This window comes from Elephas maximus, chromosome 3, assembly GCF_024166365.1.
Source record: "Elephas maximus indicus isolate mEleMax1 chromosome 3, mEleMax1 primary haplotype, whole genome shotgun sequence".
Taxonomy (NCBI): domain Eukaryota; kingdom Metazoa; phylum Chordata; class Mammalia; order Proboscidea; family Elephantidae; genus Elephas; species Elephas maximus.
The window spans coordinates 194984579-195128757 of NC_064821.1; the positions used below are offsets into that span (position 1 = coordinate 194984579).

Consider the following 144179-nt stretch of genomic DNA (forward strand, 5'->3'; position numbering starts at 1 on the left):
GCTATGGGTTGGCATCAACTTGAAGGCAACAGTTTTGTTTTTTTTTTTATAGTCTATAGGGTCATTATGAGTCAGAATTGACTCGACAGCAATTTTTTTTTTTTTTTTGTAGTTGATTTGATTGTAGTGTATTCCACCTGGTAAGGTCCATGCGTATAGTCACCATTTATGTTGTTGAAAAAAGGTATTTGCAATGAAGTCATTAGTGTTACAAAATTCTATCATGCAATCTCTGGTGTCATTTCTATCACCAAGGCCATATTTTCCAGCTACTGATCCTTCTTTGTTTCCAACTTTCACATTCCAATCACCAATAATTACCAATGCATCTTGATTGCATGTTTGATCAATTTCAGACTGCAAAGGTTGGCAAAAATCTTCAAATTCTTCATCTTTGGCCTTAATGTTGTTGCATAAATTTGAATGATTGTTTAGGAGGCTAGAAATCTGAAATCATGGTGCTGGTTCTAAGGGAAAGCTTTCTTTCTTTGTGTGCGTGGGGGAAGGTCCTTATCAATGTTTCCCTGGGTCTTGGAGGTTCTCAGTGCTAGGACCCCAGGTACATAGGACGCGCTCCACTCCTGGCTTTTCTTTCTTGGTGATAGTAGGTCCTTCCCCTCTCTGCTTGGTTCTCTCTACTTTTACCTCTTGTAAGATAAAAGGTGATGCAGGCCATATCCTAGGGAAACTCCCCTTACATTGGGTCAGGTCTGTGACCTGAGAAAGGGTGTTGCATCCCACCCTAATCCTCTTTAGCATAACCTAATCTTGCCTCATTAACCACGGGCAGAGATTAGTATTTATAACACATGGGACAATTACATCAGATCACAGAATGGGGGACAACCACACATTATTGGGAATCATGGCTTAGCCAAGTTGACTCATATTATTGGTGGGTCACTTTCAATGCATGGGACTGTCCCCACCTCCCTACTGTTCTGCCTTCCCCACCCCCTGTCTCCCACGGGCGTGAGAGGAGGGGTTGAACCCTGCCACAGAGGGAGGTCAGCATCTCCTGAGTATGAGGTTGCTCTAGGGCCATGGGGCCTCTCCTTTGTAGGCACATTAATCCTGGCTTTCCCGGTCAGCCTCAGGCCATGTGGTTGCAAATCTAACGTTAGGGAGGAGGAAGGAGCCAGAGAGTAGAGAGGGTGGTGTAGGGAAGAGGCTGACCACATGGTCTTGGTGTGACCTGACAGCTGAACCCAGGTTGGATGCAGGCCACGGGTGCAGCCCTAACACAGGACGTCTTTGGTACTTGTGAGTGATGGACGAGTCCTGCCTGTGGGTCACTTCTCACCACTTTGCACTTCTCCTGAGCTCTTAAAGGCGCTTCACACTCAGTCCCTCAAGTGGGGCCCCCTTTCTTCCCAGGGTCTGCTAAAGGCCCAGCACCCCCCAGGCTGGGTAGTAGGGTATCCTTCTTGCCTACATCCCTCAGGTCCTATCTGGCAAGTGGTTCTACTGCATCAGTGTCTCTCTCTATCTGGTCATCTTTCCCTCCATCACTGCCCTGACTCAGTCTCCCATCTCTTGTTGGATTATTACAAGGTCTCCTGACAGCCCTTGTAACCACGAGTGTCCCCTGACAGGCTGTGCCATCCTGATTCATCTTCCTAAAGCACCTCTGGTCCTTATCTCCCCTGCTGAAAGAGTTTTGTGATTTCTGATCAACCACAGAATTTATTCCTGGTGCCTCAGCCTGATCTACAACCTTGCTACTTGTAGTGTGACCATGGGCTGGCAGCAGCACATCACCTGGGGCTGTAAGAAATGTATAGTCTCAATTCCTGGACCTGTTGAATCAAAGTTTGTGTCTTAACAGGATTGTTAGGTGAATTGTATGACATCCTAGTGTAAGAAGCTCTTTACTTTTTTTATTATATATGTAATCAAAGTCATACACGTGTGTGTTTTCTTTTTCTTTTTTGTGCATGTGGTTTTAAAAATGTACTGAGGAGTTTCAGTTCCTTGCTGGCCCCATTTCCTCTCCCCAGAGGCAACCACTTTTATTATTATTTCTGGTTTTACTTCTTCTGTGGTTACTTCCTGTCTCTAGGTAATGCTTGAAAGCCTATTTCTGGATTTTTCAAACCGAAATATCACCTAATGGCTTCCTGCTACTCCAGGTGGGGACTCAGTTCACAGTTCCCATGCCTGCCTCCCCTCTTCTCCCTCTCCCAGGGCTGGGATTGTACTTCATTCCTCTGGCTTTCCTCACGTGTCTGGCGATTCTTGGTTGTCATCTTGTCCTAGTATATTTAAAAAAACAGCTGGGGGCTCTGAGGGCGTGAGGCTCCATTTTGGGGTGGAGACAGGGAGCTGCTTCTATACTGGGAGCCCCTAGATGTCAGACAGAGGAGGCTTTCCTCTGAGGCCTCCTCACCCACACTGGCTCCCTGAGTTCCCTTCAGGAGTTTTGTTTTGTTTTTAGAAGGTTCTCCCTTGTTGAGTCTAAGAGGAAGTGCCTGGCTCGGGGGGGCGGGGGGCGGGGGTCAGTGCCTGGATTGTGGGACTGAGGATTTCATAACTAGACCTCCCATGAGTCTCCTGCTTCAGCCCTACTTCTCAGCCCTCTTCTTTCCTCTCTGTCCTATCTGAGTTCAGAGTCCTTTGGGCTCCTCTGGGCAGGCAGCTCCATCCTCTGATGGGCCCTAGGTGTGTATTTCAGGTCAGTGGTTCTCAAACTTGGCTTCACCTGGGTAACTAAGAAAATACTGTTCTCTGGGCTTGACCCCAGGGATTCTGGTGTGATTGGTCTGGGCTCTGGCTTTGCCTCACCACACAATCCTCTTCCATCTCTTTTGTCTTCAAGGCATTTCTGGTCTGCATTAGCAGCTTCAGTCCAGACCTCTTTCTGAACTCCACAGGGGCTTTGCACTTGCTCTGGCTTCTGCCCAGGAACTTTGCTCCTTGCCACACTCCCCCTATGACAGTACTTTGAGGTTTTCCCTGGAGCCTTGGCTTCACTTGCATTGCTTAGCCTCCCTGCTCCCCCTCCTCACTGGGTATGAGTGAAGATCTGATGAGATTGTGAATGGGGAGACTTACATACATGTCTTCACCATTGGTGGTTTCCATCCTTGTCTGCAGCTCCCAGCCTGCTGTGGGGACTCAGCATAGCCACTGTATTGTCCAAACAAGGACAGGACCCAGGACTTGACAATGGGCAGAACAGCCTGGATTCCTCAGGACACCTGACCGCTGAGCACAGGATTTAATTCCTTTACACCCACCTTAGGATGTGTCAGGAGACTGATCTTGGCATAGGGAGGATAGTGGCTGTTGATTCCACTGGTCTGTAAGTCAGCACAGTCCTTTGTGGGAAGGTCCTGGGTGTCCTGTTGCTGAGCTCATTGGGACTTAAGTTTAGTTATGGGTCTAGAAACCTAAATAGGTGGTGGGGATGTGTTTTGAGAACATTCAGCATTGTCTTGTAAGGCATCTGCCTCAGGTGATGCCCCAGGCAATGACACATATAGAGGCTCTTCAGATATAGCTGGATTAATCTCATCAGATGGGGATGGAGGGGCTAATGGTTTTACTGGGGAGGGTGGCTTATAGTAGAAAAGATGGACTAATCTCTTCAGATGGGAGTGAGAGGGCTTGTTTTGTTGGCAGGAGTGATTCAATGGAATTTAGGGGGTTCTTGTCCCTAGCTTCCTGATTATCTGCCCATATGTCCCCATGCCAAGTTTCAGGATCCAATTTCTTCCCAATCAATGCCTTCGCTTTAACTTCAGACACCACTTGAAATTGGGGGTTGAGTTGGCTTTACAATTCAGCCACTCTTTTTTTTTTTACGATAAGACTCTGGGTTTCGTTTTTGTCAATATCACCTCTCTTACTACAAAAATAAGGCTTTCTTTCAAGGTAAAAGTGCAAATCTTGAGGTTGTTTATGTGGCACTTTAGCTTTGACTCTGAAGCCCTGAGCTCCTCTCTTTCTTTTACCACTTTGTCTAGCGAAAGTAGGGCCAACCAACCAGCATTCTTATACTTTTCATTATGACAAAATTGTGAAAAGGTATCAAACGTGTGATCACCCAGAACCTTGCATTTTACCAATACCTGATCTATTGGTGGTGATATTTTGTGTATTTTTAATCCTACCTCATGCCATAGACTAGCAGTGCCCTCTTTACTACTGGAAGCAGAGTCATTGACATCTCTATGATTAACCAGACTTGAGAACAAATTTAGAAAACGGATCCTTACAATTTTGTTTCTCTAGAACCAGTCTTGGTACCAAATGTCTTAGGCTGGTTTCTCTAGAGAAGCAAAACCAGCAAATTGTATAAATATAGAGAGATTTACAGTAAGGAAATAACTCACTTGGCTGTAGAGATTGGAATGTCCTAAGTCCATGGGTCAGGTTGGAGGCTTCTCTTGATTAACATAGCCACAGGGGCTGGCAAACCCAATACTGGCAGGTCAGACAGTAGGGCTCTTGCTCACAGACTGAGGAGACTGATGAATCCCAGGATTGACAGGCACGATGGCAGGTAAACTGCTAGCTCAAGTCCCGAAAACCACAAGTTAGATGAACATGAGCAAGCTGCAGGATCCAGAGTGAGCAAAAGCCAGCCAGCCAGCCTTGCCAGAAAGTCCACCTATATTGAATGCAGACCACACCCCCAAGGAAAATCACTTTCAACTGATTGGCTACTCACAGTCAATCCTATCATGGAGGTGATCACGTTATATCAAATCTCATCATGATGACCACATCATTATATGACTACCAAACTACATCGTAACTACCAAACCACTGAGAATCATGGCCCAGCCAAACTGACACACACCCTTAACGATCCCACTGAGTTAAGAGTAATTGAGAATTGGGAACTACAGGGAATGTAGGTATTGTAATCTTACTTATGGCTCTTAAATCTTGTACACATCTCCACCCTCTATTGTTTGTTTGTTACTGGAAATTAAGGGTTTTACAAGGACTAGCAAACGCAGGCTAGTGCATGGTATAATTAGACCCTGCTGAAGGAAATCTTGGATAATAGGTTGTAACTCTGCTATAGCTTCAGGCTTTAATGGATATCGAGCTGTTCTAGGCAATGATTTAGAAGTATCTATTTGCAGCTGAATAGATTTGGCTGACAAGATTTTCCTACATCTGTGGTTGTCTTTGTCCAGACTTCAGTGGGTACTCTCTCTAAATCCTTCTCTCCTCCCTGAACCTGTTCTATAGTTTCTTCTACTTCCATTAACCCTTGAATAAAGCATAAAGTGTCTTCTACTCTTTTTTCATAATTGAGTTATCTAATGGGGGAAGGTTTAATGAAATTTCTCCACTATCAGTAAAGTGTATAAGTCATTCCCATTTGGGTAATAAATCTCGACCTAATGGATTAACGGGGGTGTTATTGCTGAGAATCAATGGATGTAAATTGTCAATGGGTTCTAAATATATTGGTACTAGGTCTAAATGAGGCAAAATTTGCTCTTCATTTGAAATTCCCACGACTTTAAAAGTTTTGTTACTCTAAGGAGGGGTTTTCGTGAACATGTGGGATTTATTGCTGACATAGTAATCCATGTGTCAGACATGAAGGTACAAGGCTCCCCATTTACCTGGAGATTGTCTGTCCTTGACTGTTAAGAGGAACCATGGTGAAAAATCCCTAAATCCTCATAGCACCGTCATTGTGGTGGTAACAGAGATACTGAAGGAGTAACACTTTGTTTATTCTCAAGTTTTAAACAATCCTTCTTAAAGTGACTAGGCCTTTTATAGTAGTTGCAAACTGGCTAGTTTTTGAGTGTGCTCAGTTGATGTTGTCCCTTGGTGAGAACTGTCATTACTGTCCTTACTTTACAGCTACTGCAACTGCAAAGCCACCAATTTCTTTTTTTGCTCTCTAGCCTTCAACTCGTTTTCCCTATTCTTTTCTTCCTGGTTGTGAGTTACTTTGTAAGCCTCTGCTGCAATTCGGAAGGATTCACATTTTCCTCATTCAAATTACATCTTTTCACTAGAGCTGCTAGTTCAGGTGACAGTCCTCCCAAAAACAGAATTAAATACAGATCGATGTTCTTTTGTAACTACACTTAAACCTGAATGCTCTTCAAACAGTTTGGAGAAACAATCTGTGAAAGTATATACATTTTCTCCCTTTTTTGGTCTTCAAGCCTGAATTCTTGTTCAATCAACTTTTTTCGGAAATATCCTTGGAAATGCTGAACTTCATCTTTTAATTCTTTTCCTGTAACTCCAGTTTTTGTAACTAAACTGCTTCTGAGGCCTTCCACTTGGCTTCAGCCATCTATCTAGCTGCTTCTCCTGATCTTAGTAGCTTATGTAACAAACTATATAAATCTGAAAAACCTGGCTCATAGGTACTAGTGGAGATAGTAAATTTATGTAAAAATTTCTTAGTGTTTTGACGAGTGTCAGGAAAATCTTTTACAATTGCCCTAAGTTTGGATTTAAACCAGGGGTTTACTATTATTTCCACTGGTCGACCTGCTAATTTAGGCTGGCTTTAACTACCAAAGGTGTTAATGGAGATGGAGATCCAGATTCCAGTGAATCACTGGAATGAGAAGGTAATTTGGCTAAAAGAGAACTAGAAGTCAAATCAGGATAGAAAGAAGCAGATATTTCCTTTTTCCTATTTTCTTCCTGAGTTTTTCCTATCCTCTTCAATACCCATAGGAGTTCTATTCATTAAAGAATAAAATAACCCTTGCTGCCTGACCTTTCTGCAATGCCAAGATCTGTTTTGATTGCTTGGCAATGTTTTCCTGAACTCAAGCAAAAGTATTCATTTGCTGTATTCTTGAGGATTCAAAATACCAATTAAAAAATAATTCCCACTGATTTTGATTTATTTTAGACCCCTTTGCATCTACCTTACACCTTGAAAAGATTAATCTGCCTAATTTGAAAGTCCCCCATTTAGGCCATTGTAATGAATCCTTTTCTTTTGTTAAATCATGCCATTTTTCTAAGTACCGAGGCTAGTTAGGCCCAAAATTCTTTACCATATAGGCAGCAGATGTGCTGGATGGTGGGTCATTAATGTCACTTTTCTCTTATTTCCCATTTTAAATTTGGAAAGGGGTTTTAAAGCAGAGCACTAGTTTCTAGATTTTCTATGAGTCACAAAAAGAAACCTAACAAGAACACCGTGAGGTTTGGGCAGTGTTTTGCTTTGCCTTTGCTTGAGAGTTGCATGGAGCCTAATGCTCTAGCTTATCTCATGACCAACTTATCCTGTCACAAGAGTCTTTAATGCTCTTGGTGAGCACCAGCAACCATCCTGATGTCTTTAACTGGTCAATTTGTGCCCAAATTTTGTGGCTTATAGTGACTCAGAGATCTTTGAAAATAGAATTACCTCTTTAATGTTTCAAATGCTCGAATCCAGACATCAGACTGCATTTCACCAAAAGAATCATCACTAGATTTCTCTCTTGACCAAGCAATCAAGTAAAAATATAAGAAATGTTCTCCTTAATCAAGACGATCAGTTTTCAAAATAAGCCAGAGAAAAGCTTAAGAAGTCATGAGAAAGAGAACAAAAAAGAATAAACAAAGGCTTGCTTTCCAAGAGCATTTATCCTGTTGTTGCTGAAGGGATGTGGAGTGCAAACACATGAGGTTCCAAAGACAGGACCTCTCCTTGATGGCTTCTGCTCCACAGTCCAGGCCTCCTTGAAGTCGAGTGAATTGGTAGCTTCAGAAAATCCTGCCAACAACACCATTTAATTTTCCTCGGGTACAATCACCACAAAGTTACAGTAAAGCTAGAAGAAAGATTCTAGTTCACATATGTTCCAAGAAGCAAAAGTGGGAAACGGACAAGCATGCTGTCAGAGCTATGCCTGTCTGAGTCTGAGGAATGTTACAGAATCATCAGTACATATAGACATGAAACCAAAAACCAAACATATTGCTGTCAAGTTGATTCCAACTCATTGCGATCCTATAGGACAGAGAACTGCCCCACAAGGTTTCCAAGGAGTGACTGGTGGTTTTGAACTGCCGACATTTTGGTTAGCAGTTGAGCGCTTAGCCACTGTGCCACTAGGGTTCCATTTAGACATTACAGATAGCTAAAATCATTAAAAGCTTTACCTTTTCACAGATTGGCTAAAAACTGCTGAATAACTGTGATTCTACATTTTGAATTGTCTTTCTTAATAATCATTGGTGTAAGTCTCACTCAGTAAGGATAGTCAGGAGGGTCTTCACTGATCCAACAAATGTTACTGTTTACTAAATACTGATAGAAAAAGATGAGAGTGGAAAATATGTGATTCTTTTGTGCTGTATTTGTTTATGTGAAAATTTTCCTAGAAGATGTTTTCCAAGATTGTCCTAGCTATTGTTCTTATATCTAGGGTCCAGGTGATGTGTCCTCGTGAGTCCTTGTTATTCCAGCTGGAACACATTCTTTATAATCTAGGACAGGGTTGTTGTTGTTGTTAGGTGCCGTGGAGTCGTTTCTGACTCAAAGCGACCCTATGCACAACAGAACGAAACACTGCCCGGTCCTGCGCCATCCTTACAATTGTTGTTATGCTTGAGCTCATTGTTGCAGCCACTGTGTCTGTCCACCTCATTGAGGGTCTTCCTCTTTTCCACTGACCCTGTACTTTGCCAAGCATGATGTCCTTCTCCAGGGACTGATCCCTCCTGACAACATGCCCAAAATATGTAAGATACAGTCTTGTCATCCTTGCTTTTAAGGAGCGTTCTGGTTGTACACCTTTCAAGGCAGATTTGTTTGTTCTTTTGGCAGTCCACGGTATATTCAATGTTCTTTGCCAACACCACAATTCAAAGGCATCAATTCTTTGGTCTTCCTTTTTCATCGTCCACCTTTCACATGCATATGACCTATTGAAAATACCATGACTTGGGTCAGGTGCACCTTAGTCTTCAAGGTGACATCTTTGCTTTTCAACACTTTAAAGAGGTTCTTTGCAGCAGATTTACCCAATGAGAGGTGTCTTTTGATTTCTTGGCTGCTGCTTCCATGGCTGTTGATTGTGGATCCAAGTAAAATGAAGTCCTTGACAACTTCAATCTTTTCTCCATTTATCACGATGTTGCTCATTGGTCCAGTTGTGAGGACAGAGTATATGGCTCCAATTTTAACTCCTAAGTCAGAGGGGAAGAGAGTAGAGGCAAGGAGCCCTGTTAGGAGGCTACTGCAATAATGGAGACAAATAGAAGGAGGCTGAAGGACCCAGGGGAGAGAGCTCTGGCAGGTTGGGTACCCCCAGGCTCTGCCTTCTCTCCTTCTTTTCTCCAGCTCTCAGTGGCCCTGTCTGCCTAGAGCTTTCCTTGCCCAGGTGGAGGGTGTTGGCATCCCCACTGGACTGGGAGCTGAAGAGGGCAGGGCTGGGTCTCCTTCTGCAACTTCAACTTGTATCTAGAACAGAGCCTTGTCCTGAGAACTCTCTATCTGGGCTTTAGGTCAATTTGTCTAAAAACACTTTATTAATTACCAGTTCTGACATTCAGTTTCCTTCATACTGTCTTCTACCACCTTACCTACATCTTTTTTAATTTTTCACTCTTTTTGAGTCATTTAAGGATTTTTAAATCAGTATTTGAATCAAACAATTAAGAATACTTCTGATATAATTTTGCTTTTCTAATAATTTTTTCAAAATTTTATAACTGAAGAAAGTTTTGTATCCTTTTGAGTGTTTTTTTCTTCACTATTTCGTGTGTATTTTATATCTTTTAGACATTTTAACTACTTTTCTTGAGATTTAATCTTTAAAATTTAGATTTTATATTTAGGACATTGGAAGAGATACAAAAATTCCTAAAAGAGGGCTGTGCTTTTGACTGTGTGTATAGAAATCAAATCAATGCAATTTCAATTCTGTTCTACCTCTTTTCTGATACCAGCTTCACATGTAGCACTTCTCCCTGTGACTCTAACCACCTGGAGCTAAGTCAGACCTCACAAGTTAAAGGGCATAGTCCCCCATACTACCAAGTCTGCCCAAGACTTCAGATGCCACTTACAAGCTTGGGGTTCCCATGACACCCTTGCTTCTGAGCTGCTGGTTACAATTTCAGGGGTTCCTTCAACTCCCTCAGGACATCAGCCATAATCTCGGAGCTCACCAGGCCTACCTCACTTGTGACCTGTTAGCTCCCACTACTCTTTCGGGTTTGCCAATTCAATAGGACAACTCACATAGCTCAGGAAAGTGTTATACTTATGATTATAGTTTTATTATAACAAAAAATATGCAAATGAAGAGATGCATAGGATGTGGTTGGGGAGGGCTCTGAACATGAAGCTTCCATATCCCGAAAAGGGATGTGATGCCCTCCTACATGCTTTGATGTCTATGGCCTGCCAAGAAGCCCTTGGAACTTCCAAGCCCAGAGCCTTTATTGGGGCCTCATTAGAGATGCATGATTGGTTGATCTCAACCTTCAGTCACCTCCCTTGAGGCTGGGCTGATATCACATGAAGTCTGTCTGGCCTCAGCCAGCTCACACCGAAGGGTCACTTCCTTAGCATAATGTGTTAGGTTAGGTGTGGTCTGGATCCCTCATCAAAGACACTTCAATCACTGGGGAAATTCCAAGCTTTTAGAGGTAAACTCTCAGGAATCTAGGACAAAGACCAAATTCTTTGGATAAATTTAATTGTTAAGCCCATACTAGGTTTAAGCCAACTGACTTAAAATGGAAGTCCGAATGCCTGCATTGCCCCAGACCTTACTGTATACACAGAGTCTACAGATATCCTCCTGAGATTTCACTGAGTGGAATTTGATTTTCACTGTATATAGTCTGCTTTTTTCCACAGTGAGATACCTGATGCTCAAGAAAGCTGACTCCTTCAGGTTCAATCTGTGCTTGTATTTGTCTTCAAAGTCATACCAACCAGGAATAATAGTGTGAGGCAACAGCAATTGATTTTTCTCATTCTCAGGATCCCAGCTCCACTCAATCTCTTGGATATTAGGGCCTAAGGGGGGTATTCAGTTGTAGCTGGATAGATTCCCACACAGTCCTATTCACTGTGCAGGGTGTGTGGGGGAAATGAAGAGATTTTTTTGATACAAAAGGGAATTATCTCTATTTTTATAGACAAGGAAACCAAGTTGCAGAGGTAACTTGATGTATTGATCTTGCCAATCAAGATGCATTGATCTTGACCATGGAAGTCTTGACTCAGGTTCATGTCTGTCACCCTCCCAGACTCTTGGAAATTGCACCAACTTGGCCTTTGATACAATTTCAGAAAAAAGAAACTGAAAATATGTAAGTTCTTAAATAATTCTCTGATTTTTCCACTTGATTGTATATCCAGGAAGACATTCATTTCAGCTTTCACTGCTGCCACCATTTTCTCCTTAAACCATTGCAATGTCACTCCACTGAATTTGCTCTTACTTAGTTGGAATCAACCCGATGTCAACGTGTTTGGTTTTGGGTATGTATCTAATAATGTCCTAATTTTCAAATCTCATTGTCACTGCTCGGTCCTAGTCTTACGGGACTATCTTGTGTTGTTTGACTTGTAACTAATTTCTCTTTTATGACACTCCTTTGATACAAATTTCTGCTCCTCTGGGCACTCAGCCTGCCTCATTCAATAAATATTTAACGAGCTAGGCAGTGTCGAGGCTGCCGAGGATACAGTGGTGAACAAGCAAAGTCTCTGCTCTCGTCGAGGTTTTATTGCAGTGAATTTAACTGTTAAAAACAAATAAAAACAGATCAGATAATTATAAGTTTTCTGGGAAAATTAAAAAGGATGTGGCACAGATCATTCTGGCATCTGAACTTCCTTCTCATATTTGTGTAATTTTCTACTTTATGAAGCACAGCTCACCTCCCTTTATAAAGACTGGAAATGCCAGCTTCCTTTGCTGAGATATCACACGGCCTAGGCTCCTCCAATCAGGTGCAGCTACCCCAGACTCAAAAACAGTCTAGTGACATAAAGAAAGAAGGACCATAGGTTCTCCCATTGACAATAGAAGTCATGGCAGCCACATCAGTTATCAGACACAGTGGTGGTAACATTTCTGGGACAGGACAAGTGTCCATAGTCAGTGGTGTTGTGGCATGATCTACAAAGTTGCCTGTGTCAGGAGTGATAGACCAGCTTCTACTGGACCAGCTCTGATGGTTGACTTTGGGGGTGGCTTCTGAGTTTGTAGTCACAAATTCACAAATTTTTAATTTTCTGCTTAAGTTAGTCAGTTGACTTCTGTTAGCAGTAACGAAAAATCCTGACTGACACTTAGAGTACCATGATAGACTAATGGTGGTTTGATGGAGGTGTGTGGTGGGTGTTGGTTGACAAGAAAAGCCCCTAGGAAGGGGTGACAATTAAACGGAGTCCTGAATGATGACAAAGAGTGCTCTGTGAAGAGAAAACAGCATGTGTAAGGATTGTACTGCAGAAACTAGCTTGGCCTGCTTGAGGGACAGAAGGAAGGATCGTGGCTGGAGTAAAATGAGTGAAGAAGGTACTTGCACAGAGGAGAGTTAGAGGGAGGGAAGGCTTTGTAGGGTAGCTAGGGAGTAAGGGTTTATTGTGAATGCACTATGAGACTACCAGATGGATCAAGCACAGTAATTATATCTTACCTTTTAATGATCACTTTAAGGAGTCCTGGTGGCACACTGTTTAAGTCCTCAGCTGCTAACCAGAAAGTCTGTGGTTCAAACCCAACAGCATCTCCAAGGCGAAGAGATGTGGCAGTTTGCTTCAGTAAAGATTACGGCCTTGGAAATCCCATGGGGGCAGTTCAACTGTGTCCTATGGGGTCATTATGAGTTGGAATCAACTTGATGGCAATGGGTTTGTTTTTTTTTGTTTGTTTAATGTTCACTTTTTTCATATAGATACTGTGTGGAGAATCATTTATAGGATGGGAAGAGTGGAGAAAGAGATTTCAGTCAGGAGGCTCTTGCCTCTCTTGCAGTTGGGTAAGTGAGAGAAGGATAGTGGTTGGGGATGGCACGAAGTGGAGGGATTCAGAATATATATTGGAGGTAGAGTTGACAGGGATTGCTGACAGATTGGATGTCAGAGTGAAGGAAAAAAAAAAGAAGAGTTGGAATGATTTCTAAGTTTTTGGTTTAAAAAATTGGGTGGATTTTAACATCATTTACTGAATTGCTAAAGTCTGGGGTAGGAATAGAGTTGGGCAGAGGAAAAAGCTCTTCTGCTGAGGGGTGGACCCATTGCCATCGAGTCGATTCTGACTCACAGTGCCCCTTAGGACAGAGTAAATATGCCCCATAGGGTTTCCAAGGACTGGCTGGTGGATTTGAACTGCCAATTTTTGGTTAGCAGTTGTAGCTCTTAACCACTGTGCCACCAGAGCTGGGGGTAGATGTAAATCTAGAACCTAATTTTAGACATGTTAAACTTTGATTTTTAAGAGCAGATGCCAAATATGCAATAGGGTAGGAGTCTAGCTCTATATGTGACCATCAGCTCAGGCATGTTATTTAAACCCTCAGGATGAAGTAAAATCACTTAGGAGGATATTATAGCTAGAGAAGAGAAGGGGGCCTAGCACCAACCACCAGAGAATTAGGGTCCACAAAGAGACTGAGAAGGAGCAGCCATTGAGGCAGGAGGAAAACCAGGTGAGAGAGGTACCTCTGAAACAAAAGGAGGAAATGTTTCAAGAAAGAAAAGTGGTCAACTCTGGCAGTGCTGCTGAGGGGCGATGTCAGGCTACCTTCCATTCTCTTGTATTCCTCAGTGGTAGTTTGGAAGTTCTTTTGTGCTTCTCCATTCCATTAGTACTTATCTTCCTAACATACATTTCCCTACTATTTTATTAATAGATTCGAATGATACCCCTCAGCCCCTCACCCCTGCACTCTATTCCCCACTGCTCACCACCACAAGTAGGATGATACCTGAGAACATTTACTAACTCACGTTCTCTGCCACCCCAGAGTTGTCTGTGGTACTCTTATTCTTCTCTCAGCAAAGTCCTTCCAACTTGGAGGTTTTGCTACAATAGTCTTCTGTTTCTGGACTATTAGATTTTCTCTGAAAATCTGACTCCTTTATTCCGGATCTTTACTTACCACTTAGATTACAAGTTCCCAGTCCCATTACAAGTTATCATCATCCACTGTGGTTTAATTATGTTTGTTGTATCATTCATTGCTTTCCACCCTTTACTCTTTGTCTTGCCCTAACCTTGAGATCTCTGTTACGGTTCGTTTGTTGTTTGATGGAACATTTTTGTGAGGACTTTCCTTAAATGGGCTCTGTGGGTGATATCTTACTCATCTGCTCTTACCCTGACAGTAAGTGACATCTAGGTTGATTTTCAAGACTTTGTGATTTTATGTCCTTTTCTCCTGCTGGTGTATAGATATCATTTCACTGTTTTCAAGCTTCCGGTATTAGAGATTAGAAGTCTGATGCTGATCTGATTATTTTTCATTTCAAAGTATTTTTCATTTGGAAGCTTTCTAAGTTATTTTTTCCCCCTCTTTGTTGTATTTCAGTAATCGTACTGGGATATGCTTAAGCGCAAAACATTTTAATAATAACAATAAAAACTCTATCTGGAACTTGGTGAGTTCTTTTAGTCTTCTTGCTCAAAGTTTTTCAAGTCGGGGAAATCTCCCTCTGCTATGTCTGTGACATTTCTCCTCCCTCTGTTCCTTGTTATACTTTTGGAATCTCTACTATGCACATGTCAGATCTGCATCTGTCATCTAAGTCTCTTGTATTGTCCCTTATTTTTCCATCTCTTTGTGTTTTGGGTCTGTGTCTTGCTGTCTTTAATTCTCCTTTCTTCCAGGCCACAACTATGACATTTGAGAATGACAATTATTCCTTTATATTTACCTGTTGAATTTTTAATATTTGGAAATCATGCTTTTTGGTTCCAGAAAGTCTTATTTAATTATTTTTTTATGATAACATTGAGCATTTCTCAACTCTGGTTATATCCCTGAGAAGCTTTAAAAAGGTAAGTGCCCATCCTACCTCAGAAATTCTGATTTAATTGTGTATGTGTTGGGGATTAGACATTGGACTTCTTATAAAGCTCTTCTGATGATTGTAAAGTGTAGCCTTAGTTGAGAATTATGCTGCAGTTGGATTTCAGTAGGTCCGTGCTACTCAAAGTGTTGTCCAAGGACCAGTAGCATTCACATCATTTAGGAGCTTGTTTAGAAACATAGAATCTAAGGCCTCACTCAGACCTACTGGATCAGAACTTACCTTTTAACCAGACCCCTCGATGACCCTATGCATAGAAAGTTTGAGAAGCATGGCTCTAGGGGCTATGTGTTCTAAGTATTGTATTGGGTCTCCTTTTCTTCTGGTTACTGAGACCCTTAGATTTTTCTTTTCAATTGCCTATTCATTGTTCCATTTCCCTCAGTGGTCAAGTCTACTGTCAGGGTCTCTTGAGCCCCAGAAATCTCCCTTCCTGGAGCCTGCATGGTACCAACTGTATGCAGTGGAAGGATTCACTCTCCTGTCTCTGCAGTGGTGAACCTCCAAGTTTAACGTCTGGCTCATTTGTGTAGTTTTTATAGTTCCTCTGGTTCAGGAGGTCCAGTAGGCTCTTTTAAGTCCAACCTCAAGCAGATAAGTATTCCAACCCATGGGAATTCAAGGGTCTCTGAGGGTTAAGCTCTCTGCCTGAAACTGAGGAGTCACTGGTCCTCCAACTCCCTTATGGCCCAGACAACAGTCATTTGGCTGGTTTGTCTGACATAAAGCCTGTATGCCACAATCTTTTCCCTGGTTGCATAGAATTCCACTGTATGGATTCACCATAATTTATGTTATTGACGCTTCATTGTTTCTAACTATGGACACTTCAGTACTTTCCAATCTACTTTTTCCCTTTTATTGTATCAGTTGCAAACAATTTTCTCTAATTTGTGATTTGTCTTTTGGTTGTGGATGATCATTTTTGATGTGCAGAAAATTTTAGTTTTTACATCCTCCACTCTTTCAGTCTTTTCTGGTTTCTGAGGTTTTTGATTGTTTGCTTGTCATACTTATGTCTTTTCTACTCTTGGTTATTAAAAAATTATCTCATCTTTTTTTTACATTTACACCTGTGGTCCACGTGGAATTTATTTGGTATGAGGTGTGTGGTGTGAATTCAGTTTTATGTTTTTTCCTGATGGCTAGCCAGTTGTCTCAAAACAGTTTATTGTGTCGGTTTGGACTTTCTATTTCTATTCATGTGCCAACACCATGCTTCTTTAATAACTGTAGCTTCATGTTATGTTTTGATATCTGGTGTGGCTAGTCCCCTGATTATTTTCATTTTTTAGCTTTTTTTTTTCTTCTTGTTTTTCTAAAAATCTGCTTGTATAGATCATAAAAAATCCTGTTTTTTTTTTTTTAATTGGGATCACATTAAATTTATAGATTGGTTTCAGGAGAATTAACTTCTTTATGATTTAGTTTTCCTAATGGAAAGTATGCTATGTTTTTCTATTCACTTAGAAATTATTTTACTTTCTTCAATAGTATTTTGTATTTTTCTTCACATGTCTTTTATACTCTTCAGGTTATGTTCATTTTTAGGCATTTTATTTTTATAATAGCATAAAACATTTCTGATTTTTTTTTTTCATGTAACAAGCCCATTCATTTCTCTATATTAACTTTATATCCAGTTCCTTTCCTGAAATTTCTTATCATCACCTATAGGGCAGCTATGAGTTGGAATCGACTTGATGGCACTGGGTTTGGTTTTGGTTTTATAGTAATGTTCCCATTGATTCTTTTGGGTTTTCCGAGTAAAATATTAAACCGCTGTAAGTAAAGTAATAAACCTTCTCCTTTGCAACTTTTCTTTTTACACCAGTGTTTAAACTTTTATTTCACAAAATGAAAAGTCCTTTGTGATTTTTATGCCTCATTTCTTTCTCTGGTCTGTGTTAACTAGTATCTCTAACAATGTTAAATTATAGTAGCGAAGGTGGAATTACCTGTTATGTAAATATTGGTTAAAATTAATCTGCGAAAGTGTCTGGGCCAGCTACTTTTTAAAGAAATGGCTCTTTGACAATATAATCTGTTTTTGTTTTTTTTCAAGAAGATGATTTATCCGTTTAGATTCTCTTCCTCTTCTACAGCTACTATTGGTAAATTATATTTTCCTAGAAAATTATACTTTTCATTCAAGTTTTCAAAAATGTTTGTATAAAGTTGAGTACAATAGTCTTTTCATTCAAGTTTCTTTGCATCTGTGATTATTTCCCTCTTTTGAACTTCCTTTGGATACTATGCTTTAAAAGGAGGGTTTTGCCTGAGTGCTAGTGGGAATAATTTCAAGAGTTTAATCTTTTTCTGACAAAACAGAGAAGGGGACAGTTCGTTCCCCCTAAAGCAATGCTTAGCATTTGAAAAAAAAATTTTTTTTTCTTTTTATTTGAACAGGAACTAAATTATGAAAGGCCTGGGTTCAGGAAAAGATAGGAATGAGGGCCTTTCCAGAGACCAACAACTGTGCCAAGAGCTTCACAAAGAAGTGAAACCGGGATCTGTATGGCCTGGAATATATCTGAAAGTGGCTGACTTCTGTTTTCTGTCCCATTCTTTCTCTTATCTCTTACTCTCCTTCCTTACCTCCCTCTCTCTTTATGTTTAAAGATGTTTATTAAGATATTTCTCACAGGCTACAGAAAGATTCTTTAGTATGAACAGAGAGATGGAGTCCCCAGTTTACAACAAAACCGAGAAAAAGCACTACAAAAAATTTGGTGCCACAGTGTGATGGTCAATGTTATGTGCTAACTTGGCTGGGCTGTGATTCTCAGTGGTTTGGCATGTACTCCCACATAATGTAATCACCTTCCATTTTGTGATCTGATGTGAGCAACCTATCAGTCAAACGGGGAGATTTCTTGGGGGGTATGGCCTACCTCTAAAATGTAAATGAATGTTCTGGCAAAGCTTGCTCTCTCTCAACCCTGCACTCTTCTTGCTGCCTGACCTCCAGTTCTTGGGATGTAAACTTGCAGAAGTTTCCAGCCTACCACCTGACCTGCAGATTTTGGGTTCGCCAGTCCCCGAAATCCCATGAGCCAGCAGAGGTCTCTAGCCTGCCACCTGACCTACAGATTCAGGACTTGCCAGCTCCCACAATTTCATGAACCACTTCCTCACAATTATGTGAGCCATTGCCTAGAAGTAAATCTCTCTCTCTCTCAATTTATATATACATTTCACTGGTTTTGCTCCTTTAGTGAACCTAGACCATGGCACATAACCCTCGAAAGACCTAGAGTTTTGGTTTTCGATTCTGTTCCAACGTTACGTCTGCAGCTCGTATGATGTAGAGAAAAAGGACCAAGCCCAGTAATGACTGAAATGCCGGACAAGAACAGTGTGATCACGGCTGTGCTTCCTTTTGTGGTACTTCATACATCAGTACATCGTGTGTCCTGCCTTAAGGACACATGCAAATATATGTCTGTAAAACGTTCCCTGCAAAATTTTAAGGAATTAAGATTAAATATGGTGATATGCTTTAAATTAAAAAAAAAAAAAAAGAGTTCACCTGTTCAGCCAACATCAATTTTTAGTAGAAATGAGTTAAACATGAACCCACCACTGCCTGAATTTGCTTTAATCCAAGATGTGTTTACAGGAAAGGGTTTCTTGCTTTGTGAGCGTTTAAGGGATGGGAAGGACATTGTGGTAGGGCCACTTGGGCCTCCCCATCGTGTGGGACTCCACACAGGCCACAGTCCAGGTATGGCTACTCTAAGTTGGCCAGGGGCTAAAGCAGAAAGATCTGGCTCCATAGCCTGAGTCTCCACCTCTGCAGTCTGTGGCAGAACGTGATTAAAGCCCGTTGGGGTTCTGGTAGTGATACTTATTAGCTCTCCCACCTCAGGCACATTAATTGGCCTCTCTGAGCCTTGATTTCCTCAAATGCAAAACGAGAGTGGTGTCATCTACTTAGACCTTATGTGTAAAGTGAGATTAGAAACATATGTGACAGTGGTCCCTGGGTGCTGGGAGTGGGGCGTTGTCTTTCGTCACCCTGGTACCTCCTACCCCACTACCCTTCCCAACCCCACAGGTCACATAAAGTGTGAGGCTGAAACGAGGCAATGTGTGTAACACTCCTAGTATAGATCTTGCATATGTTAGATGCTCAATGCATGATTATTCCTGTCTCCTAAGCAAGTCCTTTTACCTTTCAGCTCAAGAAAACTTCCTCAGTTCCCAGCCAACCAGCTTACCAATGGCACTGTCACTACCATAAGGCTGTAACTTGCCCATACTTAATTTAGCTTTTTATTGGGTTCCAGTTTTTTATTGCTACAACTGGACCGACATGTGAACATCTTTGTGGATAAGCTTCTACTGCTTGATGGATTCTTTCCTTAGGGTTGAACCCCAGAAGTGAAATTACCAAGGACAAGGGTATAAATATCTTAAATTTGATGGTAGATACATCAAACGGGCTACCAAGAAGCTTTTTACTCATTTTAAAAACTACCTGTAATATATCAGAATGCCTTTTACACTGCCCTATGGTCCATACTGAGTGTTCTCACTAAAAAAAAAAAAACAAAAAACATTAATTTGGTAGGCAAAGTATGAGATCCAGTTTTCTTAATTTGCATCGGTTTGGTTATCTGTGAGGGTGACCATCTTTCCTGCTTATTTTCCTTATCTATCATTTTCTTTATGCTTTATTTGCTCGTATCCTTTGCCCGTTTATGCACAATGATGCTAGTATTTCTCTTATTGATTTATGAGAGGGAGCTAACTTTTTTCCAAGTGTCTACAACGTTCCCTATCGTGTAAGAAGTGGGGTGGGAGTGCATGGGAAGGTACATGCCCCTGTGTTACCAGACAAAGATCCTTTTTGTTTCCAATTGCTGAATCACAATAAGACTGACATGAAACGAGGAACAACACCATTTTTTTTTTTTAGCAGTGTCTATTTTGCAATTTTTTCATCAAGATACAAAAGGAATATGTTATATCCATATAAAAGTAATCAGTGTCTCTGTCAGACACTGGTAGGAATATCCTCTATTTCATTTAATCTCCCAAATAACACCTCAAGTTAGGTGTTATTATAACAATTTTACAGGAAAGGAAACTGAGGCTCAGAGAGGTCTATATCCCAGTGTATATACAATTTGGCCAATGGCCAATATGAGGTGGCAGAACCAGAATCTGAGACCCAGTGGGTCTAAGGGCAGAGCTCAGTCTCTTTCGACCACATCAGGGTTTTGTGGCCAGAGCAAGAGGTCAGGACACAGAGCCCAAACCTGTTCACACCAGGCAGTGTCCACTGTATACATCCTCCTAAACACTACCACTATTATGGCATCCTTGGAAGCAGATTGTAACCACACATGAAAGACACCACCAGATGGTCCCACTTGCTCTTCTCTCATCTCTCCTGCCACTGTGGATGGTGCCTAGTTCACTTGTGTAGGGGTGGTGGGAACTGGGAGGCTGCGCTGGCCTCTCTCTCATCACACATGTCCCTCCTAAGCCTGGGAATAGAGGGAGGAAGAAGGCTGGGGAATGGGCAGCCTGCCAGAGAGTGTTTGCAAGAGACACAGGAAACTGGAGGCAAAGACAAGGCTCTCATGTTTCTAGCAGCTGCAGCAGCTGCGCAGAGCAGGGCAAATAGTTTTTTGAAATAGGGTTTTCATGATGATTGTCCTATGTTTGGGGTTGGTGACTTGGAGCCATCCCAGAAAGGCCCTGATCCCCTTTCCCCCTTCCCCCAGCCATCAACCTTCAAAGATGCTTGAAGAACCAGGATACTGTATTGACACCAAGAAAGTCACAGCTGCCTGCCCATCTCCCTCTACCCCTCTACCACCTACCAGACCTGCCTACAGTGACCTCACTTGTTCCACTACTTACACAGTATGAGACTGATGTTGAGCATCAGGATCTGGGTGGGGAACCAGCTGATGAATAAGGAGTCCATACTGCTTGTAACAGCAATAAGACTGTAGCTTCTCCTTGGCCTCACCTCCCAACCCCACCCAACCCACTCGCCTCTCCTCAAATCCCCCCACTGCACTAAGGTTCAAAAGATCCCTACTTGCTCCCCTTGCAGCCAGGTGAGCCTGATGGACCTAAAGGAAATACAAATAAAAAAAGATGAATTATTTTTCTGATGGTATAAATAATCCTTGTATTATGGATTGAGTTGTATCTCCCCAAAAGAAATTTGAAGCCCTAACTCCTGTACCTGTGAATATGACCTTGTTTGGAAATAGGGATTTTCTTTGATGATGTTATCAGTTAAGCTAAAGAGATCATGCTATACTAGGGTGGGTCCTAATCCCTTTTGAGTGATGTCTTATAAAAGGGAAGAACAGACATGGAGATAGAGTCACATAGGGGACCACAGGTATCATGTAAAGATACATCAAAAGTCAAGGAATGTTGAGAAATGCCTGGGGCTACCAGGATCTAGAAGAGATAAGGAAAAAATCTTCCCCCAGAGCAGATGTAGAGAGCATGGCCCTGCTGATATCCTAAATTTGGACTTCTAGCCTCCAGAACTGTGAAACAATACATTTCTGTTATTTAAAGGTGCCCGTTTTTGATATTTTTTTATGACATCTGTAGGAAACTAAGACTCATGTTGATTATACAAAATTTTGAAAAAACAGAAAGTTATACAGGAGAATAAAAATAACTTGTAACCACGTCTCACAAAGGTAACCACCATAAATACTCTTGTATAGTTCCTGTGGGTATATTTTTCTGTACTTAAAAAAAAAAGTTATCTTTCTGTATAAAGTAGTAGATTCCAGAGTGCATTATGTGAGATGATCCATTGTGGTACAAGAGGAAAATACAAGAATGTCTATTTATATTTTTATTGACAAAAAGAATTTTATGTGCATGGCCCCAAGAGAAGACTGAGGTGCTCCAGCTGAAGGCCGAGAGTCACACTTCCGCTGGACAATTTCAGCTACCTGCTGTCTAGTGGACACAGATACCACTGAATTAACTCTCACAAAGTGGATGAGTTGTTTAATACAATTTCCTCCCAACATTCATAGATTGAAGATAGCACACATTTTGCTAACAAAGAAGAAGAAAAAGGACCTTCTCCAATACCTGGAACAATCTCTCATCAGCACATTATGAAGTAAAAGAGGCAATACAATTAAATCATGCAAGAAATGCACCAAAATTCAAAATTTTCAAGAAGATTGTATGTAATACAGAGATGCTCCAAGTTTGTTAATGAGATCCCTGGGTCTAAATGCATATTGAGCCTGAAGGTATCAGCAAATGCTGTATAAGGCCACCAAGATATTAAAACATTAAAGATATTAAAGTATTGTTTATTTCACCTTTATCTCATTCCTTCAAAGATTTTACTTCTTGTGTATACTTGAGCCTTAAAATGTACAATTTATAAAGTAATAAATATACACATGGTCGGAATGCCTCCTTCAAACCTTTAACTTATTTTTTACAACCCTGTCACAAAACTCTGTAGACCACTAGTGTGGACTCTGTTTTCTTTGCTTTTTCTATCTCCTAATGATTTTGAGGGTGTGATGGTTAAGATTGTGTGTCAGCTTGGCTGGATCATGATTCTCAGTGGTTTGGCAGTTATATAATGATGTAGTTCGGAAGTTATGTAATGATGTAGTTTGGCAATTGTGTAGTGATATACTGTGATGACCTCCGTGATGTGATGTGATGTGACCAGATAATCAGATGTAAGGGGAGTTTCCTTGGGGCTATGGCCTGCCTCCAATATATATGGATGTTCTGGCAAAGCTTGCTGGCTTTTGCTCGCTCAGGATCCTGCATCCAGCTTGTCATCATCTGACTTCTGGTTCTTGGGACTTGAGCCAGAAGCCTGCCTACCTGCTGATCTTGGGATTCATTATCCTACGAAGCCTGTTAGCCAGCAGCCTGCTGTCTTACCTGTCATTCTGGAATTTGTCAGCCCCTGAAGCTACATGAGTCAGGAGAAGCATCCAGCCTGATGCCCGACTCATGGACCTGGAATTTGCCAGCCTGTATAACCATTTCCTTGAGATAAATCTCTCTCTCTGTTACTTTTTTTTTTTTTTTTTTGCCACAAAGCCAATACTGAGACAGAAGGAGGTAAGCAGTAAGAGGGGTTTATTGAACACCGGTATTCAAGAGACAGAGAGGGTTAAATTGCTCTCAAATCCTGTCTAAACCTAGAGGGCTAATTGGAGAGTTTTTACAGGGGGAAGGTCAGGGTTTAGAGATTTTCAGGAATGTTGATTTTTCTTTGAGGTAGTAGACACAATGATAAAGTGATCTATTATTGAAGTTCTGCAAGTCTCTTCATGCCGTCCTGGTTTCTGTCACAAGATGGATCTAAGTTTTGTTCAGCCACCTCAGTTTTGTGTATTTTTTCCTTGGGAGAGGAACATAGTTTAATCAGCAACTAAAAATTGATTACCTTATTTTTCTTTAAAGGAACAATCGTGGGACAGATTCCAGAGCAAGTAATTAAGTTTCAAAGACTAGTTATACTAAAACATTAGAAAATATATTCTCTCTACTTCAATACTAAAACACTAAAGAAAATATGTTTTCTCTACTTCATCTATATATATACCCTTCCTTGGTTTTGCTTTTCTAGAGAACCCAGCCTAAGACAGAGGGTAAATACCCTGTTTTCAATTTTATTAACGATGTCCTTTGAAAAAGAAATATCTTGAACTTCTTTTTCTTCTAATTTTTAAAGTCATGAGTAGAATGAAGTCTATTTACTTCTCATGTTAGATGGGAATTGAACGTGTTTTATCCTCTCTCTACTACTTCTAGTTTCTGTTGATATAATTGGGGTTTTATATATAGATTACGACTGCTGACTCTTGTTTACTTCATGCGTCTAAACTTTTTCAGATGTTTAAAAATATTTGCATTATAAGTGAGGTTCTCCAGCAGCTTAAGAGGAGTGGGGAATGTGCTGAAGTGGGGCCAAGGTCAAGTTTCTTGAAGGAAAAAAATGGGTCAATGTAAGAATCCCCATGTACTGGGACTGGAATTGGATCTGGAAAACTTTAGGAAGTTGGAAGCTAGGAATATTTAGACCGTTTATATTCTCTCTCTATTTTGAAGGAATGTGGCAACAAACTGAGACAGATAAGGTTAACTGTGCCTGGCTGAACAAAAGAGCTTTTAAAAGATTATCATCTAGAAGCTGGGTAAACAGGCACCACACCCTATCGTGAGACAGGGTTAACTGTGCAGGTGGAACAAAAGAGCTTTTTAAAAGATTACTGTCTAGAAGTTGGGTACACAGGAACCCATCCTGTAAAAATGAGATAGGATTGGGGCAGCCCGTGAATTACTATCTCCTTCTTAGTGTCTTTCTAGTCACCTCCTCCTTTGCAGGCTCCATATGCACAGAGGAGCAGAGTGTGACTGCTGTTTGACCTTCCTTAGCCCTCTGAAGATGGTGATGTAGTGCTGAAGATCAAGCGCACTTGTGGTATATCCCATAATAAGTGATGCCAAGGGCTGCGGAGAGGACTCCATCTTGAATATCAGCCGCTTCCATCTTAGATTCAAGATGTGCACACAACCTAATTAACATACAGCACCATTCTGAGAAGTACCTGGTCCTTGAAAGAAGCCCACTAAATATTCATTATTATCTCCACCAAACCCATAAAGCCCTAGCTTTGCTTCCCTTTTCGAGTCAGTCTTTTGGAGAGGCTTAGATCCCCCCTGACTCCATTTGCTTGACTCAAGCAAAATAAAGCTTGCTGAAGATAAAGTTTGTCTTTCGTGTGTATTCTTACTTGGGAAAAAACAAGAACCCATTGCGTCAGATTGGCAATTGGTAACAAAATGTCTCCGTCAGTGGAAATTGCATTTGGCTGCTACTGAGAGAGACCTAAATACAGTGACCGAAACAAACTATGGATTTGTTTTTCTCTTGTGTACAAATAAATAAAAAAAGAAAGAAAGAAAAGAAAAAAATCTGAAGGAAAACAGTGCAGAGCAGGAGTGGTGACTTTTTGATGTCATCAGGGTTCTAGGCTCCTTATATTTTTCTGTTCCTTAGTATATGTCTTCTCTCCTCAAAGTCACAGAATAGTTGCTGGGGCCCTAGCCATCAAGAACAAGTTCCAGACAGCAGGAAGAAGTAAAGAGAGGAAGGGCAAGAGGGCTTTCCCTGAAGTTCCTCCCAATGACTTCTGCTTACATTTTGTTGGTTCTCCTTATATTGGAGTCTGGGAAATGTCAGTTTTTAGTTAGATATGCCATTATTGCCAAATGTATAGTTAGGAAGGGCGAGATAGATAGTGGGGAGGAAACTAGCAGTCTTAGCCATAACACCATTAAACATGTTTCTTTGAGCAAGTATATGGATTTGTTTCTGTTAATATACCTAGAAGTGGAATTTCAAGATCAAAATGCATTGTAGATTTACAGCATTGATATACTGTCAAATTGTTCTATAAAAGACTTCTTGTTTACATTCCCACCCACAGTGTGTGAGAGTTCCCATTTTCCACAGTCTTGTCAACACTAGCTATTATTAACCTGGTTATTAATTTGATATAGGAAAAATAATATCTCATTGTTTCATTTTTTATTTCATAATGAATAGTGACTTTGAGCATCCTTTTATAAATTAACTTCTTGGCCTTGACTTTAAGGTCAAAGAAAGATTTGTCAAGTGAGATGATTCTTCCCTTCTTTCCCATCCACTCTCTCTTCTACCCCTCACCCCAACTGTCCCCAGAAAAAGACTGGACTTAGAGAAAGAGGTCAGAATTGGAGAGTGTGTGAAAAGTTGATTGAGCAGATATAGATAGGTTTTGTGACACACAATCTAAGGGAGAGTTTTTTTTTTTTTTTTTTCTGGGCAGAATAAAATTCAAAGCAGTTAGAAAAGGTCAAGGAAGATGTTTGCTAATCAGAGTCACGAGGGCTGAGTGAAGAGAGAGACAGAAGTGGTTGCTTACGGTGTTCCGGGAAGTTGATTCCATTCCCATACTTGACTCAGTGAGGGGCCCTGTGTGGACTTGTTCCTTTGGGGGAAGAAGTGTCAATGACTGAGAAGAGGAGGAACATCAGCTTAGCCTCTGCTGAAGGCTGGCTTAAATCGTGGTATTGCAGACTCACAGGGTCTGAGAAGGGAGGGCTCCTTTGAGCTTCTACTCAACAATGAATGCTACCCCCAAGCACCAATGACTAATACAGCCCTTGTCACTAAATATTCTCAATGAAGTGATCATCGGTTGGAATTTATTCTTTCTGCAACTCAGGTATTAAATTAGTCAGACTTGGTCTGAACCTCACTTTTGTAGGCTAGCATGATCAAAAGTCATACTTTGCTTTCAATAATTTCTGAATCCTAAAGTCCCCTCCCTGTGCCTTCTCTATTCTAAATCCCTCCTGATATTTCAGGTCTGCCCTGTTTGGTTCCATTGAAATGATCCACTTGAGCTAGTCATCTCTTTAGGTTAGTGGGGTAAACAATTGACTTTAACCAAAAAATTTGATCTTTGTCCCTGATTCCTGAGAGGTGACTTCTAAACCCTTGGAATTTCCAGAGTGATTGGAATGTCTGTTATTCATGGAGGTCTCAGGACCACACCTGAAAGTTGAGGCTACAAAATAACTCAGGATGACAACTGGCCACACCAGAAAGACCCGCCACATGATATCAGCCCACCCTGTAGGGAGGAGAGGGAGTTTGAAGATTGAGTTCAGTCACCTGGCCGGTGGCTAAATCATACCTATTTTATGTAATGAAACCCCAATAAAAACTTCAGGCATTGAAACTCAAGTGAACTTCCCTGACTGATAATACATTGCTGTGCTGAGACGGTGTTGCTTCCTGGTTCTACTGGGAGAGGATATGAAGCTTTGCTTTTGGAACTTTTCAGACCTCACCCTATGTGTCTTTTCTTTGGTATCCTTTTTGCTACAATAGAACTGTAATAAAAAATATAGTGCTTTCCTGAGTTCTATGAGTTGTTATAGTGAAGCATCAAACCTGAGTGGAAAGTGGGAACCCCCAAATTTGTAGCCAGTTGGTCAGAAATGTGGGTGTACCGGGGACTTCTGAGCTCAAGGCTGGTGTTTGAAGTGGGAGCAGTCTTGCGTAAGGCTGTGCCCTTAACCTGTGAAATCTAACCTAGCTGCGGGTAGTTAGAGTCAGAAGGTAAGGAACTGCAGTTGTGTTTACTTAGTAATATTTGGTTATTGGCACTGAACATCTGTGGGTTGTCACAGGAGGAATTGCACTGCATAACATCTACCATCTAGCTGGCACTCCCTCACTGTAGGTCTCCTGTCAAAAGCTGACTTCTCAGTGTGTTCAGCCCCTTCGGAGTGGAGTCCAGTCTCTTCACTTCAATTGCTTGTCTCAGGAAAAGCAGCAAAATCAGGCTAGTCTGTCTTTCTCAGCCTCTTTGGAATTTTAGGGAATAAAGTTTTATCCACCTCATTACGCTTTCTCAGAACAGTATTTGTAGATTCTTGAAAATTCTCTTCCTAAAGTGTAGGGAAAAGAGGTTGAATCACATGTTTATTTGTGGCATCACTCTCCCCCCCCCCTTTTTTTAATGGGTGGGGAAGAACCCTTCCCTAGGTCAATATTTATGGCCCTGTAACTTTACAGTCCTTTACGTCTCTGGCTCTCATCAAACAGACCCAGCCAAGCAAGGAAGGGCCACCCTCTGTCAGCAAGAGTGCTAGGGGGTCTGAGCTGGGAAATGTGCAACTATTGTTTGATCACATCTTGCAGCATAATGTATAGAGGTGATCTCCTGTCATGTCCTTCCTCTTCAAAGCCAGGGGCCACCCAGGTATCTCACACTGCCACTGATTGAAGGAGAGCATCATTTGGTGAGTGTCCTGCCTGCATCAGTCCCTCTTCCCAGGGTCTTTTCCTTTTAATTTTTCTTTTAATAAGAGGAGCAGAATAGTTTATCTACTAAGTCCTTTTGCCTGTAAGTCTAGAACTGCGCATTACTCTCACTTCCCTCTCATTTCCTGATGTTAATTTTGGATTCCCAGGATGGAGTTTACCTCTGGTCACAGTCTCCCACAAGATGAGCTTTCTTGCCTTAACTGAAAAAAATTAGGTAGAATTTTTCTGCATCCCAGGATCCAGGTGAATTCTTTGGTTTGTCTGAATCTATACCGTACTTACTAGGACTTGCTAGCTGCTAAAGGAGCCCTAGTGGCACAAACAGCTAAGCATTTGGCCGCTAACCGAAAGGTTGGTGGTCTGAATCTACCCAGTGGCTCTGCAGGAGAAAGACCTGACCATCTGCTTTGATAAAGACTGCAGTCAAGAAAACCTGTGGGGAAGTTCTACTTTGTCACATGGGTTTTCTACGAGTTGAAATTGACTTGATGGCACCCAACAACAACAACAGCTAGGTTCTAAGGGCTGGATGGTCGTATGTGTTCTGTATGTGACAATTTTCTGTCCTCCCTCACACATGAAGATTAATTAGTGAGCACTGTATATGAAAATCCCTCTTACAGATTTGGTCTGAGGATACCTCTGTGACTAGAAGTAGGACCTGTTTATACCCTAGCCCAGAACCTTACTTTGTGGAAGTCTGACTTTAGGGGCTCAACATACCTGTATCACCTCCACATACCTAAACCTGAGCTGATGTATCCCAGTCCGACCCAGTTGTTTGGTCTACCTGACAAATAATGCATCATCCTCCTCAAATAGATTCACCAAGGACAATAATTTGGAGACCTCTGTGATGAAGTCCTAGAGCCCTGGTGTCGTAGTGTTTAAGAGCTTGGCTGCTAACCAAAAGGTCAGCAGTTCAAATCCACCAGCCTCCCCTTGGAAATTCTATGGGTCAGTTCTACTCTGTCCTACAGGGTCGCTATGAGTAGGAACCGACTCGACGGTACCCAACAACAACATGGTGAAGTCCAAACGTCTTCAGTAAGACTTCATTAAAAATTCTTCTGCAATGCCGTGCTCTGTGTAACCTGCAACCTGCTTGTCACTTTTGGTTTCTCACTGAATTAATCTCTCTAATCTAATCTTTTTAAATCTAATCTTAACACAGGTGTAGAGATCTTTCCTTCCTTTTGGTTTCTGTGTGGTCAGAAACCTAAAATGCAAGCCTGTCTGATTGTCAACATTACTTGATGCCTGTGAGAATCATGAGACACACAAGTTCGTAGAGAAGGAGGCATTTACAGATTTAAAGCCAGACATGGTTTTGAATACAGAACATTGTACACTTTTTCTTAATCTCTGTCACTTCTCTGCCTCCACCTCACACCATGATAGGCCTTCAGTTGTGGACAATCTGCTTCTTGCAAACGCCTCTTATTTCTGCTAACATGTTCCCTTCAGCAGCAGTTTGAGGGTCTGCTTGGTAGTTGGCCCCCACAGTAGCAACAGTCTGGTCTGCAGGAATCTCTGTCTCAGGTGAAGTCCAGTGTCTGTTACAGACCTCATTTCCTCTTCTAGGAAAGTTTCCAATTTCTTAAGAAAGTTCGGTTCTATTGGGTTAGCACCAATTGTCAGCTAGCAGCGCCATGAGTAATTTGGTTGAATTCGATTCACCTTTTCGCCCAAGGGGGAGGCCTTGGTTCATCTTCCTGCCGATAAACATTATTTGCAGCCACCATTCATCTGTCAGTGGAAGCTTGTGTGTTGCCTGTGATGCCATACTGGTTTCAGCAGAGCTTCCAGACTGACACAGACTAGGAAGAAAGGCCTGGTGATCTAGTTCTGAAAATCAGCCAATGAAAACCCTATGGATCACAATGGAACACTGTCTGATCCGCGACCAATCATGGGACTGGCTCAGGACTGGGTATCCTTTAGTGCATGGGATTGCCGTGAGTCAGGACTGGCTCAATGGCGGCTAACAGCAACAACAACAGCACCAACTCATTCAGGTATGCCCACAGAAAAATATGTATACCTGATTCTCCGTTAAGAAAGAAGAAGAAGGAGGAGGAGGAGGAAGAAGGAGAAGGAGGAGGAGGAGAAGGAAGGAGGAGGAAGAAGGAGGAGGAGGAGGAGGAGGAGGAGAAGGAGGAGGAGGAGGAGAAGAAGGAAGAAGGAGGAGGAGGAGAAGGAGAAGGAGGAGGAGGAGAAGGAGAAGGAGGAGGAGGAGGAGAAGGAGGAGGAAGAAGGAGGAGGAGGAGGAGAAGGAAGGAGGAGGAGGAGAAGAAGGACGAAGGAGCAGGAGGAGGAGAAGGAGAAGGAGGAGGAGGAGAAGAAGGAAGAAGGAGGAGGAGGAGAAGGAGAAGGAGGAGGAGGAGGAGGAGAAGGAGGAGGAGGAAGAAGGAGGAGGAGGAAGAAGGAGGAGGAGGAAGAAGGAGGAGGAGGAAGAAGGAGGAGGAGGAGGAGAAGGAGAAGGAGGAGAAGAAAAAAAATCCCCATAGGATTTCCAAGGAGCGGCTGGTAGATTCAAACTATCAACCTTTTGCTTGGCAGCCGAGCTCGTAACTACTGTGCCGTTAAGGCTCTGACTCTTCTTTGGACTATTATTGGAAATTAGATGTTTCCAACGATTCTCCACTGGAAACATCTATTTTCCAATGATAGTTCATTTCCTCAAAGGCTGCAATGCATATCTAAGGTAAATTTCTGTACCTCATCCATAATTTAGAGGTGATTTCTTTGGACCATCACAGCTTGCACTAAGCCAATCAATCTCCACACCTTGGCACTGTTCATCTAGTGATTTGATTGTCATGGTAGACATGCAAATTTATCTTAATTTAAGGGTGAAATTTAATCTAAAATGCTTAGTGATATACTCTGAAGACACTTAAAATGTAACTCAGGTGTCAAGTAACCAGTAGCCTTAGTTCTAGACAACAAAATCCATTCTAATGCATTTAGACAGGAAAGGATTTACTAAGAGGTGTAGGTCACTCAGATACCCAGGTGGTACGGACAGTTTGCACTTGGCTACTAACCTAAAGGTTGACTGTTTGAACCCACCCAGTGGCACTGCAGAAGAAAATCTGGCGATTTGCTTCTGTAAAGTTTACAGCTAAGAAAACCCTGTGGACCAGTTCTACTCTGCAACATGGGTCGCCATGAGCTGCAATTGACTCGACAGCTACAATTTTTTCATTTTGTTTTGTTTTTTGGTATAAATAGCTCAACTTTTTTAGTAAACAGATTCTGCCTTGACTTTTCATGAATGAGTCCCAAAACCGCACCAAAGAACTAGGACCTCAAGAGAGCTACTACCTACTTCTGTCAAGATTAAGAAGCTGCCTGTGAGTTACATGGCCCTCTCCACGATCAGGAAGCTGCTGAATTAGAAAGGTGGCATATTCATCTTTCCCTTTATTTAACTCAGCTCTGAAATATAGTCTTTTGTGAGTGCCTCTGATTGATGAACTCTGAATGACACCTGGATCCTTAGCTTTAGTGGGGTCTGTGGAATACAATTTTTGGCTTCAGCATAGGGAGGAAGATTAGAAGCTGAATGAGAATGGTATTAGCCACTGTCTACTCCTTTAGAACTACTCAGTATCCATACACACCCTTCTTTGTACATTTAAATTTCTAACCACATACAATATCAACATACAAACTCATTCTTACCCTATCCTCAAAAAAGGGAGCTCTAAACTCTTATCAGGCATTGTACACTATTCTGGACAATGTTCGTTCTTTCTCTACTTTGTTCACCATCTTATCTTGATATCCTGAAACTTATGGGTATATTATAAAGGTAGCTTCCACAAACATTTCCCATACAAAATAGTAAGAGAAATGGATAAGGGAAAGAAAAGGAAAATTGTTTAAAATATGTGTATCCACTTAAAGAATTTGATAGCTTTATAGTCTTTGTCTCTACAACTGGTCACATCAATATAGTTAGTATTGAAAACTTCTCTCACTCCATTCCGTATTTTCATCATCCTCAGTCAGCACCACAGTTGATAAGAATTCTTTACCTGGCGTTGTGACCCAAACCTTTAATCCTGAGGTTTGAAACTTTGATCATCCACCCTGTGTTGAGTATATATAGGGCTCCAGGCAATTTCTACTCTGTTCGCACTGAACATTATTCCCCTTTGATAACAGAATCGTAGAAAACATAGCTATACCCTTTTTATAACTGTAGGCTTGGTTAACTGAGGAGCCTGAAAGGACCAGTGGAAGTCTCACCTTCCAACTGAATGTAATCATTTTAGTGAGCTCTGGTAGAACTTTTGCTCCTTGGGTGCCAATATCTCTTAAACCTGCAGAGTCCAAAGTCATGGGGATGGGCAGCAAACATTTTTTGAGTAGTTCATTGTCGTTAGCTGCTGTCCAGTTGGCCCCAACTCATGGTGACCTCATATACCATAGAATGAAATACTGCCTGGTTCTGCACCATCCTCGTGATCGGTTGCAGGATTGGACCTGTGATGGTTAAGATTGTTTGTCACCTTGGCTGGGGCATGATTGTCAGTGTTTTGGCAATTGTATAATGTTGTGATCACTTCCTTGTTGAGATTTGATATGTGATCACCCCCATGATGGGATCTGCTTTGAGTAGCCAACCAGTTGAAAGGGGTTTCCTTGGGCATGTGGCCTGCATCGAATATACAAGCGGACATTCTGGCAAGGCTCTGGGGCTTTTTGCTTATGCTGGCTCCTGTTTGTCTGACCTCCAGTTCTTGGGACTTGAGCTAGCAGCTTACCTGCGGTCTTGCCTGCCGATCTTGGGATTTATCGATATTCGAAGCCTGTGAGCAACAGCCCTGCTCTCTGACCTGCCGATCTTGGGTTCGCCAACCCCTGCGGCTATGTCAATCAGGAAAACTGTCTGTCCTGACCAACAGCCTTGGGGTGTTGCAGCCTCTACAGCTGCTTGAGCCATTTCCTTGATTTAAACTTCTCTCTCTATATTTATATGCTTTGCTGGTTTCGTTTCCAGCCTAAGAGAGGACCTTGTGAGATCCATTGGGTTTTAATTAGCTGATTTGCAGAAGTAAATCACTAGGCTTTCTTTCTGGTCTGTCTTAGTCTGGAAGCTCTGTTGAAGCCTCTTAAGCATCATAGCAACATGCAAGCCACCAATGACAGATAGGTGGACACAATTTAATTCATAACAGCTCATCAACCTCATGCTCCTAACTTTTGCCCTATTCCTTCTTTTTACATATCATAACCACACTTTTACATTTGCTCTAAGACACTCGCTCCTCAGCCTTCCTATATATATACCTGTTCTCTGGGCTCCTTTCTGCTCTTATTGTCGTACAAATCTCCTTTTTACATTGCATGCGTATTAATACAGATTTATAATTATTGCTTATGTCAGTTGTCTTCTAAAACAGATAGGAGAGAAAAAGATTTATAAATAAAATCTGCATTCATACTGTCTGTGGTGAAATGAGTTCCTTTATGTGACCTTCATCCTTGGTTCTTTGGAAAAACAGCTTGAGAGATTTGTCCCCTAAGCCCTGAGGAGTTAATATGCCCAAATCCTACCCTAGAACTAGAGGGTTTGTTGATTTTGTCCAAGTTGATTGATATTTTCTGGTTAAGCTGTAAACAACTGGTGGTTTGATACTTTTTGTCTGGTCCTGGGCTGTAGACTGCACTGTGATTGGTATGCATCTTGCAGGGATTGGTCAATAGACAATGCAAATGAAATGTGTGTAGCTTACTATGCAAATGAAGCGTCTGTGGCCTACTGTGAGGGGATTGTTCAGTTTGTGGCCCCCTGCTGGAATGGATGATGCCTTAAAAATGACCAGGAGCATTTATAACTAAGTAGCCAATCATATATAGGTTTCATACAGAAAGAAACTGGAGGAGAAGCAGCAGGAAGAAGCAGAAGGAAGAAAGAAGAAGGAAGACAGAACAAGCAGAGAGAGAGAAGGCAAGGGGACCTTCCGAAAGAGTGATAACATAGGTTAGGGGCTGTAACACTTAAGACAGCCACAGGCCCAGAATGGGTCCCGAGACAGAGTCAGTGGTGATGTATAACAGGACCAAGAAGAGCCTGTCCTGAGGATCCTAGCGGGGCCTGTCCTTAGAGGGCCAAGAGGAGGCTTTTCCTGAGTGTGCTGAGAGGAGGCCTGCACAGCCCAGGGGAGGTATACATGGCAGAGATAAAGGCCTGCTTGCCTGCACTGCCAAGAGGAGCTGAGAGAACTGTTCTGCACTAAAGAAGGGAGACTTTGCCTACATGCTTCCTGATCCTGATCCCAAGTTGTACCCTGTTACTTCTTTAATAAATCAATTAACTGTAAGTATGGTCTGTGATCTCTGTGTGGCCATTCCAATGCATTATTGAACCCAGAAGAGAAGTGGAGAGTGCGTGAGAGGGAAGGCTGTTGTTAGAATTGGTAAAAATGTAGAAGAGTGGAGGTATGTCTGACCTCCACCTTATGGGAATCAGTTTCGGGTAATCCTGGTCTTTATCCCCCTGAAGTAAGACAGGTTCTGATGCTACTACTCTTACCGTTTTACACTGTCTTTTATAAGTACCTCCCCATGTGTTTGTCAGTTTGTGGTACTGTGGTGGCTTGGGCGGTGCTGTGATACTGGAAGCCATGCTACCAGTATTTCAAACACCAGCAGGGCCACCCGTGGTGGACAGGTTTCAGTGGAGCTTCCAGGCTAAGGCAGATTGGGAAGAAGGACCTGGTAGTCTCCTGAAAAAATCGGCTAGTGAAAACCTTAGGAACAGCAGTGGAACATAGTCTGATATAGTGCCCGAAGAGGAGCCCCTCAGGTTGAAAGGTAATCAAAATACAACTGGGGAAGAGCTGCCTTCTCAAAGTAAGGTCAACCTTAATGATTTAGATGGAGATTTTGGGACCTTCATTTGCTGATATGTCATGACTCAAAATGAGAAGAAACAGCTACAAACATCCATTAATAATCACAAATGGAATGTACAAAGTACGAATTTGGGAAAATCGGAAGTCGTCAAAACTGCAATGGAACACATAAACATTGCCATCCTAGGCGTTAGTGAAATGAAATGGACAGGTATTGGCCATTTTGAATCAGCTGGTCATATGGTCTACTTTGCCGGGAATGACAAATTGAAGAGGAATGATATTCCATTCGTAGTCAGAAAGAACATTTCAAGAAATATCCTGAATTACAATGTTGTCAGTGATAGGATAGTATCCACGTGACTACAAGGAAGACCAATTAATAAGACTATTACTTAAATTTATGCACCAATCACTAATAAACTAATAACAAAGATGAGGAAATCGAAGATCTTTACCAATTTCTGCTGTTTGAAATTGATCAAACATACTGATATGTTGATAATTACTGGTGATTAAAATGCAAAAGCTGGAAACAAAGAAGAAGAATCTGTAGCTGGAAAATATGGCCTTGGTGATAGAAATGACACCAGAGATTGCATGACAGAATTTTGTAAGATCAATGACTTACTCATTGCAGATACATTTTTTCAACAACATCAATGGCTACTATACACGTGGGCCTCACCGGATGGAAATAAGGAACCAAACTGACTACATCTGTGGAAAGAGAAGATGGGAAAATCTCAATATCATCAGTTAGAACAAGGCCAGGGGCTGACTGGGAACAGGCCGTCAATTGCTCATATGCAAGCTCCAGCTGAATCTGAAGAAAATTAAAACAAGCCCATGAGAACCAAAATATGGCCTTGAGTGTATCTCAATTTAATTTGGAGACCATCTCAAGAATTGATTTGATGCACTGAGCACTAATTACCAAAGACCAGATGAGTTGTGGGACGGCATCCAGGACATCATATGTGAAGAAAGCAAAAGGTCGTTAAAAAAAGAGGAAAGAAAGGAATGACGAAAATGGATGTTAGAAGAGACTCTGAAGCTTACTTTTGAACTCAGAATAGCTAAAGCAAATGAAAGAAATCGTGAAGTAAAAGAGCCGAACAGAATGTTTCAAAAGGAAGCTTGAGAAGACAAAGTAAAATATTATAATGTGCAAAGACCTGGGGTTAGAAAACCAAAAGGGAAGAACATGCTTGGGATTTCTCAAGCTGAAAGAACTGAAGAGAAATTACAAGCCTCCAGTTGCAATATTCAAGGATTCTACAGAGAAAATATGGAATGATGCAGGAGGCATCAAAAGAAAATGGAAGGAATATACAAAGTCATTGTTTCAAAAAGAACTGGTTGATGTTTCACCAATTCAGGAGGTGGTATATGACCAAAAACCAATGGTATTGAAGGAAGGAGTCTAAGCTACGCTGAAGGCATAGGTGCAAAACAAGGATCCAGGAACTGATGGAGCACCATCTGAGATGTTTCAACAAATGGATGCAGTGCTGGAGGTGCTCACTCGTCTATGCCAAGAAATTTGGAAGATAGCTACCTGGCCAACTGACTTGAAAAGATACATATTTGTGCCCATTCCAAAAAAAGATGATCCAACAGAATGTGGGAATTATCCAACAATATCATTAATATCGCACACAAATAAAATTTTGCTGAAGATAATCCAAAAACAGTTGCAGAAGAAGATTGATAGGGAACTGCCAGAAATTCAAGCCAGATTCGGAAGAGGATGTGAAACGAGGGATATCATTGCTGATGTCTGATAGATCTTGGCTGAATGCAAAGAATACCAGAAAGATGTTTACCTGTGTTATATTGACTATGCAAAGTCATTCAGCTGTGTGGATCATAACGAATTATGGATAATATTGCAAAGAATGGGAATTCCAGAACACTTAATTGTGCTAATGTGGAATCTGTACATAGACCAAGAGGCAGTTGTTCGAACAGAACAAGGGGACATTGCATGGTTTAAGTCAGGAAAGGTGTGGATCAGAGATGTATCCTTTCATCATACTTATTCAATCTGTATGCTGAACAAATAATCTGAGTAGTGGGACTATAAGAAGAATGGGGCAACAGAGTTGGAGGCAGGCTCATTAACAACCTTCGATATGCAGATGACACAACCTTGCAAAAATCTTCACAACTGGACCAATAAGCAACATCATGATAAACAGAGAAAAGATTGGTGTTGTCAAGGGTTTCATTTTACTTGGATTCACAATCAACACACATGGAAGCAGTAATCAAGAAATCAAAGGACACATTGCACTGGGCAAATCTCCTGCAAAAGACCCCTCTAAAGTGTTAAAAGGCAAAGATGTCACTTTGAGGACTAAGGTGCACCTGACCGAAGTTGTGGTATTTTCATATGCACGTGAAAGCTGGACAATGAATAAAGAAGATCTAAGAAGAATTGATGCCTTTGAATTACGGTGTTGGCCAAGAATATTGAATATACCATGGATTACTAGAAGAATGAACAAATCTGTCTTCGAAGAAGTACAGCCAGAATGCTTCTTAGAAGTGAGGATGACAAGACTTTGTCTCAAGTACTTCAGACGTGTTATCAGGATGGACCAGCCCCTGGAAAAGTAGATCATGCTTGGTAAAGTAGACGGTCATCAAAAGAGAGGAAGATCCTCAATAAGATGGACTGACACAGTGGCTGCAAAGATGGGCTCAAACATAGCAACGATTGTGAGGATGGTGCAGGACCGAGCAGTGTTTCATTCTTTTGTACATGGGGTCACTATGAATCAGAACCAACTTGACAACACCTAACAATAACAACATACATATGTATATAAATATATATAAGCATACATATCTATCTATATAACCACACACATATTTTTTGGTTATTATTGCTGTTTTTGCAAAATTGTATGTGTTGCGGTTTTTACCAAAATTGTCCCTTATTCTTGTGTACTTTTTCACATCATCTTTTACTTTGGTCAAGTTGTGCTGACTTCACCCTTTTTTGGTATTGCCTTACCCATCACCAAAACTAACAAGTGTCTGCTACCTAGAAAGTGATCTCTCCCATATTCCCATCACTGGTAACCACCAAAGAATGTTGCTTTCTGTATGTCTACCTATTCTTGTCTTTTTGTAATAGTAAGATCATACAGTATTTGTCCTTTTGTGATTGATCTCTTTCACTCAGGCTGATGGTCTCCAGACTCATTCGTGTTATGGTATATTTTGAGAACTCATCATTGTTCTTTATGGCTACATGATATACCAATGTGTGTATGTACCACAGTTTGCTTATCTATTCATTTTGGTGGGCAGTTAGGTTATTTCCATCTTTTGGCTATTGCGAATAATGCTGCAATGAACATAGGTGTGCAGATATCTGTCTGTGTCAGTAGTTTTATCTCTGGGGTATATACAGTGCAAAGACCTGGAGTTAGAAAACCAAATAGAAGAACACTTTTGGTATTACTCAAGCTGAAAAAACTGAAGGAAAATTTCAAGCTTCCACTTGCAATATTGAAGGATTCTACAGGGAAAATATTAAAAGAACCAGGGAGCATCAAAAGAAGTTGGGAGGAATACACATACTCACTCTGCCGAAAAGAATTGGTCAACAATTCAACCATTTCAGGAGGTAACATATGATCAAGAACCCATGGTGCTGAAGGAAGGAAGGACGGAAGAAGTCCAAAATGCACTGAAGTTATTGGTGAAAAACAAGGCTCCAGGAATTGACGGAATACTAATTGAGATGTTTCAACAAACAGATGCAGTGCTAGAGGTGCTCACTCGTCTAGAGAAATATGGAAGACAGCTTCCTGGCCAACTGATTGGAAGAGATCCATATTTATGCCTATTCCCAAGAAAGGTGATCCAACCGAATGTGGAAATTATAGAACAATATCATTAATATCACACGTAAGCAAAATTTTGCTGAAGATCATTCAAAAACAGCTGCAGCAGTATATCGACAGGGAACTGCCAGAAATTCAGTCTGGTTTCAGAAGAGGACGTACAACCAGGGATATCATTGCTGATGTCAGATGGATCCTGGCTGAAAGCAGAGAATACCTAGAAGGATGTTTACCTGTGTTTTATTTACTATGCAAAGGCATTTGACTGTGTGGATCATAACAAATTATGGATAACATTGAGAAGAATGGGAATTCCAGAACCCTTAATTGTACACTTGAGGAAACTTTACATAGAACGAGAGGCAGTTATTTGGATGGAACAAGGGGATACTGATTGGTTTAAAGTCAGGAAAGGTATGCATCAGGGTTGTATCTTTTCACCATACCTATTCAATCTGTATGCTGAGCAAATAATCTGAGAAGCTGGACTATATGAAGAAAAACAGGGCATCAGTTTTGGAGAAAGACTCACTAACAACCTTCATTATGCAAGTGACACAACCTTGCTTGCTGAAAGTGAAGAGGACTTGAACCACTTACTAATGAAGATCAAAGACCACAGCCTTCAGTATGGATTGCACCTCGACATAAAGAAAACAAAAATCCTCACAACTGGACCAAAAAGCAACATCATGATAAATGCAGAAAAGGTTGAAGTTGCCAAGGATTTCATTCTAGTTGGATCCACAATCAACAGCCATGGAAGCAGGAAGCAAGAAATCAAAAAACACATGCATTGGGCAAATCTGCTTAAAGGACCTGTTTAAAGTGTTGAAGAGCAAAGATGTTACTTTGAAGACCAATGTGCGCCTGACCCAAGCCGCGGTATTTTCAACAGCATCACATGCATGTGAAAGCTGGACAACGAATAAGGAAGACAGAAGAAGAGTTGATGCTTTTGAATTGTGGTGTTGGCGAAGAACATTGAATATACCATGGATTGCCAAAAGAAAGAACAAGTCTGTCTTGGAAGAAGTGCAACCAGAATGCTCCTTCGAAGCAAGGATGACGAGACTGCTTCTTACACACTTTGGATGTGTTATCAGGAGGGATCAGTCCCTGGAGAAGGACATCATGCTTGGCAAAGTACAGGGTCAGCCGAAAAAAGGAAGACCCTCAACAAGGTGGATTGCCACAGTGGCTGCAACAACCAGCTCAAGCATAACAACGATTGTAAGGACAGTACAGGACCAGGCAGTGTTTCGTTTCTGTTTCGCTGAGTTGGAACTGACTCAACGGCACCTAACAAAAACTACTCGGATTTCCCATCTGTTAAATAGGTTTTATAAGTAGTGCCCTGACTACTTTGAGTGTGTGGTTGTGGGGCCAGTACTGCTGGTCCATCCTTTTGGGAGTTCCACCTGGGCAATTAAGGGCTAAGCTTCTGGATAGGAGAAGGAGGCACTGCTCAGGGGTTAGGAAGACGGTGCTGCTCTACCAGGGTAATGGGAGGTGGGAGTCCTGGGATGTTGCGAGGGCATTCAGGTCTGGAGAGAAAAGGCCAGGGCCTAAGGATCAGTAGGCAACAGTGGAGTCTGAGGGAACTGGGGAGACTTTGAAGTGGCCAGGAATGCATGTTATGGTTCTTTATCCAAGCTCCTATGAGAAAACAGGAGCAGGGCTCATGACTGTAATAAAGCCAAGAGCCTATCAACTTCTGTGGGGGTTTAGATTTGCATTGAGGTATAAGGAGTCCTTGGGTTGCTCAAACAGTTAAGTGCTGAGCAATTAACCATAAAGATTGGAGGTTCAGATCCACCCAGAAGTGCCTTAGAAGAAAGACCTGGCCATATAGTTCCAAAAGGTCACAGCCATTAAAAATCCCATGGTCTGCAGCTCTGTTCTGAAACACATTAGGTTGCCATGAGTTGGAATTGAATAGATGGCAACTGGTTTGTTTGTTTGCTTGTTTGTTTGCTTGAAGCAGTACCTAAACCTGGCACTGAGAAAACTAATGACCGGCAGCAAAATGTGTTGTTGTTGTTAGGTGTTGTTGAGTTGATTCCAACATAGCGACCCTTTGAACAACAGAATGAAACACTGCCTGGTCCTGTGCCATCCCCACAATCTTTGCTATTTTTGAGCCCATTGTTGTATCCACTGTGTCAATCCATCTCATTGAAGGTCTTTCTTTTTTTTGCTGACCCTCTACTAAGCATTGTGTTTTTTTCCAAGGACTGGTCCCTCCTGATAATATGTCCAAAGTATGTGAGACAAAGTCTCGGCATCCTTGTTTCTAAGGAGCGTTCTAGCTGTTTGTCTCCCAAGACAAATTTGTTCGTTCTTCTGTCAGCCTGTGGTATATTCAATATTCTTCAATAACACCATGATTCAAAGGTATCACTTCTTCTTCGATCCTCCTCTTCTTTGTCCAGCTTTTGCATACGTGTGATGTGTTTAAAAATACCGTGGCTTGGGTCAGGCTCACCTTAGTCCTCAAAGTGACATCTTTACTTTTTAACACTTTAAAGAGTTCTTTTGAAGCAGATTTGCCAAACGCAATTTGTTGTTTGATTTCTTGACTGCTGCTTCCATGGGTGTTGATTGTTGGTCCAAGTAAAATGAAATCCTTGGCAACTTCAAACTTTCCTCCATTTGTCATGATGTTGCTTATTGGTCCAGTTGTGAGGATTTTTTATTTCTTTATGTTGAGGAGTAAACCATACAGAAGGTTGTAGTCTTTGACCTTCATCAGTAAGTACTTCAAGTCCTCTTCACTTTCAGCAAGCAAAGTTGTGTCATCTGCATATCACAGGTTGTTCATGAGTCTTTCTCCAATCTTGATGTCCCATTCTTCTTCATATAGTCCAGCTTCTTGGATTATTTGTGACACATACAGATTGAATAAGTACGGTGAAAGGATGCAGCCCCTACACACACCTTTCCTGATTTTAAATCGCGCAGTATCCCCTTGTTCCATTCAAACAGCTGCCTCTAGACCTATGTACAGGTTCCACATAGTACAAGTAAGTGTTCTGGAATTCCCATTCTTTGCAATGTTATCCATACTGTCAAATGGCTTTGCATAGTCAATAACACACAGGTAAACATCTTCTCAGTATTCTCTGCTTCTAGCCAACATCCATTTGATATCAGCAGTCATATCCCTCATTTCATGTCCCCTTCTGAATCTGACTTGCAATTCTGGAAGTTCTCTGTCGATTTACTGCTGCAAGTATTTTTAAATTATCTTCAGCATCATTTTACTTGTGTGTGATATTAATGATATTGTTTGATAATTTCTGCATTCTGTTGGGCCACCTTTCTTTGGAATGGGCACGAATATTGATCTCTTCCAGTTGGTTGGCTAGGTAGCTGTCTTCCAGATTTCTTGGCATTGACAAGTTAGTGCTTCCAGCCATTTGTTGAAACATCTTATTTGGTATCCCATCAGTTCCTGAAGCCTTGTTTTTCTCCAATGCCTTCAGTGCAGCATGGACTTCTTCCTTCAATGCCATTGGTTTTCGATCATACGTTACCCCCAGAAATGGTTGAACATTGACCAATTCTTTCTGGTAGAGTAACTCTGTATATTCTTTCCATCTTCTTTGATTCTTCAGTGTCATCAGTTTGTTAAAAGATCAATATTTGCATTGGTGAGGTAGAGAGTTAGTCTTTCTCACAAAGAAATTTGTTCTTTTTCCCACAGCTTTTTACTTAGGCAACCTACAGTTAAAGTTTGGGGAGAATCAGAAAGAAAATTTGACTCATTAGATGGGGTAGGGACAGGGGACAGTCACTGAACCCTTGGGAATCTAGCTCAACATTGCTGTAGAAGCTTATATTTGTGTATGCCTGTAGGCTGGTGTTGTGAGCAGGGTTGTCTGGTGCTGAACTGTTAACTCTGAGCAGCTACGGGTGAGTGTGTGTGTGTGTACGCGCGTGAGCGCACCAAACTGGCTGTGACTGCTGGAGTGGAGTCAGCTCCAGCGCAGGGTCAAGCATACCAGAGAGTGAGTTTGTTTGTACATTTATTCTACAATTTTATATAGGATGAAAGAGCTGGGAGCTGGTGATACGATGAAAGAGCTGAATTGCTTTCTCTAGACAGGTGGGGTTATCTCCCCAGAACTAAGTGCTAGCCAGTGGTCATATCTGCATTTCCAGGCCTGGCTCCGCCCTGTCTAGGCGTGGTGAGGGAAGAGCTGTGTCAACAGCAGCTCCTGCAGTGCAGGCTTTTCCTCTTCTCTGGTCGCTGCCCCCTCTGATGTGTGGCCTTCAGTTCAGCAGGCTGGCTGGCAGCCTGTGATGCGGCCCTGCTCAGAAGATCCCCACTTCTGTTGGGTCTCCTGGCTCCTGGGATTCTTCAGCCTCCTTGGTGAGTGGCCTTGGCTCCCTGGGAAGAAGGCAACCGGGTGGAGTAGGATAGCAGGGCTGACTACCAGGAGGGGTGTTCAGATTTCTGTTGTTCTTGGGGAACAAAAAGAGAAAATGACGCTGTTGTCACTTAATAAATGCAGTGTGTTTGTTAAGCTCTGGGGAGATCAGAGAGAACAGAAGGGCCTTTTGAATGATGGCAAGGCTGTAACCTCTGAGTCTGGGCGGCCTGGGCTGTACTTCCAGTTACCAGGAAGGTCAGTTCCTTCCCACCGAACTGGCAGAGAAGTCAGGGGAACCTAGAGCTGCTTGGGGAAAGGAATGGAGACAAAGAAGCTGACATTGGGCAGAGGGCCATGGGGACTGGGAGCTTCTGGGAATGGAGCTGCCCTACAGCTCTGAGGAAGACCCTATGGTCTGGGCTTCTGGCGCTTCTCCATTGCAAAAGGAGACAGAGAGCATACTGTCGATCTGGGCAAACCCTGGAAACAAAGGGGATTCCCATCAATGTGGGAATGATTGAATAAATTAGGGCATATCTGTACCATGGAATATCATGGAATCGTAAGAAAATCAGTGGAACAATTGACCAGCAGGGATTTTTCATGAAGTAATATGCGATGAGAATAACAAGATGCAGAATACAGTGGGGTCCCAATTTTGTAAAAGAAACAGCAGCTGCCAATATTTATAAGAGAAAGGAGAGAAATCAGGAAGGATACATACTAGATAACAGGGCTGCAGGAGGGGGAAGAAGAGGAAAGGAGGAAGTAGAGAAACTGAAGGGGGGAGATGGGAGGGAAGGTGGGGAGTTAACCAAAAAAGGAACTGAAAGAAGATTGTTGCAAAGAAGACCACATCATATCACATTTATGAATGTGTGGAAGATTATACGTTTACATGTGTAAAGAAATTGAATAAAAACTAATAAAGAAAATAAGACCTAGTCAATTATGAATTCTGGTGAAAGCTGTAAAGGTTTTATTGTCATACACATTTTTTATACATCCCAGCTATTGACTGAATTTGCAGGGAATCGTATGAACTTGATGGATTGCAGAGCACTTGTAAAACAGGATGTCTTTGTGACATAACATTGAGCCTTGAAGTAACAAGAAATTACACCCCTTTTAAAGAGGTAACATTCTTTCCATGGTGAATTGTAGGCTTTCTCCACTTCTCCAACTCCATTTAACTGAAAAAGTATGTCACATACTACAGAGTTTTTTCACAGGCCCAGGGGGTGTAAGTTTCATAATTAAGAAACAACATGATCTTTTCAAGTTAACATAGGAACTGGGAAGGAGTGGAATGCTTGCCCCATTAGACTAGACCTCCTTGTATTGAAAGGGAGGGGGAGGCATTTTACAGTTGAGTTTGGGCAACCTGGATAAAACTGGAAGGAACATCACCCCTTAACTGTTCTACACCCTTTCAGGAAGTCTGAAGTTCCACAGTTGTAAGCAGTTTTTTCTTTGGTTTCTGGATCCCCTGTTGAAGCTCACCCTTACCTTGGGGAGAGGTGGGTGGTGCTGAAATATTTGGTTTCATCTTTCTTAAAATTTAAAATTCTTTCCTTGGCAAGTGTTTGGAAGAAGGAAGCGCAGAAGGGAAGCCTCTGCGTGGGCTGGGTTCACACCACAATTTCGCAGAGAAACAATTAGTACTTAGAGAGCTGGTCCTTGTCCTGAGGGGCCTCCTGCGGTAACATTAACAGCCCTTCACTGAATGCCTGCCCTGTAACTGGTGGGGAGTGGGAAGAGAAAGAGTGGACAGTTATGAGTGGACTTCTGTTGGATTTAGAGGTAACGATAGGGGAAAGTTTCAGCAAAATGGACATAATTTTATGTTCACTGTAGAATTTTATATGATTTTAAGTCAACTTGTGAGTTACCACACCATGCCCTGACTCTTTTTTTTTCCGTCTTCAGGACCACACAGCTGACCCTGAATCTTTGTAGATCAAAGCCCTTGTTGCCCTCCTTCTCTTTTTAAGCCTCCTTTCTACTTTCTTCCAGCTTCTGGGGCAAATCCTCTGGGCTCCCTGAGGGCTGAGACTTCCTCTGTTCTGAGGTTCCTGTCTTCCAGGGGGTGGAGAGTCTGCCTAGGCTGACTGTTTAATAACCCTTCATTATCCAGAAATCTCTGCCTGTTGAACCCCTTTCCCAGCTGAGGGAAGTTGGAGGGATGGGACTCCAGGAACTGCTCTTATTGTGGTGAGAGAAGACAACAATGCAGACAGAAGCTGAACTGGTAGGGAGAGCAGAGAAAGACTGGACGAGCATATGGGCCCCTTCATGCAGCAGACAAAGCAATGGGCTGGGAGAGAGGAAACTAGGGTCTGGCTCTGTGCCTGGGTGATCCAGGGCAAGTTCACTCCCCCACCAAGCCTCAGTTTTCTCCTCTATAAAATGAGGGGCTTGGATAGATCACTTCTCAGGCACTTTCAGCTATGACATTCTGTGATTCCATGTCCCCCACTTACACACAATTCTCCTGTAGCTACTTCCAGGCCTTTGCTGTCTCTTCTATCCTGTCCTATCCTATTTCTGTGGCCTGACAGGAGTTAGCTGATGAGCCTGTTTAGGACACGTTCAGAAAGAAAACCCTCGATCATTCCTGTAGCCTGCTTTCTTCAGCCCTCCTAAACCAAAAACAGAGGAGTGGCTTGATTTTTAAGGGAAGCAGGTAATCCTCTTCAAACCTCAAAAGTCTTAAGTCAACTCCAAGTCCAAAATCCAAAAATTCCTCTTCATCTATGAAGTCTAGAATACAAGTTATCTGCTTCCAAAGTACAATGGTGGAAAGACCCAAGCTCAGCATTTCCATTACAAACGGTAGAAATTGGAGGGAAAGAAGGCATAATAGGCACCAAACAAGTTAGCAGAACACAATACATTAGCCCTAAAGGCTTGAAAATAATTTTCTGTTCTCTGAGACTATTTAGACAACAGCCTTGCCCTCCATACTCTGGGTGTTGGCCACACTCTCCTGATTTTGAGTGGAGGCCTCTCAACCCTGGGCTTCAGCTTCACCTTCCAGGCCTACGCTGCTCCCTTGGATTTAGGCGGCCCCATTCTCCTAGTCCATGTGAGTGGTAACTCCACCCTTAGAAACTCCAGAGGCCATGGCTCTACGCTTTGAGACCCCAGAGGTTGAGGCCATACCCTTTGAGACTTAGGCAGCTCTGCTTCCTGTGTTCCTTGTCTCTTCAGCTTCTGCTTCTCGGTTCCTTAGCTTCTTGGCCCTTCAGGCCTTACCTGCCGTGTCTGCCCTGCTGGGGCAAGTGTTCCAAGGCAATGTAGCTCCACCAATAAGTGCCTGGAGGCACTCCACTCCACCAGGAACCCTTCTGTGCAAAGGCACTCAGCTTTCTCTCTCCATGGGTTGGCTCCAGCGCCATCCCTCCCTGGTCTCCTGGCTCTGCCACTGCCAGTTCTTTGTTGCCACTGCCAGTTCTCTGCCGCTCCTTCTCATGATCTGTACTGTCTCCAGTGTAACAGCTATCCTCACTTCCTTCTGAGTCCTCTATCCATTCACAGTTTCAAAGCTGCTTCCACATTTTAGGTATCTGTTAGAGAAGCACCCCACTCCCAATACCAAATTCTGGCTTGGTTATCTAGTGCTGCTATAACAGAAATACCACAAGTGGATGGCTTCAGCAAACAGAATTTTATTCTTTCGCGGTCTAGTAGGCTAGAAGTCTGAATTCAAGGTGTCAGCTCCAGGGGCTTTCTTCTCTGTCAGCTCTGGAGGAAGGTCCTTGTCATCAATCTTCGCTTGGTCTAGGAGCTTCTCCATGAAGGAACCTCAGGTCCAAAGGATGTGCTCTACTCCCGGTGCTGCTTTCTTGGTGGTATGAGGTCTCCCACTCTCTGCTCGCTTCCCTTTCCTTTTATCTCTTGTAAGATAAAAGGTGGTGCAGACCACATCCCACAGAAACTTTACATTGGATCAGGGATGTGACCTAAGGGTGTTATATGCCACCCAAATCTTCTTTAACATAATCTAATCTTGCCTCATTAACCATAGACAGAGATCAGGAAAATTACAGCAATCACAAAATGGTGGACAACCACACAATACTGGGTATCATGGCCTAACCAAGTTGACACATATTTTGGGGGGACACAATTCAACCCCTGACATCTCTTCTTTGGAATCAAGCCCTATCAAAAAACAAAACAAAAGACAGTTGCCATCAAGCAGATTCTGGTTCATGGAGACCTATGTGTGATAGAGTAGGGTTTTCCAAAGGTTGATTTTTCAGAAGTAGATTTCCAGTCCTTTCTTCTGAGGCACCTTTGGGTGGGTTTGAACCTCCAATCTTTCAGTTAGTAGCTGAATACTTAACCATTTGCACCACTCAAGGACTCCTGGAATCACTCCTGGTCCTCTGTTTTCTCTGCCTCTGCTCTGCATTGAGTCTCTCAGATGCCAGTACCCTCAGGCCACCTGCTGGAGGACATCATCTCCTTCCTCACTGTGTGTGGAAACTTGGTGTGCAAACCACACTCAGGAAAGTACACTAGGGGAAGAACCTCTCTCCCACCTCCCTTCCTGCTCTGCACCGGGTCCTGGCAGGTTTCAGCGACTGCTGATTGCCACTTCCCCTGGGCTGGAAGCAGGGCCCATCATATGCTTCAGCTTCAGCAGCAGCTAAACCAATACCACAGGGAAAGGAGGGAGCCTTTTCAGTTTTGGTCTGTTTTTTAGCCAGTCCCCAGCTGGGAAAATATTAGTTTCTTTCTTGTTGACCCCCAGGTGATGATTCCTTCTTACCAAAATGGTGGAGAGTAAGACAAACATTGTTTTGGCTTGAATTACCTGTGAAAATCCTTTAGGAAAGTACCATGTTAGAGACTGAAATATTGTTTATCTTGGTAAGTCCTATTGCCACATTTTCCGTTTGGACAAATGGCTGTTTCTCTGAGCCACAGATTATATAATTTATGGTTAATGTCCATGTTGTGCCAAAAACAAAAATGTATATTTAAACATTAGATTAACACTGGATGTGATAACTGACTAAGGTATTAAAAGATACTTTTTTGGAGTGGGGGCCAAGATGGTGGAGTAGTGAGACACTTCTGGTGGTCCCTCTTACAACAAAGACCTGAAAAAACAAGTGAATCAATTATATTAGACAATCTAGGAGCCCTGAACATCAAAGGCAAAGTTGAGAATCAGACTGAGTGGTAGAGGGAGGGAGAGACCCTGCAGGCCAGATTGGCTGACAAGTGCTGTGAGGCCAGCAGTGGCATTCAGGATGTGTTTTCCAGATTGGGAGAGGCTGAGCAGTGGAGAGTCTGCTCAACCCTACAGAACCAGCAAGAAGTGGCCCTCAATTGGCAAAAGATGAGTACGTGTGTCTAACCTACTGCATGGTTCAAAAAACACCCATTTGGGAAGAATATCTCTCCCAGCTCCCTCCCTGTTCTGCACCGGGTCCTGGGCAGGCTTCAGTGATTGCTGTTGACACTTTCCCTGGGCCAGAAGCAGGGCCCCTCACACACCCTAGGCCGTTCTTCTGGCCTGGGAGAGGAAACAAATTAAGAAACAGGAAAAATAATCTGCCAGGTCCCCTAAACTGGGAACTCATGGCAGGTATAGCTCCTTTGCCTAGGCACGGGCACAAGGGGTCCATGGGCTTTGAATACCTTTCACCCCTGCATAGACCTGTGTGGGCCCATTTCAACAGCGTAGGACCTTGTTAGTATAGTACAACAGGGTATACACCTGAAGCCTAACTTCACTGTATCAGCTATATGATGGAGTGGCAGGTTTGTGATATTTGACACCCCTCTCCCCGTTAAGCAGGGTCCTTACCTACCACAACACGGGCCTGAGGACTGGTGGCTCCACCCATGCTACCTACCCACCTCCAACAGGGGTCTAAGAATAAGTGGTGCCTCCCAGTCCTTACAGCATTGGGTGCCCATAGTCCAGCTGCAAATCCCACCCACCTATGCACTCTAGGGAACAGGGAGGTGCTTTCCTCCCAGACACTCAGGGGCAGCTGTCAGCCCCCTGCCTTGCTCAGCATGTGACCCTCTACAGCAGCCAGATACTTGTGTCTGCTCCAATCACCCCTACCCCTCTAGGACTGTAGGTAAGAGCCTGCACCATACACTTGGTAACTGACTATCTGGACACCTGAGCTGAATCCATACAAAAAAACTAAATGAACTGGGCTCACATACCTAGTAACAAATCTAACCACCTGGTGACAGGAAGTGAGAGCTTCAAAGGCACCAATAATCAAACTAGCTCACATGAGCAGACTATTTGGGCATATCAAAACAAAACAAAACAAGAAGCTAGGACACAATAAACAAACATAAAATAAATAAATACAATAACTTATTGATGGCTCTGAGACAACAGTCAATATCAAATCACATAAAGAGGCAGACCATGATGGCTTCAGCAAGCCACCAAAACAAAGACTCAAGAAATCTTCCAGAAGAAGAGAATTTCCTGGAATTACCAGAGGTAGAATATAAAAGATTAACATACAGAACTCTTCAAGAGATCAGGAAGGAGATCGGGCAAAACCTAGAACAAGCCAAGGAACACACAGATAAAGCAACAGAGGAACTTAAGAAGATTATAGAAGAGCACAATGACAAATTAAACGGGCTGCAAGAATCCATAGAGAGATAGCAACCAGAAACCCAGAAGATTAATAATAAAATTTCAGAATTCGACAACTCAACAGAAAGTCATAGGAGCAGAATTGAGGTAATGGAAGTCAGAATTAGTGAGATTGAAGATAAAGCACTTGACACACCAACTTATTTGAGGAAAAATCAGATAAAAGAATTAAAAAAAATGAAGAAACCCTAATAATTATGTGGGTTTTTTTTCTATCAAGAGGAATAACCTATAGGTGATTGGAGTATCAGAACAGCGGGGATAACAGAAAATACAGAGAGAATTGTTGAAGATTTGTTGGCAGAAAACTTCCCTGATATCATGAAAGTTGAGAAGGTATCTATCCAAGAGGTAGATCCCAAAAGAAAGTCACCAAGACATATTACAATCAAACTTGCCAAAAAACCAAAGATAAAGAGAGAATTTTAAGAGTGGCTAGGGAGAAATGAAAAGTTATCTACAAAGGAGAATTAATAAGACTAAGCTCAGACTACTCAGCAGAAACCATGCAGGCAAGAAGGCAATGAGATGATGTATATAAAGCCTGGAAGGAAAAAAATTGCCAGCCAAAATTATATATCCAACAAAACTGTCTCTCAAATGTGATAGTGAAATTAGGGCATTTGCAGATAAACATAAGTTTAGGGAATTTGCAAAAACAAACCAAAATTACAAGAAATACTAAAGGGAGTCCTCCAGTTAGAAAATCAATAACGGATAACAACCCAAGACTAGAACACAGGACAGAACAACCAGATATAAACACAGACAGGGAAGTCACAAAAATAAACTAAACTAAAATGCTGAAAAAAGGGAAACAGAGATGTCAATATATAAAAGATGACAACATTAAAACAAAAAAGAGGGACTAAAAAATGTAGTCATAGATCTTTCATATGGAGAGGAAGTCAAAGCAACATAAAGAAATAAAAGATTGGTTTAAACTTAGAAAAACAGGGGTAAATATTAAGGTAAACACAAAGGAAACTAACTTTCCCACATATCAAAATAATAAAAAAAGATTTTTTAAAAAGAGGTAAAATCTTGACGCACATGTGAATTTAAAATGAACATGTGTCAAAGTGTTAATTTCATTAATTAATTATGGAGCCAGCAGAATGTTTGCACTGTAATGGATTGCTTTTATATGGCCTTTCTCACCGTGGTCTTGTAACTGCTACTAAATGATTACGCAAATAAAATGCTTATGGTCCACCAAGGAGATTGGACAGCTTGCTAATAGTGCAAATAAGATGCATGGCACTCTTGTGGGGTTAGGGCCATGAAAATAAGGTGTATGGTACCTTAATAGGGGAATTTAGCAGTTTTTCCATCCCTCTAGGCTTAAAATGAGCCATCCCAGAGGTGGAAAGGAGATACTTCACTACCACCGAGAAAGAAGAGCTAGTGGCGAAGCTTGTTCTTTGCCCCAGGATTCCTGCACTGAGAACCTTCGAGACCCAGGAGACACAGAGAGAGCACTGTAACACCAGAGATGAGAAGCAGAGGCACAGTAACAGAGGCAGCAAAGGCAGCAGAACCAGGAGACCAGCAGGAGATGGTGTGATGCGCTTCCTGGCCCATGGAGTGAGAAAGCTGAGCGCCTTTGGGCAGGAGGCTTGCTAGTGGAGTGGGGTGCCTCTGGGCACTTGTTGGCAGAGCTAAAGAGCTTTGCAACATTTGCCTGATCAGGGCAAAGGCTGGGATGGGCCAGAAAGCCCAAGAGGCATGAGGGGCCAAGGGCTCAGATTAGGAAGGTCAGGGAGAGCCCTGCTTGTGGGCACAAGTGAGAAGCTGTTCTGACTGAAGAACTGTATACTGAGTCATTTCTGATCCTGAACTGTAACCTGATACTTCTCTAATAAACCCTATAACTCTGAGTATGGTCTGTGAATTCCGTGTGGTCGTTGCAATGAATTATCAAACCCGCCAGAGAAGTAGAGTGCTACGTAAGGGATGGCTGGTGTCAGAATTGGTAAAAAGGTTGGAGAGAGGAGGTATGTCTGACCTCTGCCTCATAGGAATCAGCCTCAGGCTGTTGATGCTGATGGTGATTCTCGTGCCGGCTTATGAAGTTAGAGGAGAAGGTCGGATAATGACGCCACTAGGCCATTTTACAGCTGGAGTCAGAAGTGGAATTTGTTGCAATGGCTCCAGACTCATGGAAGCACGGTATTTAGGAAGAGAAAGAACAAAGGTGTGTGGGAAATGAAAGTTTTGATTCTTAGATAGTTACTTTGGTTGTTGTTATCTGTAATGGCTGAAAGGAAAGTAAGAAATGCTATGCTGTAGCTGAGGGGAGAAAAGCCACACCTGGAGTGGCTCGGTGCCAAAGCCTAGCAAGTTAAGCAAGATGATCGATAGGGGGCCAGGGTCTTCTTGTTCAACCCAGCCAGAGGCCCAAGGCCATATGCATATGAATGAGAAGATAGTCAAGGTGTGGAGAAGAGAAGATGAAACCGGAATGTTTTAAAAATGATACGTATTTACCTGGATGTACTATGGATACTATGTGTCAATTTGGCTGGACCATGATTCTCTGTGGTTTGGCAGTCATATGATGTTGTGATCACTTTCATGATAACATTTGATATACTGTGATCACCTCCATGATGGGATATGCTGTCAGTATCCAGTCAGTTGAAAGGGAGTTTCCCTGGGCATGTGGTCTGCACTGAATATATGTGGACATTCTGGCAACGCTCTTGGGCTTTTGCTCTCGCTGGCTCCTGCAGCTGGCTCCCGTTCATCTGACTTCTGGTTCTTGGGACTTGAGCAACAGCTTATCTGAGGTCTTGCCTGCTGATGTTGGAATTCGTCCATCTTCCTAGCCTGTGAACAACAGCCTGCTCTCTGACCTGCCGATGTTGGGTTCACCAGCCCCTGTGGCTACATGAATCCAGAGAAGCCTGGTCCACAGGAAGGACAGACGGTTCTCACTTTCCCTGGGGCCTGTGCCTGATGGACAAAGAAGGGCTCAGAAGGAGGAGGCGCTGGGACATCTTTGCCCACTGGCCAGTGCTCTGCAGGAGAGCCACTGAGGAAGACTGACGACAACCTCTCTGGGAATATTTAGGGAAGTGCTTTCTTGATTGCAGGGACAGTAGTGCTCATCAAATACTAGTCCATTCTCCACCTTTACCCCCCCTTACTCCCCCCCACACACACACGTTTTCTAGTCCTTGGCAGATAAGCAGGGCCTTGTGACTAGTTCTGGCCAAAAAATAGGAGCAGAGATTATGTTACTTCTGGACTAATGCAGTGAAAGCCCTACGTGTGATTCTCCCATCTCCCTTTCCCTGCTGTGGGAGCTAAGGAGGCTGTGAGGACACTGTGGGCTCCATATGGTGCAGCTACGAGATGGTGGAACCTCCATCCATGTGTGATAGGACCCCTGTCCTGTACTATCTCTCATGGGATGTGTAGTGTATGCAAGATATAAACTAGCCTCGTTTTAATCAACTATTTGTCATTGTTACTACAGCATACCCTAGCCTATCCTGACTAATACACTGTCTAGGAGAAAAGGGAAAGTAACCTTCATTACCTATTGCTATGTAACAAATTACCTCAAACTTAGTTTAAGCTCAAAACAGCAGCATTTATCATCTCACAGTTTCTGTGGGTCAGGGATCCAGGCACGGTACAGCTGGCTCCTTTGGCTCAGTGTCTCACACAGGCTGCAATCAAGCTTTTGATTGGGACTGCAGTGATTTCAGGGCTCAACTGGTGAAGAAGCTGCTTCCAATCTTACTTACATGACTTTTGGTAAGATCCATTTACTTGTGGGCTGTTGGACTGAGGGACTCAGTCTTGGCCAGAAGCTGCCCTCAGTTGCTTACCATGTAGGCCCCTCCATAGGGCAGTAACAATATGGCAGCTGGCTTCATCATAGTGAAAAAAAGAGAGTGTTTGAGCAAGATGGAAGTCACAGTATTCTATAACCTAATACTGGAAGTGACATCCCAACTCTTTTGTTGTTTCTGTTTATTACAGGCAAGTCCCTAGGTGCAGCATACACTCAAGGGGAGGGACTACACAAGTGTGTGAATATGAGGCAGCAGGGATCTTTGGGATCCATTTTAGAAGCTGCCTATACCTGTTTTGCATTTAGTATGTGCTAGAAACTATGCTAGGTGTTTTTTGATCCATTCTCAGTTTTAATTTATACTATTATTACGAGGCAGGTAAAGAAAGCAAAGGTTAGCAAGTTTAAGTAACCTGTTCAGAGTTACACTCTACTAGAATCAGAATTTGATCCCAGATTTGCTTCAAATTCATTGTATGAGGCAGCCTTCTTAGAATCAAGGGGGTACGTTGGATGGATTTCATAAAAAAAAAAAAAGTTCTGTGGTTCTCTCATTTGTTCTTATGGGAAAACACTCACATTTCCTGTTTCCCAATGTCCTAGGTGTCTGGAGCACTGGGGCCAAGATTTCTGGAGCACATGATTCTGGAACTAAGGATTCTGGAGCTCATGTTCTTCTGAAGGAGATCCGAGGAGGTTCTGTCTTGTTTCACGTGATCGTGAAGCCAGAAGTAAATCCCGGAGAGGAAATGCAGGAGATTGCGTGGAGCTTTGGCTCTGAGCCATCCTACAGAGTCATGCTGCATGTCCATAATGGGGCAGACTCTCCAACATGGGTCAGTCTCCAAGACAAGTACAAGCAGAGGGTCCATGTGCCCAATATGACAACGCTGAGGATTGAGAACCTGACCCTTGAGGACAGTGGGCAGTACCGGGCACGAGTCAGCTTAAATGAAGGAAGAGAATTTATCCAGGTGTTCCACCTGATAGTCTATGGTGAGTGACAACCCCCTCACACCAGTCTCATAGCTTACCTCCTTCTTTTGTCCCTGGGAGTATCACATAAGCCCCTTTTGCAGGATTGCATCCAGATACCAGTCTTCACACCCTATTTTCTCCCCTGAACATAGGTGAGTTCCCCACAAGCGGAGAGCAGAGCTGAGATTCATAAAAAAAAAAAATGAGATTCATACCTGGGAGAAAATCACTTCAGTGTTTTGGGAAAAAAGAGGGGAAATCTGACAGAAATGGAAATTTTTGCAGTAACATGTAATTGTTCTCTACAAGACTAAGGATACTTAATTTACATGTTAATTTTCTCTTGCTGCTGTAACGAATTACCACAAACTTAGTGGCTTAAGACAACACAGATTTGTTATTTTACAGCTCTGTAGGTCAAAAGTTTGACATAGCTCTTGCCAGGCTAAAATCAGGGCTGTGTTTCTTTCTGGAGACTCCAGGGGAAAATTTCTTTCCTTGCTCTCCCTTTTTTTAGCAGAAGCTTCTTTTAAAATAAAATTAAAAATATTATCTAGAGCAGTTTTAGGTTTACAGAAATATTACACAGAACTCTCATATATCCCCTCAGCTGCTGCAGAGTATTTTCCCTATTAACATCTTGCTTTCTGATGGTACAATTTTATAATTGTTGAACCAATATTGACACATTATTAACTAAAGCCCGTATTTACGTTACATTAGGGGTTCACTCTTGTTGTTGTAGAGTCCCATGGTTTTGAAAAATGCTTAATGTTATATGTCCACCATTACAGTGTCTTACAGAATAGTTTCACTCCCCTAAAAGTGCCCTGTGCTCCACGTATTCATCCCTCCCTCCTCCTCTTGAACCCTTGGAAACCACTAATTTTTTTATTGTCTTTATAGTTTTGCCTTTTCCAGAATGTCATATAATTGACATCATACAATATTTAGGTTGTTGGGACTGTCATCTTTCACTTAGCAGCATGTATTTATGATTCCTCTATGTCCTTTCATGGCTTGATAGCTAATTTCTTTTTATTGCTGAATAATATTCCATTGTGTGGATGTACCAGTTTGTTTATCCATTCATCTATTGAAATACATCTTGGTGGCTTCCAATGCTTGGCATTTATGAATAAAGTCATCATAAACATTTGTGTGTTGGTTTTTATGCAGACATTTGTTTTCATCTTATTTGGGTAAATACCTACATGTGCGGATGCTGGATCGAATGGTTAGCCTTTGTTTAGCTTTGTTTGAAATGGCCAGACTGCCTTCCAACGTGTCTGTGCCATTTTGTACTCCTACTAGCAATGAATGAGAATTCCTGTTGCTCCACATCCTCATCAGCATTTGATGGTGTTGGTGTTTAGGATTTCAGTCATTCTAAATTTTTTTTTTTAATAGGTGTGTGTGATGGTTAAGATTGTGTGTCAATTTGGCTGGGCCATGATTCCCAGTGTTTCGGGAGTTGTCTAATGTTGTGATCACTTTCCTGTAGAAATTTGATATGTGATCACCCCCATGATGGAATCTGCTTAGTAATACGGGCAGGGGTGGGGCCTGTGGCACCTTACTGCCCCCTCAGCCTTCATCTCTCTGCCTTCTCCCTCCTACTCCCTTCCTGCTCACGTGGCAAAGGTTGTTGGCTTGTTCTGGATCCGGCAGCTGTCTCTTGTCTGACTTCTGGTTCTTGGGACTTGAGCTAGCAGCTTACCTGTCCATCTTGGGATTCTCCTATCTTCACGGCCTGTGAGCAAGAGTCCTCCTTTCCGATCTGCCTGTCTTGGGTTCGCCAGCCCCTGCAGCTAAGTGACTCAGGAGAAACCTTGCGGTCTTGCTTGCCGACCTTGGGGGTTCCTCGGCCATCACAGTCTGTGAGCAGGAGCCCTGCTCTCCGACCTGCTAATCTTGGGTTCGCCAGGTTCTGTAGCTCTGTGAATTCGGAAAAAACTCTATCCTGCCAAGGGCTTGGGACATCCCAGACCCTACAATCGTGTGAGCTGTTTCCTTGATATAAATCTCTCTCTATATATTTATACACATTACTGGTTTTGCTTCTCTAGAGAACCCAGCCTAAGACAGTGTGTAATGGTATCTCATTGTAGTTTTGACTTGCAGTTTCCTAATGACAAAAGATATTTAACATTTTTTCATATGTTCATTTGTCTTCTCTATATCTTCTTTGGTGAAGAGCTACAGCTACTAACCAAAAGTTTGGCAGTTCAAATTCACCATCTGCTCCTTGGAAACTCTATGGGGCAGTTCTACTCTGTCCTATAGGGTTGCTATGAGTTGGAATCGACTCAACTGCAATGGGTATATCTTTTTTGGTGAAGTTTCTGTTCAGATCTTTAGCCCATTTTGTAACTGGTTTGTTTTGTTACTCTTGAGTTTTAAGTTCTCTTTGTATATTTTGAATATGTCTTTTATCAAATACATGTTTTATAAATATTTTCTACCAATTCATTGCTTGTTTTTTCATTCTCTTTAACAGTATTTTCCTGAAAGCAGTTTAATTTTAGTGATGTCCAACTCATCAATTTTTTTCTTTTGTGGATTGTGCCTTTGGTGTTGCATCTAAAAAGTCACTTTCAAACCCAAGGTCACCTAGATTTTCTCCTATATTATCTTCTAGAAATTGTATAGTTTTGTATCTTATATTTAGGTTTATGATCCATTTTGAGTTAATTTTTGTGAAAGATGTGAGTTCTGTGTGTAGATTAATTTTTTTTTTGTATATGAATGTTCAGTTGTTCCAGCATCATTCTTTGAAAAGACTTCCCTTTCTCCATTGAATTACTTTTGTTCCTTTGTCAAATATTGGTTGACAATATTTGTGTGTGTCTATTTCTGGACTACCTATTCTGTTCTACTGATATATTTGTCTTATCCTTCACCAACACCACAGTGTCGTGATCACCATAGCTTTATATTGACTTTTAAAATCAGTTCATGTCTGTCATTCAAGTTTGTTCTTCTTCAGTATTGAATTGGCTATTCTGGGTCTTTTCCTTTTCCATATAAACCTTAGAATCGGTTTGTCAATATACACAAAATAACTTGCTGGGATTTTGATTGGGATTGCATTGAATTTATAGATCAAATTGGGAATAATTGACATCTTAACAGTATTATGTCTTTCTATCCATTGGGACCACCACTGTCTGTCAGTTTGTTATACTGAGGTGGTTTGCATGTTGCTGTGATGCTGGAATATGCTCGCGTATTTCAAATAATAGCAGGGCCATCCATGGTTGATAAGTTTCAGCAGAGCTTCTAGATTAAGACAGACTAAGAAGAAAGGCCTGGTGATCTACTTCCAAAATTTAGGCAGTGAAAACCTTATGAATTACAACAGAATATTTTTTGACTCACTTTCTTTTGACACATCATCAGGAGGGATCAACTGCTGAAGAGGGACATCATGTTTGATGAAGTAGAGGGCCAGCAAGGGTGAGGGAGACCCTCAGTGAAATAAATGGATACAGAATCCACAATGATGGACTTGAATATGCTGGAGATCATGAGGACGATGTAGAACCAGGCAACATTTTGTTGTGTTATACATATTATACATAAGGTCGCCATGAGTCAGAGTTAACATGGCAACTATCTATCTGTCTGTCTACCTATCTCTCTATCTGTTTATCTATCAATCAATCTATCTATCATCATCATCTATCTGTCTATCATCATCTATCTATCTATCAATCTATCGTCTATCTATCTATCATCTATCTATCTATCTATTTCTCTCTCTCTCTATCATCTATCTATCTCTAATGGAAACATGGAACACCTCTCCATTTATTTAGTCTTTGATTTCTTTTATCAGGGTTTTATAATTTTCCTCATATAGATCTTGTACGTATGTTGTTAGCTTTTTACCTAAGTGTGTTGGTCATCTAGCGCTGCTATAACAGAAATACCACAAGTGGATGACTTTAACAAAGAGAAGTTTATTCTTTGACAGTCCAGTAGGCTAGAAGTCCAAATCCAGGGTGTCCGGTCCAGCAGAAGGCTTTCTGTCTCTGTCAGCTCTGGAGGAATGTCCTTGTCATCAGTCTTCCTTTGGTCCAAGAATGTCTCAGCACAGGAACCTCAGGTCCAAAGGACGTGCTCTGCTCTTGGCACTGCTTCCTTGGTGGTATGAGGTCCCCATGTCTCTCTGCTGGCTTCCCTCTTTTATATCTCAGAAGAGATTGCCTTAAGACACTATCTAATCTTGTAGATCTCATCAATATAACAGCCATTAATCCATCTCATTATATCATAGTGATAGGATTTACAACACTTAGGGAAATCACATCAGATGACAAAATGGTAGACAGTCATACAATACTGGGAATCCTGACCTAGCCAAGATGACAGATATTTTTGCGGGACACAATTCAATCCATGACACTAAGTATTTCTTTTCTTTCTTGTTTTTGGTGGTCATGTAAATGTTGTGTTTTTAATTTCAAATTCCAATTGTTCATTGATGGCGTATAGAAAAATAATTTACTTTTGTGTATTAATCATGTATCCTGCTACCTTACTATTATTGCTTATTATTTCAATTTTGTCAATTCTTTGAGATTTTTGGCACAGATAATCATATCATCTGTGAATAAAGACAACTTTATTTCTTCCTTCCCAATCTGTATACTCTTTCTTTTTCTTGTCTAATTGTATCAGCTATGACTTCCACTATGATGCCCAATAGGAGTGGTGAGAGGGGACATTCTTGTTTTGTTTCTGATCTTAGGGGGATAGTATCTGATTTCTCACCACTAGATATTAGGTATGATATTAACTGTAGTTTTTTGTAGATGTTCTTTATCAAGTTGAGAAAGTTCCTCTCTGTCTTAGTTTCTTAGTGCTGCTGTGACTGCACTAAGTAGTGTTTTTAAAGAACAGAAATTAATTTTCTCACAGTTCAGGAAGCTGGAAGTCCAAATTTAGGGAATCAGGTATAGGGAGATGCCCTTGTCTATTTCAGCTTCTAGTTATGGATTGAAAATACATGTTGCAAATCCTAGACTCAATGCCTATGGTTATCATATCATTTGGGAATGGGTTGTCTGTGTTATGTTAATAAGGCAGGATTAGTGTAGGATGTGTCTCTAGTCAATCTTTTTTGAGATATAAAAAGGATTAAACAAGCAAGTGAGAGAAGCAGAGACTGGGGAAGAGAGATACTAAGCCACATGAAAATTGCCCAGTAGCAGAAGCTCAGAAGAGACATGGACCTTCCTCCAGAGTAGACAGAGAAAGCCTTCCCCTTGGGCTGGCACCTGGAATTTGGACTTCTAGCCTTCTAAACTGTGGGAAAATAAATTGTTTTTTGTTAAAGCCACCCATTTGTGATATTTCAGTGATAGCAGCAGTCAATAACTAAGACAGCTGGCAATCCTAGAAGTTTCTGGGCTTGTAGATTCATCTGCCTTGGTCTTCATCAGACAGTGTCAGTCTTCCCTCATTTGTTTGCTTTTGTGTCAGTGTTGTTCTCTTATATAACTCAGAAGTGATTAGATGTAAGACACAGCCTACATTAACATGGCCTCATTCACAGAACGAAGAACCCACAATTCCCAAACGAGATTACATCCACAGTTAAAAGGGTTAGGATTCCAACACATTTTTTGGGGGGACATCAATCCATAACATTACACCCCTTGGCCCTCCAAAGTTCATATCTTATAAAACATAGTCACCCTATGATATCATCCTAAAAGTCTTATCCCATTAAAGCATCAATTCTAGATCCTAATCTCATCTTCTGAGTCATCTAAATCGGGTATGACTCTGGGTGTGTTCCATTCTAGGGCAAAACATCTTTCCATCAGTGGATCTGTGAAACCTAGAATACAAGTTATCTGTTCCCAAAGTACAATGTGAGACAGGTGCAAGACAGGCATTTCCATTTCAAATGGGAGAAATTGGAGAGAAAGAAGGGGTGGTGAATACCAAGTACGGCCACAGTCCAGTAAAACAAATTCCTTTAGCTCTCAAGGCTTGAAAATAATCCGTTCCCTGGGACCATGTGAGCAATGGCTCTGCCTTTCAGATTCTGAACACTGGTCATTCTCTCTGGATTCTGGGTGGAGGCACTTTGGCTGTGGGCATCAGCCCTGCCTTCTAGGCCCACTGGGATGGCAACCCAGCTCCTCTTGGCTCTGGGCAGCCCCGTTCTCCTGGTCCAAGTGAGTGGTGACTGTACCCCCTTGGCCCTGGCTGCTCTGTTCTCCTGGCCCACTGACATGGCAGCCTGGTCCCCTCAACTTTGGGTAGTGGCCCCATTCTCTTGGTACACCTAAACAGCAGCTCCATCCTTAGGAACCATGGTGGTGGAGACCTGACTCTTTGAGACCAAAGAGGTGGTCTGTCCACCCTTACCTGCCCCCCAGTGCTCCCTCCAACATTTCTGCTGATCCCCAAACTGGTTCCAGGATGGTACCTTCCTTTTCTTGCCAGACTACAGATGTCCACAACCAAGTAGCTCCATTGGCCCACTTCTTGCCTGTAGAATTCCAGAAGGTGACAACTTTTCTTCGTTTCATCCTGTCTCTGTCCCTTTCAATCTAAGCTCAAGGAATTTCTGCTAGGGTGGTTGATTAGATCCATCAGTCATAGGCCAAATCTTTCACAAAAGATTGTGTAGTTCCAGGACACTTGTCCTTAATCTGTACAATGGCATTTTCCAAATCTTTCATTTCTGGTTTCACTTTGCACAGTTCACTTTTAAGTCTATGACTTTCCTCCGCATTTTACTGTAAGTGGCAAGGAGAAACCATGCTGCCCCTTCAAGATTTTTCTTAGAAATTTCCTCAGCCAAATATCCAAGTTCATTAGTTACATGTTCTGCCTTCCAGAAATCATTCAAACATGATTTAGACAAGTTCTTTGCCAACTTATAAAAAGCATTGCCCTTCTCCCATTGCCTACTAACCTGTTCATCTTTTCTTTTAAAGCCTCCCCAGAAGCACATTTAACATCCACATTTTTAGCAACATTCCATTCATGGTAATAGAAGCTTTCCCCACAGCTCTCAATTCTTTCTGAGCTTTCATGAGAATCACCCTTAATGCTCATAATTTTACCAGTACTCTCTCAAGGCAATCTAGGCTCTTATAACATCAAAATTCCTCCAGCCTCTAACCATTTCCCAATTCCAAAACCATGTCCACATTTTAGGTATTTGTTAGAGCAGTACCCAACTTTCTGGTACCAAGTTGTGTCTTTGTTTCTTAGTGCTGCTATAACTGAAATACCTCAAGTGGGTGTTTTTAAAGAACAGAAATGTATTTCTTCTTAATTCAGGAGGCTAGAAGTCCGAATTCAGGGCATTTGGGTTAGGTCTCAAACACATATTTGAGGGGTGACACAATTCAGTCCATAACATCCTCTACTCCTAGTTCCCTAAAAGGTTTCCTTTTTCTTTTATCACGAGTGGCTGTTGAATTTTAGCAAATGCTTTTTGTGAATCTATTGATATGATCATATGATTTTTCTTCTTTAGTCTGTTGATATGATGAATTACATTAATTGATTTGTGAATGTTGAACCAGGCTTGCATATCTGAGAAAAATCCCTCTTGGCCATTGTGTGTAATTCTTTTTATACATTGTCGTATCCAATTATCTAATATTTTATTGAGGAGTTTGCACTATGTTCACGAGAGATATGATCTGCTATTTTTCTTCCTAGTAATGTCTTTGTTTGGTTTCAGTATTAGGGTAATGCTGACCTTGTACAATGAGTTCGGAAATGTTCTGTCATTTTCTATTTTGTTTGTTTTATTTGAGAGATCTTGAGAAAGATTGGTGCCAAACCTTCTTTAAATGTTTGGTTGAATTCACCAGTGAATCACCTGGGCCTAGTGCTTTCTGTTTCGAAAGGTTATTAATTGTTTGTTTGATTTCTTTAATAGTTATAGGCCTATTTAAATTACGTTTTTCTTCTTGTATGAGTTTTGGTAAGTTGTGCCTTTCGAGGAATTGATATATTTCATCTAAGTTATCAAATTTGTGGGCAAAGTGTTGCTTATTTTTCTTAGTACCTTTTTGATGTTCATAGGATCAGTTGTGATGGTAATTTGTGCATTCTCTCTCTTTTTTTTTTTTCTGGTTAGTGGTTTATCAATTTTGTTAATCTTTTCAAAGAACCAGTTTTTGGTTTCTTTGGATTTCTCTATTAATTTCCTCTACTCAATTTCACTGATTTCTGCTCTAATTTTTGTTTATTTATTTCTTTTCTTCTGTTTACTTTGGATTTAATTTGTTTTTCTTTTTGAGTTTCCAAAGATGGAAGCTTAGGTTATTGATTCTAGATCCTTCTTCTTTTTAATATATGCATTTAATCCTATAAATTTCCCTCTAAGCACTGCTTTCACTGCATCCCACAAATTTTGGTAAGTTGTATTTTCATTTTGCTCAATATTTTTAAAATTTCTCTTACGACTGCTTCTTTGACTCATGTGTTACTTAAGAGCCTGTTTAATCTCCAAATGTTTTGAAATTTGTCAGCTATATTTCTGTTATTGATTTCAAGTTTAACTCTATTGTGATCTGTGAAGCATATTTTATATAATTTCTATAGTCTTTATTTGTTAAGGTGTATTGTATAGCACAGGATGTGGTTGGTCTATCTTGGTGAATGTTCCATGTGGGCTTGAGAAGAATGTGTATTTTGCTGTTTTGGGGTGAAGTACTCTCTAAAGGTCAATTAGATCCAGTTGACTGATGGTGCTATTCAATTCAACTGTATCCTTGCTTATCTTCTGCCTGCTGGATCTGTCAATCACTGCTAGAACAGTTTTGAAGTCTCCAAGTAGAATAGTGAATTTTTCTATTTTTCCTTGCAGTTATACTAGTTTTGCCACATGTATTTTGACTCTGTCTTTAGGTGCATACACATTAACAATCGTTATGTCTTTTTGGAGAATGGGCCTCTTAATGATTATGTAGTTCTCCTCTATCCCTGATAATTTTTCTTGCTCTAAAATCTTCTTTATCTGAAATTAATGTAGCTATTCTAGTTTTCTATTGACTAGTGTCAGCATTGTATATATCTCACTTCATATTTAAAGTGAGTTTCTGTACACAACATATAGTTGGGTCTTTTTTTTTTTTTAAACTACTCTAATATGCTCTGCCTTTTAATGGATATATTTAGACTATTCACAGTTAAAGTGATTATTGATATGATTAAATTAATATCCACAATATTTTTATGCTTTCTATTTTTTTTTAATTCATTACTTTCTTTCTTTGTCCCCCCCAACCCTTTCTTCTTCTTCTTTTTTTTTTGGCTTTGTCTTGTTTTAACTAGGCAATTTGTATGATTCCATTTTCATGGGAACATATCAATTATACTATTTTAAAAGTATTTGTAATAGTTGTCCTAGAGTTTGCAATATATATTTACAATTAATCTAAGTCCCCTTTCAAATAACACTATTCCACTTCCTGATTAGTACAAATAACTTATAGCAGAGTATTCTCAGTTCCTCTCTCCTGTCTCTTATTAGTGTTCACATTGCTGTGATACATTTCACTCATGCATAGACTATAATTATCTAATATATTGTTTAAAAAATTTTATCTGCTAGATCAGTTAAGAATAAGAAAATAAAAGATTTCACTTTATCTTCATTTACTCTTGTTTGGATGCTTTTCTTTACAGAAATTTGAGTTTCTGACTTATGTCATTTTCCTTCTCTCTGAAAAACTTCTTTTATTATTTCTTGCAAGGCACATCTAGTGGCATCAAATTCTCTAAAAAAAGATTTTTTTTTTCTGGAAAAAAATCTTCATTTCTCCTTCACTTTTGAGAGATAATTTTTCTGGGTACACTATTCTAGGTTTGTGTTTTTTTTTCTTTCAGCACTAAATGTTTCATTGCATTCTCTTTTTCCTTACATGGTTTCTGAAGAGAAGTCTGATGTAATTCTTATCCTTGTTCTTTTATAGGTAAAACCAAAAAACAAAACAAAACTAACAAATAAACAAAAAAAACAAACAAACCCATTGCCATGCAGTTGACTCTGACTCATAGCGAATCTATTGGACAAACTAGAACTGCCCTATAGAGTTTCCAAGGAGCGCCTGGTGAATTCAAACTGCCGACCTTTTAGTTAGCAGCCGTAGCGCTTAACTACTACGCCGCCAGGGTTTCCTCTTTATAGGTAAGACATATATATATGTGTATTTATATATATTGTTTCATTTTCAAGATTTTCTTTTTGTCATTGATTTTCAGTTTGAATATATTATATGCCTATGTGTAGTTTTTGGTATATTTTTTGATTAGTGTTCTCCGAGCTTCTTGGATCCGTGGTGCGATTTCCAGTTTTAGAAAATTCTTAGTGGTTATTACTTCAAATATTCTTTCTGTTCCTTTTCCTCTTTTTTCTCCTTCTGGTATTCCCATTATGCATGTATTACACCCTTGGTAATTGTCCCATCCCAACCCAGTAGTTCTTGGATATTCTGTTCTTTTTTTTTCAGTCTTTTCTCTGTTTGGTTTTTAGTTTGTGAAGTTTCTACTGAGATGTCTTCAAGGTCACTGATTCGTTCAGTCCATTAAAGGCATTCTTTATATCTGTAATGGTGTTTTTGATTTTTTACACTTCCTTCTGTATGTTTTTGGCCTGTATATTACTTAGATTTTCAATTTTTTAACTAGATTACCTATCTATTCTTTCATGTTGTCCACTTTTTCCATTACAGCCCTTAGCATATTAATCATAAAAATAAAATAAAATAAAACAAAAACAAACCGCTTTCTGTCAAGTCAATTCTGACTCCTGGCAACCTGTGTGTTTCAGAGTAGACCTGCACATAGGGCTTTCAATAGCTACGACTGTTGGAAGTAAATTGCCAGACCCTTCTGCTGAGAAGCCTCTGGATGGGTTCAAAACACCAACCTTTTGGTTAGTAGCAGACTGCTTAACCATTTGTGACACACAGGGACTCATATATTAATAATAGTTATTTTAAATATCTGGTCTGATAATTCTAATATCTTAGCCACATCTGAGTCTGGTTCTGATGTTTACCCTATCCTTCATATTGTTTTTTCTTTTTTGACATGTTTTGTAAATTTTTGTTGAAAATGGGACATGATTTATCAGATAAGAAGGACTCAGGTTCTTTCAGTTGTAAAGTTCTCCTGATATTGATGTATGGTGATGTTTTGGAAGGGCATTGTATGATCTTATAACTAGGTCTAAATCTTTTGGTAAGGTTGTGCCCCTGGGCTGTGGTTTCACAAGTGCTTCTCAGCTTTTTTCTCCCACCCATTAGGTGAAATCGGAAGGCTAGAGAGGCCTGTAGTTGGATACTTCCTTTACACCACGTTGAAGGCTAGAAGGAGTTACAATTTGGCAGTTCTCCTCTTTCATGGGGAAGGCTAGATGGGGCTGGAGCTGGGTATTTATTCTCTTCCAATTCAGTTTGGCTCTAATAAAACACAGTTTCCCTTGAGGGTGTGCCACTGTCAAGGAAAATAGACCATTATTTTAAAATATTATTTTCCCCTTTTTCATGCCAGACACACAAGGGGATTTTTCTTTGAGCTTCAAGATAAAAGCCTGGGGTGGCTCCTTGAGATAAAATTCCTAGAAGTGTGGGAGCCCTCCCTCCACACTTCTAGGAGATTTATCTCCCAAGCTAGTCCAACCTCAGTCTACTGCAATTAATTACTCTTTTAAAAAAAAACTCACTGCCATTGAGTCGATTCTGACTCATAGTGACCCTATAGGACAGAGTAGAAGTCTCCCATAGAGTTTCCAAGGAGCACCTGGTGGATTTGAACCACCAACCTCTTGGTTAGCAGCTGTAGTACTAACCACTATGCCACCAGAGTTTCCAATTACTCTTTAGGTATCCTTATTTGATACTGGCATAGTGGTTAAAAGCTACAGCTGCTAACCAAAAGATTGGCAGTTTGAATCCACCACGTGCTCCTTGGAAGCCCTATGGGGCAGTTCTACTCATAGCGACCAGTAGTTGGGCCTGGGGGGTTCTCCAGGTGCCACGCCGTGTCAGCCACAGCAGAGCGAGCACACAGGGTCGGTGGTGATGTCGGCTACCCACCTGACCCGTCTTGAAACACAGACCAGTAGGGTCGCTGTAATTCAGAATCAACTCAGTAGCAACAGGTTTTGTTTTGTTTTTTTATTTGATACTGCAACCAGCAGCAACGGTGTTGGCAATGGTCGTCTCTGATCCTGGTAAGCATTGATTCTCTGTTGTTGCTCAGCCTGACTCTTCAGCTTTCAGGGCAGCGGTTTGCTCTGTGACCTCAATTCTCTGATGGATTTAAGAAGAATTGCTGATTTTCAGATATTTAGTTTTTTTTCTTGTTGTGAGGAGATCAACACAGTTTTCTTGCCTATTCCCACTTCTAGAGGCCACCCACATTCCTTGGCTCATGGTTCCTTCTGCCACCTTCAAAACCAGCAATGATGCTTCAAATCTTTCTCATGTCACTCTGACCTCCTCTCTTGCATCCCTCTTCCACCCTTTTGTTTGTACACTGTCCACCTGGATAATCCAGCATATTCTCCCTATTTTAAGGTCAATTGACTGGCAACCTTAATTTCTCTGTTACCTTAATTCACCTTTGCCATGTAACCTAACATAGTCATAGATTACAAGGATTAGGACATGGAGATCTTAGGGGAGCCATAATTCTACCTACCACAATTTGGAAATCCGTGTGTAGCTGGTCCTCCCCGGTGCCCTCTCCTCTCACTCAGCACCTGCCTGAGGGCAGCCTTACTCACAAAATACACCACACATCCACCTCTAAGAGCCTTGATCGATGCAGGATAAAGCTTACTCCAGAACTTCTTAAGAAACCCACTTAGCCAACTTTTTATTTCCCTACAGTTGCTCACTGCATAGAGAAATATCCTGCTATGGAAAGTGTGGCTTCTGCAGCTTTAGGTCCCATGTGATTTCAAAGACTAATTTGTCAATCTGTTGCTTCTCTTACTGTCTGTCACACAAATTCAGTGGCATATTCTAACCACATGAGGGATGGTTGTTCTTAGTCGCTGTTGCTGTGTCTCCCACAAATGTCTATACCTTTGGGGGATGGGGCCTTTCTCTGGCCTCCCCAAGTTAGCCTGACGTCCTACCCCAGAATGGCTGTGCAGTCATTGGGCTTCTTCTAAGCTAGAGAAGCAGAGCAAGGGCCCTGGACCTGGACAAGCCCTTCTGTCCCAGATTTATTCCCCTTCCAGGAAAGGCCCCAATTTCTTAGAAACACTGGGCCTCTGGAAAGTGTGTGACATCTAATGTCCTGCCTTCATTTTCATGTAAGAGATCCTTAAAACTTGCTCAATCTAGTGAAATCACAAAAGACTCAACTCTATGGCTCCCATCCCAAGGAGAAATCTTGGATTCTCTTGTCAGTAGCTCATTATTTAGCTTTGGGCAAATTGTTACCTCTCTGAGCCTCAGTTTCTTCATCTGTAAAATATCCCACCTACTTTATAAGGAGGTTGCTGAGACCTCAGTGAGATAGTGTGCTGAGACCTCAGTGAGATAGTGATGTAAAAATGTGACCTGTAATGTGCTCCACACATGTAAGGCATTGTTTCTTTCTTTCTTTTTTTTATCCCAGAGCCTGTCCCCCTCCCCCAGATCCTGGTCCAGTCACGGTCCATCACACCAGGCTGGTGCAATGTTACCCTAGAGTGCAGGGCCCCAGGGGCCAGAAAGAACCTGAACCTGACTTGGGAGAGCGAGATCTTCCCCAAGAACCAGGAGCAGAGAGAAACTTCAGGATCTGGCACTAACTCCTGGACCCTGGCTGAAAGGCTGCCCCTGAGACAGCCCAATGCCAGCCTCACCTGTGTGATCAGCAACTCCGAGGACCAGAAAAATGTCACCTTAGACCTGGGGAAAGTCTGCTTCCTTGGTGAGTGGGACCTATTGGAGAGGAGGGGCACTCGTGGAATTCAGATGGCACTGGGGTGTGAGGGGCTCAAGGTTTTTCTCCTCGTCATGTGTATTATCACCACATTCCACCTGGTTACCCCTACAGATGTTTGGGAATCACATCCAAATTGTTTCTGCTTGTAAATGTCTCTCACCTCCATACCTCTCTGCTTTGATACAGACAGTACTTTCCCACAGCTCTGCCCACCTCAAGTCTCCCCCTTCTGCATCCACCATCCATTGTGCTTCCAGAGTGGTCCTGATTGTGTTCTTTGTCTGTGTTGTCTGACCTTCAGCGAGTCCTTATAGGACTTGGATGTAAATTCTTCTGTGTCCATGTTTCCAGTCGCAGACACTTTACACCTAACTGCTTGGAGTTCCGTGAACGAGTCTTGTGCTACCAGCCCTTCCATGTCCCAAGTCCTTCGCTTTCTTCTTACTCTTTTTGAAGGATTTCCTACAGCCATTTCCAGCTTCTGAGGTGTGAGACCTGTGCAGTCACACAGGTCCTGTGTTCTGAAGGGTACTGCACTGGGTTTAAAGCTCTGTATTTATGTCTTCAAATTTTTAATTGAACTAATTTTAATTTAATATCAAAAATTAATAATTTCTGAACAAGAGGCCCCACATTTGCATTTCGCACGGGGCCCCATAAGTGCTATACCTTGTTCTGCCCTTGGCCATTACCTGCTTTAAGGAGGCATCTATGTGGTACTAGGGCTCTGCCCTGGGCCTCCTTTTATCACAGCACATCCTGTGCTGAGTAGGAATGACCTGTTTAGGCATTTGTCTACTCCATAGGCTGGAAGGTTCTGAGGGCAGGGGCTATATCTTGTTCTCCTTTGTATCTCAGCATTTGGCCAAAGTGTGCTTGGGATCAGCGTTTCATTGAATGAATGAATGAATTGGTATCCAATGTGTAGCCTCGTCCTCTCTAACCCACCTTTCACTGTTACTGGAGGGATCTGATGGTGTCACAACATAACTTAAAACCCTCCTCCCTCATCCTAGAATATCAGATAAAGTTCAACATTTAGCATGGCCCATAATACCTCTGGGACCAGACACCTGCCTCTTTCTGGTCCTCCATGCCTACCGCTCCTCCCTGACCTGTGCCCCATCCTCCTGCTGCGGCCAGGCTGCTGGCCATGCCCAGGGGGCTGGCATTTTGACACAGCCATTTTCTGAACATCGTGCTCCTCCTTTGTGGAATGCCTCACCCATCCTCAATGTCTGGGGAACTCTTAATCCTCCTCCAAGACTCAGCTTACATATCACCTTTTCTGGAAAGCCTTCCCTGAAGACTTGCGTATAAGGTACAAACCTCTGTCACAGCTGCAATCCCTTTGTTGGGCAGTGTGATGGCTCCTTGAGGGTGCAGAGCACACCTCGTTCCTGTCAGCATTCCTAGTACCAAGTAGGAGCTCAGTAACTGGGTGAATGAGTGGGCCTGCCAAGCCTCTCCCTCCTTCAGCTTCTGAACCAGGTGTATGAGAGTTCCCCACCTGTTCTCTTTCTAAGTCCTCTTGACAATGGGTATCTCAAATTCTCTCTTGCCTTACCTTTCTTCACTCTCTCTAGAGAGGGAAACAGGACTGGACGGGGCAAGCTCCCTGGGAATCATCCTTGGGGCTTTCATGGCTGTGCTGGTGACACTGGTAGCTGGACTGTTCCTCTGGAAGACATGTGGAAAGAAGAAGAAGATGGAGACTGGAAGAGGCAGGTTGCACTTCTCCTTCCAGGCTCAGACACTCTCCCCGACTAGACCCTCCTACATCTTGCTGCACAGGGAGTGAGCCCTGCAGAAGGGATGGGGGTGTGGCCATGGCCTTGGAGTTCATGGCAGGGGAGGAGGCATACAGGTTTCCAAGGTACAGAGTTAAGCTCCTCTCTGTGTGTGGCTCAGGTCCAGGTTTGCAAGAGGCCTGCAGGGACAATGATGGTGACCTCCACTATGCAATGCTGAGCCAGCAGGAGCCTCCGAAGGGCAAGAAGGTGAGAGCTGGGAAAGGTGGCCAGTCTGGGCACTCCCAAGACCTTTACTGCCCAGCCCTGGGCCTACCAAATCCCAGAATCTGTTGTTTCTGGGCCCACTGACTCTTCCACTTCTAGGAAAATCAAGGGTATTTACTAAGACAATGCAATTTGAGTCAGCGTAGTGTTTGATGCTTTGGGGGAATTCATAAGCAGTGGGTATCACCAGGCGCTGGTACTACGTGGGTCCCTTGGTTGCCACCCGATCCCCTGCTCTTCCAGGAACCCTGTTTTGCATTCCTAGGGTATCCGTGGGCAACATATGGAAGAAAAGAGGACTGTCACTACTGTCTACAGTGAAATCTGTAAACCAGGCCAGTGAAATCTGTAAACTGGAGGAGGCAGGAGAATCTGGAACTCCTGGGACACCACCACTCTGAGTCTGTCACCCTGCAGTTACCTGCCTTTCTAGCTGTGGTCCAGCTCCTGAGGCCCACGGTCTGTGTTACCCTGACCTTCCTGACCACAGCTCCCTGCACACATGTGACCCTGTCCTTTCCTCTGCTCGCCTGTCCCCTCCAGCCTTCCCCAGGCTGCCTGCATACTCAGGATGCTCAGGATTGCAGGGTAAGCTCTCTTCTGCCATTGACCTGGCTTGTGAAATATTCTCTTCTTTTCCCAAAGAGGAACCCAACTAGTGTGCACATGGCAAATTTCCACAGCCTCTTCTGTGTCACAGGTGTGTGTCTTTCTGAGAACACAAGGCCAGGCATAAGGACTGTGTAGAGGTGTTGACCATGCCATGAGAAGGGAGTTAGGATCTGGGATCCGGATCCTGAGTTGGGGCTTGATGGAAAAAGCATGGATGGGTGAGAGCCTACAAAAGGACTGGCCTAAGTCTTCCTTTGCCAACCTTTTGTAGGGCTCCTTGGGTGTAGTGGGCTGTGTGTGTGTGTGTGTGTGTGTGTGTGTGGCTGCATAGCATATATTATACAGATGGGCCAGAGCCCTCCTCCTTGCCACCTGTACTAATCTGGACCTAAGTCTTAGACTCAGCCATGGGCCCCAAACCTTCCTTCCTGTGGAGTGGGAAGAGGAACTTGTGTTATCCATGACTCCAGGAGGCCAAAGTTGGGGGCTTTCCTCTTAGATAAATAGCCCCAGCTCTTCCCCTGGTCCAGGATAGGGCACTTTATGGAAAGAACAGATATGCAGTGTCCTCCCAATCCACTTCCCAGCCCTCCCTGCCATGCTAAGGCTGCTTCGAGCTCTGACACCTTAAGGCTGTAGGAAGTTCGGATCCACCCTCTCCAGCCTGCTCTTCTATTGAGCTCCCAGCTCCCCCTGCCATGCTTTACATTGGCCATCTTCCCCCACCAAACCCTTGGTAGGCCTCTTCTTTGCCTGGAATGAGGTTCTTTTTCCTTGTTCTCTGCCCTCACTCCTGCCTGTTGTAATCCACCTTATCCTACCCACATACCCTATCCAAGCTAACTTTTCCATGGGGTCTGTCTGGATTCCAAATGTTTGTAAATGACCTCTCGTACTTCTGATCTTTCCAAACACCTTGGACCCTGCCACAGTCTGCCCTGGATTGAAGTCACGTATCTACCCTGCGGGACCTAATCTGGGGCTCCCTGAGGAGGATGATGGCATGATGGGGGGGGCAGTGCCAAGGAGACACACACCTCTTTGAAGGGTCTGGGCCACCTTTCCTCCTACTCCTACAGGGGATTAGCAGACAGTAACATGGAGCACAGAGGCTATAAGTGGTCTCAATGGTAGCTCCCTTTGAAAACAGTGGAGGACACAACGACCACTCATGACCTCATGTGGTTCAGAGGTCTGAGGTGGGGACTTTCCCATTCCATCTCCAGCCACATGTTGACCAAGAATCTGGTGTAGCATGTACTGTGGTGTGTAGGTGCTTCTCTGCTTGTGGGTCCTCACCTCCTTGGAGCCTCCCCCTCCTTTCTCGGGCCCAGCTCCTGTGTTACAGATGGGCTGACTTTACTACCAGGAACTGCCGTGGCCTGTATGGTGGCCTAGATTCCTCTCGGTTCCCTTCCCACCTCAGCTCAGCTCAGCTGCCCCATTTCTGACCTCAGAAGGCAAAGGTTTGAACAGGGTCTCTGTAAGGGCTTGAGCATTATGAAGCAATGCTAGGAGCCTGCTGCATGGTGGGATGGGCGAAGAAGGAGGAGCCATAACAGGGCCCAGTCTCTGATCTCTTCCCCTCAGGCTGAGCACAAAGTTGAAAGACAGAGAGTTGCCATCTCCTCACCTGGCTTCCCTGGTGACCAGTCACGGCTGGGCATCAATGTTCATCAGCCCAAGAGCAGTGTGAGATGTGACTACCCAGTGACCTTCCCACCCAACCTAGGGCAGGAAGAAACAGAGGAAGGAAACCAGGCTTTCCTGAGTCTGTAAAGACCAGATTTTGTCCCAGTCATTTTACAAATATTTCGTTTAATTCTTAAAAGAGCTTTTGATGGTAGATATTATTATCCCCATTTTTACGGGAGGAAACCGAAATTGTTGGCTAGTTGGTGGCAGAGCAAATCTTTAAATCCAACACTGGATAATTCTAAAGTTCCTATCTTACCCCTTTACCACATGGCCACTGCAGACCTTGGAGTCCTGGAAATACTCAGACAGGAATATCCTCTGCCTGTTTCTGTCCCTTCTCCCAAATAAAGCACTGAGTTCTCTCCCAAGGGCTCTAGACTTCTCACTCAGGTGCTCCAACTCCCGCTGAGCTCACATTGTTGATGGAACTGGTGGCTGAAAAAGAAATTTCACCTTAAATAAAGAATAGGGCTTTGGTGGGTTGGGGCTTGTGGATTGAAGGACTCTTTACTCTGGGGCAGACTAGACAGACATCTGAGGGGAGAGGCCTCCTTGTCTTGAGTCCTTTACCAAGTTCCTACTTTTTCCATGCAAAATGTGTCCTGCATATTAGCATCCTCATCCTCAAACCAGTTCTATCTGTGCATTATTATTCATAACAGCATTCAATAGGTCTGATATAAGCTTCTTATTTAAACCTCAGTGATTCTGTGAGGCAGAAATACCCATTTTATAGGTAGAGAAACTAAAATCCAAAGAAGTTACATACCTCATGCAAGTTCTGAGTAGAAAGTGGCAGAGGCATGATTGGGGCCTAGACCTGTCTGCTCTCTCTTGCAAAGCATGATGGGGTCACAGGGGATCATAGTTTCACTCCTTCTGGCTCATCCCAGACCTCAACTAGCATTATTTTCCATTGGGTTATCCTTTATATAGGGTCACTATGAGTCGAAATTGACTCGACAGCAACAGGCTTTTTTCTGTTTTCTGGTAACCTTCCTGTATCCCATTCTCACTCTTTCATTCTTATCTCTCATCTCAGAGATCTTTGTCACTTTCTCATCTCAGAGCTCCGGTCCGGCTCTCATATTATCATTCATGCCTGGACTATTTCAGCACCCTTTCTACTGCCTTCTGTGTCTTTACTCATTTGTTTTCTCCTGGCCATTATGGTGAAATTCATGAATTCCAAAGGCACTGAGCAAATCTAAGGAGCCACAGTTGCTAAGTCCAGGCTTTTAGGCACCTGAACTCAATAGGCCAATCAGAGTCATTATTAACTTGGAAGTAGAGAAAGGGAAGGTCCTTTCTTTGAATGCCTGGATATTAACAGGCAAAATGGAGGCTTAGTTGTTGGCCACATTTCCCATCACATGGACCTGAGAAGCAGAGCAGCTGATTTGCAGAGGGAAAGAATGAGGTGGACTCTCTTAGACAAGAGGAGAATATTTGAAAGGCACTTGAATTCCTAGTTCCAGATGTACTTGAAATCCAGCCACTTTCCCTTATGACAATGGAATATATGGGTGGTGGGGGGAACAAATAGTGCAAATGCTGACTGGTCTCATAAATTCACGATCTCATTGGAGCCCTTGAGCTGCAAACTTGATAAGTATTTTTAGTCCATTCACTCTCCCAATCTCTTAGATATCGGTTATGGATTGAATCATGTCCCCCAAAATGTGTGTTGGAATACTAACCCCTTTACCTGTGATGTGATCCCATTTGAGAAAGGGTTTCTTCGTTATGTTAATGAGGCCATGCCAGTATAGGGTATGTCTGAAACCTAAATACTTCTGAGTGATATAAACAGCAGCATAGACACAGAGACAAGCAGGCAGAAGTGGGAAAGATCGATGCCACAGGAAGTTCGCCAAGAAACTGAGGAATACAAGCTGAAAGTGACAAAAGATCTCCCCCCAGAGCTGACACACTGAGAGAGCCATCGCCTATAGCCAATGCCCTGAATCCAGCCTTCTAGCCTCCTGAACTGTGAGAAAATAAATTTCTCTTCTATAAAGCCACTCACTTGTTGTCTTTCTGTGATAATAGCTCTAGGAAACTGCAATAATGACCATGTCTTGTCTCTCCTTAAACCCCAATTCCTCTTCCCCATTCTAATTCACAACAGATGACTTTGCCTTTTATTACACTGACAGTATAGAAGTAATCAGAAGAACTTCCACAAACTCCATCATCAGACCTACCCACCGCCCTGCATCTGAAAGAGTACGTTCTGCCTTTGCCCTTGTGACTTTGAACAATCTTGGTTCCTGTAAGTCTGGTGCTCCTCTTGGGCTCCAGATTCCATTGTTTGCCTATGCGGTGTCATCACTCCCCAAATTCTACCCTGCACTAGCTGTTTTAAAAAATCTACACTGGATTATTCTTATCAGTACGCAGGCATACTGTAATTTCTTTCATTAAAAGAATCTTATAAACTCAACTCCCTTCTAGTACTGTCCCATTTCTCTGCTTCAATTTATAGCAAAATTCCTGAAAGACTTACATATATTTCCTCTTTCCAACTCCCCCCTTTTTCTCTGGAATTCTCTCTAATCCTGCACTTCCCCCAGCGATCCACTGACATTGCTCTTGTCAAGGCCTCCCAAGAACCCCATGATGCTAAATCCAGTAGTCAATTCTCAGTCCTCATCTTCCTTAACTTCTCAGCAGCGATTGACACATTGAACATTCTGCCCATGAAACACCGTCTTCACTTCACATTCAGCACTCACCGTTCTTTTCCTCCTAGTCACTGGGTGCTCCTGAGTTTCCTTTACTGGTTTCTTTCTCATGTCTCCCACCTCTACACCCCAGGATTCAGTTTTCAGACTTCTTCTCTTCAGTATCACCTATGTTGTTGTGGGCAGAACAATAGTCCCCAAAGATGTCCACATCCTGATTCCTGGATTCTGTCAATATGTTGCCTTACATGGCAGAAGGAGCTTTGCAGACATGATTAAGGTTAAGGACCTTTGGTGGGGACAGTATCCTGGATTACACAGGTGGGCCCAATCTAATGACAAAAGTCCTTAAAAGCAGAGGAAGAAAAGACAGAAGAGTGGGTCAGAGATTTGATGTAAGAAGGACTCAACCTGCTGTTCCTGACTTTGAAGATGGAGGAACAGTGGGCCATGTGCCAAGGAATAAGGCAGCCACTAGAAGGTGGAATAGCCCTCAGTTTACAGTCAGCAAGAAGATCAAGACCCCATTCCTGCAACCACATGGAACTGGGTGCTGCCAACTACCTGAATGATCGGGAAATGGATTCTTTCCTAGAGCTTCCAGAAAGGAGCACAACCTGCTGAAACCTTGATTTTAGACCACACTGGCCTTGTTTGTATTTTTTGAATATACCAGTCATGCTTCTGTCTCAAGCTTTTTGCTTCTGCCTGAAATTCTTTTCCTTCGGGTATCTTCATGTCTCATTTCCTCACCTTCTTCTGGCATTTGCACGATTGTTATCTTCTTAGTGAGTTCTACTCCAGCTCCCTATTTAAAACTGCAGCTTCCTCCTGGCATCCTCATTACTCCTCCTGGCTCTTTTTCTCCATAGCACTTATCACAGGGATGTGAAGGTACGTTTAGTCCGGGCTGTTGAATACTGAGGGGAAACAGGACTTCAGAGTAAACTGCAAATCCTGATATGCATATACCATTATTATTCCCAGGAAACTGCAAACCTCAGAAATCGATGAACTTGCCCAAGATCGCAGGGTTAATAAATGGCTGAACTGTGATTCAGACTTTGGAGTTTCACTCTTGACTATTGCATTATGCAGGTTAAATAAATTATGGTCTATCCACATGACAGAATAATACTTAGATAATAAAAAGAATAAGGTGCATTTTTGTATATTTAAATAGGAAGATGTTCATGGAATATTAAGTGTGTTATGCAACAGTATATGTAGTATTATCCTGGTTTTATAAAAATAAATACACATATGTTGATGTGATCATAAAGAAAGTCTAAAAGTTGATATGCCAAGCAGTCAACAGCAGTTATCTTCAGGGTTCTGTCTCTTTTCCTGTATCATCAGATTTTCTATAACACTTATAAGAAATTTACTAAAATTTTTGAATAGGGCACTGGCATGATAGAACTGTGTTTTAAAAGAGTAAACCACATTTATGCTAATAGGAAGCTTATCATTTTGGAAACCAGTTGAAGTCTTTATTCTCCTGTTCCCTCTTTCACTTTCTATTGTGTTCAAATGACTCCTTATCGAAATCAACGCTAAGCATCTCTGGATCTGTCTAGAAAGTATAGACAAAGTGAAATTTTTGCTGTAATTGATTCAGATGGAGAATCCCTATGAATTGCTCACAATCCTGGCTGTTCCTCAGGGTTTAGAAAATTCTGGCCGCACCTTTGAAAAGCACAGATGCCTGGACCCCACCCTCAAACTGGTCTTCATCTATATTTTTAAAAGTCAGTGGATGTTTCTGGTGCCTGGTCAGTTTTGAGAACTGAATCCTTTGGCCTACATGGAATCTTTGTAAAATTCAAATGGGAACATATATGACAAGGAGGGGCTTAGAGTTTGTCTTCCAAGATAATCCTCAATATGTCCTCAGCATGTAGCCCAGAAAGTGTTGAGTGAAGAAACAAGTGAGTGACATGGCCCACAGGTTGGCATTACTTTGTAGACTTTACCACGGTTTAATCTGCCCTTTGGACACTGAGCCTGAGCCTAGAAGCTCCATCTCATCTATTGCTCAGGGTTGGCTTGACTTTTGGATGCAAAATCTTGCCAACAAATCTCATAAGACACTGGTAGACAAAACCAGCATGCAGACTTATTAATTTACAGTAAGAAACATACTTGTCAACTGGACTACACGGTCCCATAGACCTGACCCAAGAATCCTCTTTCCAAACCTAGGCCACGTAGAAAGCCAAGGTATCAGTGGGCCTCTTGGTGAGTAGGAGTCAGGACAGGTGGGCAGATGCTGCTGGTGTGGATTCCACTGTCCTTGGAGAGCCTGAGCTCTCTGTCTACTTGGTAGGATTTAGCTGCCTGGGGCTTAGAGGTCTCCTGCCAGCCTGACAGCGCTACGTTTGTCTATGTCACTCACCTGTCTGTGGTCTGATTCTTATCAGCCCTCCTTCTGATTGACATATTCTTTCTTTAGTCATGTTCATATTTGAATTAAGTTTGTGCTGGTCCACAAGTTGGAATCTCTGTAAAGTGACCTTGTATATCACTGCTGTCAATCCCCCCCCCAAAACAAACCCAAATCAAACAAACCCTCATTTGTGAGTTCTTAGGAGAGGGAGCAGAGTGATAGGAAACCCCTTAATATACTCCATACCACCAGCTGAACCAGTGCATTTGCCCATACATCCAAAGAGAAAACCTGTGAACTGGCTAATGGGATCCTGTACCTATTGAGGTTGGAAACTTCACCTAATTCATCACTTAGACTTTCAGCAAGATTCTCCTGTTTTTAAAACAGAAAAAAAAGAAGAAGTAAATAAAACAAACAAAACCACCATCTAAAAGAATATAATCTGTAATCAAAATCTATTCGATTGAAAAATCTTAATGAAAAGGACAATTTCAGGAAAGTGCAATTTACTGACATTGATTTACACGGGTGTATAAATCCTCATGGAACCGACACAGAAAATATCGAAAAACTGATACAAGTGTTTTCTCATTCAAGGGCATTCATTTATGAGTTAGAAAACTTAACAAAGCACCAAAATGAAAATAAAATCCCGATCCAGTTCTCGAATCTGCTTGAGCACCTCTCACTTCCTTCCTTCTGCTGGAAATTTGACCTTGGCAACCTGGACGCCGAGCTTGCCAAGGAGCGCGAGGAGGAGAAGGCCTTTTGCCAGCATCATCGACAGCAACGTGAACAGGAATTGAGCTCTTGTCCCTGTCGGGTCAGAAGCAGAGCAGACAGTGAGAGGCTTCTGGGGGACTGGATCCTGGCATTGACCACAGTCCCTCAGTGAGCTGATGCTGTATCAGGGACTCCAGGTCACTTGATGGTTCTGAGTAAATTGGGACTTTGGGCTTAGAATAATCCTACGTGATATTGCCAAAGAGAGTGTCCTAGAATCTAAGAGTGTCCATGTTGGAAGGAAACTCAAAGATTATGGAGTTCTACCTCTTTTCTGTGCCTTATAACAACCCCAGTAAATGACTGTGCACCTGTGCTTACACACCTCCAGTGACAGGGAACTCGCTATGTCCCCAAATCGTCTATTCATCTTTGGACAATGCTACGAAAAGTCCCCTAACGTTATAAGTCACCAGCTTCCCCTCTTGATATTAGTTTCCGTGAGGTCACTCATTGCAAATGTGATTCCTCATCCACTCAGTGGCCCTTCAGGTGGGATTCAGAGCAGGGGTACACATCAGGACTGGGGTAGCTTTTCTCTTCCCCAAAGGCCTGCTTTTCCTCACCGTCCCCTTCCTGGGGCACTTGCCAACTTTTACTGTGTCTGATATCACATTACTGAGAATGGAAAGCTATAACAATGCCCCAACCTCCTGAGATAGGAGTCTTCATGGAGCTGAACCAATTACCTTTCTGGTCATTTTCTTCAGCCCAACACACTTCCCTCATGTGTAAGGTGACATTTTCCAGTCCATAGAGTTGCTGACCACACAAGTGAGGTTGGCATTGGGCCTGCTCAGGTGCTGGCTCACGGGCAGACTCAGAGCCAGGGTCCAGGAGTTGGTGTCAGGTCCTGGTATCTCTCTCTGATTCAGGTTCTTGGGGAGGCCCTTGCTCTCCCAGGTCATGTTCAGGTTCTTTGTGGCTCCTGTGGCCCTGCACTCCAGCGTGACATTGCATCAGCCTGGCGCGATAGACCATGACTTGGCCAGGATCTGGGGGAGGGGGACAGACTCTGCGTAGGAGGGGATGAAAGTATTATTATTGTATCTGCACATTACTCATCCCTTATCTCATTAATTTCATAACACCCTGCCAGGAAGGCAGGGCATCTCACAGCTGAAGAAACTAAGGCTTGGTGAGGGGGAACCATTTGCCCAAAGTCATATAATGAGAAAGTGATACAGAATCCCAGGTTTAGAGAAGTTCAGGCAGCCAGAGTCTCTCAGTTCTCTCCACCACCTACACCCCAGCCTGTACCATGCACAGCTAAATTCACACCAGGTTCACACAAAGCCTCTGTCCCTCACAACCCCCACAGCACTTGGAGGGGATCATCAAACCTCTTGGGAAAATACCTTCCAGGTACAGAATTTACAAAGCAGTTTCTGAAAACTGGTTTTGAGACTCTTAAAGCTTTACCCACACTGAAGGCATAAAAAGGCTCTTATTTGGAGATAAGAGAATGTCTTTGGATGGGTGCCTGCCCCTCACCTGAAGGTGGTGAAAACAGCTTTACTGGGACCATTCAGAGAGCTTGACCTGTGTCCCTGCAGCTGGGGGATGTGGTGGACTAGTGCCTGGCTCACACCCGAGAAATATAAAGGGAGAGATGGTGCTGAAATGGCATACGGTAGCAGATAAGGAGCTGCTGGTGGGGAAGAACTTGCATTGCCAATGGTGGGTCCATTGTATGTGCTTTTCATGAGGTAGAGGTAGGACACTTTTGAAAGGACTTTGTGAAGAGAGCAATCTGGAGGGGCAATAGAACCCCAACAGAGAGTGTCTGTGAGGAAGGGGACCAGCCAAGGACCAGGGCCCAAAGGGAAAGATGTAAATGACCATCCTGAGAGTGTATTACCTGTGACAAGGCAGGTGAGAGATCCCCAGTGTGGGAGAGGGGTGTCTCCAGGGAACCTCTGGTAATCCCCATGGAAGAAAGAGTCAGATTAAACATATCAGGCCCAGAGAACCCAACTGCTTGGTTAGCACAACAGTACTAGTCAAAGAAACCCTTACCTGTGCCCTCCAACCTCCCATCCTCCTTGTGCTCCTCTCTTCCTCCCTGTCCTCCTGGAGTTGGGGGAGGGGCTTCCTGTCTTTGCTGTTCTCTATAATCCTTGTAGGCCTTTGCTAGGGAATTTTGTCCTGGTCTTTGGGTATCACTTTCTGCATCTGCTGTATCTGCCACTAACGTGACAGATTTTGCTTATCTCAACAAGGGTTGGCAGCTGCTGCTGGAGCCCATGGTCCCTGCTATGGGCTCCATGTTGAGCTCCATGCACTCTGAGACTTCCTCTTTCTGACCTGAGTTGTCTTGTGGCCCGTGGTCCTCTTAGCACTTTGTTTCCTTAGTGGGGGCCCATAAGACTATCTGAATCTCCCCAATGTTGTGCACAGACTTGCGGGACTTGTAGTACTTCTAGAGGCTCCTTTTCTGCCTAAACACACCATGCCCCAATTTTTATTCAGCAGGAGTCCTTGGGAGGAGGTAGTATTTTGCCAGATAAACAGTAAGCAGAACCTAAGCCCCTCTGTTTTTGTATTTCCTCTCAACCTTCTGACGGCACAGTGGTTAAAGTGCACAGCTGCTAACTGTAGGTTGGTTGTTGGAACCAAACAGCTGCTCCGTGGGAGAAAGATGTGGCAGTCTGCTGCCATAAAGATTTATAGCCTTCGAAACCATATGGGGCAGTTCTGCTCGGTCTTATAGGGTTGCTATGAGTTGGACTAGACTCAAATATGGTAGGTTTGGTTTTTTAGTGGGTTTGGCTTGCTCCCCAGCCCCTTCTGTTGAGATGATAGGGAATGACTGTTTCGAGTCCCTGCCAAATTTTAATCAGAGTCTGAACCATAAGGTATATTTTTAATAATCACTTAATTCCACGCCCCCGGCATTTTCTCATATCTCATGTCATAACTGATATCTTTGTAGTTTGTGGCTTGTTGAGAGAGCTCTATTCTCTGAGTCTGCAGTCTCTGGTTTTGGCACACACAAATCTCTATCTCTTTTTTTTCTATCAACGAAATATACTTTGCCTATTTTGGAAGTCAAAAGATGAACACTGAGTTCTGTATTCTTAGCTGGATTCTAGCCTCTGCCTGAAGCAATAGCTGCCTCAGCCCCAAGTCTCGGAAGTTTTGGAAGAAAAAGAATTTTACAGTTGAAACACACACACAACCAATACTTTGAAAAGCTCCATACAAGAAGGCATTTGAGCTGACTTAGGAAGCCTATCATACTCTTACCCACAATAATGCTTGAAAAAAATATAACAAAACAAACAAAAAAATAACAAAGAATGTTTTAAATATGGAACTGATGTTCAGGAGAACTTAAGCCACAAAAACAAGAGGAAACTCAGTGCTAAAGGGGTCACTGACATCCCTAAATGGGGATGAGGTCTTGGCTGTGGCCTTGTACTTGTAGGGATGTTGCACAAACCAAGATAAGGGGCTAGGGTGAATATAGGATGAGAATATTTCTGTCTTCTGGCCTGGAAAATCAGCTTGGAAGGCTGCCACCTGCCCTGTACCAAGGGTGGAGTCTGTGAGAAGTCAGGATCCCAGCCTGCACTATGCATGGGCATGGGTGTGAATTCTTACTATGTGCTGGAACTCTCAGCCCAGAAACTAGCCTAAAAATAGATGAATCCTATAGGGCCCTGCTGTTGTTAGCCACTGTTGAATTGGTCCCTGAGTCATAGAGTCTCCATATGCAACAGGCTTAGATCATTGTGATCCACAGGGTTTTCATTGACTGATGTATTGCCAAACCTTTCTTCCAAGCCTGTCTTAGTTTGGACGCTCTGCTGAAATCTGTTCAGCATCATATCAACACACAGACACTTGGGAGATGTGCATGAGCTGCACTGGCTGGGATTAGAACCCAGCTATCCCACACCGAAGGTGAGAATTATACCACTGAACCATGAATGACTCAACTATAGGGCCCTAGCAGAGAAAAACACTGAGCTCACCCACTGGCACACATCCACATCTCAGGGAACATGTGTGGGCTCTTGAAAGAAGCCAAAGGAAAAACATTACTAATCTACAAAGAAACAAGCAGAAGAATTACATCAGGCTTCTCTTCAGAAATCATGCAGGCAAAGAGAGTGCAGTGAAATACTTAAAATGCCAAAAGAAAAACCCATCAACCAGGAATTCTATACTCAGCAAAATGATCCCTCAAAAGAAAAACGTGATAAGTTAGGGTTCATTAAAGTCAAAAATGTCTGCTCTGTAAAAGACTCTGTTGAAAGAATGAAAAAACAAAACAAAACAACAACAAAAAAACACCAAGTCACAGAGTGGGAGAAAATATGTGGAAAACACACATCTGATAAAGGATTTGTATCCAAGACATGCAAAGAACTTTTAAAACCCAACAATAAGAAATTAAACCACCCACTTACAAAATGAGAAAAGATCTGAACAGAAACCTCACCAGATGAGAAATAAGCTTACGAAAGAATGCTAAACATCTTATGTCATTGTTGTTATTAGCTGCTGTCAGTTTGACTCTGGCTCATGGCAACCCCATGTATGCAGAGTAAAACTGCTCCATAGAGCTTTCAAAGTGATGATGTTTTGGAAGCAGATTGCCAGGTGTGTCTTCTCAGGCACCTCTGGGTGGGTTCTAACCACCAACTTTCTGCCTAGTAGTAGAAGGCTTAGCAACTTGCACCATCCAGTAACTCCTTCATATGTCACTGGGAATTGTAAATCAAAACAATAGATACTACTATACACCTATTAAAATTGCTAAAATCCAAAACACTGACAGCACCAAATGTTGACAACGATGTAGAGCAACAGGAACTCTCAATCTTTGCTGGTGGAAATGCAAAATGATATAGCCACTCTGGAAGACACTCAGGTAGTTTCTTACAAAGATAAACACAGGCTTACCATTGATTGAGCAATTGTGCTTGTAGGTATTTCCCCAAATGGAATGAAAACATATGTCCACATAAAAGCCTGCACATGAATGTTTATAGCTTTATCCATAACTGCCCAAAATTGGAAGTGATAAAGATGTCCTTCACTAGGTGAATGGATAAACAAACTGGTTCATCCACACAAAGGAGTATTACTCACCAATAAAAAAAAAATTAGCTATCGAGCCATGAAAAGCATGGAGGAACCTTAAATGCGTACTGCTAAGCAAAAAAAATCAGTCCCTAAAAAAGCAATATACTGTATAATTCCAGCAATATGACATTCTGAAACAGGCAAAGCTATGGAGACAATAAAAAGATTAGTGGTTTCCAGGGGGTGAGGAGGAGGAAGGAGGCATGAATAGATGGAGCACAGGGCACATTTAGGGCAGTGAAACTATTCTGTATGATTCTATAATGGTGGACTCATGACATTAAGCATTTGCCAATACTCACAGTACTGTACAACATAAGGAGATAAGCCTCATGTAAACATGGACTTTTATGAATAAAAACGTATCAGTGTTGGATCATCAATTATAATAAATATATTACAGGATGCAAGATGTTAATAGGAGAAACAAAGTGTAGGTGGCAATACATGGGAACTCTCTGTACTTTCTGCACGATTTTCCTGTAAATGTAAATTGCTCTAAAATAAAATCTATTACAGGTTTTTTTTTTTTTAAAGAAAACAGATAAAACAAAAAAGCAACCACAAGGAAACAAATTTTCCATTTAAGCCTGCAGAAAGGATAACGGCTCTGCTGACACCTTGATTTGAGCCCAGTGAGACCTGTATGGAACTTCAGACCTATAGAACTGTAAGACAACAAATGTGTGGTTTTAAGTCACTATGTTTGGTAATTTCTTAAATAGCAATAAAAAACTGATACACAAATCAATTAGCCTTAGTTTATAGAGAACAATTAATATTATTGCAAAAATTTCCTTTTTTTGTCAAATTTCCTCTTTCCCAAAACACTGAAGTGATCTTCTCCCAGGTATGAACCTTAGCTCTGCTCTCCATCAAGTTGTGAACCTACTTACTCTATGTTCATGGGAGAAAATAGAGTGTGAAGACTCGTATCTGGGCACAATCCTGCAAAAGGGGGCTTATGTGACACTCCCAGGGGCAAAAGAAGGAGGTAAGCTATGAGTCTGGGCTGAGGGAGTTGTCACTCACCATAGACAATGAGATGAAACATCTGAATAAATTCTCTTCCTTTAGTTAAGCTGACTCGAGCAAGGTACTGCCCACTGTCCTCAAGGGTCTGGGTCTCAATCCTCAGGGTTATCATATTGGACACATGGAATCTCTGCTTGTACTTGTCTTGGAGGCTGACCCATGTTGGAGAGTCTGCCCCATTACGGACATGCAGCATGACTCTGAAGTATGGCTCAGGGCCAAAGGCCCGTGAAATCTCCTGCACTTCTACTCGTGGGTCTACTTCTGGCGTCAAGATCACATGAAACAAGACAGAACCTCCTCAGATCTCCTTCAGAAGAACATGAGCTCCAGAATCCTTAGTTCCAGTAACATGTGCTCAAAAACCCTTGGCCCCAGTGCTCCAGACACCTAGGACATTGGGAAACAGGAAATGTGAGTGTTTTCCCATAAGAACAAATGAGAGAACCACAGAACCCATTTTTTAATTCAATCCATCCAATATAACCTCTTAATTCTAAGAAGGCTGCCTCATACAATGAATCTGAAGCAAATCTGGGATTGAATTCTGGTTCTAGTAGAGTGTTAACTTAAACTTACTTAAACTTGCTAAGCTTTACTTTCTTTACCCACCTCATAGTAATAGTATGAAGTTCCAGAACGATGTGCTCCAGAACCTTGCATTGGGAAAGAGAAATCATGAATGTTTTTCATTAAGAACAAATAAGAAAACCACAGAACCCATGCTTCTTATAAAATCCATCCAATATATGCCCTCGATTCTAGGAAGGCAACCTGATGCAGTAAAATTAAAATAAAACTGTGTTGGCATTTCAAATTTGATTCCTTTAGGTTAATTAACTGAATTTATTAAGCCATACTTCCCTTTTCTGTAAAATTATGGTATCAATGCCTTCCTCATAGAGTTGTTTTATGGATTAAATGAGGTAAAGTGTCCCAAGCACCTAGCACAGTGTCTAGAAGTGCTGGGCAGATGTTTCTTTCCTCTTTGGGAGCAGACGCCTAAACAATCCCAGAATTGGAACATCATCGGTGGTTCCTGTCTGTGAGTTTTCTTTTTTTAATAGATATTTTTATATGTTTTGGTGAAATTTTATACTGCAAATCAGGTTCTCATTTAGCATTTTCTATACATATTGTTCCAATTAAATTGGAAGTCGTCAAAAATGAAATGGAACACATAATCATCAATACCCTAGGCATTAGTGAGCTGAAATGAACTTGTATTGGCCATTTTGAATCAGACAATCATACAGTATACTATGCCGAGAATGACAAATTAAAAAGGAACGGTGCCGTGTTCATTTCAAGATCTATCTTGAAGTATAACGTTCTCAGTCATAGGATGATATCCATACACCTACAAGAAAGACCAGTTAATACGACTATTATTCAAATTTAGGCACCAAACACTAATGCCAAAGATGAGGAAATTGAATATTTTTACTAACTTCTGCAATCTGAAATACATTAAACATGTAGTCAAGATGCATTGGCAATTACTGGTGATTGGAATGCCAAAGTTGGAAATAAAGAAGAAGGAACAGTAGTTGGAAATTATAGGCTCGGTACTTGAAATGACACTGGAGAGTGCATGATTGAATTTTGCAAGACCAATGCTTTTATTGCAAAAACTTTTTTTTCAACAACACAAACAGCAACTATACACTTGAGCTTTACCAGATGGAACACACATGAATCAGACTGACTACATCTGTGGAAAGAGATGAAGGAGAAGCTTAATATCATCAATTAGAACAAGGCTCATATGCAAGATCAAGTTGAAACTGAAGAAAATTACAAGTCCAAGAGAGCCAAAGTATGACCTTGAATATATTCCACCTGAATTTAAAGACCATGTCAAGAAGATCTGAATTATTAAACACTAATCACGAAGACCAGACGAGCTGTGGAATGACATCAAGGACATCATACATGAAGAAAGGAAGAAGTCACTAAAAAGACAGGAAAGAAAGGAAAGATAAAAATGGATGTGAAAAGAGACTCTGAAACTTGCTGTAGCTAAAGGGAATGGAAGAAATGATGAAGTGAAAGAACTGAACACAAGATTTCAAAGGGTGGCTGGAGAAGACAAAGTAAAGTATTATGATGAAATGTGCAAAGACCTAGAGTTAGAAAACCAAAAGGGAAAACATGCTCGGCATTTCTCAAGCTGGAAAAACTAAAGAGAAAATGCAATCCTCGCGTTGTAACATTGAAGAATTTGATGGGGGAAAATATTAAACAACACAGGAAGCATCAAAGAAGATGGAAGGAATATACAGAGTTACTGTACCAAAAGGAATTGGTTGACATTCAGCCATTTCAGGAGGTAGCATATGATTATGAACTGATGGTACTGAAGGAAGAAATCCAAGCTGCACTGAAGGCATTGGCGAAAAACTAGGCTCCAGGAATTGAAGATGTTTCAACAAACGGATGCAGTGCTGCAAGCACTCACTTGTCTATGCCAAGAAATTTGGAAGACAGATATCTGGCCAACCAACTAGAAGAGATCCATATTTGTGCCCATTCCAAAGAAAGGTTATCCAACAGAACATGAAAATTACCAAACAATATCATTAATATAACACACAAGTAAAATTTTGCTGAAGGTCTTTTAAAAGCAGTTGCAGCAGTACACTGACAGGGAACTGCCAGAAATTCAAGCTGGATTGAAAACAAGACGTGGAACGAGGGATATCATGGCTGATGTCAGATGGATCTTGGGTGAAAGCAAAGAATACCAAAAGATATTTACCCTTGTTTTACTGACTACGTGAAGGCATTTGACTGAGTGTATCATAACAAATTACATACAACATTATGAAGAATGGGAATTCCAGAACACTTAATTGTGCTCATGTGGAACCTGTACATAGACCAAGGGGTAGTTGTTCCAACAGAACAATGGTGTCTTTGTTATGTAGTGCTGGTGTAACAGAATACCACAAGTGGGTGGTTTTAACTAAGGGAAATTTCTTTTCTCACAGTCTCGGAATCTAGAAGTCTCAACTCAGAGTGCCAACTCCAGAGGAAGGCTTTCTCTCTCTGTAGGCTCTAGGGGAAGGTCATTTTTATCCATCTTCCCTGGTCCAGAAGCTTCATCAGCACAGAGACCGGGGTCCAAAGGATGTACTATTCTCCTGGCTCTTGTTTCTTGGTGGTATGAGATCCCAATGTCTCTCTGCTCGCTTCTCTCTTTTACATCTCAAAAGAGATTGATTTAAGACACAACCTAATCTTGTAGATGGAGTCCTGTCTCATTAACGTAAATGCCTCTAATCCTGCCTCATTAACATTATAGAGGTAGGATTTACAACACATAGGAAAATCACATCAGGTGACAAGATGGTGCACAGTCACACACTACTGGGAGTCATGGCCTACCCAAGTTTACACATGTTTTGGGGTGACACAATTCAATCCATGACAAAGGGGATACTGGGTGGTTTAAAATCAAGAAAGGTGTTCATCGGGGTTGTATCTTTTCACCATACTTATTGAATCTGTATGCTGATCAAATAATCCGAGAAGCTGGACTATTTGATGAAGAATGGGGCAGCAGAATTGGAGGAAGATTCATCAACAACCTGCGATACGCAGATAACACAAACTTGCTTGCTGAAAAAGAAGAGGACTTAAGCACCTATTGCTGAAGACCAAAGACTACAGCCTTCAGTATGGATTACACCTCAACATAAAGTAAACAAAAATCCTCACACACAACTGGATCAATAAGGAAGGTCATGACAAATTTATAAAAGATTGAATTTGTCTAGGATTTCATTTTACTTATATCCACAACCAACGCCCACGGAAGCAGCAGTCAAGAAATCAAATGATGTATTGCATTGGGCAAATCTGCTGCAAAAGACCCTTTTAAAGTGTTAAAAAGCAAAAATATCATTTTAAGGACTAAGGCGTGCCTGACCCCAACCATGGTGTGGAATCGCCTCATATGCATGCAGAAGTTGGACCACGAATAAAGAAGACCAAAGAAGAATTGATGACTTTGAATTATGGTGTTGGCGAAGAATATTGAATATACCATGGACTGATAGAAGAACGAATAAATTTGTCTTGGAAGTAGTACTGCCAGAATTCTCCTTAGAAAGCAAGGTTCTCGAGACTTCATCTCAAGTACTCTGGACATGTGATCAGGAGGGACCAGTCCCTAAAGAAGGACATCATGCTTGGTAAAGTACAGGGGCAGCAAAAAAGAGGAAGACCCTCAATGAGATGGATTATCACAGTGGCTGCAACAATGGGCTCAAGCATAACAACTGTGAGGATGGCAGAGGACTAAGCAGTGTTTTGTACGTACAGTCGGTATGGGTCGGAACTGACTTTATGGCACCTAAGAACAAGAAGATATGTATTGTTCAGAGACATCGGTTACATTTTTCACGATATATCAGCATTCTAATTATTTCCATTCTGGTTGTTATTTCCCTTAAGCTAACCTCCCTGTCTTCTCTTACTTTCTCATGTTTCATCTAGGGAAAGTGTTTGACATTTGGCTTCATTTATATGATTATTTAGAGAAGCACAGCACTCGTGGGCGATATTATTTATTTTATTTGCCAACCTGTCTTTTGGCTGAAAGGTGACCTGTGGGAGTTTGTGTTCCAAGTTTAAAGGGTATCCCAGGGTGACAATCTTGGAGGTTCATCCAGTTTCTACTGGTCCAGCAAGTCTGGTCTTTCTTTTTGAGTTTGAATTTTGTTCTACATTTTTCTCCAGCTCTGTCTGGGACCCTCTATTGTGATTCCTGTCAGAGCAGTCAATGGTGGTAGCTGGGCACCATCTCGTTGTACTGGACTCAGTCTAGTGGAGGCTGTGGTAGATGTGGTCCTTTGGACTAATCTTTCCTTGGTGTCTTTAGTCTTCTTCATTCTTCCTTGCTCCTGAAGGGGTGAGACAAGTGGAGTGGCCTAGATGGCCACTTACAATCTTTTAAGACCCCAGGCGCTACTCACCAAAATACAACGTAGAACATTTTCTTTATAAACTCTGTGATGGCAATTGAGCTAGATGTTCCCTGGGACCATGGTCCACACAGCCCTCAGCTCAGCAATTCCATCCCTCAGGGAGTTTGGGTGTGTCTACGGGGCTACCATGGCACGGCCTGGAACAGGATGTGCCGACTTCCCCAGTATTGTGTATTGTCTTACTCTTCACCAAAATTACTGTTTATCTATTGTCTATTAAATGTTTTTCCATCCCCACCCCTCCCCACCCTGGTAACCACCAAAGATTGTTTCTTTTTGTATGTAAGCCTTTTCATGAGTTTTTACGGTAGTGGTCTCATACAATATTTGTCCTTTTGTTATTGACTTATTTCACTCAGCATAATGTCCTCGAGATGCATCCATGTTATGTGACACTTTACAGATCCATCGTTGTTGTTTAGAGTTGTGTAATACTCCACTGTGTGTATGTACCACAGTTTGTTTACCCATTCATCTGTTGATGGGCATCTAGGTTGTTTCCATCTTTTCGCTATTGTGAACAATGCTGCAATGAACAGGGATGTATGTATATCTATTCATGTGATGACTCTTATTTCTTCAGGATATATTCCTAGAAGTGGGATTGCTGGATAATATGGTATTTCTATTTCTAGCTTTTTAAGGAAGCATCATATTGTTTTCCAAAATGGCTGTATCATTTTGCATTTCCACCAGCAGTGCATGAGAGTTCCGAACTCCCTGCAGTCTCTCCAACATTTGTTATTTTCTGTTTTATTGATTCATGCCAGTAATGCTGGGGTGAGATGGTATCTCATCGTGGTTTTGATTTCTGTATCTCTAATGGCTAGTGATCGTGAGCATTTCCTCAGCTGTCTGTTGGCTCCTCGAATGTCTTCTTTGGTGAAGAGTCTGTTCATATCCTTTGCCCATTTTTTAACTGGATTGTTTGCCTTTTTGTTGTAGAGGTGTTGGAGTTTCTTGTAGATTTTAGCGATTAGACCATTTTCTAATTGGTAATAGCCAAAAAATTTTTCCCAATCAGTAAGGTCTCTTTTTACTCTATTGGTGAAGTCTTTTGATGAGCATAAGTGTTTAAGTTTTTAGAAGATCCCAGTTATCTAGCTTATCCTCTGGAGCTTGTGTGTTGTTGGTTGTGGTTTGTACCCTGTTAATGCCACGTATTAGGGCCTCTAGTGTTGATCCTATTTTTTCTTTTATGAACTTCATAGTTTTTGGCTCTATATTGAGGTCTTTGATCCATTTTGAATTAGCTTTTGTATATGGTGTGAGGTATGGGTCCTATTTTCGTTTTTTTGCAGATGGCCATTCAGTTTTGCCAGCACCATTTGTTAAAAAGACTGTCTTTTCCCCATTTGATGGAATTTGGGCCCTTGTCGAAGACCAGGTGACCACAGATGGATAGATTTACATTTGGGTTCTTAATTCTGTTGCACTGGTCAATGTATTCGTCGTTGTACCAGTACTAGGCTATTTTGACTACCCTAGTTGTATAGTAGGTTCTGAGGTCAGGTAATTTGAGTCCTCCTACTTTATTCTTCTTCCTCGGTAGTGCTTTACTTATCCAGGGCCTCTTCCCTTTGCATATAAAGTTATTGATAAGTTTTTTCATCTCTTTAAAGAATGTTGTTGGTGTTTGGATTGGGATTGCTTTGTGTTTGTAAATCTCTTTGTTGAGTTTCTGTCTAGATGTTCTGTCCTTTACTGAGAGTGGTATGTTAAAGTCCCCTACTATCATTGCGGAACTATCAATTTCTGCTTTCAGTGCTGTTAGAGTTTGTTTTATGTATTTTGGGGCCTCATCAGTGGGTGCATAGATGTTTACTATGGTTAAGTCTTCATGATAGATTGTCCCTTTAATCACTGTATAGTGCCCTTCTTTGTCTTTTATGATGGGTTTTGTTTTAAAGTCTACCTTTTCTGAGATTAGTATTGCCACTTCTGCTCTTTTTTGGTAGTTATTTCCTTGATATATTTTTTTCCATCCTTTGATTTTTAATAAATTTACCTCTTTGTTTCTAAGGTGTGTCTCTTGTAGACAGCATATAGATGGATCCTGTTTTTTTATCCATTCTGTCACTCTGTGTCTCTTTATGGGTGCATTTAGGCCATTTACATTCAGTGTAATTATTGATAGGCTTGAGTTTATTGCTGCCATTTTGTAGTGCTTTTTTTTTTTGTGGTGCTAATATTTTTTTTGTTCCTCTTAATCTCCTGTGTTGAGTTCATTTTGTTTGTGGATTTCTTTTGTTTTTGTAGATTTTGTTTTTATTGAGACTTTATGTTTTCGTTCTTTATTTTGATGAGTAGTTTGTTAACTTTCTTTGTGATTACCTTGAAATTTACTCTTATCTCCCTAGGTTTGAAACAGTCTATTATTACTTGGTATTGCCTTGTCTTCCTCTCCATTAGAAACTTCTATACCTGTACACTTTATTTCTTTTTTTATTGTTCTGATATTGTTGTCATTTACAGATTAACCTTTCTGGTTCCCTGTTGCAATTCTTTTGGTTTTGGAATGTCCTTGAGAGTTCATTTCCTAGGTTGGTATCTGGCTGATACGATCTTGCCTCCTAGATTCAGGCTGTGGTCTGATGTTTGTTCTCAGACTAAAGGACTCCCTTTAATAATTCTTGTAAGTTTGTTTTGGTTTTTACATATTCCCTTAATTTCTGTTTGTCTGGAAATGTCCTAATTTTTTTTATTGAATGAAAGTTTTGCAGGATATATTACTCTTGGTTGGCAATTTTTTTTCTTTCAAGGTTTTATATATGTCATCTCATTGCCTTCTTGCCTGCATGGTGTCTGCTGAATAATCAGAGCTCAGGCTTACTGTTTCTCCTTTGTATGTGACTTTTTGTTTTTCTCGAGCTGCTCGCAGGGTTTTTTGTCTTTGGTTTTAGTGAGTGTGATTATGATATGCCTTGGTGTTTTTCTTTTGGGGTCTATCCTATATGGGGTTCATTGAGATTCTTGGATGGTCAGCTTTCCATCATTCATAATATTTAGGGAAGTTTTCTGTCAGCTATTCTTCAATGACCTTCTCTGTGTTTTCCATTTTCTTTCCTTGTTCTGGAACTCTAATCACTCTCAAATTTTTGCTTTTGATTGTATCCCACGTAATTCTCAAGGTTTCTTAATTTTTCTTCATTCTTTATTCTGATTTTTTTCTCAAACAGAGTTGTATCCAAGTGTTTGTCTTCAATTTTGCTGATTCTGTCTTCATCATTTCAAACCTGCCCCTCAGCCCTTCTATGACACTGGCCATTTCTGAAATTTTGTTGTTTATCTTTTGGATTTCTAATTGCTGTTTTTGTAGGATTTCTAGTTGTGAATTTATTTTGGCATTTTATTCTTGTAATACTTTCCTGAGTTGTTCCATTTTTTTTTTTGGTCTATATTTTTCATGAATTTGTCTGCCTTTTCCATAAATTTGTCAATTTTTTTCTCATTTTTGTCACTTTTTTGCTTCAAATCTTGGATTGCTCTGAATATTAGAGATTTGAATTCCCTGTCAGGTCATTCTAGTGCCTTTTCTTCTACTGGAAAGTCATCTGATGTTTTACTTTAGATGCCTACTGGACCCATCCTGTCCTGTTTTTTTATGCATTTTATTTATATTGTCTACTGTCTTCGGGACATTCAGTAGTTATTTTCTTTGGTTCTTGATTGCAGATTTGTTTGCTTCATCCTGCTTTTTTTGTTTTATTTGTTTATGTCTGAGCAGGCAGGCCGTGGTTTCTTTATTGTTTGCTGTCTGTTGTCACAATACTTTTCACCTCCTTGTCCAGTGGGCAGGGCCAGTCAATCAGCTATGGTACAGCAGGGCAGGCCCAGCTGAAGAGGAGGGGCTGGAATGGGTTGTTTGTGGCACATACTAGGGCCAACAGGGCAGGCCATGAATCTGTGCTGGGCAGGTTCCGGTAGGCTGTGCCTGTTCTGCTCAGAGGTGTGATGCACAGTGCAGATAGGCAGGAAAGAGGGGGAAGGTTGTGATGTGTGGAGTTAATAGGGGTATATGAAAGAAGAGAGAGAAACTGGAGTTGAAAACAAACAAGCAAAGAAAGGAAAAAAAAAATGCTAACAGAGCTTACCGTTGGAGTGGAGCAAACAGAAACTGAGAAATGGAGAAAAGCAAAAAGGACAAAAAAAGAAAAATGGAAAAAGAAAGAAAAAAAAAACCTAGATAAAAAATTTAGAAAAGAAAAGCCTCCGGGAGTCCTGGAGTCCCACCGGTGGGACTGCTAAGACCAGGGAAGTGGCTCCCAGGCTGCACAGTATAGCCTGGCTAGAGGTGGTATAGATGTCACAGCAGCACCGGGTATTCAGGAGATAGGAAAAGAGGATAAGTACAGAGAGATGAGAATTGAGAAATGAGGAAAGACAGAAAGAGAAAAAGAGAGAGAAAAGAAAAAAAGAGAAAGAGAAAAAAAAAAAAAAGACAGAAAAAAAGAAATAAAAAGAAATGCCTCCCCCTGGGATCCCACCTAAGAGGCTGCGCAGGTTGGGGGAGAGGCCCATAAGCCGTGCTGTGCGACCGGCTAGAAGGGGTTCCAAGCTGCGAAAAGAAAAAGAAAAGAAACAAAATAAAACAAAGCAAAATAGGGCAAAAAAAAAAAAAAGCCTCAGAGATCCCACCAATGTGGTGTCGCAGGCCAGGGGAATGGCTCCTCCATCCAGTGTCACTTGGCAGCCTTTCAAGAAGAAGCAAAGATGGCACATGGAGCCAGGTGTGCCAGAAAAAGGAGGGGGAGGTGGTAGGAGGCACAGAAGAAACTAAAAGAGACAGAAAGAACCAACACCAGCTCTGGAGCCTGGCCAGTGTGCGCAGGGTGAATCCAAGCAGCCTGAGTCCAAAGGAGCTGCCTCCCCACCAAGAGACTGCAGCTGGCGGGAAGCAGAGGAGGTCAAAGAGGGGAGGAAGAAGAGGGGGCTAAGAAAGCTTATATCAGTCTTTACTGGGTGCTCTGTCTTCTGCTGGGAACTTCATGAAGGGGCTTTCCTGTACTCCATGTCTGGTGATCTCCGACATGGGTGGGCAGATCCAAGCAGCATGGAGGCTGCTCTTCCCAGTCCTCTGAGCCACTGCAGCCAGCCAGAGAGCTTGGAGGTGTAGCAGCGGGGAGAGAATGGAGGGTGGGAAAGCATGTATAGCTGGTTACCGGGTGCTCTTTCTCCTTCTGGGAATTCCACGAAGCTGCTTTCCCGTGCTCCCTGTCTGCCGATCCCAAACAGGAGTCCAAGATTGCGGATCCATGCTGCTTAGCCATGGGGCTCTCCACAGATATCTCTCCTTGCTCTCTGTTCTCTGTCAGTTTCTTACTCCATTAGGTGCCTGCCTGAGTTCTTTATCTCTTCATTTGATACTTCAGGTTCCAGGAACAATGTTTATCTCTGTTTTACTTAGTTTTTCGGGTCTTTGCTGTAGAGGGACGGCATGGTGCTTCTGTATATGGTGCTGTGTTGGCTGGAAGTCTCAGAACATTTTCTTTATAAACTATGTTAAGCCAACTGAGCTAGATGTTTCCTGAGATCATGGTCCCTCCAGCCTTCAGCCTAGCAGTTCCGTCCCTCAGGGAGTTTGGACGTGTCTATGGAGCTTCCATGACCTTGCCTTGTACAAGTTGTGCTGTTTTCCCCATTATTGTGTACCATCTTATCCTTCACCAAAGTTACCACTTATCTATTGTCTATTTAGCGTTTTTCCATCCCTAACCCTTTCCTCCCTCATAACCATCAAAGATTGTTTCTTTTTGTATGTATACTTTTTCATGAGTTTTTACAGTAGTGGTCTCATACAATATTTGTCCTTTTGTGATTGATTTATTTCACTCAGCATAATGTCCTCCAGATTCATCCATGTTAGGAGATGCTTCACAGATTCATCATTGTTCTTTATTGTTGCATAATACCCCATTATGTGTATATATCACAGTTCATTTATCCATTCATCTGGTCGTCTAGGTTGTTTCCATCTTTTTGCTACTGTGAACAATGCTGCAATGAACATGGGTGTGCACACGTCTATTTGTGTGACGACTCTTATTTCTCTAGGATATATCCCTAGGAGTGGGATTGATGGATTATATGGTATTTGTTTCTAGCTTTCTAAGGAAGTGCCATATAATTTTCCAAAATGGTCATATCAGTTTGCATTCCCAACAGCAGTGCATAGGAGTTCCAATCTCCCCACAGCCTCTCAAACATTTGGTATTTCCTGTTTTTTTAATTCATGCCAATAATGCCGTGGTGAGATGGTATGTCATTGTGGATTTGATTTACATCTCTCTAATATCAAAAAAAAAAAAAAAAAATTTTTTTTTTTTTAATATCTAGAGATCGTGAGCATTTCCTCATGTGTCTTTTGGCTGCTTGAATGTTTTCTTTGGTGAAGTGTCTGTTCATTTCCTTTGTTCATTTTTTATTTTATTTATTTTTATTGTGCTTTAAGTCGTCAGTCTCTCATACAAAAATTTATATACGCCTTGCTATGTACTTTTAGTTGCTTTCCACCTAATGAGACAGCACACTTCTTCTCTCCACCCTGTATTCTCTGTGTCTGCTCGGCCAGCTTCTGTCCCCCTCTGCCTTCTCATCTCCCCTCCAGACACGAGCTGCCCACATAGTCTCATGTGTCTACTTGAGCCAAGAAGCTCACTCCTCACCAGTATCACTTTCTTTCTTATAGTCCAGTTCAATCCCTCTCTGAAGAGTTGGCTTTGGGAATGATTCCAGTCTTGGGCTAACGGAAGGTCTGGGGACCATGACCTCTGGAATCCTTCTAGTCTCAGTCAGACCAGCAAGTCTGGTCTTTTTACAAGAATTTGAGGTCTGCATCCCACTGCTGTCCCGCTCCATCAGGGATTCTCTGTTATGTTCCCTGTCAGGGCAGTCATCAGTTATAGGGGGCACCATCTAGTTCTTCTGGCCTTAGGCTGAGGTAGTCTCTGATTTATGTGGCCTTTTCTGTCTCTTGGGCTCATAATGACCTTGTGTCTTTGGTGTTCTTCATTCTTCTTTGTTCCAGGTGGGTTGAGACCAATTGATGCATCTTAGATGGCCACTTTGTAGTGTTTAAGGCCCCAGACGCCACTCAGCAAAGTGGGATGCAGAATGTTTTCTTAATAGATTTTATTATGCCAGTTGACCTAGATGTCCCCTGAAATCATGGTCCCCAGACCCCTGCCTCTGCTACTCTGGCCTTAGAAGTGTCCGGTTTATTCAGGAAACTTCTTTGCTTTTGGTTTAGTTCAGTTGTGCTGACCTCTCCTGTATTGTGTGTTGTCTTTCCCTTCACCTAAAATAGTTCTTGTCTACAATCTAATTAGTGAGTACCCCTCTCCCTCCCTTCCTTCCCACCCTTGTAATGTCGAAGAATATTTTCTTTTCTGTTTAAACTATTTCTTGAGTTCTTATAATAGTGGTCTTAATATTTGTCCTTTTGCAACTGACTAATTTCACTCAGCATAATGACTTCCAGATTCCTCCATGTCATGAAATGTTTTGCAGATTCATCATTGTTCTTTATTGATACATAGTCTTCCATTGTGTGAATATACTGTAATTTTTTTTTTATCCATTCATCTGTTGATGGGCACCTTGGTTGCTTCCATATTTTTGCTATCGTAAATAGTGCTGCATTGAACATGGGTGTGCATGTATCTGTTTGTGTAAAGGCTGTTATTTCTCTAGGATATATTACTAAGAGTGGGATTGCTGGATCTTATGGTAGTTCTACTTCTACCTTTTTAAGGAAGCACCAAATCGATTTCCAAAGTGGTTGTACCATTTTACATTCCCACCAGCAGTGTGTACGTGTTCTAGTCTCTCCACAAGCTCTCCAATATTTATTATTTTGTGTTTTTGGATTAATTCCAGCCTTGTTGGAGTGAGGTGACATCTCGTTGTAGTTTTGATTTGCATTTCTCTAATTCCTTTGCCGATTTTTAAATTGGATTATTTGTCTTTTTGTTGTAGAGGTGTTGGATTTTCTTGGAGATTTTAGCGGTTAGACCTTTGTCCGATTTGTAATAGTCAAATTTTTTTTCCCAGTCTGTAGGTTCTCATTTTACTATTTTGCTGAAGTCTTTTGATGAGCAGTAATTTTTAGAAAATCCCAGTTATCTAGCTTGTCTTCTGGAGTTTATGTGTTGTTGGTTGTGGTTTTTATGGTGTTAATGCCATGTATTGGGTCGTCTAGCATTGACACTATTTTTTCTTCTATGAACTTCATAGTTTTTGGCTTTATATTTACGTCTTGGTCCATTTTGAATTAGTTATTGTATATGGTGTGAGGTATGGGTCCTGTTTCATTTTTTTGCAGATGGACATCCAGTTTTGCCAGTATCATTTGTTAAAAAGACTGTCTTTTCACCATTTGGTGGACTTTGGGCCCATGTTGAAGATCAGGTGACCATAGGTGGATGGATTTACATTTGGGTTCTTAATTCTGTTCCATTGGTCAGGAATGGGTGTTGGACTTTGTTGAATGCCTTTTCTGTGCTGATTGAGATGATCGTGTGACTCTTTTCTTTCCATTTATTTATGTGATGGATTACATTGATTGATTTTCTAATGTTGAACCATACTTGCTGACCTGGTATGATTCCTACTTGGTCGTGGTGTTATTTTTTGATATGATGCTGAATTCTATAGGTTAGAATTTTGTTGAGAATTTTTGCATCTATATTCATGAGGGATATTGGTCTGTAATTTTTTTTGTGTGGTTTCTTTGCCTGGTTTTGGTATTAGGGTTACACTGGCTTCACAGAATGAATTTGGAAGTATCACTTCCTTTTCTGTGTTCTGAAATGGTTTGAGTTGTACTTGTGTAAGCTCTTCTCTGGATGTTTGGTAGAATTCTTCAGTGAAGCCATCTGGGCCAGGGCTTTTTTTTTGTTGTTGTTGGGAATTTTTAAAAATTACCTTTTCAATCTCTTCACTTGTTATGGGTCTGTTCAGAATTTCAGCATCATTTTGTGTTAGTTTGGGTAGGTATTGTATTTTTAGAAATGTGTCCATTTGCTCTAGGTGTTCAAATTTTTTGAAGTATAGGTTTTCATAACACTCTGTTTTGATCGTTTTTATTTCAGTTGGATCTGTTGCAATGTCCCCTATTTCATTCCTTATTTGGGCTATTTTTGTTCTCCCTTGTTTTTCTTTTGTTAATTTGGCCAGGGGTTTGTTACTTTTGTTGATCCTTTGAAAGAACCAACTTTTAGTTTTGTTGATTCTTCCTATTGTTTTCCTATTCTCGATTGCATTTATTTCTACTCTAATCTTTATTATTTCCTTTTTTACGGTGGCTATGGGCTTCTTTTGCTGTTCTCTTTCTATTTGTTCAAGTTGTGTAGCTAATGTTTTGATTTTGTCCCTTTTTTCTTTTTTGATGTGTGCATCTATTTCTATAAATTGACCTCAGAGGGCTGCTTTGCTGTGTCCCAAAAGTTTTGATATGCTGTTTTTTTCATTCTTGACACATCTTAACATATTAAAAAAATTTTTAATTAGAATACATCAATAAATTGTACTTTGTCAAAATTAAGAACTGTTACTCTTCAAAAGACACTGTTAGAATGAAAAGACAAGGCACAGACTGGAAGAAAATACCTGTAAATCATTTATCTGATAAATGTTTATAGCACCAATTTTTTCTTTTTTGGAAAATACAGTTATTTTAAATAAAATGTTATTTATTTTAACACAAAGTGGGTTTATTATTGTTATTTTCAAAATGAATAAGTAAATATATTTAAGATTTTTATTTTCTAGTACGTAAATATTGATAAACAGAACCCATATAAGCAAGAGCTGTTTGGGGTCCTTAACAATTTTTAAGGAAGGAAAGAAGCCCTGAGATCAAGAGATCAACAACTGCTGACCTAACTTATTCAATCATTCTTAAATTGATGAGCATCCCCTTTGTTTCCAGGTTTTCACCCTAAAATATGCGGCGATAAACATACCTTCCATGTGGGATCTCCAGATCTGAGTAGCTTTGGGGGTTGGGATACAGGTAACTCATAGGAGTAATAAATGACATCCTCCTAGGACATTTGTTTTACCCAAAGGTAAATACTTTTTAACATTTAAAAATGAAAACTAACACTGACATCGGATGCAAAATTCGTAAAATTTTTTTTTTTTGAAAAATACATATAACAAAATATTTTCCATTTTAACTATTTTTAAGTGACATTAATTACATTCACTGTGTTGTGCAATCATCACCACTATTTGTTTCCAAAAGTTTTTCTTCATCCCAAACAGAAACTCAGTACCCATTAAGCAATAACTTCCCCTTCTCCTCTCCCCCAGTCTCTGGTAACCACTAAGAAAGTTTTACCCTCCTTTATATCTGGCTATTTCACTTAGAATAATGTTTTCAATGTTCATCCATGTTATAGCATGTGTGAGAACATCATTTCTCTTTATGGCTGAATAATAATCCATTGTACGTACGTTTTTTACATACATGCACCACTTTTACTAACCCATTCATCTGCTGTTGGACACGTGGGTTGTTTCCACTTTTGGCTGTTGTGGATGATGCTGCAATGACCACTATGGGTGTACACGTATCTGCTTCAGTCCCTGCTTTTGATTCTTTTGGGTACGTACTTAGGAGTAGAATTGCTGGATCATATGGGAATTCTTTGTTTAACTCTTTGAAGAATCTCCACTGTTTTCCATAACTGCTGTGCCATTTTACATCCCACCAGTAATGCAGGAAGGTTCCAATTTCTCCATATCCCCACCTACACTTGTTATTATCTGCCTTTTTGGCTCTAGCCATCCTAGTGGGTGTGAAGTGGCATCTCCTGGTTTTGCTTTGCATTACCGTAGTGGCTAATGATGTTGATCGTCTTTTCATGTGCTTATTGGCCATTTGTGTATCTTCTTTGGAGAAATGTCTATTCAAGTCATTTGCTAATTTTTAAATTGGGTTGTCTTTTTGTTGTTGAATTTCAGAAGCAATTTTAAGATAAACCTGAGCTGTGCAAGAAACCTCTTCTTTGTTACGATCTGCTTGCTCCAACCCAGAGCGGGGAGTGCACATTCACTCTCCTTTTTTTGGTGGAGAAGAAGAAAGCTCAGACCAGAAAAATTTGATCCAGCATGGGCAGTGGGGTTCTAGATTGACTTCTGCACTGACAGGACAGCTCTCAGACTGTCAAGTCCCCCATGAGTTCCAGGTCTCAGGCATGTGCAGCACTACCCTCTGCCCCCAGGAGATGCAGAATTGGAGGGAGCCTACAATTCACTGTGGATTGAAAATTATCTAGTTAAGGTCTAATTCCTTGCTACTGCAAGGCTCATTGCTAATTCCAGACATCCTGTTATACAAGTGCTGTGTAATCCATTAAAATTCATGAGTTTATTTAGTGAGTGGGGTAGTAAAATATTATAACAATGCAAGCTTTCAAAGCTTTCACCAGAATTAATAATTCACTGTATCTTCTTATTTTTTTAATTTTTATTTAATTTATGTATACCTATAAACATGTAATCTTCAATAAATTCATGAATATACTATTTCATGGCCTGCTTTGGGAGTCTTTTTTCTTTCAGTTCCTTTTTTTTCTTAACTCCCCATCCATTTCTGTCCTTCTGCCCCTGTGCTTTGTCTCCATTTCTGCCCTCTTCTGTAACCCATGCTAGCAATCTAGTATGTATCCTTCTGCAATTCTCTCCTTGCTCTTATAAACAGATGTAGGTATATAAACCCAAAACCAATCCCTCTGCTGTCCAGTTGATTCTGACTTATGGCAACCCCATGTGTTACAGACCCCATATGTTACAGAGCAGACCTACTCCATGGGGTTTTCTTAGCTGTAATCTTCAAGGTAGTATATTGCCAGGCCTTTCTTCCTCAGAACTGCCAATGTTTAGGTTAGCAAACCATCGCAAACCACTTGTGCCACCCAGGCTGGAAGCTGCTGTATGTTTTACAAAATTGTGATGCCATTGTATTGTTTTCTACATCTTGTTATTCTCATGCAAATAGCTTATTGCTTCGTGGAAATCCCTCCCAGTCAGCTGAACCATTTCTTTTCTTGGGCTGCATGATATTCCACGGTTGAATATGCCCCAACATATTCAGTTATTCCCACATTGATTGCATCCTCTTTGTTTCCAGGGTTTGCCCTAAAACAGGGCTGTAATAAACATGCCTTCAATCTGGGATCCCCAGGGCTTAAGCAACAGTGGGGCTGGGAGCAACCCATAGGGGTACAGGGCACCCTTCAACATCCTACTAGAGCATTTGCTTTACCCAAAGGTAAAGCATTCTTTACATTTTCAAATAAAAAGTAATACTGAAGTGGAATGTAAATTCACAAACAATTTTAAGATAAACCTGAGACTTTCAAAGAATCTTTCTTTTGTGATGATCTGCTTGTGCCTGAGCCCTGAACCTGGAGAGGGAGTGAGAGCTCGCTCTTCTTTGGCAACAGAGAAGCTCCAGAAGCCCAGACCAGAGGATCTTCCTCAGGCCCTAGGTCAGCTCCCTCCACAGGCTGGCCCAGTCCCCACTGCCCTCTGCCCCACAAGCAGGCTTCTTCATTTCCACCCCTCTCCTCAGGCAGCTTCAGGCTATCCTGGCTTCGCTGCCAGTGCACCAGGAGCAGCCTCAACTCCCTGGCAACTGGGTCTGTTAATACACCCCAGGCTGCCCAGGCTCAGGGGTCCCAGGCTGGTTGCTAGCAAGTGGCCCTTCTGTACATTTTGTTTACTTTGGGGCAATAAAGGAAACACGCTGCATTTGCTAAGTGATAATAACAGTGTCATTTTCTCTTTTTGTTCGCCAAGGACATCTGAACTTGCCCCTGCAGTGCACTTCGCTATGTACACTTCTAGCCCAGATGCGGACACTGGAGAGTTTCACTCGCTTGGGAAGCCTGAGTGCAGGTTCTCCTCTGGGATGTGGGGAGCTCACTGCTAGATCCCCAGATCCCAGAGGGGTCTGGGGACCCAGGCATGGACCCACAGTAGTTGTTTCAGCAGCTTTAGCTGAAACATTGATAACATAGAGTTGATTAATAGCTTAGTGTTGGGAGCTGTCTTTGTTCTTCAAGGGCAGGAAGAAAGGGGACCACCCTCCCAGCTGCCCAGGCTTTCTGAAGAGGGAGCTGCTGGGTAATGGGTCTTTTAGGACATTTGATGGAAACCAGAATGACTGAGGTGAAACCCTTGGGTGTCGTAGTGAGGGCCCATCAGACTGGATGACACTGTCTCAGCTGCCCAGTACCCAGGTTCCTTAAACAACCCTCAAAGTGATCAGGGAGCCCTATCCTGCCTCCACCCAGTTGCCTTCCTTTTCTGGGGAGTCACTTACCATGGAGGAGGCTAATGCAGCCCAGAAGCCATGAGGCCCTGCAGGTGCCCCATCCACTGAGCTGAGGCCCCATTCCAGGTGACCTGCTTAGCTGCACATGATACAAGAGAAGAGGAACATTGATGTTTAGAAAATGACTCCCACGTCTGAGGCCCAGCCTTACGATAAAGAAACAGTGACCACATTTCCTAACCACTGATTGACAGATAGCCTCAGCAGAGCACGAGGGTGTCAGGCTAAGACAAATCTAAACTCTTCCTCAGGGGAGTCAAGGCCCTTTGTAATTTTGACAACAGACTTCCTATGTCCTCTGGAACATTCCATGCTCCCTTGCTCTGGATGTCTCCACCTGCTGTCTTCCTGTCAGGAACACTCTTCCCAAACTTGTCCTCCCTAGCAAACTGCTATTTACCTGTCAACTGCTCTCATGGTCCATATCTCTTAGGCTTCTCTGAGTTTTACGCCACTGGAGGACTCTTTTTTTCTAAGCTCACAATTGCATATTGTTTATTACACCTTTATAGTCATTTTCTTTTTCTGTTATGGTTGTTTGAGTGTCTTCCTGCAGAGTGTAAGCCCATTGATGGTAGGAATTTAATTTTTTCTGTGTGGAGACACAGTAAGCACTCAGTCCCCAGTGCCCACAAGCCAGTTGCCATTGAGTCAGATCTGACTCATGTGACCCCATATGTGTCTGAGTAGAGCTGTGTCCCATAGGACTTTCAATGACTGAGTTTTTGGAAGTAGATCATTCGTCCTTTTCTCCGAGGTGCCTCTGGCTGGACTTCAGCCTCAAACCTTTCAGTTAGCAGCTGAGCATCTTAACCATTTTCACCACCCAGGGACTCTGCAGCACCCACAGTAAGCACTCAACAAATAATGGTAGAATCCAAGTAGAGACAACCTCACTTTAGAAAGTGCCTGGCACTCTGTTGGGCTGTGCTCCCTGTTGGACTGGCCTCACCCTGAGTGATCCCAAGCAGCTTGGTGTTCTCATGCGCAGTCCCCGTCTCCCCTTAGCTGCTTCCCTGGGCTGGTAGTTCAGCCCCAGGCAGCTCTGCTCACCAATGCCAATCTACAGGCAGGCAGAGAAGTTCTGTATTCACAGTGACGCTGAGCTCAGCCGCTCCTAGTTTTGGTGGTCGTCCCTGTACCCAACTTTTTTAGTGAGTCAAATTTCCTTCCTTATTTTCTAAAAGCTTCAACTGTTGGTCAATTAAGTAAGACACTGTGGGCAAAAGAAGAAAGCTCTTTGTGGGAATTCCCCACATGCCTAATGCAAATACTGGTATTTGCCTTATGATAGGAACTAGTATTTGAGGCCCTTATAGCCTGCAGGTTTGGCCCTACTCCTACACACTCAAGGCAGGCAGCATTACTTATTAAACCCAGTTTATAGGCATGAAACTCCAGCCTTAAAGGGGCTTTGTGACCTTTAAAAAGGTCACACAACCAATCAAGGGGCAGAGTCTGGACTTTGGACAACAAGCTCAGGAGTCATCTCCCAACATTGTAGTCACCTTTTTCATCCCACGGTGTGACCTAACACAAGTCGCTTGGGGTTCAGTTTGTCCTCCCACTTAAGACTCCTTTGCAGCATCCCAGACAAGTGAATATTCAGCATCAGCTTCATTTCCCACCCCCACCTCATAATGGGGAAATTACTTCAAAACGTGGTCTATACATCCTATGGTCAGAAATTTCTTATATGGAGTCAAACTCTGGGCAGCTCATCTACTGGTCACCCACAGGGAAAATGTCCTCCCCCATTTCCTTATATGTCTTGTGAGAGGACTTCTTGTTCAGGAACCACTGGGTTATGCAAAGCATTTGGGTGAGGAAGTAGAGAGAGGGAACCAGCAATGTGGCTGGAGGGAAGGAAGAGAGGATAGGACAGTTAGACATTCCTTGCTGACAAAACAGAAAAAAAAAAAAAAAACACAAAACAGGGACTTAAAAAAAAAAAAGACTAAGAATAATCCCAGTCTGGGGTCTCTGGGGGTGCAAATGGTTAAGTGCTCGACCACTAACCAAAAGGTTGGCAGTTCGAACTTACTTAGCATGGCCTCAGAATGCCGGCTGCTTTGGTCTTCTGGTTTTAATCTCAGTCTAATCTCAGTTTCAGTGTTCCTTCAATCCTGTGGAGTCACAACATATGCACTCAGGTACACACGGTAACCACGGAAAGTTTAATAAAAGTTTACTATACACAATGCCTGGTGCTGGTAATGTTTTGAGAAAATTAAAGGAAGGCAGACTGGATCTGTAACAGCAGAGTGTGTGTTGTGTGAGTGTGTGTGTGTGTGTGGTAAGATTGGAAGGGAGGGATGCCAGAAAGTAGTGAAATGTAGGGTTCAGTGGGATGAAGTAAGAACAACAGATCTGAGCTCTCAAGTGACCGTGAGAACATGAGCCTCAGAAATTGTAGGGAAGGCTCTGGACCTCTAAAGCCCATGGGATGGGTGGTCATGTCTATTTTATTTGAATATAAAGGGCAGGACACCACAGCTGAGAGGTGGAACACATGAAGAATATATTCAATGACTAGCTACTACATGCCAGGAATTTATATGTGTTATTTTTATTAATTCGTAATTTCTGTTGAATTGAATTCTCAGAATAACCATACTATCCATGTATCACATGCACCTTATAGATAAGCATCTTGAATGCTCGAAGAGATTAAATAAGTCATCCAAGGTCCCAATGATAGTAAGTGGCAAAATGCTCACACACTGTGGACATCAGCCCAGCCATGAACATGCCACAGGATGGAAAGAAGGAGCTGAGACACTCCAGTCCTGACTGTGAGAGATCCCAGGGAGAGAAAGGATGGCTGTTTCCCAATGTGTGGGGAGAAAACTACAGCCCCAGGATCAGGGGCCTTGGTGCCCAGGTGGTGGAAAGGTTGGGGGAGAGGCTCTGAGTTATCATCTTGCCCCTGACCACCCTGCCTTCAATGACAGAAAAGAGCCATGAGCCCAGCCCTGTAAGATTTTCAGCCCCAGAGCTAGGCTGGGGCAGGAGCCGATACAGCAGGTGCAGGCTGACTGTCAGCTGACCCTGGCTCTCCTTTCCTCCTCCTCTACACCACAAATATTTGCTGGTAAAAAATTAATACCGCATCATTTTTAAATTAAATAAAGATAGAACTAACATGTTAGAAAATAATAATAGGATAGCTTTTGGGTGGTTTCACTGGGTCATTAAGGGAGTCATATACAAATACTGAATGACTTTAGCCTTAATCAGAAAAAAATGTATAACTTGACATTTATGAGAAAATATTACAGGTAGAAAATGATGGTGTATGAGCTTCAAAAATTCTCACCTTCATGAAAACAATGAGAAAATTGGCTAACTCTATTGAGAACGTCTTCAGTTCTCTGGAAATTAATCAAAGGTCTGCAGCAAACTGAGGATCATTTATTCTAAGAAAAGCTGCCAAATCTCAGTAAGAGCAGAGACCTTTGCTCTAGGCCCATCTCTTGCTCTCCAGTTCCACTGCAACTTAGGAAACTAACAACAGGCACTTGTGGTGATAAGTGGGCTAAAAATGCCTCTGTGTATTGGCCCCTAGTTGTTTACTTTCTCATTGCAAGCTTAGGAGGTCTGTTAGCCCAAAAGAGCCCACTGGTGCCATACTCAAATGTGCACACATCAAATTGTTTTAAAAATAACCCAAATAAGTTTTTCAACCACTTAGAGCCTTCCTGCTTTAGATACTCTGTAAAATTGTGCCCAATATTTTCTAGCCCTGCACAAGATAAACCGTGTAGTGAAAAGGACCCTAGGATGCTGCTGCCCTTTGAAATTTTTGACCTAGAGACTCCCCATCTTGTTGCAGGAGGACATCTAGAAGGGCCACATAAAAAGGCTCCCCTTTTCCTCTTCCCTGAGGTTTTCATGTCCTCATCCAAGTCTGGTGGTTCTTTGTACTGCTTGCCTCTGGAAGGCCTCCTGTTGTAGGGGACTACACTCTATATGAGGCTGTCATGTGTTGGCCCCAATATGCAGCTTGCTGTACAACATTATCCCATGGTAGTATCCTTTTCCTCAAACAGCTCTCAAAATCCATTGAGTTCACTATAGGTGAAAACCAGCATTCTAGAAGCCACCAGAGGAAGCAGATCAGGACTAGAACTCTTTCACAGGCTCATTTCCAAGAATTTGTCATTATTTGAACAGTCTGGTGGTTCCTTAAGGAGCCCTGGTGTCACAGAGGTGAAGCGCTTGACTGCTAACCACTAGATCGGCAGTTCCAACCCACAGTGGTTCTGTGAAAAAAAGATGTGGCTGTCTGCTTCCGAAAAGATTACAACCTTGAAAACCCTATGGAGCATTTCTACTCTATCATATTGGGTCACTGTGAGTTGGAATGGACTCAACAGCAACGGGTATGGTGGTACTTTAGGAGAGTCCCCCTGCAAGTCTGTCTGTATTTGACCTGACTCAGAGCTCTTCCACTGCAAAAACCCTTTATGTGGGGGTATTTGTTGAAAGCAATTACATGCAATTGTTTAACTCTGTGGCTGACAATAGGTAGTTGATAAAAGTTGTTGCAAATAATAAACTAACCCAAAAGCATAAAAGGAAAAATTGGAGAATGAGACGGCTGTAGGTGTTTTGAAATGCTCTGGGATATTCCTGGGAATCTAAAAGGCCATGAACATGCATACGGCTGTGTGTGTGTCCAGGGCTATAAGAACCGTCAGGAAAGACCTGAAAAGGCCCTAAGTTCTCACCTCTGGCTGACTTTGAGTCTGTGCAAAAGCAGAAAGCTAAGGTAGAATTGTCAATTGCCTGGCTGAATGTTGGAGACTTGCCCTAATACACACACAGAACCCCTCAGCCGAGACTGAGAGACTTACTGGTTCCAGGCAAAGAAATGTCTGCATTTACTATTAGCTTCTGGAAGGCAATCTCTAAGCCTTTGAAATATCATTACTGATAGGAATGACTTTGTTTGCCTTGGGGCCTTGGGTCATTGGATAGTCTAACATTATGATTTAGGGTGGGGGATGGGCACACTGGATTGGATTAGGGTGGTGGCTGACTATATCAGAAAAACCAAAAATGTAATCTAGGGTAATGTCTTTGGCTCAAGCAGTATCAATCAATCTCCAGAGGGGCTTGAGACTGAGATCAGCCATGTGGACAATCAATCATACCTACATGGTAGAGCCTCAATAAAAAAATACGAACACTGAAACTTGGGTTAGCTTCCATGATTGGCAACACTGTGTGCATACTGTCGTACACTGGTACTGGAAAAATAATGCATTCCTGACTCCACAAGGAGAGGACAATTGGAAGCTCCACATTTGGTACCTTTCCTGGTCTCTGCCATACGTGTTTCTTCCTTTGGCTGATTTTAATCTATACCCTTTTCCTGTAATAAACCATAACTGTGAGTATGACATCTATGAGTGAGCTCTGTGAGGCTTTTTTTTTTTTCAAATTATCAAACCCGAGGGTATTTTTGGGAAGCCCCTTAACATACAATTGATGTGAAAAGTGAAAGAGGTCTTGTGGACTGTGTCCTCTCTAACTTTGTAGTTGGCTAAAGTAGCAGAATGCCTCAGCTGTTATCCAGGCATCAGGAAGCCCTGTTGGCTGCAGAGCCATGCTAGATTCACATTGACAAACAAGCAAAAAATCAATGTCCAACACCTTGTCTCCCACACACATGGATATAGTGAGAATACACTGGGGCCTTTGCTTCTGACAAAATTCAAGTGACTCCATGACAGTCCCTGTCACATAAACAGCAGAAAAAGCAAAGAAGTGGCCTCTGCCCCCTTCCACCCTCTGATAATCAAGCTGAAATCGTGCCCAGGCCCCTAGCTGCAAGGGAGTCTGAAATGTAGTGTTAGCTTTCATGCTTTTGTAGTATAGAAGTGAAAGTGCCTGCTCACCATATCTACCATACTTCTTCGTTACCTTGTTAACACCTCATGGATCATTGTCTTAGGCTGGAAACAAAACCAGCAAATGGGTCACATGGTTGTAGAGGCTGGAATGTCCCAAGGCTGTGGGTCAGGCTAATGGCTTCTCCTGATTCACATAGCTGCAGGGGCTGGCAAACCCAAGATCGGCAGGTCAGAGAGCTGGGCTGTTGCTCACAGGCTGTGAAGATAGATGAATTCCAAAATCAGCAGGCAAGACCACAGGTAAGTTGCTAGCTCAAGTCCCAAGAACTAGAGGTCAGATGAACAGGAGCCAGCTGCAGAATCCAGAGGTAGCAAAAGCCATGAGCCTTGCCAGAATGTCCACTTATATTCAATGTAGGCCACATGCCCAAGGAAACTCCTTTTCAATTGTCTGGCTACTTACAGCAGATCCCATCATGGGGATGATCACAGCATCACACAACTGCCAAACCACTGAGAATCATGGCCCAGCCAAGTTGTCATACAATCTTAATTACCACAGTCATCTCCTGAAACACTCTGGCCAGTCTATTAAATGCCTTTGTTCTGCTGTCTATTTGTCTCACTTACTTGGTGTCTTAGTTATCTAGTGCTGATATAACAAGCATATCACTAGTGGATGACTTCAGCAATGAGAAATTTATTCTCTCACAGTCTAGGAAGATAGGCATCCGAATTTCAGGGTGTCAGCTCCAGGAAAAGGCTTTCTGTCTCTGTCAGCTCTGGGGGAAGGTCCTTGTCATCAATCTTCCCCTCTTTTAGGAGCTTCTCAGCGCAGGGACCCTGAGTCCAAAGGATGCACTTGCATCCTGGTTTCATTCTTGGTGGTCTGAGGTTCCTCTGTCTCTCTGCTTGCTTCTCTCTTTTATACCTCAAAAGAGATTGACTAGAGATACAACCTAATCTTGACGATTGAGTCCTCCTTCATTAACACAACTGCCTCTAATCCTGTTTCATTAACATCATAGAGGTAGGATCTATAAGACATAGGCAAATTACATCAGATGACAAAATGGTGGACAATCACACAATATTGAGAAACATGGCCTGCCCAGGTTGACACACATTTTTGGGGGACGCAATTCAAACCATAACACTTGGCAAGTCATAAACATTAGATTGATCCTACTGTCCTCCACCAGTATATAACATTCAAATTGCCTGACAAAATCACCAACCTCTTGGACAATACCATTATAAATTCACAGTATCTAGACTCAATATTTAACAGCAGTCAGCAATCAGTTCATGTGCATGATAGCTATTTAATAATAACATCAATTAGTAGTAGAGAATAATTATTGAGTGCTTGCTATTGTCATGCACCGCTCTGAGCATTCTGTATGTTTTAGCTCATTTAATCCTTATGTTTGTGATAAGTATCATTATCTTCATTTTACAGATTAGAAAACTGGACATAGAAATATTAAGTGATTTGCTCAAATCCATGAGGCTGGTAAGTATCAGAACCAGAATTCAAACCCAGGTAGCTGGGTTCCAGAGCCCGTATCTTCATCACTCTGCTAATTGCCTATCATATCCTCTTAAGTTTCATATAATACAATATATCTCATCACTCATGGAAAATGACAGGACCTTCTGTTTCTCCAGGAAAAATAAAAGTCAGAAAGGGAAATAAATCATCAAGATTCTACCGCCAAATTTTAACTGACCTGACTTTATACCTGCTCTAACTTTCTCTCCTCGTCCCACAGAAGACATTGCACTCTTATTGCCTGAGCTGTACACCTTCACCTGTGCCTTCAGTCCCTTCTTCTCCCTCTTTTTTTGGAACTTTGCTCTCTAATGTATTTTCCCTTTCTTTGGTATGTTCCACTGATCCTTTTATGCCCACTCTTTTCATGCAGAATTTAAACATTCTTCATATTCTCTCTTCTTAATGTCCTCCTTAACTTCATAACTTAACTATTGTCCCATTTCTCCCTCTTCCATGTCACAGCCATACTTACACACTTGCTCCAAGACACTTGCTCCCAGACTCCCTCCACCAGCACTCCTCAGAAGGCTTACCAGATCATCAGCAGCCTCTCCAGCTTTTCAAACTCTTGCCCATACCCTCCTCCTTGATATTGCCCTCTGCTGAATCTTCTCCTTCCCTTCTGCCATCACCCTCATACTGCTTTGCTGAGTCCTCTTCCTCTACCTCTACCCTTTCCTCAAATGCTTTTGCTTCTAAGGGTTTGTCATAGGCTCTCTGTTCTTCTCCCATTTTCTCACTGGACATTCTGTTCCTGGCTTCAATGATCATTCATATGCTTATAATACTCAAGTCTCTATCTCTACTCTAGGTCCTTCTGCTTGGCCTCAGACCCTGGCTTCCACTGTCTACTAGACATCAACACTGGCACTGTGGATGCAAAGTGTCCAATGCTGTATTTGTTATCTTCAACTCCTACCCTGTTTCTGTGTTTCCAGTCTCTGTCACTGGTTCAATCCAAAAACCTGGGCCTTATTTTTGGCTCCTTCTTTCCCCTCACCCCCTGCTGTAGCTGATCAAGCACCTGCAATGTACTAAGCACCTCAAAGGCAGTGTTTATTCAATTGTCACAATCTTAGGAGGTAAAAGAAAAACAAGTAGTGAAACTTAGGTTGACACTAGCACGCATTCAGTAAGAAAATAGAAGCAGAGTTTCCTGAACACATCAATCTTTTTTCTCAGCTTTTTCACCCATTTTTCTGCTGCCTGGAACAGGTTTCCCATTCCTACTTCCTTTCCCAGGCCCCCAGACCAGTAGAAATGCTCCTTTTATGTTCTCCAACAGATTTCTCATCACTCTATAAGTAATTATATGTAAACCTGTAATTTGCCAGGTTCCTGTTTTGTATCACATGGAATTAGGGGAGAAATAGAATGGATTATTCTCCCACAGGAATTGAAAACAGAAGTAATTATTCTCTATGTAACCTGGCAATAAATGTACTGTTTATTTAGTGGGAAAAGTTGGAGTAGTTTACACAGGCCTAAAAAAATATGTGTTAAAAAGTTATCTCCTTCTATACAACATATTATCTCTCCTTCCTGTTTTCACTTCCACCATCACCCCCATAAAAATAAAGCAGCCTGCAAATAGCTCAATTTTTTAAAAATGGAAATAAGACTAAAGGTGTGCCTTTGATGTCTCTTCCCTTTAATCTCCTCAGCATAACCTCCACACTCCACCTGTTGCAGTTAGATTTCCAGGCATCAGAGAGAACCTGGGATATTTATCATGCCAACCCTTCAGCCTCTGCAAAGGAAGAAACACACACACACACACACACACACACACACACACACACACACAATTGGAACCACTTCGAAGGGCACTAATATGTATTTACTAAAACGGGGTGGTTTTATTAACTACTTTCCCAGCAATCTGTGTAGGAAGTGCACTCGGCATGAATAAAGAAATGATTCTCCTTTTCAGTTTAGACCAAATGGTAACAAAGATGAATCAGGGACTGGAGGTGAGTATACCGGGCTGAAATAACTGCTACAAATGCATAACTGCACTTCCTTCCAACAGTTCCCTACCCAACTGTCTAACCTATTTTGCAGAGCTTGGTTAGCTTAATCTTTATAGACCCCCCTTTCAAGAACCTCAATCCAAACTTTTTACTTGGTGTTCAACCCTTCATTTTTATATAGACGTACATATATATACATATTTTTTTTCTGATACATATATATATTTATTTATTTAATCCTGCAATCTTGCTAAAATCATTGTTTAGTTCTAGGAGGTTTTTTTCTACACACACACACAAGTCATCTGCAGATGGAGACAGATACCAGCTCTTTCCAATCTGTACTTCTTTTATTTGTTTTTCTTACTTTATTGCACTGATGAGAACTTCCAGTGTGATGCTGAATAGGAGCAGTGGAAATGGATATCTTTGCCTTATTTCCAATGTTAGGGTCAAAGCATCCAGTTTTTCACCACTAAGTACGATTTTTACGGTAGGTTATTTTGTATATGTTCTTTATCAAATTTATCCATTTCATTGGTTACAACTCTTTACTATTTCCTTTCTTCTGCTTGATCTGGGCATATTTGGTTTTTATTTTTCTAATTGCAAACATTAAAGCATTTGGCTTCTGTCTTAGTTATCTGGTGCTGCTATAATAGAAATATCAGAAGCGGATGGCTTTAACCATGAGAAATTTATTCTCTCACGGTCTAGGAAGCTAGAAGTCTGAATTCAGGGCACCAGCTCCAGGGGAAGTCTTTCTCACTCTGTGGGCTCTGGAGAAAGGTCCTTGTCATCAATCTTTCCCCGGTCTAGGAGCTTCTCCGCTCAGTGATCCCTGGTCCAAAAGACACAGTCTGCTCCTGGCACTACTTTCTTAGTGGTATGAGATCCCCCTTTCTCTCTGCTTATTTCTCACTTTTATATATCAAAAGAGATTGATTTAAGACACACCCTAATCTTGTAGGTTGAGCCTTACCTCATTAACATAACTGCCTCTAATCCTGCCTCATTAACATCATCGAGGTAGATTTACAACACATAGGAAAATCACATCAGATGACAGAATAGTGGGCAATCACACAATACTGGGAATCATAACCTAACCAGGTTGACAAATATCTTTGGGGTACACAACTCAGTCCACTACAGCTGCTAACCAAAAGGTGAGCAATTCAAACCCACCAGCCATTCCATGGGAGAAAAATGTGGCAGTCTGCTTCCCTAAAGATTACAGGCTTGGAAACCCTATGGAGAAGTTCTACTCTGTCCTATAGAGCAGTTCTACTCTGTCCCATAGGGTAGAGTCGGGATGGACTCAATGGCAATGGGTGTTTTGGTTCTGGTTTCTAACTTCTTAATTTGAAAGCTTAAATTTTTAATTTGAGGCATTTTTTTTTCTTTTTTAATATAATGTTTAATGCTACAAATTTTCCTGGAAACACTGTATTAGCTTCAACCCACAGATTTTGATATGCTGTATTTCCATTTTTCGCCATGACATGACAGTTCAGGACTACAGGGTGTATTTTGATGTGAATTTGTGCTCTGTCACTAGCACCGGAAGTATATGGGTGTGTACATTTGGTACCTCCAAGGAGCAGATGTCAAGACGAGATTAAACATGCAAGAGATTTACTGGGGGACACCCACTGAAGGACTGAGAGGGAGTAGAAATGAATATGGAGACAATAAATCAGTTATGACACCCATGAGAGGAAAGTGGGAAGGAAGGAGAATTAGGCAGGTAGAATTTCAGGCAGTCATGCAGTGCTAAAAAAGTTTTAGTCAGGTCAGTGTGGATTCATTGAGCTAAAATTTGAGTGGATTTATCATGGTTGACTCACTAACCCTTCCCCTAAATATATTTCCCCACAGGGCCAAGCAAATATCATATTCATCAAAATACATTAATGAGAGAAGACCAACATCTTTGAAAAATATTATGGTGACTCTTAATATAGGCTAAGAGGATGTTCCCATTGAAATGGATTCCCTGATTTCATTTAGGATTATAGGATCCTAGAGTGGCAGGGGATAGTGAGTAGAACTAACCACCAGAAGCAGTGTGGGTGTGCTTACCACGATAGCAGGGCCAGAACTGTAGACAGAACTTTTTGACCCTCAAAAACTTTGGAAGCGGCAAAATGATCACCGGTGACTAGAATCAAAATGGATGAGGAGCCCTCTAAGATCTCACTTGATCTATATTACAGGAAAAAAGTCTAAGTCTGGTGCACAGAAGTCTGACCTGAATCTCCAAGAGATAGACATGGCCCTTCACCAGATTTTCAGAAATGAGTCAGTTCAAAATTCCAAAGTCTTATGAATGAAGGAGAAGCTAGGTACCCTTGAGGAAGTTCTAATAGTATCACAAGTTCAACACTATAAAGTGTGTAACTCCACAATGGGGAAAGGGAAATATTCCAACCTTGGCATGGAAACTGAACATGGGCTTCACACTGGCACAAATTTCTTCTACCCAGAAAACCTCTGCGGGCCTGTGGTCATGGTGGAGAAATAATGAAATTAGGAGATCAAGGGATATTTGGACTAAACGCATTTCGTAGTGGGCCCATAAGTCCACAACCCCACCCTGAGTTTGCTCTGAAATTCACGAGTGCAGCTGAACCACATATACTGGCAGGATACCCATATTGTCTCCCTGACTCATGGAGGCAGGATTATCATGGGAGGAAGAGTAAAGTGGAAGCCCCTCAATTCCTATACTCTACGTAAATAATAAACCCAACCTCAAAACACGACCTAGAGGAATTAAGATTAGTGCCACCCTCTAAGTCTTAAAAGTCTTATCACATTCCTATTTAACTCATCTGTTAGGTGTCCCGGCCATTAGTCACATAGGTTTAGAGAATAGCAGTGGTTTATTGTAAGCTTAATCATACGTTACTACAATTATGCCACTGTTCCACAGGTGGCATCTTTATTAATGCAAATAAATACAAATCCCGGAACTTGCTGTGTGGTTATTGATCTACAAATTTTCTTCTTTATCCCTAAACAGAGAAGAACAGAAAGAGTTCCTTAGTCTGGAAGACACATCAGCAAACTTTCATTATCCACCTTCCATTTACATCAACTGCTATAATGTGGTCTGGAGGAACCTTGACCATTTCACCATTCCGTCTGCCATTATGATGATATACCATGTGGATTATATCAAGCAGATGCGCTCCAATGAGAAGGAAGTAGTAGGTACCCTGGATGACCTGGTACAACACAAAAGTGCCAGAAAATTAAAAATAAATACCATGAATATTATGGGGCTGATACTTCAGTAAACTTTCTAGGAGTCCAGACTATTGAGAAAAATCAGTTAAAAAAAATTGCTGCACCTTGAGTATCTTATTATTAGTAAACGGACACCATGTTTTGTAGGCCTTTCTTTCTGGATTTTGGAAACAATATGCCACAGTTGGTACTATGTCAACTCATTTATCAAATAACCCATAAGACAACCAAATCTGAACATGTCCAGAGCAAGGGAAGACTCTCCAGTTGGTCAGGGTGCAATGCAAGCAAGCAGGTCTGCCATTTGACCCTGATGGCCTTGCAGACCCTATGGTGTTTGAAGGACTGTCTAACTGCTCTTTGAAGATTATGTCAGGCCTTGAGAGAAGAAACATAGGAGAGGCTTCTTTTATTTTATGTATTATCATTTCTTCTGTGAAAAGTAACTCTTCTCTCACGTAGCTTTAGACTAGCTACTGGACTCTACTAGAGTCTTAATACCTGATCATGGGCATCAAATCACCATGCAACCTGAGCCAACAATCCTTGACTGGGTATTTTCATTTTTTCTTTCTTTTTAAATGTCCAAACCATGAAATCAGGCATGTCCAATAGCATTTCATCATCAAGTTATGTATACAAGACCAGGCTCAGGTAGGACCTAAAGACAGGATTAAGTTGCACTACCAGGTCCCTTACTATCCCCATGCATCTGACATCACTAATATTTTTGGAACCTAGGGAAAGAGTACAAATGGAGATCCACACAATATATGTCTAAATACGTAAAAGTTATAAATTAAACTAGTAAATGTTAAATGAATTATGTTTAATTCTCCTACCTTGACAATATAACTTAATAAGACAAAATTGAAAAATACAGGTGAAGTGTAGGTGTTATGAAGGAGCCCTGGCACCACAGTGGTTAAGCACTCAGCTGCTAACCTTAAGGTCGGTGTTTCGAACCCAGCAGCCGCTGGTTTCTTTGTAAAGATTTACAGCTTTGGAAGCGGGGCAGTTCTACTCTGTTTCATAGGGTCGCTATGGGCCCGAATCAACTCGTCAGCAGTGGATTATAGATGTCACAAAACTCTCAAAATGACTGAATTTAATTATTTTTGTACATATCTATGAATTCTATGTTTTGGCCAGCCATGTGTGGAAAACAAAGATAATTTATTAAACATTTATTCTATAAAATTTATTTTTCTTGCCCTTATTTCAGAAAATTTGCCCCTTTTGTAATCAATATTTCCACATAATTGTGTTTTACTGACAATACTTTCAAGTTAAGTTTCTTAAGCAATGTATTTTTATATAGATTTTTTTGGGCTAATTTCCATATTTGAAGCTTTACTCTGATGAGACAACAGCTACTGGAATTGTTAATAAAATGCTTAAAACGATACTTTGGAACTGAATTACGAATTTCAAATATCACATTCAAACATCATCATAGGATTGGATATGATAAATTATCATCATAATAAAATAATTACAAAAATGTTTCAGTATTATAGGATAAATCACTATCAATTTTACCAAGATTTTCACTATTCTTAAAGCAATATCTAAACCAGGTTTTATCATGGAACCTTACTATCCAGAAGTCAAAAACCCAAACCTGTTGTCATAGAGTTGATTCTGATAGATAGGTTTCCAAGGTAGTTATGTTATCAGGAGGGAATAGTTCTACTCTGTCCTACGGGGTTGCTATAAGTCGGAATCAATTCAATGGCAATGGGTTTGGGTATTGTAATTTTGTCAAATATTCTGACAAAATTCTGTTTTAGCTACAATATTTGGTAATTCATATTTGTGAACATATATCGATGACTTTTTTGAGGATGAAGTAGTGATTAAAGGAAGAGAAGGAGTGATACATGGGAATTATGATTTACAGGTAACATTAGTACAAAAAAACATTACTAAGGATTCTGTATGGTTTGGTAAGGAGGAGGTCCATCGGGCGGGGGGAAGGTGACTCCATGAGTTACTGCACTGGGTGACACCAGCCTTAGTGACACCACTGATCTGGGGACACCCTGTGAAGTTAGAATGTTATCCTATAGGTGGTGATATATGCTCTGAACCAGACACTAACATTAGATGACATTCTTCCCATAATTAGAGACATATAAACAGAGAACTAATAAACTATTCACAAGATATTTGCCTCTCAACACCATCACTTTTGACCTTGCTCCTTGAGTGGTTTCGTTTATGTTCAAGAGATAAGAGTACTCAAAGAGCAATATTTCCATCCAGGTTCATTGAATTGCTTATATGGAATTTGAAGGTGAGAGTTCTACCTGTCCCCTCCAGGCTCTTCAGTCAGCCAAATCTACATGCAAAAAAGGGAATTACTACGTTTTCTATGGTTCTGTTATTAAGTGGAAATAACTTACACTAAGGACATGCTAGAAAATATCTGGAGCTCTCCACATACTCAAGATAGGGCAGATGATCAAGCTTTCAAATACCCAGAAAAGGAGGCTTGAGTTGCAACATCAGGTGAAGAGCTCTGACTAGCTGTGTGTTGACTGAAGTTAACAGAAATTTGAAATGAGGAGTGAAAAAGTTATCACTACTGACTATATTAGCATTGCCGGCTGTGGCGACAAAGACTGTACTAGCTACTACTTTCTTTGTTATGTGTATATTTATATGTATATTAACCAATTTTCCTATTCTTTCCTATACATTTCTCTTACTAGCTGATATGGGGAATGGTGGTGTTGATACCTTTATAATGTACCCATAAGTTACAGGATATCAAGATAGGATTGTAGTTGAAGTAGTGAAAGAATGAATATTGTCCACAGTGCCTGATAAGTGTTTGGGTCTCATTTTTGGGGGGGATAGTGTAAGAATATTTTCATTTGTATGAAAGAAGCAGTTGGATGTTTGTGTGTTGATTTTATTTTATATTTTGCAATTTAATGTGTAAAGAAGTGTATGTATGGATGTTGAGTTGTTTTAAAGGGTTGGATTGTGGATAATTCCCTTATAATACTTTTTTTTATTTTTCTTTGCCATTCTGAAGCTCCCCCACGTCTGTCAGTTTGTGGTACTGTGGAGGTTTGCATGTTGCTGTGAAGCTGGAAGCTATGACGCTGGTATTCAAATATCAGCTGGGTCCCCCACAGTGGGCTGGTTTCAGCTGACCTTCCAGACTAAGGCAGACTAGGAAGAAGAACCCGACAATCTACTTCTGAAAAGAATTAGCCAGTGAAAACTTTATAAATAGCAGCAGAACATTGTCTGATATAGTGCCAGAAGATGAGCCCCTCATGTTGCAAGGCACTCAAAAGACGACTGGGTAAGAGCTGCTCCCTCAAAGCAGAGTTGACCTTAATGATGTGGACAGAGTCAAGATTTCGGGACCTTCATTTGCTGATGCGGCAGGACTCAGAATGAGAAGAAACAGCTGCAAACATCCATTAATAATCAGAATGTGGAATGTAGGAAGTATAAATCTAGGAAAATTGGAAATTGTCAAAAATGAAATGAAACCCATAAACATTAATAGCCTAGGCATTAGTGAGCTGAAATGGACTGGTTTTGGCCATTTTGAATGGGACAAGGATATGGTCTACTATGCCAGGAACGACAACTTGAAGAGGAATGGCATTGCATTCACTGTCAAAAAGAACATTTCAAAATCTATTCTGAAGTACAAAGCTGTAGTGATAGGATAATATTCATACGCCTACAAGGAAGAAGAGTTAATATAACTATTATTCAGATTTATGCACCAACCTTTAAGGCCAAAGATGAAGAAATTGAAGATTTTTATCAACTTCTGCTGTCTGAAATTGATCCAACATGCAGTCAGGACACACTGATAATTACTGCTGATTGGAATTTGAAAGCTGGAAACAAAGAAGAAGGATCAGTAGTTGGAAAATATGGCCTTGGTGACAGAAACAATGCTGAAGATTGCATGATAGAATTTTGCAAGGCCAACGATTTCTTCATTGCAAATACCTTCTTTCAACAACATAAATGGTGACTATATGTGTGGACCTTGTGAGATGGAATACACAGGAACCAAATCAAATACATCTGTGGAAGGAGATGATGGAAAAGCTCAATATTATCAATCAGAACAAGACCAGGGTCTGACTGCGGAACAGAATATCAATTGCTCATATACAAGTTCAAGCTGAAGCTGAAGAAAATTAGAACAAGTCAAAGAGAACCAAAGTCTGAACTTGAGTATATCCCACCTGAATTTAGAGACCATCTCAAGAATAGATTTGACATGTTGAACACTAATGACTGAAGACCAGACGAGTTGTTGGATGACATCAAGGACATCATACATGAAGAAAGCAAGAGGTTATTAAAAACACAGGAAATAAAGAAAAGACCAAAATGGATGCCAGGAGAAATTTTGAAAGTTACTGTTGAATGTCGAGTACCTTAAGTGAACAGAAGAAATGATGAAGTAGAAGAGCTGAACAGAAGATTTCAAAGGGTGCTAGAGTATTAAATACAAAGTGTTAAAATGACATGTGCAAAGAATTGGAGATAGAAATCCAAAAGGGAAGAACATTCTTGTCATTTCTCAAGCTGAAAAAACTGAAGAAAAAAACTCAAGCCTTGGTTTGCAATACTGAAGGATTCTACAGGGAAAATATTAAACAACACAGAAAGCATCAAAAAAAGATGGAATACACAGAGTCACTATACCAAAAAGAATTGGTCGATGTCCGACCATTTTAGGAGGTAGCAAATGCGCAAGAACTGGTGGTGCTGAAGGAAGGAGTCCAAGCTGCACTGAAGGTATTGGTGAAAAACAGGGCTCCAGGAACTGATGGAATACCGATTGAGATGTTTCAACTAACAGATGCAGCACTGGAAGTGCTTACTTGTCTATGCCAAGAGATTTGGAAGACAGCTAGATGGCCAGCTGACAGGAAGAGATCCGTATTAATGCCTATTCCCAAGAAAGGTGATCCAATCGAATGTGGAAATTATCAAACAATATCATTAGTATCACACGCTGGGAAAATTTTGCTGAAGATCATTCAAAAGTGGCTGCAGCAGTACATCAACAGAGAACGGCCAGAAATTCAAGCCAGATTCAGAAGAGGATGTGAAATGAGGGATATCATTGCTGATGTCAGATGGATCCTGGCTGAAAGCAGAAAATACCAGAAAGATGTTTACCTGTGTTTTATTGACCATGCAAATGTACTCAACTGTGTGGATCATAACAAATTATGGGTAACATTGCAAAGAATGGGAATTCCAGAACACTTAATTGTACTCATGAGAAACCTGTACATAGACCAAGAGGCAGTCATTCAAACACAATAAGGGAATACTGCGTGGCTTAAAGTCAGGAAAGGTGTGTGTCAGTGTTGTATCCTTTCACCATACTTATTCAGTCTGTATGTTGAGCAAATAATCTACGAGGCTGGACTAAAAGAAGAAGAATGCGGCATCAGGATTGGAGGAGAGCTCATTAACAACCCATATTATGCAGATGACACAACCTTACTTGCTGAAAGTGAAGAAGACTTGAAGTACTTACTGACGAAGATCAAAGACCACAGCCTTTTATATGGATTACACGTCAACATAAAGAAAACAAAAATCCTCACAACAGAAATAAGCAACATCATGATAGATGGAGAAAAGGTTGAAGTTGTCAAAGATTTCCTTTTACTTGGATCCACAATTAACACCCATGGAAGCACCAGTCAAGAAATCAAAAACCTGCTGCAAAAGATCTCTTCAAAGTGTTAAAAAGCAACAATACCACCTTGAAGACTAAGGTGTCCCTGACCCAAGTCATGGTGTTTTCAACTGCTTCATATGTGTGTGAAAGTGGGCAACAAATAAGGAAGACAAGGAGAATTGAGGCCTTTGAATTGTGGTGTTGGTGAATAGTATTGAATGCATCATGGACTGCCAAGAAAACGAACAAATCTGTCTTGGAGGATGTACTGCCAGAATGCTCCTAAGAAGCAAGGAAGGCAAGACTACATTTCACATACTTTGGGCTTGTTATCCAGAGGAATCAGTCCCTGGAGAAGGACATTATGCTTGCTAAAGTAGAGAGTGAAAAAGAGGAAGGCCATCAATGAGATGGATTGACACAGAAGCTGTAACAATGGGCTCAAGCATAACAAGAATGTGAGGATGGTGCAGGACCGGGAGTGTCTCATTCTGTCATACATCAAGTCGCTTTGAGTTGGAACTGATTCCATGGCACCTAACAACATTCTGAAACTAAACATTATATATCACAGACCCTAATAAAGAAAGGGCTCCCAATAATAATTGAGAGTTTATCAATCAGATGCACTCACACAAGACTATAGTTCAGAGCTGAGTTACATAAGGGAAAAGACAGAAGGTGATGCCTCCTTTCTGATTCATCAGGCAGTTTTCTAGTCATAGAGGAAGGAGCGTGATTCACTGATGTCTTCCTAATCTTCACAGCAGTAGTAACTCTCTTGAGGTCCCAGTTCTTTGTGTGCTTTGGGAGTCATTTTTGAAAAGTACATCCAGAGTTTGTTTAGCAAAACAAAATGAAACAAAACAAAACCAAAAACCAACAAATTTTGAGCTTTCTGCATCCATACCCATGCTATTGATTCCAACTCACACCGATCCTATAGGAGAGAGTAGAACTGTCCCTTCAGGTTTCCTAGGAGCAGCTGAGCTGGTAGATTTGAACTGCCAGCCTTTTGGTTAGCAGCCAAACTCTTAACCCCTGCACCACCAGGGCTCCAGTAAATCCTTTCTTGCTTAAACCAATTAGAATGGACTGTGTTGTCTGCAACTAAGAATACTGGCCAAGTAAACCCTACTTGACATCTGAGTTACATTTTTGGCAGTGTCAAGGTATATCACCAAGCATTTCAGTTCATCCTGTCACTCAAACTAAGATAAATTTGGGTGTCTACCATGACAATAAAACTACTAGATATGTAGTGCCAGGGCATACAGATAGACTTGGCACAAGGTGCGATGTTCCATAGATACCTCCTCTAAGTTGTGGGTGAGGTAAGAAAAGTTATCTGAGGTTTGCATCACAGCCTTTGAGGACATGAGCCATTTGATATTAGGTGTTTCCAGTGGAGAACCAGGCATACAAATTGTGATATGAGCATGTTTGAATGAGTAAATTCCAACAAATTACTCGTGAAGCTTCAAGATGGAAAATGGCGTTAACTCATTAGAATCACAATTTCTTTAAGAAATTGGTAGCTTTCCTGGAAGAGGAAGTCGTCTGTGGCAGACATTGGTCTTCTCTTGATGGGACAGAGTTTACTGAAGACTGGATTATTGCTACCGTAGGGCCAACTACCAAGCCAGCTCTAAAACTGATGCTAAAGGGAACATGTTACCAGAAACTAGAGACATTAACAAGAAGTTCGGTGCCAATGACTGAAGATAAACCATGGTGTGGTTTTGAGGAAGAGAAATGACAGAGATTTAGAGAAAGTTTGCCATGTCCTATGTTAGAAAGTGTATCTGGTTTTAATTGTGCAATGTGCTCCTTCTCTATGAAGTCATGTCTCTCAGCATTCTCATAAGTATTTGGTAATGCTGACAATCAGAGAGACTTGTATGTTAGGTTTCTGACTACACAAAAACCAAAAGGAACGGAAGGTGTCTACACATGTATTGAAATTTGAGAAATTTATTCAGCGAGGGATCAAAAGTGATGAGGGGATGGCTGGCTAGAGCATGGCATTGTAGGAGAATCTATAATAAAATCTTACTGAAGAGACCTGGACTTCACCAGGTACCCTTCCATATTGTCGTTCTTGGTGAAGTTATTTGAAGAGAATGAAGAGATGGTGGCAATATTTGTCAAGTAGATCAAAATGACTGGGTTGGAGTGGGAGACATTGGTTCAGGTTTAAGGATTGGAAGTAATGTAGTTATGATGAACCCCTGAAGTTAGATTTCTGCAAAGCAAGGTTCTGGGTGGAGGGAAAAACAGCTCATCAACTCTAGCCACAGAGGAATCATTGGACTAAATGTGTAAGCATTGTCATATGCACTGCCAACTAATTAATCTTTAGGTACATTGTGGGGGGTGGGAGGTGCGGTGGGCAGAGAGTTGTCATATACACAACAGGTATTACTACCCAGCATTTGGTACCTAGCAAATTCTGGTATATGTAGTGTAGATTCAGATAAACCAAAGCATTGCCCTGGATTTGGGGAGAAAAAAAAAAAATCCCTCTTATTATTTCAGTTAAGGCAAGAAATGGGATCTTGCGGCAGAATGTGACCAGAGACAAACTCCACCCTGGGAGTCCAAAGTTAAGGTCAAGAAATGAGAGTGGAATCAGAGTGGTGTGTAGTTCTAGACTTAGAGCAAAAGAGTTTTGTACATAAACTATTTTGTTCCTGTTGTAAGAGGAAAGGACCCAGGGGAGAGAGGCTGATGCAGGCAGGACGTCCACCGAATGATGCTCTCCTCCAGCGAGAGGACTGTGATGCCAGGCTCTGAAGAGGGAGGCCATGGCAGCAGAGCACCTCTACACCATATGCTGCCAAATCTGATCAAACCACACGTGCACATTTCCAGGCTAAAATCTCCTAGGGTGGGGGTTTGCTAGGCTGGGTTGGGCGGATGAAGGCAGATTTAATGAGCTTGTGCCCCAAGGAGAGGGCCAAAGGCATAAGAAAAGGAAAGTTTCGGTACCATAAAGATTGACCTACAGGAGCGTTCTTTTCCTGCCATTAGGAAAAAAAGGGAGGGTGTTGTTATAAAGGAGAGGACCCCAAAGGTGCTATAAGTAAACATTGTGATTTGTCTTTCCCACCCTTTTGGGAGAGAATCTGTAGGGAGCTTCAGGTATTTTTTTGAGAAGGTGTATTGAAATGGAGACTATTTTATTCCCCAAAATTCTGAAGAGGCTGAGGAAGACAGACTGGCCTGGCTGGGAAGATTTTCATGAGACAAGCAATTGGAGTGAGGAGACCAAACTCCCCTCTGAGAGGGCTAAGCATGGTGGGAAAAGTAACTTGAAGGGGAAAGTCAGGTTTGACAGGAAACAGAGAGTGAGAGAGTGCCAACCAGGCAGCAGAGGCTACACAATTAATTCCTCCTGTGACAGCCCCCAGATGTTCAGTGAAGTTACTAAGCTGGCGAGATGATTAGCTCAACTGGATAATTTAATGAAACGGAAATAGGGCACATCTGAAACAACAACAGGGCTTTAGTAATGGAGAAGACACTGGGAGGGGACTATGAAAATCTTGGGTTAAATATTGCTAAACACAGAGTGTGGATTTAACCAACCTAAGCTGTATGAAAGTGAGGTTCAGACCAAGTCTAATGAAATTAATGTCTGAGTTACATAAACATGAACATTTCAAGAAATACTAGACTAGATGTTCACTTTATTGAGAATGTTCAGTGATAAGTGTGCCATTAGTCAATGGTGCATGGGGGTAGGGGTCAGTTTGGGTAGAAATTCAAATGGTCCCTCCCTACTCGGGCTCTGTGAGTCTGCAATACCATGAATTAGTCAAGCCTCAGCAGGAATTGATCTGATCTTCTTCCTTTTCCAAACATGGCCACTTCACCACCCCCCGCCCCACCCCATCAGCAGAGCAAACTCAACAGAGCCCATCATTATGAGCCATGTATGGGGATGGAATCAACAACTTCCCAGAATATTCAAAACAAGCACTTCTCTGTTTCTCTGCTCATCCAGTCCTCGTGAATCTGATTAGTAAACTCTTCCTTGGCCTTTTCCAGCTTCTTTCAAATTTATTCTCTCCAGAAGAAAACAATTCTTCCTCAGATTCTATGTTACAGGACCTATCTGTATCTGCGCAAGAAACCGCTTGTACACTCTCCAATCCTGAACTTTCCTTATAAGTGAAATCTTATCTTGGGACACTTGGGATGAGGGGCAGAGCACACAGAGGAAAAAGAAGCCCATAATTTGTTTAGGTCACTCAATTACCAGCTGCCAAATGCAAATTCTACTGACACAGATGGTTCTTGCAATATTTCTTTAAAGTGGAGGAAGGTTGTAAACAATCTAAGCGTCCCCATCTCCCAACTTCCTGAGGTTTTCTAGATCCAATTCCAGTCCCCGTACATGGGAATCCTTACATTGACCCCTCTTTTTCCTAAAGAAGCTTGACCTGGACCCCACTTCAGCACATTCCCCACTCCCCTCAATGTGCGGGAGAACCAAACTTGTAATGCAAATATTTTTAAATTTCTGGAAGTTTAAACACATGAAGTAAACAAGCTTCAGTAATCCTAATCAGTACATAAAACTCCAATTATATCAACAAAAACTGGGAAGTGGTAGAGAGAGAGAAGGAAAATGCTCAATTCTGATCTAACAGGGGGAAGTAAAGAGACATCGTTCTAGTCATAACTTTAAAAAAACAAACTCATTGCCATCAAGTTGACTCTGACTCCTACGGACCCCTAGGACAGAGCAGGACTGCCCCATAGAGTTTCCAGGCTGTAAATCCTTATGGAAGCAACATGCTACCTCTTTCCCTGAGAGCAGGCGTTGGCTTCCAACAGCTGACGTTTTGGATAGCAGGCCAGCACTTTAATAGCTGAGCAACCACACACAACACCAGTTGCTGTTGTGTCTTTTCCAACTCCTGGTGACCCTGTAGGACAGAGTAGAACTAGCCCTGTAGGGTTTCCGGAGAGCAGCTGGTGAACCCTACTCATTCCGCTGATAATTGGAGGAACCATATGTTCAAACGCATTCTTGTTTAATTTAAAGGAAACCACTAATAAAGTTGATAACAGGGTATTTATCTTCAAAATTATTAGGAGATAGGGAAGGCAAAGAAAACGGAGTCCATCCTAGCGGTCTGCAGACTTTTTATGGCAGGGGTGTGCAAAACAGCTTAAAAGATTTTAAGCAGGCAATCCTACCATATGTATATGCATTAATTTGTAAACTGTATGTTTAAAATTGTAAATTGTACCTTTTAAACCATGTACCAAATAATAGAATCTTCAGGAGGATGAGTTAAAGATGAACAATATTTTAATATCTTGCAGTTCATGTCAGCTTCTTACACCATTAGCTAATACCTAGAGGCTCAATATCCATTTAGACCAAGGATCCTTGTGATGGCTAATGTTATGTGTCAGCTTAGCTAGGTTGTGATTCTCAGTGGTTTGGCAGACACTATGTAATCGCCTTCCATTTTGTGATCTGATGTGAGCAGCCAATCAGTTGAAAGGGGAGTTCCCTGGGGTTGAGGCCTGCCTCCAGTATATAAATGGACATTCTAGCAAAGTTCCCTCTCTCTTGGCCCTGCACTCTTCTCATTGCCTGCCCTCCAGGTCTTGGTATGTAAGCCTGCAGAAGTCTTGGCCTGCCACCTGACCTGCAGATCTTGGGTTCGTCAGCCCCTGCAACCACGTGAGCCAGTAGAGGTCTTCAGCCTGTTGCCTGACCCAAGTGTTTGTGACTTGCCAACCCCTAGAATCGTGTGAGCCATTTCCTTGAAATAAATTTCTCTCTCTCTATTTTTTTTTTTTATTTATATTATTTATATACAGTTTACTGGTTTTGCTCATCCAGAGAACCCAGACTAAGCCAGTTCTCATTAACTATATTGGAGACATCTCTGTCTTCAACATTTTGAATGTTTGGCACATTTCTTGTCTGATTTATCTAGATCATCTATTTTACCTGAAAATGTGCTGATGAAGAGCTTCTACCTGCTGTAGAAGGTCTGCCCTGCCTTTTTCTTCTTTGTTTGCAGGGTATATCTTCAATCTATGACTGCTGGGAAGAAATCTTTTGAAGCAACTTAACCACTCTGAGTGAGTGTTAGCTCAGTGGCATCTACGCCCACTAGGCAGCAGGCAGCTGAAATTGATCCAGTGAGCAAGAGTGCCTCCTAATCGTCTCTTGGGGGCTGTTCGCATATGCGCTACTGTTCCACAAACAGACCAGGTCAGTGTCCGGGAAAATGTGAATATTAAAAATCAGGAAAGGTTTCTTTCTTCTTTACTGCAAAGAAATATATCAATATACATTCTTCTTGCACCACAATGAATCATCACACAACCCACTTTGTGACTACTACGTTATACAGAATGTACACAGTGGATGCTGCCTGGTGTGAACTGGGCCCCAGCTCTGTGTCCTGGCCACCGGCCCTATCCACAAAACCTCATCATGACCAAAAGAGAGACTGAGCTCTGCCCTTAGATCCACTTGTCCTCAATTTTGATTTTGCCACATACTGGCCATCAAATCTTGGGCAAATTGTATATATACTGGAACATACACCTCTCTGAGCCTTAGCTTCCTTCCCCACAAGATATAGTAACACCTAACCGTATAATTTGGGAGATTTGTTGTTGTTGTTAGGTGCCATTGAGTTGGTTCCAACTCATAGTGACGCTATGTACAACAGAATGAAACACTGCCTGGTCCTGTGCCATCCTCACAATGATTGTTATGCTCAAGCCCACCATTGCAGCCACTGTATCAATCCATCTTGTTGAGGGTCTTCCTCTTCTCTGCTGACCCTGTACTTTACCAAGCATGATGTCCTTCTCCACGGACAGATCCCTCCTCAAAACGTGCCTAAAGTATGTAAGATGCAGTCTCACCATCCTTGCTTCTAAGGAGCATTCTGGTTGCACTTCTTCCAAGACAGATTTGTTCGTTCTTTTGGCAGTCCATAGTATATTCAATATTCTTCGCCAACAGCACAATTCAAAGGCCCCAATTCCGCTTCGGTCTTCCTTATTCATTGTCCAGCTTTTGCATGCATGTGATGCAATTAAAAATACCATGGCTTGGGTCAGGTACACCTTAGTATTCAAGATGACATCTGTGCTTTTCAACACTTTAAAGAGGTACTTTGCAGCAGATTTGCCCAAATCAGACAATGTTTGGCTCTTATTTATAAAGTTTTCACTGGCTAATTCTTTTCAGAAGCAGACTTCTGGGTCTTTCTTCCTAGTCTGTCTTAGTCTGGAAGCTCAGCTGAAACCTGTGTGCCATGTGTGACCCTGCTGGTATGTGAATACAGGTGACATAGTGTCCAGCGTCACAGCAACATGCAAGCCCCTACAGAATGACAAACTGACAGACATGTGGTGGAATTTGGGAAATTAAATAGAGCACATTCCTACCAATGTCTGACATTGGGACACTTATTACCTTTTTACGCAGGTAATGTGTTACTTTTCTATCTTGTTGAAAAATTTGCAAATTAGACACTGTAAAATTTGAAAAAAGTACTGTTCCTCATTCATAATGGATAGCTTTATCTTAATACAACAGTAAAAAACAATAAACGTCTTCCTCTGGGAACTAGTGGGGGTGGTGGTAACACCGGAACATGTACTCTCCCACGCTCCCCCTCCTCCACCTGTTACACAATCGTGAACTTTGTTGACACCTCGGAAAAGTTAGTTCCCACTTACAAATCAATAAGAGAAATGCTAGCACTGTTGTTTATCAAAGTGCAAAGGGTAAGAATGATGATCATCTCACAGATAATCAAAAAAATGCAAATTAGAAAAACTGGATATCACATTTTGCCTATCAAATTAACATTTAAAAAAAAATGTGAATACTCGGTATTGGCCGCGGGGCAGTGCAACAGGCACGTTCATGTAGTATAGGCAGTTTTAAAAATGAGTAAAAATCTTCTTGGTAGTCCATTTGATGTGTCAAAAACATTTAAAGTATTCATACCCTTTATACTTCTGGGATTCAACCCTAATGAAAGACTTCATCATGTAGAAGAAGCTTAGGCACAAAGACGTTCATTTCAGTCTTGTTAGAGCAATGAAAAAATTGGAACCCAATAAGAGGGTAAATTAAAGATGGGCAGGTTACAACCTTGTGGTAGTGACAATGACTGCCATAGGTAAGCAATGTTGTCTGGTGACTAAGGACGTTCTCTTGAGCTGAGAAGGTGAAAAGGACTTGCTGAGAAAGAGACAGGAATAAACACGTGTTGAGCACCTCCCACATCAATACTAGGAATGTTACATACATCACCTCGTTTCACTTCACACACCATATGTTATGCGTGGGGTTGGGAAGGATAGTGATGTGGGAAACACAAAGACAATGGAAGGCCCCACTGAGCACTCACTCAGGCACTGTGACAAATGTTGCAAACCTCACTTTATAGGTAACTCCTGCTGAGCAGATATACCCGTCTTGTTTTGCATTTGAGAAAACAAATGCCCAGAGAGGCCATTTAACTTGCCTGTGATGGCAGAGCTAATAAATGTCACAACCAGGATTCCACTGGGCTCCAACTCCCAGGTTGCAGAGAGCTGGAGACTCAGGCTGTGAAGCCAGATCCTTCTAAAGCCTGGATTGCCCTCACCCTCCTTTTCCTCCCTCACTCACACTCCCACACTTAAAAAAAAAAAAAATTCTCACACTTTAGATCCTATTAATCAAGGGGTGCATTAGTCTTCCCAAATAGTTCTCTGCTCTTCTCTTCCAACTTCTGCCCCTCTCTTCCTATTTCAGTCTGTAGGGAATTATTCCATTTACTGTTCTCAATAGAGAAACAGCTTCTCCCTTTATCTTCCCTTTTCTCTTTCTGTTGAAAACAATAGTATCATTTTATGGTGTGGGTCACTGAGTCTCTGGGGTCAGTGATCAGTTCAGGGAGTGCCGCTGGTTCGTCTTCAGATGCTGGTTCCTTCTAGGCTGTCTCCTCAGTGCTCCCAGAGCACATCCACTGTTCTACATTCTAGCATTTGTCAGTCTTAGGCTGGGTTCTCCAGAGAAGCAAATCAGTAAAGTGTATAAATATATGTATAGAAATATTTATATCAAGGAAATGGCTTGCATGGTTGTAGAGGCTGGAAAATCCCAAGTCTGTGGTTCAGACTGGAGGCTTCTCCTGGCTCACAGGCTGCCGAGACCAATGAATCCTAAGATCGGCAGGCAAGACATCAAGTAAGCTGCTAGGTCACCTCCCAAGAACGGTAGGTCAGGTGAATAGGAGCCAGCTGCAGGATCCAGAGTGGAAAAAACCCACAATCCTTGCCAGAAAGTTCATCTATATTGGATGCAGGCCACACCCCCAAAGAAACACCTTTCAACTGATTGATTTCTCACAGCAGATTCCATCACGGAGGTGATCACGTTAAATCAAATCTCATCATGGAGGTGATCACGTCATTATCTGACTGCCAAACTACATCATAACTGCCAAACCACTGAGAATCATGGCCCAGCCAAGTTGACACACCACCCTCATGATCATAGTCACCTTTCTAAGAGAGCCGCTTAGGTGGCAGGGGGTGGGGTGACAGGAAGCCACCCTCTGCCTGCAGCAGCTTTCTTGTTTGTGCATCTTTGGTTGCCCAACAACCACTGAGGTCTGGAAGCCCCTCAGGAGGGAGATGCAGCTGTCCCTGCCTCCCCAGAGCTGACATCAATCTGACGCCTAATCCCCAGGTGATTTTGAGCAGCTATAGCTGGGGCTTCATGGGAGTCTGACATAACGGGGTGGGAAAGAGTGGAGCTAGGTCCCAGGGGACCTATTCCCAATGTCCTTTCCAGCTATTATACACTGACAAAACAAAAACACTTTCTTGTAATCTCATCTAGGATTAAATCAGATTCTAGCAGTGTTGGGTTCATGACGAACTCATTGCTATTAACAACTGAAGGTGAACTAGTGAACTGTTGTCTTTTTTCCCCCCGAAGTCCTTACTCCTCTTCTTCTTTTTATTTAATTTTTTTTTTATTGTGGTAAAATACATAGAACATTTGCCACTTTAACCATTTTAAGTGTACAGTTCGGTGATATTAATTATATTCACAACATTGTGCAGCCATCAACACTATCTATTTCCAAAAGCTTTTCATCTCCCCAAACAGAATCCCTGTACCTATTAAGCATTAACTCCCCATCCCCATCACTCCATGGTAACCACTTATTTTCTGTGTCTACACATTTGCTTATTCTAGGTATTTTACATAAATTTGACCATAAAATATTAGTCCTTTTGTGACAAACTTCACTGAACATAATATTTTCAAAATTCCACCAGGTGACAGCATGCACCAGGACTTCATTTCTCTTTGCGGCTGAATAATATTCCATTGTAGGTATATCCCACATTTTGTTTATCTATTCTGCAACTGAAGGACATTTGGGTTGCTTGTACCGTCTTTTTGCTTTTCTGAATAATACTGCAACGGACATGGTATATGAACATCTGTGTTTCTGCTTTCAATTCTTTTGGGCATATATGCCCAAGAGTGGAATTGTTGAGTCAGATGCTAACTCTGTGTTTAACATTGTGAGGAGCCACCAAACTGTTTTCCACAAGGGCTGCACCATTTTACATTCCTTTTTTTTAATTTTCTTATCAGCAGTGAATGATGGTCCCAATATCTCCACACCCTTGTCAATTCTTGTTATTTCTACTTTTTTTTTATTCTAGCCATCCTAATGAGTGTGAGTGATATCTCATTGTGGTTTTGATTTGCATTTCTATAATGACTAATGATGTTGACCATCTTTTCATCTGCTTATTTTCATATCTCCCTTGGAGAAATTACTATTCAAGTCCTTTGCCCATTTTTTGACTGGTTTGTTTATCTTGTTGAGTTATAGGAGTTCTTTATGTATTCTGAATATTAATCCCTTCTCAGGTATATGATTGGCAAATATTCTCTCCCATTTTTGAGTTATCTTTTCACTTTCTTGATAATGCTCTTTGATGCACAAAAGTTTTTTATTTTGATGAGGCACAATTTATTTATTTTTTCTGTTTTATTGCATGTTTTTGTTGTTGTATCTAAGTATCCATTGTCAAATACAAGGTTATAAAGAATTACCCCTATATTTTCTTCTAAGAGTTTTATGGCTTTAGCTCTTATATTTAGGTCATTAATACATTTTGAGATAATTTTTATATGGGGTGTGAAGTCGGGGTCCAACTTCACTCTTCTGTATGTGGCAATTCAGTCGTATCAGCACTGTTGAAAAGACTATTCTTTCACCTTCGAATGCACTTGGTGTTTTTGTTGAAAATAAATTGGCCTTAGATACGTGAGTTTATTTATGGATTCTCAATTTTATTCCATTTGTTTATACATCTATCCTTACACCAGTACCAGGCTGTTTTGATTTTTGTAGCTTTATAGTGTTGTAGTGTAAAAACATCACAAAGTTTAGTAAAGCAAAGAGAAAGTTTTACCTGACATATGTTCAAAAAGACAAAAGTTGAAAAGCAGACAAGCATGCTGCCAGAGCCATGTTTGCCTGAGTCCAAGGAAATATTACGGAATATGCAAGAATGGGAAAACAGGCAAACATGCTGCTAGAGCCATATCTGTACAAGTCCAAGGAAATGTTACAGAATAGGCAAGAATGGGAAAATGGACAAGCAAGCTGCCACAGCCATGTCAGTCCGAGTCCAGAGGAGGTTACAGAGTCATCGGTATATATTAACATTACAAATGGGTCAAACCACTGAAAGCTTCACCTTTTCACAGATTGGCTAGAAACTGTCATCCTACATTTTAAACCATCTTTCTTTACAATCATTGGTACAGGTTTCAGTAAGGACAGTCAGGAGGGTCTTCATTGGCCCAACAGATTTCTATTCACTAAATGTTAATAGAAAAAGACAAGAGTGGAAAGTCTTTTGTGTTCTGTTTGATTGGCTTTACATGAAAAGTCCCCTAAAAGATATTTTTTTTCCCTGAAAGATAATTTCCAAGAGTGTCCTAGCTATTGTCTTTATACCTCAGGGCCCAGCTGATGTGTCCTCGGAAGTCCAGCTCCAGCTGGGTCACATTCTCTATGCTCAAGGACAGGGAATAATGGCTCTAATATTATTTCGTAAATCAATAGTACGTTTTGAAATTGGGAAGTGTGAATCCTTCTACCCTGTTCTTTTTCAAGATTGTTTTGCCTATTTGGGGCTGTTAGGAATTCCATAAGAATTTAAGGATGAGCTTTATGGATTCTGCAAAAGTGCTGTTGATATTTTGATAGGCATTGCATTGAATCTATAGATCACCTTGGGTAGAGTTGAAATCTTAAGAATATTAAGTTTTTCAATCCACGAATATGAGATATCTCTGTTCATAGTAAAGAATATTTTCTGTGGCCTGTGAGAAATATCTTAATAAATCTTTTAAAATATAAATGAGAAAGAGAGAAAGAAGTCACCCAGGCCATAAAGATCTTAGCTTCACTGCTATGTGAAGATCTTGACTCAACTATTAAATAAAAACTATTAGTCTCTGGAAATTCCCTCATTCCTATCTTTTCCGGAACGCTGGTTACTTGCCTTCTCTTTCATTATTTAGTTCCCTGGTCACATACCAAGCATTCCTTCAGGGGTTTAAGCTGACCTCTTTTCTAAGTATTTTGTTACAAAGAGATAAATCTCTGGATCACTCCCACTGTCACACAAACATGATCTAGTTTCTGGAATCTTTCAAAACTCCTCTCTTGAAAGCATGAAAACCCCAAAGAAGATAGAAGGAGGAAAATAACCAACCACAGACACAAAGTAAGTTAAACAAATCAAAAGACTATTTTGCTCAATTTTATACAAGTATATTTGAAAACCTGGATGAAAAGGATAATTTTTGAGGAAAATATGATTTACCAATAATGACTCCAGAAGAGGAAGAAAATTTCAACAGATTGTTAAAACAAAAATCATATTAAGCCAACAGTATAAATTGATTTGAAGTTTAATTAATATACGATTTGTAAACGGGCAACACTCCTGACTAGAAAGTCAAAGAGTTCCAAAGATTAAAGAACTTCCAAAGACGCTTTATACCCCATGAGGTTGCTATGTGTTGTAATTGACTGGATGGCAATGGATTTGGAAATAGGTATAGACATTGGGACTCATAGTGACCGTATAGGACAGAGTAGAACTGCCCTATAGAGTTTCCAAGGAGCACCTGGCGGATTCTAACTGCCTACCCTTTGGTTAGCAGCCATAGCACTTAACCACTACGCCACCAGAGTCGCTATGAGTTGGAATTGACTCGATTGCACTGGGTTTGTTTTTTGTTTTAATAGACATTTGGCATGGAAACATGGCCAGAACAATGTGTTTACACAACTTACCCTAAAACACAGCTTCTAGTCTGATCCTGGAGATTCTGTTTCTTCAAATTGACTGCACACAGATAATTTCTCAGAAGAGCACAAAGCCCAAGGCAAAACAGTCTTTACTGATTAAGACTCTATGAGTTGGAATCAACTGGATGGCAATGAGCTTTTTTTTTTTTTTTTATTGTTTGACTGAAAAGTGACTCCCAAGAGACGAGTCTGCTCGAGGTTCAAGGTCCAAAAGAAGATCTCAGGGCAATGGCCTGGGTGAGTCATCCCAGTCCCAAGGGCCCCAGAAATTTGGATTCCAGGACAATTAAAAACTCTTTCCCAAAATAAATCATCTTATAAAAACATAGATTAATGTGTCAAAGAGGTGTTCTTAAGAAAGTACCAAGCCCAGATATTTTCACAGATTAATTGTAACCAGTGTTTACAGAACAGATAATTCCATCTTCACTACTATGAATTAACATTTTTAGAAGTACTAGTTAGCATCTGAAGAACAGATTTGACGCATTGAACACTAGTGACCAAAGACCAGACGAGTTGTGGAATGACATCAAGGATATCATATATGAAGAAAGCAAGAGGTCATTGAAAAGACAGGAAAGAAAGGGAAGACCAAGACGGATGTCAGAGGAGACTCTGAAACTTGCTCTCAAATGTCTAGCAGCTAAAGCAAAAGGAAGAATTGATGAAATAAAAGAACTGAACAGAAGGTTTCAAAGGATGGCTCGAGAAGACAAAGTAAAGTGTTATATTATGACGTGCAAAGAGCTGGAGATGGAAAACCAAAAGGGAAGAACACATTTGATGTTTCTCAAGCTGAAAGAACTGAAGAAAAAATTCAAGCCTCGAGTTGCGATAGTGAAGGATTCTATGGGGAAAATATTAAACAACCCAGGAAGCATCAAAGGAAGATGGAAGGAATACGCAGAGTCATTATTCCAAAAAGAATTAGGTCGATGTTCAACCATTTCAAGAGGTGGCATATGATCAGGAACCAGTGGTACCGAAGGAAGAAGTCCAAGCTACTTTGAAGGCATTGGCGAAAAACAAGGCTCCAGAAATTGATGGAATACCAATTGAGATGTTTCAACAAACAGGTGCAGCGCTGGAGGTGCTCACTCGTCTATGCCAAGAAATATGGAAGACAGCTTCCTGGCTAACTGACTGGAAGAGATCCATATTTATGCCTATTCCCAAGAAAGGTGATCCAAGTGAATGTGGAAATTATAGAACAATATCATTAATATCACACGCAAGCAAAATTTTGCTGAAGATCATTCAAAAATGGCTGTAGCCGTATTGACAGGGAACTGCCAGAAATTCAGGCCGGTTTCAGAAGAGGACGTGGAACCAGGGATATCACTGCTGATGTCAGATGGATCCTGGCTGAAAGCAGAGAATACCAGAAGGATGTTTACCTGTGTTTTATTGACTATGCAAAGGCATTCGACTGTGTGGATCGTAACAAATTATGGATAACATTGTGAAGAATGGGAATTCCAGAACCCTTAATTGTGTTCATGAGGAACCTTTACATAGATCAAGAGGCAGTTGTTCGGACAGAACAAGGGGATACTGATTGGTTTAAAGTCAGGAAAAGGGTGCATCAGGGTTGTATTCTTTCACCATACCTATTCAATCTGTATGCTGAGCAAATAATCTGAGAAGCTGGACTATATGAAGAAGAACAGGGCATCAGGATTGGAGGAAGACTCATTAGCAACCTGTGTTATGCAGATGACACAACCTTGCTTGCTGAAAGTGAAGAGGACTTGAAGCACTTACTAATGAAGATCAAAGACCACAGCCTTCAGTATGGATTGCACCTCAAAATAAAGAAAACAAAAATCCTCACAACTGGACCAATGAGCAAAATTGTCATAAACGGAGAAGAGATTGAAGTTGTCAAGGATTTCATTTTACTTGGATCCGCAATCAACAGCCATGGAAGCAGCAGTCAAGAGATCAAAAGACACATTGCATTGGGTAAATCTGCTGCTATGTTTGAGTCCATTTGTTGCAGCCACTAAATCAGTCCATCTTGTTGAGGGTTTTCCTCTCTTTCTCTGACCCTCTACTTTACTAAGCATGATGTCCTTCTCCAGGCATTGGTTCCTCCTGATAACATGACCAAAGTACGTGAGATGAAGCCTCACCATCCTTCTTTCTGAGGAGCTTTCTGGCTGTATTTCTTCCAAGACAGACTTGTTCTTTCTTCTGGCAGTCTATGTTATATTCTATATTCTTCTACAACACCATAGTTCAAAGGCATCAGCTCTTTTTAGGTCTTCCTTATTCATTGCCCAGCTTTCGCATGCATGTGAGGCGATTGAAAACACCATGCTTGGGTCAGGCACCTTAGTCTCCAAAGTGATATCTTTGTTTTTAAACACTTTAAAGAGGTCTTTTGCAGCAAAATTTCCCAGTGCAATATGTTGTTTGATTGTGCTGCTCCCATGGGAGTTGATTGTGGATCCATGTCAAATGAAACCCTTGACAACTTCAATATTTTCTCCATTTATCATGATGTTGCTTATTGGTCCAGTTGTTAGGATTTTTGTTTTCTTTATGTTGAGGCACAATCCATACTGTAGTCTTTGATCTTCGTCAGTAGGTGCTTCAAGTCCTCTTCACTTTCATATTGCAGGTTGTTAATGAGTCTTCCTCTAATTCTGATGCCTGTTCTTCTTCATATAGTTCAGTGTCTCGGGTTATTTGCTGAGCATGCTGACTGAATAAGTGTGGTGAAAGCATACAAATTTGAGGCACACCTTTCCTGATTTTAAACCACACAGTATCCACTTATTCTGTTCGGATGCCTGCCTCTTGGTCTATGTACAGTTTCTTCATGAGTACAATTTAGTTTTCTGGAATTCTCATTCTTCACAACGTTATCCATAATTTGTTATGACTCACACAGTCAAACGCCTTTGCATAGTCAATAAAACACAGGTAAACACCTTTCTGGTATTCTGTGCTTTTAGCCATGATCCATCTGACATCAGCAGTGATATCCCTGGTTCTACGTCCTCTTCTGAATCCGGCTTGAACTTCTTGAAGTTCCTGTTGATGTACTGCTGCAACTGCTTTTGAATGATCTTCATCAAAATTTTTCTTGTGTGTGATATTAATGATATTGTTCAATAATTTCCTCATTCTGTTGGATCACCTTTATGTGGAATGGGCACAAATATGGATCTCTTCTAATTTGTTGTCCAGTAGCTTAGCTGTCTTCTAAATTTCTTGACATAGACGAGTGAGTAGGTTCAGCTCTGCATCTGTTTGTTGAAACATCTCAGTTGGTACTCTGTCAATTCCTGAAGGCTTTTTTTTTTTTTTTTTGCCAATACCTTCTGTGTAGCTTGGACTTCTTCCTTCAATGCCATCACCTCTTGATCATATGTTACCTCCTGAAATGGTTGAACATCAACCAATTCTTTTTGGTACAGTGACTCTATAGTCTCACCATCTTCTTTTGATGCTCCCTGGACCATTCAATATTTTGCTCACAGAATTACTCAATGTTGCAACTTGAGGCTTGAATTTTTTCTTCAGTTATTTCAGCTTGGGAAACGTTGATTTCCATTTTGGTTTTTTAGCTCCAGGTCTTTGCACAATTCATTATAGTACTTTCCTTTGTCTTCTTGAGCTGCCCTTTGAAATCTTCTGTTCAACTGTTTTCGTCATTTTCCTTTTGCTTCTTCAGTGTTTCTTCTGACATCCATTTTGTTCTTTTCTTTCTTTCTTGCCTTTTTAATTGACTGTTCGCTTTCTTCTGGGGCCCTGATGGCGCTGTGGTTAATTGGCTGCTAACAAAAGGTCGGCAGTTGGAATCTACTAGCCTCTCCTTGGAAACCCTATGGGGCAGTTCTACTCTGTCCTATAGAATTGCTATGAGTCAGAATAGAGTCAAAGACAATGGATGGGTTTGCTTTCTTCATGTATGGTATCCTTGATGTCACCCCACAGCTTGTCTGGTCTTTGGTCATTAGTTTTAACGTACCAAATCTATTCTTGATATGGTCTCTAACTCAGGTGGGATATACTCAAGGTGGCACCATAAGATTAACAGCCCTTCACTGAATGCCTGCCCTGTGACTGGTGGGGAGTGGGGAGGAGAATGTTATGGGTGGAGTACTATTGGATTTCGAGGATGGTGATGGGGGGAAGTGTCCAAAACATGGACAGAATTTTATGTTCACTGTAGAATTTATAATTTTATATGATTTTAAGTCAATTTATGAGTTACCACACCCATCCTTGACTTTTTTTCTTCTTCTTCAGGACCACAGAGCTGATCTTGAATCTATAGATTGGAGCTCTCGCTACCCTCTTTCTCATTTTCCTCTCTACTTCCTTCCAGATTCTAGGGCAAATCCTCTGGGTTCCCTGAGGACTGAGACTTCCTCTTTCTTCTGGTGTTCCCAGTCTTCCAGGGGATGTGGAGTTTGGCTAGGCTGAGTGTTTAACTCTTTGCTATGCGTAAGTCCCTGCCTTTGTAACCTGACACTCCAAGGTCTGCTCAGGAGGCTAAGAAGGCAGATGAAAGCAAAAGAAGAAGCTTTATTTAGTTCGCCAAGTAAAGGAGAATACCCGGTCTAGGGTTCCCAAGGTGTCTCCCAGAACAATAGCCCAAGCGGTTTATATGGATAAAGTAAATCCCAGGAGCAGCGCAGGGTGGCGCCAGCTTGCTGATTGGTTTGACAAGAAAGGGCATTCTTGGGGCTGTCCAGTCTTCCATGCCTGTTCAGTCTGAAAGAGGGGCTACAAAGATGGCATTTTGCCCAGGTCCAGGGTGTAGACGGGGGTGTGTTTTTTGGCCTCTGAAGTCAATAAGTTGTCTGAGGGCCAGGTCATCAGTATTGCGCAGTTCAGGAGGGCCTGAGCTGACCCAAGACCGGTTTTAGCTGGACTGAAGACCCCAGTTTCTTGTTTTCTTTAACTGAGTCGGAACCGGAAGTATACCTAAATAAGGAGATACTCTAAAAGCAGAGATTAGTCCAGTTTTGCCTAATAAGGGAACAGCTTCCACGCTGCGAGTTAACTGTTTATGTTACTGAAGATGATAGGCTCGGCCCCTTGGCATGGCGCCTTGGTTATTCAACCTGGCCAGTGTACTGCCCGTCTCACCCTGTTAAACCCCTTTCCCTGTAGAGGGAATTTGGAGGGATGGGACTCCAGTAACTGCTCTTATTGTGGTGAGATAAGACAACAGTGCGGGGGTTGGAGGGAAGGCGAGGGGGGCGGGGCGCTGAACTGGTAGGGAGTGCAGGGAAAGGGTGGAAAAACCCATGGGCCCCTTCATGCAGAAGACAAAGCCCTGGGTTGGGAGAGAGGAAACCAGGGTCTGGCTCTGTGCCTTTGTGATCCAGGGCAAGTTCACTCCCTTACTGAGCCTCAGTTTTCAACTTTGTAAAATGAGGGGCGTGGACAGATCACCTCTCAGGCCGCTCCAGTATGATATCCTGTGATTCCCTGCCTCTACTTGATTCTCCTGTGGCTACTTCAGGGCCTCTACTCTGTCTCTTCCATCCTGTCATTTACTATTCCCATGGCTTGACACAGACTAACCGATGAGCCTGTTTAGGGCGCCTTCAAAGAGAAATCCCCTGTACATTCCTGTGGCCCACCTTCTTCACGCTCCTAAAGCGAAAACAGAGGACTGGGCTTGATATCAGATGGAAGGGGGGAGTCTCCCTCAAGCCCCCGCTCTTGAAATCAAGCTCCCCCTGCTCCCCAAAAAAACCTTTACCATCAAGCAGATTCTGACTGCTGGAGCCAGTCCTTTCTTCCGAGGCATTTTTGGGTGGGTTTGAACCTCTAACCTTTCAGTCAGTAGCCAAATGCTTAACCATTGGCACAATCCAAGGATTCCTGGAATCATACCTCATCCTCTTTTTTCTCTGCCTCTGCTCTGCGTAGCGTCTCTCAGAGGCCAGTGTCCTCAGGCCACCTGCTGGAAGACATCATCTCCCCCCTCACTGTGTGTGGAAACTTGGCACGCAAACCACATTCAGGAAAGTACCTCACAGCTGTGCCCTTCAGATACAGATAAACCAATACCATGGGGGGACTTTTCAGTTCTGGTCTGTTTTACGGCCAGCCCCCAGTTGGGAAAATACTGATTTCTTTCTTGCCGAGCCCCGGGTGGTGAGCCCCTCTTACCAATACGGTGGATAGTAAGGCAAACATTGTTTTGGCCAGAATCGCCTGTGAAAATCCCTCAGGAAAGTGCCATGTTAGAGACTGAAACCCTATTTCCCTCGATAATCCTATTGCCACATTTTCCCTGTTTGGACAAATGGCTGTTTCTCTGAGCCCCAGATTAAATAGCTTTCAGTTAGTGCCCATGTTGTGGACCCCTGGTGACACAGTGCTTAATAGCTTGGCTGCTAACCAAAAGGTCAGCAGTTGGAAGCCACCGCCACTGCTTGAAAACCCTATGGGCAGTCTACTCTGTCCTAAAGTGTGGCTATGAGTCAGACTCAACTTGACGACAATGGGTTTGGTCCATGTTTTCACACAAAAAGAAAATATATTTAAGCATTCCATCAACACTGAATGTGATGACTGACTGAGGTATTAAAAGATACTTTTTAAAAACAGGTGAAATCTTGACTTACATGTGAATTCAAAATGAACAGGTGTCAGTGTTCTTAGTTCATTAATTACGGAACTAGCAGGATGTTACAACTGGTTCAAAGTAAAATTCAACACACACACACATATAGCCATCAGGAATGCTGATATGAATTTACAAATAGATGCAAAACTGACCAGCGTCCAAGTAACAATAATTTATCTACTAGACAAATCTACCAGAGCAGGCTACCTTTTTGCACCAGGCAGGGACTCCTGTAGCGTCTGTGGATTACCCACAGAAAGGTCTGAGAGGTTGCACATTACAGTGCTTATCTTTGAGATGAGGCACAACTTTGAACTTCAACTTGAAACTACTCCATTACCCATATAATCGTTTTTAATGAATGTGTAATTCTTTTGTAATCATAAAGCAACCCAAGAAAGAAAATGAAAATGCCCATGTAATTTTGTTTCAGTCCACGCTTGAGAAAACATGTAATGATGTAATATTGAGACAACATCCTCCCTTCCATCTTCACCGCTCTCCCTCAGCTACACAACTATGTGCTCAGGTACTTGTGACACAAGGCGGTCTTACAGTGGCTGTGGAAGCCAGCTGCTGTCAACTCAATCCATTCAATTTTCATTAGGAAACAGGAAGACCCTGATTGGACCATGACTCCTTGTTTATTGACTCCTATGGGATTGAACTCATGGGTGCCTGGCTCCCTGGAACGCACCCCTGTACTCAAGGAGGAGACTCCTGAAAGGGACATCTTGGTGGAGGGGAAGGGGCACTGGTCTGGGGGTTGAAACCAAGGTTCTGATCCCAGATATTCTTGCTCGAGTAATAATCATCCTAATAATGAGAGCTGCTAATTGAAGAATTATTTATTTCACAGATGGTATTATTATTTTTTTATTGTTGTGAAAATACATAACACAGTGTTTGCCAATTTAACATTCTCCATGTGTACAATTTAAATTGAGCAATTATTGAGCACTCCGCTGAAAGCTTTTATCTTTTTAAAACATACAATAATCCTATGAGGTAAACACTGATATTTCCGTTTCACAGAAGAGAAAGCTGATGCCAGAGAGGTTAAAGAGCTACTCAAGTCCACACAGCCAGAAAATGGAAGACCTGGAATCAACTCAGATCCTCCTGATGCTAAAGTCCAAGCCTTTGAACACTCTGTTGTGCTGTCCAACTAGGTCACTTAGTCTGACACCAAGATAAATGCCAGGTGCATCAAAAATTGAAAAATCAGAATTGAAACCATAAAAGTGCTAGAAGAGAACTAAAAAAAAAAAAAAAAGAAAGAAACTTTTGAAGTAATGATGATCTTTTTTTTATTTTGGTGAAAATATGCATAACAAAACATAACCATTTAAACAATTTCTACAGGTACAATTTAGTGACATTGATGACACTCTCTAAGTTGTGAACCATTCCTGCTATCCTTTTCCAAATCGTTCCACCTCCATCAATGTAAACTCAATGCCTTCTAAGCAAACCCCCCATTTTCTTTCCCTCTCATCCTTGGTAACCACTAACAATCTTTGGTTTCTATATATTTGCTCATTTCACATAAGTGAGATCATAAAATATTTGTCCTTTTGTGACTGACTTATTTCACTTGGGATGATATTGCAAAGCAAGACACAAAACCAGTAATCCATAAAAAAAGATGAACAGGTTTGACTTCAGGGAAATGGATAATTCTGGCATGGTTAAGTCAGTGGAAAAATAAACTGGAAAAATATTTGTAATTACATATTAGAAAAAGGGTTAATTTCCTTAAGATATGTGTAGCTCCCACAAATTGATGGGAAGGAGGCAAGCATGGACAAAGGACATAAGTAGCCAGTTCACAGAAAAGGAAATAAGAATGAATTTTAGTAATTTGAAATAATGCTCAAACTCATTTATATGAGACCAGTACCAGTACCAGCTGCCATCGAGTCAGTTCCAGCTCACGGTGATCCCATGCATGAAAGCATGACTGTGCTCCACAGGGTTTTCAGTGGCTGCTTTTCCAGAAATAGATCGCCAGGCCTTCCTTCTAAAGCACCTCTGGGAGTACTAAGAATCTTGAACCTTTGATAAATGCCCACTAAAACTATAATGAGTTGTCATTTTCACCTAACAGTTTGGCAATGGTAAAAAGATTGATCCTTGTGTGCTGGTGGGAAACCTAGACACAGTTGGTCGGAGTGTAGGTGGGAACATCCTTTGGAAGACAATTTGAAAATATCTATCCAAGTCTTAAATGTACTTGTCCTTTGACACGTTTGGTCCACCTTAGTGATTTATCCTAATGTATGTATACCAGTGTACAAAGACTCCAAAGACTGTTCATTACAGCATTGTTTAGAGAGGTAAGAAACAACTTAAATATCCAGCAGAAGTGGACAAGACCTAGAGCACCACAGTGGAATAGTATTCAGCCATTACAAAGAATGAGACGAATCTCCATGTACCCATCCAGAACAGGCTCCAAGTTAGTTTGTTACAGAAAATGGCATGGAACAGAGCAGGGTGTAAAAAGTGTGTTGGGTGTGAGGTTACACCCATAGGCACATGGAACTGCATAGATTATCTCTGGATGGACACTAAGAAACTGCATTTAGGGAAGGGAACTGGGCAACAGGAGTCAGAGGTACGAGAGACTTAGTTTCCACTCTGTATTTCCCTGTCCTTTTGTAACATATGAATGTTACTACGTGTTTGAAATGAAATAAATAAATAAGTAAATAAAAAGATGATTGAGTGTTACTATAACACAATTTCCTCACTCTTTGAATGAGAGTCATAATCTCTAACTTGCCAACCTT

General features: G+C 41.6%; 1 protein-coding gene across 7 annotated transcripts; it reads left to right on the top strand.

Moving 5' to 3' along the window:
- Positions 1-42811: 42811 nt before the first annotated feature.
- On the top strand, positions 42812-115633 carry LOC126073781 (SLAM family member 9-like). 7 transcript variants are annotated; one of them, XR_007516847.1, is made up of 8 exons: positions 42812-42982; positions 54050-54442; positions 68051-68347; positions 69949-70086; positions 70274-70362; positions 109085-109187; positions 110350-110403; positions 115447-115633. XR_007516847.1 is itself a non-coding variant. In XM_049880844.1 (6 exons), exons 1-6 carry the CDS (start codon positions 42913-42915, stop codon positions 109157-109159), a joined length of 1062 nt encoding a protein of 353 aa, XP_049736801.1. In that variant the 5' UTR covers positions 42812-42912; the 3' UTR covers positions 109160-109584. The 7 variants fall into 7 exon arrangements, 3 of the variants coding, with proteins under 3 accessions (XP_049736801.1, XP_049736800.1, XP_049736802.1); XR_007516845.1 differs by lacking the exons at positions 110350-110403; positions 115447-115633 and adding an exon at positions 70646-70968 and having other exon boundaries at positions 42815-42982; positions 109085-109105; XR_007516844.1 differs by lacking the exons at positions 109085-109187; positions 110350-110403; positions 115447-115633 and adding exons at positions 70646-70968; positions 100650-104960 and having other exon boundaries at positions 42815-42982.
- Positions 115634-144179: the final 28546 nt, after the last annotated feature.

What these genes read in the sequence shown, in the direction of transcription:
- LOC126073781 (XM_049880843.1), top strand. Translation starts at nt 42,913, where the DNA reads ATGCGGCCCTGCTCAGAAGATCCCCACTTCTGTTGGGTCTCCTGGCTC. An exon ending in GGGATTCTTCAGCCTCCTTG is followed by an intron (nt 42,983 to 54,049) that starts GTGAGTGGCCTT and finishes CCAATGTCCTAG; the next exon opens with GTGTCTGGAGCACTGGGGCC. An exon ending in GTTCCACCTGATAGTCTATG is followed by an intron (nt 54,443 to 68,050) that starts GTGAGTGACAAC and finishes TTTTTATCCCAG; the next exon opens with AGCCTGTCCCCCTCCCCCAG.